At 42.6% G+C, this 138,047-nt stretch overlaps 1 protein-coding gene across 4 annotated transcripts; it reads right to left on the minus strand.

Annotated features, from left to right (window-relative positions):
* Window positions 1-450: 450 nt before the first annotated feature.
* On the minus strand, window positions 451-103,244 carry LOC109882972 (calmodulin-regulated spectrin-associated protein 1-B). 4 transcript variants are annotated; one of them, XR_004204981.1, is made up of 19 exons: window positions 103,108-103,244; window positions 102,404-102,573; window positions 91,189-91,451; window positions 68,623-68,784; window positions 67,050-67,130; window positions 56,450-56,591; window positions 48,074-48,213; window positions 47,322-47,418; window positions 46,994-47,126; window positions 41,986-42,077; window positions 36,877-36,961; window positions 33,957-36,588; window positions 28,116-28,255; window positions 27,249-27,460; window positions 18,667-18,729; window positions 8,332-8,387; window positions 8,094-8,209; window positions 4,539-4,657; window positions 451-2,291 (listed from the first exon to the last, which is right to left on the minus strand). XR_004204981.1 is itself a non-coding variant. In XM_031802754.1 (19 exons), exons 2-19 carry the CDS (start codon window positions 102,570-102,572, stop codon window positions 1,998-2,000), a joined length of 5,031 nt encoding a protein of 1,676 aa, XP_031658614.1. In that variant the 5' UTR covers window position 102,573; window positions 103,108-103,244; the 3' UTR covers window positions 451-1,997. The 4 variants fall into 4 exon arrangements, 2 of the variants coding, with proteins under 2 accessions (XP_031658614.1, XP_031658615.1); XM_031802754.1 differs by having other exon boundaries at window positions 8,297-8,387; XR_004204982.1 differs by lacking the exon at window positions 18,667-18,729.
* Between the last annotated feature and the right edge of the window lie 34,803 nt (window positions 103,245-138,047).

Raw genomic sequence — 138,047 nt, forward strand, 5'->3', positions numbered from 1 at the left:
AAAAGATACATATATTTAACCCCTTATTTGTGGCACTAAAAAATCTCCATATACTGTATACTTCCATGTATTTTTTCCCACTGGTACCGGGGACCTTCAGACGAGTCTTGTGTAGCCCAGCAGGACTATATTTAGTTCTCCAGACATATGGTATGTTTATAAAGACATTTCATAAAATAAAAATTGTGTCCACCTGGCTGGCCCAAGGATTAGTTTTCCAAATAAAAAGCCGAAAGTATGCTTAAATCATAGGCTATACTTCAGACTGTAGTGCTATTTGTATGTGACTTTTCCAATGCTCTGCTTGCACTCTATCCCCCATGATGCGATAATGACACGATAAGTCAAGATCTTAATCCAGTTTAGAAGCAATGCATTATGACCAACAGCTGAAAAAACCCACAATACAAATAAATATTCATGAATTAAATGAAATCATGGGCAACAAAGCAAAGGAACCAGTATTATTTATTACACTAGTGTTTTTCAAAATAAATATATAGTAGAATATTTTAAAGAAACAAATACAATCTTTAAAGCCAGTAATGAAATTTTTTAGTAAACATAAGGTGGTACAGTATATACAAAACCACTACTCACATGTACAAAATGCAGCAAATAATATCAAGTATTGTCCAGTTTCCCTTGAATTGAATGAACTTGAGGCATAGTCAGTCATGGTAGAGCTGCTCTTAGTGCTCACAGACAGCAGGTTTAGGTCATGAATGGGGCCAGGACTTTCCTCGACCATGTGACTAGGGAAAAATCCTGGCTCATGTTATAGGCTGCAAGTAAGGCCAATAGTTGTTTTTGTTGTCCTGGCCAGATCACATTGCCAAAAAAAATCCTAAACCTAGTCAATTACTTCAGATCAGGTTCCAGTGTGTTAGTGAAAAGGAGCAGAAGACCTTGGTGTCTCTCTGCTGGTAAGAGTGAGCTGAGCATTCAGTGGATTTGGATCTTCATGAGTACCATTGATCGTGGGCCAGTATTCTGCTATAACATACTGTAAGATAGAGTGCAATAGACTGAAACCCAAAGCGTGCTCGTTTGGAACCGAGTAAATACTAATCACCACCTCACCACTAACAATAACACTGAGGAAATGATGAGCCTCCCTTCTCCTGGGACAAGAGCATTCATCGTTTAACTGAATTAAACAGTGGTGGAGCTTATTCCACTGCATGATAAAACCTTTGTTAAAGCATAATTTAACGAGTAAACACATTCAGAGAGACACACAGCCACGCATTCCCAACCCCTTTGTTAAAGCATAATTTAACAAGTAAACACATTCAGAGAGACACACAGCCACGCATTCCCAACCCCTCTTTGTTAAAGCATAATTTAACGAGTAAACACATTCAGAGAGACACACAGCCACGCATTCCCACAAACATCTGAAAAAACACACACAAAAACAAGACTTATCTTTCTCATCATTTTCAAAAATGTTAAGTAAAGTTTATTCATGGTAAAATAACTTAAAAGCCCATACTAGTATTATTGAATAAATAGCCTTTTGAAGGAGATCAGAGGGGTCACAGCTGCAGGATTTTGCCCGACTAGAACAAACACTTTCAAACAATTTTGACAATGGCTGTGGTTTTGTCTTTTTGATCCACTACATACGGGTAAAGTACTGTATAGAAGAAGTGTGTTCAGTGCTAAACTATAGGCTATTCCTTAGTTAGCATAAACCTAATACTTCAAACATAAAAAGTGCCACATGCAGAAAACTGCCTTGAGAAAAAACTAAAACATTCCTAATCTTTAAAAGACTCATTCGGTTAGTTGGAAGGTGTTCATTAAAATTCTCAGGTCCATCTCCACGGAGACCGCCATTTACACCAATCCGAAGGCTACACACACACAGCAATAGACCAATCCCCCGTCATCAACAGGCCAAACCCACAGAATGGTCATATCCGAGACTACTGGGTCCTGCCCAATCGTAGAATGAATGCCTATGGTGTGTCCTCCTCTTCTTCCCTTCCTCACTTCTTCCTAGAAGATCCGCTGGGCCTCTTGATCTGCCACAGGTGGTTGTGTATGGTCAGGGCATCCACGCTGACTGACACGGTCTTGGCGGGGATGCAGTTGAACTGCTTGCGGTCGGAGCTGTACTTGTAAAGCTTGTCAATCATCTTGCGGCTGATGCTGCGTGGCCCCATGCCGGTGAACTTGACAATCTCCTCTGTGTCGGGGGAGAAGGAGTAGATGGCTCGGAACTGGCAGCTACCGTCCCTGAACAGAATCATCAGGTGGTTGGCCTCACACCTCTCCAGCTCCTGGCATTGGAGAGACAGATGGAAGAAACAACCATTAGTAACCATGGGAAGAAGAACATCAAACTCTACAGTGGGAATCAGAGGGATATATATAAAAAACAGGATAACCAAGTTAGCTGTATAAATACTGATGAACATCCTGGTTCATACTTGAACAAATTGGTTGTTGAATCAATTATACCATGTCAATTTCAAGCTGATCTTTCTAAAACACATTTTTTCCTCAAAACATTTAAGGCCAAACATTCTGATGTTTTTATTGACTGTTTTCTCTTTTACTGTATATAACTTCGTGACAGTAGTAATGAGGACAATTAATTGGCTATAGTAAAATCACAGACTCTCTAGAACTACAATACTATTGACTCACCTCAAATAATCTTCACAGGTAATGAGGAAAATGTATTGTCTATACTGAAATTGCAGAGGCCTTCTGCACTGAACAAAATATAAAAGCAACAATTTTTTACTGAGTTACAGTTCATATATGGAAATCAGCCAATTGAAATACGTTCATTAGGCCCTAATCTATGGATTTCACATGACTGGGAATACAGATATGCATCTGTTCGTAACAGATACCTTAAAAGAAATGGGCCTCACAATGGGCCTCTGGATCTCGTCACGATAAAATGCAATTGTGTTAGTTGTCCGTAGCTTATGCCTGCCCATATCATAACCCCAACGCCACCATAGGGGACTCAGCAAACCGCTCACCCACACGACGCCATCTGCCCAGTACAGTTGAAACAGGGATTCATCCGCGAAGAGCACACTTCTCCAGAGTGCCAGTGGCCATCGAAGGTCAGCATTTTCCCACTGAAGTCGGTTATGATGCAGTCAGGTCAAGACCCTGAGAACGACGAGCACGCGCATGAGCTTCCCTGAGACAGTTTCTGACAGTTTGTGCAGAGTGACCAAAAGTATGTGGACACCTGCTCGTCAAACATCTCATTCCAAAATCATGGGCATTCATATGGAGTTGGTCCCCCCTTTGCTGCTATAACTGTCTCCACTCTTCTGGGAAGGCTTTCCACTAGATGTTGGAACATTACTGTGGGGACTTGCTTCCACTCAGCCACAACAGCATTATTGAGGTAGGGCACTGATGTTGGGCGATTAGGCCTGGCTTGCAGTCTGCGTTTCAATTAATCCCAAAGGTGTTCGATGGGGTTGAGGTCAGGGCTGTGTGCAGGCCAGTCAAGTTCTTCCACAAAGATCTTGAAAAAACATTTCTGTACGGACCTCACTTTGTGCACAAGGGCATTGTCATGCGGAAACAGGAAAGGGCCTTCCGCAAATTAGTCACAAAGTTGGAAGCACAGAATCGTCTAGAAAGTCATTACATGCTGTAACGTTAACATTTCCTCACACTGGAACTAAGTGGCCTAGCCCGAACCATGAAAAAACAAACTTTACAGTTGGCACTATGCATTCTGACAGTTTGTGCAGAAATTCTTTGGTTGTGCAAACCCACAGTTTCATCAGCTGTCCGGGTGGGTGGTCCCAGATGATTCCTCAGGTGAAGAACCCGGATGTGGAAGTCCTGGGCTGGCGTGGTTACAGTTGTGAGTTCGGTTGGACGTACTGCCAAACTCTCCAAAACAACGTTGGAGGCGGATTATGGTCGAGAAATGAACATTCCATTTTCTGGCAACAGCTCTGGTGGACATTCCTGCAGTCGCAAGCCAATTGCACATTCCCTCAAAACTTGAGACATCTGTGGCATTGTGTTGTGTGACAAAACTGCACAATTTAGAGTGGCTTTTTATTGTCCCCAGCACAAGGTGCACCTGTGTAATGATAATGCTGTTCAATCAGCTTCTTAATATGCCACACCTGTCAGGTGGATGGATTATCTTGGCAAAGGAGAAATGCACACTAACAGGGATGTAAACACATTTGTGCTTATGGAACATTTCTGGGATATTTTATTTCAGCTCATTTTTTAAATTTATTTAACCTTTACTTAACTAGGCAATGACGGCCTACCCCGGCCAAACCTGGACGGCGCTGGGTTAATTGTGCACCGCCCTATGGGACTCCCGATCACGGCCAGTTGTGATACAGCCCGGATCGAACCTGGGTCTGTCGTGACGCCTCTAGCACTGCGCTACAGTGCCTTTGACCGCTGCGCCACTCGGTCCCCGAAACATGGGACCAACACTTTACATGTTGCATTGATATTTTTGGCTATAGTAAAATCAAGGAGGCCTTCTATTACTACCATACTATGGATGGACTGACCTCTAGGATGGTGTTCTTCTGGGCTTCGTTGACCTTGCCAGCCAGGCAGCAGTGGGTGATGGCATTGTGGATTATCGGCTTGTTGGACTTGGAAACACACTCCTTAAACAGCTTGGGACCTGCAACGAGGACAGAAACCATAATGCTCACCATTGTACTCTGGTGTGTATGTAATACTCACCATTAGGGATGTGACAAATTAAACATTTTGCTCAATGTTTAAAAAGCCATTTTCGATATAACAAAACAATCATAAAATCCCACGTCAATTTACAGAATAATGGTCCTATTACGTATGTATGACTGCTAGGGCCGGGCAATAACGTTATATCTACTACAGTCATCTACCCTTAAAAGAGCCTCGTCTACAGCATGTTTGTTTGTCTGTAACATGCTGACCAGACACCATCGTATGTATGACTGCTAGGGCCGGGCAATAACGTTATATCTACTACAGTCATCTACCCTTAAAAGAGCCTCGTCTACAGCATGTTTGTTTGTCTGTAACATGCTGACCAGACACCATCGTATGTATGACTGCTAGGGCCGGGCAATGACGTTATATCTACTACAGTCATCTACCCTTAAAAGAGCCTCGTCTACAGCATGTTTGTTTGTCTGTAACATGCTGACCAGACACCATCGTATGTATGACTGCTAGGGCCGGGCAATGACGTTATATCTACTACAGTCATCTACCCTTAAAAGAGCCTCGTCTACAGCATGTTTGTTTGTCTGTAACATGCTGACCAGACACCATCGGGTGCATGTTGATTTTGTCTCCCCACACCAGACGTGATTAGGACACGCAGGTTGAAATATCAAAACAAACTCTGAACCAATTCTATTATTGTGGGGACAGGTCGAAAAGCATTAAACATTTAGGGCAATTTAGCTAGCTTGCTGTTGCTAGTTCATTTGTCCTGGGATGTAAACATTGGGTTGTTATTTTACAATGCACACGGTCCTCTACGCTGACAATTAATCCACAGACAAAACAGTAAACTGAATTTGTTTCTAGCAATTTCTCCTCCTTCCTTCAGGCTTCTTCTTCGGACTTTATATGGCGGTTGGCAACCAACTTTAAGGTGTATTACCACAACTGAATGGATTCTGGACCTCAACTTCTGCAAACGCTCGCGAGCAGTGTGGGTGCAATGATTGAATAACATGTATGCGTACATTTATTTTGCAACCCTCGCACACGTGACGCGTCCGGTCTAGTCAGCATGTATGTTATTCAACACTACGGCTTTTTAATAAATGCAGACACAAAACCTTCTCTGGAGATAGTTACGAAGCTCCACTGAACAGTAATTTTACTTGTCTGTAAAGGAATGCTGCTTCTAAAGTAGGACTAATCACTAAGTGACCAGAACTGTCAGTCAAATAACCTTGCTTGCCTACTGCGTGCAGAACACTCTTTCCTGAAAAAGTACTTTAAATTGATTGGGGACGTATTTGTGGAGGAATATAACCGTTTTTATGGGTGATTACCATGACTGTGTATTTTTGTATGTGTGTGTGCATGTACAGTTGAAGTCTGGAGCACCTTGCCATTCGGCAAAAGTGATAACTGAGTGGCTCGGGGAACAAAACATCGATATTTTGGGCCCAGACCTTTGTTCCATTGAGAACTTTTGGTCAATCCTCAAGAGGCGGGTGGACAAACAGGTGCTATTAATACAGGTAACGAGTGGAGGACAGAGGAGCCTCTTAAAGAAGAAGTTACAGGTCTGTGAGAGCCAGAAATCTTGCTTGTTTGTAGGTGACCAAATACTTATTTTCCACCATATTTTGCAAATTAATTAATTAAAAATCCTTCAATGTGATTTACTGGATTTTTTATTCTAATTCTGTCTGTCATAGTTGAAGTGTACCTATGATGACAATTACAGGCATCTCTCATCTTTTTAAGTGGGAGAACTTGCACAATTGGTGGCTGACTAACTACTTTTTTGCCCCACTGTATGTGTATATGTGTACAGTATCGTTCAAAAGTTTTGGGTCACTTAGAAATGTCCTCGTTTTTGAAAGAAAAGCAAATTTTTTGTCCATTAAAATAACATCAAATTGATTAGAAATAGAAACAGATAAACTGTTGTTCTGATTAAAGAAGCAATAAAACTGGCCTTTAAAGTACCTGCAAAACACCAGTTTCAACTTTAACAGTGAAGAGGCGACTCCGGGATGCTGGCCTTCTAGGCAGAGTTGCAAAGAAAAAGTTATTCAGCTGTGCTAACAATTGCGAAAGGGTTTTCTAATGATCAATTAGCCTTTCAAAAATTATAAACTTGGATTAGCTCACTCAACGTGTCTTTGGATCACAGGAGTGATGGTTGCTGATAAATGGGCTTCTGTAGATATTCCATTAAGAATTAGCCGTTTCCAGCTACAATAGTCATTAAAGTCATTAAAGTCATTTACAACATTAACAATGTCTACACTGTATTTCGGATCAATTTGATGTCATTTTAATGCACAAAAAATGTGATTTTCTTTCAAAAAGAAGGTCATTTCTAAGTGACCCCAAACTTTTGAACGGTTGTGTATATTTATATTGTAATATACAGGGCGCATTTGTAGTGTGCTAGCAAGGGACGGAGAGAGTGGGGAGTGGCACAGTATGGGCATGTTGGTCACCAGGCAGAGACAGTCAGAACTTTGCACTAGGCCTATCTATCTGCAATCAAAAGTATGGGCATGTTGGTCACCAGGCAGAGACAGTCAGAACTTTGCACTAGGCCTATCTATCTGCAATCAAAAGTATGGGCATGTTGGTCACCAGGCAGAGACAGTCAGAACTTTGCACTAGGCCTATCTATCTGCAATCAAAAGTATGGGCATGTTGGTCACCAGGCAGAGACAGTCAGAACTTTGCACTAGGCCTATCTATCTGCAATCAAAAGTATGGGCATGTTGGTCACCAGGCAGAGACAGTCAGAACTTTGCACTAGGCCTATCTATCTGCAATCAAAAGTATGGGCATGTTGGTCACCAGGCAGAGACAGTCAGAACTTTGCACTAGGCCTATCTATCTGCAATCAAAAGTATGGGCATGTTGGTCACCAGGCAGAGACAGTCAGAACTTTGCACTAGGCCTATCTATCTGCAATCAAAAGTATGGGCATGTTGGTCACCAGGCAGAGACAGTCAGAACTTTGCACTAGGCCTATCTATCTGCAATCAAAAGTATGGGCATGTTGGTCACCAGGCAGAGACAGTCAGAACTTTGCACTAGGCCTATCTATCTGCAATCAAAAGCTGTATCTCGCAATGGAATGTTGTATTTCGCAATTTCTTGGCTTGCAATGTCTTGGAACTTTAGTATAGCAGGGCCTATCATCAATGAATAGGCTAGAATATTCCACACGCAACAGAGTGAAGACACACTCGCATCATTAGTGAAGAGTAATCGAGCCCAGCTACAATGTGATTAAATGTTGTGATTTTCTTTTCTTTTTGTTAGGATCCCAATTTTGTTTAAATTTAAAACATTCACACACCTACTCACCATTGTACTCAGGTGTGTGTGGGTGCATGTTTAATACTCACCATTGTACTCTAGTGTAGATGTGAAGGAGGAGGCTGTAGAGCCGTTCTCCCAGTCTCTCTCCATGTTCCTACTGGAGTTCATGCTTAGAAGAGGAAACGACTCCACCGACCCACGCCTGGAACACACACACACACAGTTAACAGGGTGTCTGTCTGACACATAATCACACAAACAACCACACGCACATACGCCGCACACACACCTCTGTGGTTTGGCTCCTCCAAAAGTGACACTCACTGTCTCGGTGGCCAAGGAGAGAGTGGAGCCTGATTGGAAACAGTGGAGAATGTCCTCTGGAAGTCAACGAGACAAGAGTTAATCAATACCATTGAACAAGAAGCTTTGGATAAAAATGTCTGCTTCATGGCCTATATTACTATTATTGTAAATACACTGTATGTCTGTGTGCACCAAATAAAAACAGACACTGAACATTCATTTCACTGGTCTTCATTAACCATCCACATACAAGCAGCATAGGAAGATAACCTTTATTAGGGATGGACATTTGAAAGAATGTCTGCTCGAGTATGCAAACATGTTTTGGTACTGAAGTACTGGCATGTTCATGTAAAACAGGTCTAAAGACAAAATATTTGTCGTATGCTAGTCGTTCCAATTCCTGTTTGTTCTGATACACAGCTGAAAACCAAACTGAACATATTTTCACTGCACTTGACATACTTCAAACAATCAAAATGTCTTCCGTAACCTGGTTAGTGGTTATAACGTAATCTGCTCAATAGATGCATTTGTAAATTTAGAGTGCATGTATTTAATTATTAGCAAACGAATACAAACCTTTCCCAATTCTTGACCATCACTCACACCCAGGGTTGGGGTGTAACAGATTACATGTAATCCGTTACAAGGGATAAATAAAAAAACGGTAACTGTAATCGGTTACAAGCTAAAATATTGTAATCAGATTACAGATACTTTTGAAAAGCTAGATGATTACTTGTAGGATTACTTTTGAATTCAGAAAGGATATTGGCGCAAAAAAACTTTGACACTTCTCTTTTTTGTCAATGACATTCAAATCAGCATTGAAAAAGTCGCAAGTTTAAGTTTGTTCCACCTGAGCAAGTCTGACCATAAATCAGAGAACACTATGATGACACACCAAATGTGTTTGATGGATCCCGGGAAAAGAGCAGGAATAGGCTTTTGTAGGCTACATTCTAAGCTATGTCTTCCAATGGTGCGACTGCTGTCGGCATCCAAAGATTATCCAACTTGAATAAACGCTTGGAGGTCAGGGTGACAGCAGTGGTGTAGTCTACAGCGATACGGATCTCACTTATTATTTATATCTACATAGCGCATTGATGTCAATCATACCGCTGCTCTCTCATTTAGCTATTTGCGCCTTACGGATTGTGGTTGTTCTGGATGGCTGTTCACATATCTAAATGTACATTTGAACCCAAAAATGGTTGAATTCAAGAAGTATAAGCTGCCTATCAATCACTGTTTTTGAAACCATTAGACAGCCATTGAAAAATGCGCTCTTGCAACAACTGAATTGTGCAGATCCCAGCCTGTGGAATAACAGCTGCATAGTGCGGATCCCAGCCTATGGAATAACAGCTGTATAGTGCAGATCCCAGCCTATGGAATAACAGCTGCATAGTGCAGATCCCAGCCTATGGAATAACAGCTGCATAGTGCAGATCCCAGCCTATGGAATAACAGCTGCATAGTGCAGATCCCAGCCTGTGGAATAACAGCTGCATAGTGCAGATCCCAGCCTGTGGAATAACAGCTGTATAGTGCAGATCCCAGCCTATGGAATAACAGCTGCATAGTGCAGATCCCAGCCTATGGAATAACAGCTGCATAGTGCAGATCCCAGCCTATGGAATAACAGCTGCATAGTGCAGATCCCAGCCTATGGAATAACAGCTGCATAGTGCAGATCCCAGCCTATGGAATAACAGCTGCATAGTGCAGATCCCAGCCTATGGAATAACAGCTGCATAGTGCAGATCCCAGCCTATGGAATAACAGCTGCATAGTGCAGATCCCAGCCTATGGAATAACAGCTGCATAGTGCAGATCCCAGCCTATGGAATAACAGCTGTATAGTGCAGATCCCAGCCTATGGAATAACAGCTGCATAGTGCAGATCCCAGCCTATGGAATAACAGCTGCATAGTGCAGATCCCAGCCTATGGAATAACAGCTGCATAGTGCAGATCCCAGCCTATGGAATAACAGCTGCATAGTGCAGATCCCAGCCTATGGAATAACAGCTGCATAGTGCAGATCCCAGCCTATGGAATAACAGCTGCATAGTGCAGATCCCAGCCTATGGAATAACAGCTGCATAGTGCAGATCCCAGCCTATGGAATAACAGCTGCATAGTGCAGATCCCAGCCTATGGAATAACAGCTGCATAGTGCAGATCCCAGCCTATGGAATAACAGCTGCATAGTGCAGATCCCAGCCTATGGAATAACAGCTGCATAGTGCAGATCCCAGCCTATGGAATAACAGCTGCATAGTGCAGATCCCAGCCTATGGAATAACAGCTGCATAGTGCAGATCCCAGCCTATGGAATAACAGCTGCATAGTGCAGATCCCAGCCTATGGAATAACAGCTGCATAGTGCAGATCCCAGCCTATGGAATAACAGCTGCATAGTGCAGATCCCAGCCTATGGAATAACAGCTGCATAGTGCAGATCCCAGCCTATGGAATAACAGCTGCATAGTGCAGATCCCAGCCTATGGAATAACAGCTGCATAGTGCAGATCCCAGCCTATGGAATAACAGCTGCATAGTGCAGATCCCAGCCTATGGAATAACAGCTGCATAGTGCAGATCCCAGCCTATGGAATAACAGCTGCATAGTGCAGATCCCAGCCTATGGAATAACAGCTGCATAGTGCAGATCCCAGCCTATGGAATAACAGCTGCATAGTGCAGATCCCAGCCTATGGAATAACAGCTGCATAGTGCAGATCCCAGCCTATGGAATAACAGCTGCATAGTGCAGATCCCAGCCTATGGAATAACAGCTGCATAGTGCAGATCCCAGCCTATGGAATAACAGCTGCATAGTGCAGATCCCAGCCTATGGAATAACAGCTGCATAGTGCAGATCCCAGCCTATGGAATAACAGCTGCATAGTGCAGATCCCAGCCTATGGAATAACAGCTGCATAGTGCAGATCCCAGCCTATAGAATAACAGCTGCATAGTGCAGATCCCAGCCTATGGAATAACAGCTGCATAGTGCAGATCCCAGCCTATGGAATAACAGCTGCACAGTGCAGATCCCAGCCTGTGGAATAACAGCTGCATAGTGCAGATCCCAGCCTATGGAATAACAGTGGGGCTTTTATTGCTCAATCTAACTTAACTTATAATGTAACATGTTACAGTGTACCGCCCGTCAAATCAAATTGTATTGGTCACATACACATGGTTAAAAGATGTTAATACGAGTGTAGCGAAATGCTTGTGCTTCTAGTTCCGACCATGCAGTAATATCTAACAAGTAATCTAACAATTTCACAAAAGCTACCTTATACACTGTCATGACGTTGCCTTGGGGGGGTAGGTTTTTTTTTTTTATGAATATGATGTTAGTTCGGTTGTCATCTGAGACATTCTCATCAATGATAAGATGACAAACTCTACAGTGGAAAGTCTACACATCAGAGTTATCGGATTCACATGGAATTGTTGTTCAATTTAAATGTTTGAATATTAAATGATTCGTGATGGGATGAAATGTGATTTTAGCTTCTAAAATGTAAGATGTGGGTTTTCATAAGATAGGGCTCTGTTCAATCAGTGGCCCGCCCCTGTCAAGGGACATGGGCTATAAAACTTTTCAAACACGCCCTCCTCTCCCTTCCTATATAAGCCCTTGACGACAATACAACTTCCTGTTCCGATGATGTGAGGACGACGGTCCAATGTCAGAATGGTTCAGATAATAACTACAGAACGAAGCCAACATCAGCGTGAGCTTGGTTGCGAATGGTATGAATTTTTAACTCTTATTCACTACAGAAGTGATACCTCCTAGCCGTTGAGTTAGCAACCGCAGATGCAACGAGGGTTAGGAAGGTACACAGCTTTCCATCTACCACCAACCTACCGAAGCGCAGCTCAGAGTACATATTTATTGCATTTTCCTTATCCAAATAATAACAAGTAATTTAGAATGCATCAGATACTGTATTTATGATAGCACAGCTTCTCCCTGTGTCCCTCAGTCTTCCCGCTCTTTCACTCAAACCCAGCCCTTTTCCTTTGTGTAACAAGCTGTCATATCTGTTCCGCCCGCTAGGGACCTTTTCCTTTATGACGTAATTTGTAATCAAGTTATGATTTAAGTATGTGTAATTCTGTGTGATTAGTTAGGTATTTAGTAAATAAATAATTAAACCCAATTTTGTACTGCTGATTCAAATTGTTAGCCAGGGTTCGTGCAGATAACCAAGAATTTACAACTTTCAGATGAGTCTGAATTAAGATGAGGATGATATTGACTGCTATTGACGTAAAATATTACTAGGTCTTTAAGAGTTTATTCGGAAGATAACAGCTCTATAAATATTATTTTGTGGTGCCCGACTCTCTAGTTAATTACATTTACATGATTAGCTCAATCAGGTGATATTAATTACGGAGAAATTATTTAATAGAATAGCATGTCATATCACTTAATCCGGCATAGCCAAAGACACGACAGCACACACAAGTGTAAAGGAATGAATAAGAATGTGTACATATAAATATATGGGTGAGCGATGGCCGAACGGCATAGGCAAGATGCAGTAGATAGTATAGAGTACAGTTTATACATATGAGTAATGTAAACATTAAATAAGTGGCATTGTTTAAAGTGACTAGTGATACATTTATTACATCCAATTATTAATTGTTAAAAGTGGCTAGAGATTTGAGTCAGTATGTTGGCAGCAACCACTCAATGTTAGTGGTGGCTGTTTAACAGTCTGATGGCCTTGAGATAGAAGCTGTTTTTCAGGCTCTCGGTCCCAGATTTGATGCACCTGTACTGACCTCGCCTTCTGGATGATAGCGGGGTGAACATGCAGTGGCTCGGGTTGTTGTTGTCCTTGATGATCTTTTTGGCCTTCCTGTGACATCGGGTGGTGTAGAGGTCCTGGAGGGCAGGTAGTTTGTCCCCGATGATGCGTTGTGCAGACCTTGCTAGCCTCTGGAGAACCTTACGGTTGTGGGCGGAGCAGTTGCCGTACCAGCCGGTGATACAGCAGAACAGGATGCTCTCGATTGTGCATCTGTAAAAGTTTGTTTTTGGTGACAAGTCAAATTTCTTCAGCCTCCTGGGGTTGAAGAGGCGCTGTTGTGGCTTCACAACACAGTCTGTGTGGGTGGACCATCTCAGTTTGTCCGTGATGTGAACACAGAGGAATTTAAAACTTTTCACCTTCTCCACTACTGTCCCGTCGATGTGGATATGGGGGTGCTCCCTCTGCTGTTTCCTGAAGTCCAGGATCATCATGTTTTGTTGACGTTGTGTGTGGGGTTATTTTCCTGACACCACACTGTGAGGGCCCTCACCTCCTCCCTGTAGGCTCGTTGTTGTTGGTAATCAAGCCTACTACTGTAGTGTCGTCTGCAAACTTAATGAATGAATTGGAGGCGTGCATGACCAAGCAGTTATAGGTGAACAGGGTGTACAGGAGGGCTGAGAACGCACCCTTGTGGGGCCCCAGTGTTGAGGATCAGCGGGGTGGAGATGTTGTTTCCTACCCTCACCACCCGGGGGGTGGCCCATCAGAAAGTCCAGGACCCGCAGATCCTTTTGTCCAGATGGGTTAGGGCAGTGTGCAGTGTGGTTGCGATTGCATCGTCTGTGGACCTATTGGGGCGTGTCTAGGGTGTCAGGTAGGGTGGAGGTGACATGATCCTTGACTAGTCTCTCAAAGCACTTCATGATGATGGAAGTGAGTGCTACGGGGCAATAGTCGTTTAGCTCAGTTACCTTAGCTTTCTTGGGAACAGGAACAATGGTGGCCCTCTTGAAGCATGTGGGAACAGCAGACTGGGATAGGGATTGATTGAATATGTCCGTAAACACACCAGCCAGCTAGTCTGAGCATGCTCTAAGGACGCGGCTAGGAATGCTGCCGGGGCTGGCAGCCTTGCGAGGGTTAGCACGTTTAAATGTTTTACTCGCGTTGGCTGTGGTGACCCCGCAGGTTTTGGTAACGGGCCGTGTCGGTGGCACTGTATTGTCCTCAAAGTGGGCAAATAAGTTGTTTAGTTTGTCTGGGAGCAAGACATCGGGGTCCGCGACGGGGCTGGTTTTCTTTTTGTAGTCCGTGATTGACTGTAGGCCCTGCCACATACCTCTCGTGTCTAAGCCGTTGAATTGCGATTCTACCTTGTCTCAATACTGATGCTTAGCTTGTTTGATTGCCTTGTGGAGGGAATAGCTACACTTTTTGTATTCGGTCATGTTTCCGGTCGCCTTGCCCTGATCAAAAGCAGTAGTTCGCGCTTTCAGTTTAGCACGAATGCTGCGATCAATTCACGGTTTCTGGTTGGGGAAGGTATGAACAACCGTTCATAGTCGCCGTGGGTACAACTTCACAGATGTGGGTACAACATCTCCAATGCACTTGCTAATAAACTCGCTCACCGAATCAGCGTATACATCAATGTCGTTGTTCGACGCTATCCGGAACATATCCCAGTCCATGTGATTGAAGCAATCTTGAAGAGTGGAATCAGATTGGTTGGACCAGCGTTGAACAGACCTGAGCACGGGCGTTTCCCGTTTTAGTTTCTGTCTTTAGGCTGGGAGCAACAAAATGGAGTCGTGGTCAGATTTGTCGAAAGGAGGGCGAAGGGGGGCTTTATATGCGTTGCGGAAGTTCGAGTAACAATGATCCAGAATTTTGACAGCCCGGGTCGCGCATTCGATATGCTGATAGAATTTAGGAAGCCTTGTTTTCAGATTAGCCTTGTTAAAATCCCCAGCTACAATAAATGCAGCCACAGGATATGTGGTTTCCAGTTTATATAGTGTCAAATATTTTTTTTTCAGGGCCAACGAGGTGTGTTTGGTGGGGGGATATACACGGCTGTGATTATAATCGAAGAGAATTCTCTTGGTAGATAATGCGGTCGGCATTTGATTGTAAGGAATTCTAGGTCAGGTGAACAAAAGGACTTGAGTTCCTGTATGTTGTTATGATCACACCACAACCCGTTAATCATAAGGCATACACCCCCGCCTTTCTTCTTACCAGAGAGATGTTTGTTTCTGTCGGCGCGATACTCTAACGTATCCCGAGTGAGCCATGTTTCGTGAAGAATGTTACCATCTCTGATGTCTCTCTGGAAGGAAACCCTTGCTCGGATTTCGTCTACCTTGTTGTCAAGAGACTGGACATTGGTGAGTATTATACTCGGGAGCGGTGGGCGATGAGCCCGTCTATGGAGCCTGACCAGAAGACTGCTCCGTCTGCGACACCGTTGTTTTGGGTCGCCTGCTGGGGTCCGATTCATTGTCCTGGGTGGTGGACCAAACAGAGAATCCGCTTCGGGAAAGTCGTATTCCTGGTCGTATTGTTGGTAAGTTGACGTTGCTCTTATATCCAATAGTTCCTCCCGGCTGTATGTAATAACACTTAAGATTTCCAGTAACAGTGTAAGAAATAATACATTTAAAAAAATTTGATAGACTTAAAAAAGGGGCAATCTGTAGTTGCTACATCCATTTTTGGAATTATAAATTATATATATTAATGTAATGATAAAATTGAATCGTGTTATTATATGTAGTAGAAAGAGATGGGTTAGAATAAGCCAACATAACCTATTCATAAAGTAAAATTAAACATCCATGTATGGCCAGCTATGTAAACTTTAACATTGATTTATCAATAGATGTTGTTCAATTGTTAACATACAATTACCAACATACATCCCTCTTAAGGGGAAAGTAATCTAAAAGTAACTGAATGTAATCAGATTAAGTTACTGAGTTTGGGTAATGCAAAAGTTACGTTACTGACTACAAGTTTGGAGAGGATTACATTTAGAAAGTAAACTACCCAACCCTGCTCACACCCACACCCTCACCCCAAATGGTTAGGTGACGTCAACCTGTTCTATTGTGATTATGTAGACATAAAATATCATCGTATATGATGCTCTCGCCCCGATTGGCCACCCTTCCCCCAAAAACGACAGTTGGGCTATAATGCGGAATCAAACTCAAGTGGACAAATCATGTTGTTGAATACTTGGGCAGAGGCTAGGTGAAGGCAATGGCAAATATTTTCGAATATTCCTTTCTGGTATAGAAGCATAACAGGTCTGTGATGAGGAGCGGGCTGCCACTTAAGGTATAGGGGGCAGCATTTTCACTTTTGGATAAATAGCGTGCCCAATTTCAACTTCCTGCTACTCATGCCAGGAATATAAGATATGCATATTATTAATAGATTTGGATAGAAAACACTGAAGTTTCTAAAACTGTTTGAATCATGTCTGTGAGTATAACAGAACTTATGTAGCAGGCAAAACCCAGAGGACTAACTGTTCAGAATATTTTTCTTTGGGCCTCTTGTCTGTTCCCTGAATTGTCATTGGCAAGTGATATTTCTTAGGAACCTGTTTTCACTTCCTGCCGCTTCCACTGGATGTCCCCAGTCTTTGGAATTTGGTTGAGGTTATTAATTTGTGCAATGAAGAAGAAGGCCATCTAGGAACTGGGTAACACTGTTGAGCGTTGCGCAAGACGTGAAAAGGAGAATGGGTTGTTTTCTTCCTGTATTGAAAACAGATTGCCCCGTCTACAATTTGATCGATAATTAACGTTTAAAAATACCAAGAGTTGTATTACAAAAGTAGTTTGAAATATTTTGGCAAAGTTTATAGGCTACTTTTGAAATATTTTGTAGTGACGTTGCGGATTTTGGAAGCTGTTATTTATGGATCAAGCACGTCAAATAAATGGACATTTGGATATATATGGACGGAATTAATCGAATAAAAGGACCAATTGTGATGTTTATGGGACATATTGGAGTGCCAACAAAAGAAGCTCGTCAAAGGTAATGCATGTTGTATATTTTATTTCTGCGTTTTGTGTAGCGCCTGCAGGGTTGAAATATGCTACTCTCTTTGTTGACATAGTAGTATCATCAGATAAAAAGCCTTTTTAAAATCGGAAATGTTGGCTGGATTTACAACGAGTGTAGCTTTAATTGAGTATCTTACATATGTGATTTAATGAAAGTTTGATCTTATATCATTTTTAAAAAATTTGCCGCACTGCATTTTCCCTGTTTTTTTGCCCAAGTGGGACACGACTGTCCCCTAGCCCCAAGAGGTTATAGGCCTACATCTTGGGCTGGATGGAAGCAGTCTACAGTCTTCACGACTGGAAAATGTAATTTTATTTGCCTCATAAAAAATTGCCTATGCCTAGGCTATATACTTTCATCATTTTTATTCTTTAAAAGCTTGAATATTTGGGAAATACGCTACTGTTCATAACTTAGCTTTTATGATAGGCTTTGTAGGACAATTTGGCCATTTGCTTCTCAACCTCGCATTGAGGAATTTTCCTGACCCACATAGATAATTTATTACTTAATAAACTTAAACTTGACTAAGCTTGTCGTTGGATTTTTCTGTAGGCTATTGATATTGCTTGTTCAATCATTATTAGTCCTCTGGCTACCTTTAGACTATTCAAATCACTTTTTGAGATGGAAAAATTGGTTTAGGCAGAGAGAGGATAAAAAATATTTTCTGATTAGACATTTTGTGCTGCTTTGGTGGAATTCTCTGCTCCGTCTGGTCTACATTCCTCTCTTGGGTTCTGTAGGCTATAAATCACATTTATTGAAATAGGGTATAGCAAATAGCAATATGCAAATGACTCAGAATGTCCCTTGGGTCCCTGATGAGCATTGTGATACTTTTTTGTACTGCGCAGCGCCAGTCAAGTTCCAATAGGCTAAACCATCATCTGTTACATATCGATGTTGTAACCATGGACAATGGCTGTCAATCATCGTTGATAGACAATGCTATTGTAATATCGCCCAACCCTAACCCATGCTTACACAAGCCAGGAAGGCACAACGTAGCAGGCACAGTGTGATGTCACATTAGCAGTGGACTGATATGCAAACCTTTTGAAATGTTTCATTGCAAACTCAGGCATTGCTCTCTGCTTGCTCAGCCAGGCACAATCAGGTTCTTACCCTCATGGCATGCCACGAGAGAGAGTAAGAGAGATACCGAGAGAGAGAGAGAGAGATGTAGAGAAAATTCCCCCAATCCTATTCCCCCAATCCTATAGGTGGGCAAAGTAAGCCAATCACATTACACAAATCTATGCAATTCTCTCACATCTGCTTAGGGGGAAAGGGGCTAGTGGTCCACATGATCAGACTTTCTGAAGGGGTTGTGGGTTGGGCTTGGAACTTCTTTCCTGACATGACCTGACCAGGAAAAACCATCATACCATACCATATGAGGTATGGTATGATGTTATGAGGTCAGGGGGTCATGCAGATGAGGTTAGATGTTTCACCTCCCCTACTGCCTGCTGCTGATCCCTGGGCTCTCATCAACATGGATGCTCTCAGAGAATAACCTGGGTGACAAAAACACACACGCGAGGGCTAAACAGACAATACACACACAGGAAAGCTAAACCAAGAATAGAAACACACACACAACACATTGTGGTATTCATGGGATGCACCTACAGTACCAGTCAAATGTTTGGACACCTACTCATATGTAGAATAATAGTGAAGACATCAAAACTCTGAAACACATATGGAATAATGTAGTAACCAAAAAAAGTTTTGCACCCTTATGTAGACATAGCTCCACCCACATCCGTTCCATGCATCAAATGGGGTTGGAGTTGAGGAAAAAAGTGTCACCAATGTAATACCCTGGTTAAAACCAAGTATAGAGATGATTTGTTTTAATTAATTAGTATTAGATTTAAAAGGTGATCGAATTGCTCCTGAACTGTAATGTCGTTAATGCATATATTTTGCATAGCTGGCCAGTAATTTGGACATGGGTTGTGAAAAAACATTGGGGTTTATTATTTTCATTTATTTTGATGTGGTACATTGAAAATGTGATAATATCCATCTTGAACCTTATGTCTGTTGCATTGATGGAGTCATTTACTATTTCTGTTTCATTTTAATGCATGGGAAAGCATATCCTTATATAATAAGGATCTATAATCATTCTATCGGAAGTTAATACCCTAGTTGTCATCACCCTAGCGAGTTTACAATAGGGATTCTTATTGGAGATGTCCTTCTCACCTAATATCCCATGCTGTTGAGATATTCTAAGGTAATATCGTCAGAGTCAAATTCGAGCCGGGTGAGAGGGTTACACCAAATATAACAATGTGCATTTCATAAATATTCTAATAAAATGTGTACATGAAACGTATCAAACAAGTCACCGGCCCAAGCAAGTCTCCTCTTATTATTGGGGTCCTTTAGAAGCGGTTTCTTTGCAGCAATTCGACCAGGAAGTCCTGATTCCCGCATTCTCCTCTGAACAGTTGATGTTGAGATGTGTCTGTTACTTGAACTCCACGAAGCATTTATTTGGGCTGCAATTTCTGAGGCTGGTAACTAATGAACTTATCCTCTACATTAGAGGTACAGTGCCTTGCGAAAGTATTCGGCCCCCTTGAACTTTGCGACCTTTTGCCACATTTCAGGCTTCAAACATAAAGATATAAAACTGTATTTTTTTGTGAAGAATCAACAACAAGTGGGACACAATCATGAAGTGGAACGACATTTATTGGATATTTCAAACTTTTTTAACAAACAAAAACTGAAAAATTGGGCGTGCAACATTATTCAGCCCCTTTACTTTCAGTGCAGCAAACTCTCTCCAGAAGTTCAGTGAGGATCTCAGAATGATCCAATGTTGACCTAAATGACTAATGATGATAAATACAATCCACCTGTGTGTAATCAAGTCTCCGTATAAATGCACCTGCACTGTGATAGTCTCAGAGGTCCGTTAAAAGCGCAGAGAGCATCATGAAGAACAAGGAACACACCAGGCAGGTCCGAGATACTGTTGTGAAGAAATTTAAAGCCGGATTTGGATACAAAAAGATTTCCCAAGCTTTAAACATCCCAAGGAGCACTGTGCAAGCGATAATATTGAAATGGAAGGAGTATCAGACCACTGCAAATCTACCAAGACCTGGCCGTCCCTCTAAACTTTCAGCTCATACAAGGAGAAGACTGATCAGAGATGCAGCCAAGAGGCCCATGATCACTCTGGATGAACTGCAGAGATCTACAGCTGAGGTGGGAGACTCTGTCCATAGGACAACAATCAGTCGTATATTGCACAAATCTGGCCTTTATGGAAGAGTGGCAAGAAGAAAGCCATTTCTTAAAGATATCCATAAAAAGTGTCGTTTAAAGTTTGCCACAAGCCACCTGGGAGTCACACCAAACATGTGGAAGAAGGTGCTCTGGTCAGATGAAACGAAAATGTAACTTTTTGGCAACAATGCAAAACGTTATGTTTGGCGTAAAAGCAACACACCATCCTCACTGTCAAACATGGTGGTGGCAGCATCATGGTTTGGGCCTGCTTTTCTTCAGCAGGGACAGGGAAGATGGTTCAAATTGATGGGAAGATGGATGGAGCCAAATACAGGACCATTCTGGAAGAAAACCTGATGGAGTCTGCAAAAGACCTGAGACTGGGACGGAGATTTGTCTTCCAACAAGACAATGATCCAAAACATAAAGCAAAATCTACAATGGAATGGTTCAAAAATAAACATATCCAGGTGTTAGAATGGCCAAGTCAAAGTCCAGACCTGAATCCAATCGAGAATCTGTGGAAAGAACTGAAAACTGCTGTTCACAAATGCTCTCCATCCAACCTCACTGAGCTCGAGCTGTTTTGCAAGGAGGAATGGGAAAGAATTTCAGTCTCTCGATGTGCAAAACTGATAGAGACATACCCCAAGCAACTTACAGCTGTAATCACAGCAAAAGGTGGCGCTACAAAGTATTAACTTAAGGGGGCTGAATAATTTTGCACGCCCAATTTTTCAGTTTTTGATTTGTTAAAAAGGTTTGAAATATCCAATAAATGTCGTTCCACTTCATGATTGTGTCCCACTTGTTGTTGATTCTTCACAAAAAAATACCGTTTTATATCTTTATGTTTGAAGCCGGAAATGTGGCAAAAGGTCGCAAAGTTCAAGGGGGCCGAATACTTTCGCAAGGCACTGTAACGCTGGGTCTTCCTTTCTTGTGGCGGTCCTCATGAGAGCCAGTTTCATCATAGCGCTGGATGTTTTTGTGACTGCACTTAAAGAAACATTCAAAGTTCTTGACATTTTCCGGATTGACTGACCTTCATGTCTTAAAGTAAGGATGGACTGTTTCTCTTTGCTCATTTGATGTGTTCTTGCCATAATATGGACTTGGTCTTTTACCAAATAGGGCCATCTTCTGTATACCACCCCTACACAACTGATTGTCTCAAACGCATTAAGAAGGGAAGGAATTACACAAATTAGCAAGGCACACCTGTTAATTGAAATGCATTACAGGTGACTACCTCCATGAAGCTGGTTGAGAGAATACCAAGAGCATGCAAAGCTGTCATCAAGGCAAAGTGGCTACTTTGAAGAAACTCAAATTTGATTAACACTTTTTTGCTTACTACATGATTCAATGTGTTATTTCATAGTTTTGATGTCTTCACTATTCTACAATGATTTTATAGTAAAAATAAAGAAAAACCCTGGAATTAGTAGGCCATTGTTATGAACGTTCTCAAGACGTTCTCAGCAATAGTGACTCCCGAAAGTCAAGTGGTGCCCAATCATTCTCAACAGGGGCTAATGATTGTTTAGTGTCTAAATTACACTATAGTAGTTTGGAAATACCATGGCATTGCTAAAGTACGCAAATAATTAGTACGAAACAACTTTGTCATCATTATGATGTAGTCAAATTTACTTTAGACCGAGGCAATGTTGCCATTAGCTACAAAAGTTTGTCAAAAATACCTAGCAGTTAGCTAGCCAAAATCTGGTGCTCTCCCCGCAATCTTAGGTAGCATCTAAATTCAATCTGCCGACATCCCAATGACAAAGGCATTTCCTACTGGGCGATTCCACAACAGGCCATATTTTGGGCATCTCAGATAGTTCTGGCAATTTTCACTTAGAAACTTAATTGGGAGGAAGGACTTTTGACATGACCACACCAATAGCAGACTACTGTTAGAATCATACAGCTACAGTGCCTTCAGAAAGTTACAAAATGGAATTAAAATGTATTTGTCATTTTTTGTTGTCAACGATCTACACAAAATACTCTGTCAAAGTGAAAGATTTTTTATTTTTTATTAAATGGAAAATAACATCTTGATTAGATAATTATTCAACCCCCTGAGACAATGCATGTTAGAATCACCATTCGCAGCAATTACAGCTGTGAGTCTTTTCTACGCATGTCTCTAAGAGCTTTCACACCTAGATTGTAAAATATTTCTCATTATTCTTTAACATATTATTCAAGCTCTGTCAAGTTGGTTGTTGACAAGCATTTTCAATTCTTGCCCTACATTTTCAAACTGATTTAAGTCAAAACTGTAACTAGGTCACTCCGGAACATTCAATGTTGTCTTGGTAAGCAACTGCAGTGTATATTTGGCCTTGTGTTTTAGGTAATTGTCATGCTGAAAGATGAATTTGTCTCCCCAGTGTCTGATGGAAGCAGACTGAACCTAGTTTTCCTCTAGGATTTTGCCTGAGCTTAGCTCTATTTTGCTTATTTTTATCCTAAAAAACAAGTCCTTGCCGATGACAAGCATACACATAACATGATGCAGCCACCAACATGCTGACAATATATAGAGTGGTATTCAGTAATGTGTTAACGCTTTGTATTCCTTATTGAAAACAGGTACATGTTTTGGAATATTTTTTTCTGTAGAGGCTTACTTGTTTTCATTCTGTAATTTTTGTTTGTATTGTGGAGTAACTACAATGATCCATCCTCAATTATCTCCTATCACAGCCATTAAACTCTGGTGAAATCCTGTTAGGAAGGGCGCCTGTATCTTTGTAGAGTAATTAATAACTGCACCATGCTGATTGTTTTTTTTATTTACCTATCAGACATTGAATATCCCAATAGTTATATCTACCAATAGTTGTTCTTCTTTGCAAACCATTGGAAAACCTCCCTGGTTTTTGTGCTTGAATCTGTGCTTGAAATTCACTGCTCGATTGGGGGAACTTACAGATAATTGTATGTATTGTACAGCGATGTGGTAATCATTTAAAAATCATGTTAAACACTATTACTGCATTATTATGTGAATGGGTAAGCACATTTTACTCCTGAAAGTACAGTGCATACAGAAAGTATTCAGACCCCTTGACTTTGTCCACATTTTGTTACGTTACAGCCTTATTCTAAAATTGATTAAATGGTTTCCCCCCCTTAATCTACACACAATACCCCATAATGACAAAGTTTTTAAAAACTTTTCACATTTGTTAAAAATAAAAACGGAAATATCACATTTACATATGTATTCAGATCCTTTACTCAGTACTTTGTTGAAGCACCTTTGGCAGCGATTAAAGCCTTGATTCTTAGGTATGACGCTACAAGCTTGGCACATCTGTATTCGGGGAGATTCTCCCGTTCTTCTCTGCAGATCCTCTCAAGCGCTGTCAGGTTGGATGGGGAGTGTCGCTGCACAGCTATTTTCAGGTCTCTCCATTTCGCTTCACCCGCAATAACATCTGCAAAAAATGTGTATGTGACAAATAAAATTGGATTTGAGATGTTCGATCGGGTTCAAGTCTGGGCAACTCAAGGACATTCAAAGACTTGTCCCGAAGCCACTCCTATGTTGTCTTGGGTGTGTGCTTAGGGTCGCTGTCCTGTTGGAATGTGAACCTTCGCCCCGGTCTGAGGTTTTCATCAAGGATCTCTCTGTACTTTAGGTGCCTTTTGGCAAACTTCAAGCGGGCTGTCATGTGCCTGTGACTGAGGAGTGGCTTCCGTCTGGCTACTCAACCATAAAGGCCTGATTGGTGGAGTGCTGCAGAGATGGTTGTCCTTCTGGAAGGTTCTCCCATCTCCACAGAATAACTCTGGAGCTCTGTCAGAGTGACCATCGGGTTCTTGGTCACCTCCCTGACCAAGGCACTTCTCCCCTGATTGCTTGGTTTGGACAGGCGGCCAGCTCTAGGAAGAGACTTGGTGGTTCCACACTTCTTCCATTTAAGAATGATTGAGGCCATTGTGTTCTTAGGGATCTTCAATGCTGCAGACATTTTTTGGTACCCTTCCCCAGATCTGTGCCTCGACACAATCCTGTCTCTGTGCTCTATGGACAATTCCTTCGACCTCATGGCTTGGATTTTGCTGTGACATGCATTGTCAACTGTGGGACCTTCTATAGACAGGTGTGTGCCTTTCCAAATCATGTCCAATTAATAGAATTTACCACAGGTGGACTCCAATCAAGTTGTAGAAAACATCTCAAGGATGATAAATGGAAACAGGATGCACCTGAGCTCAATTTCGAGTCTCATAGCAAAGGGTCTGAATACTTATGTAAATTTGTTTTTGCAAACATTTCTAAAAAACCTGTTTTCGCTTTGCCATTATGGGGTGTTGTGTGTAGGTTGATTAGTATTTTTTAGAATAAGGTAACAAAATGTGGAAAAACTGAAGGGGTCTGAATACTTTCCAAATGCATTGTATTTAGGCTTGCCATAACAACAGGGTTGAACTTATTGACTGAAGACATTTTAGCTTTAAATTTTTACTTAATTTGTAAACATTTCTAAAAACATAATTCCACTTTGACATCATGGGGTATTGTGTGTAGATCAGTGACAAAATCTCAATTTAATCCATTTAAAATTCGTCTGTAACATAAAATGTGGAAAAAGTCAATGTGTGTAAATACTTCTGAAGGCACTGTATGTCAAGAGGACAGATCAATAACTGATTAATTAACATAGGCCTGCTAATCCACGGATGTTAGTTCCTTGAAGTGAATGACAGAGCTGTGGAATAATTTAGTGTGAGTCGTCAGGGTACTTGCGCCTACTACTTCCGTTGCAGAGATCAAAGCATGTGTGGACAAGAAAGTGTTCTCGCTTAGTTGACTAAACGCTGTACTAACTACCTTAGTCATAATGGCGCTTTAGCTAAGGAGCTAACTACGAAATAAAATTGGGGATGTGCATGACTAACACATACAATTTTGGAAAATATATTTGGCAAACAGTTCTCCATTTTCCCTACCTCTTGTTACTCACACGTCAGTAGTATCAACAGACAAAGAGGAAAGTGAAGAAATGTTTTGAGTCAGTAAGTATTCAACCCCTTTGTTATGGCAAGCCTAAATAAGTTCAGAATTATAATATTTGCATCTCTGTACCACACACATACAATTATTTGTAAGTTCCCTCAGTCTATTGGTCGATGGGTAAAACAAAAAGCAGACATTGAAAATCGCTTTGAGCATGGTGACGTTACTAATTACACTTTGGATGGTGTATCAATACACCTAGTCACAACAAAAATACAGGTGTCCTTCCTAACTCCGTTGCCAGAAAGGAAGGATACTGCTCAGGGATTTCACCATGAGGCCAATGGTGACTTTAAAAGATTGACAGAGTTTATTGGCTGTGATAGGAGAAAACTGAGGATGGAACAACAACATTGCGGTTACTCCACAATATTAACATTAACATTAATTAATATTAATTAATTAACCTATTAACCTAATTGACAGAGTGAAAAAAAAAAGCCTGTACAGAATACAAATATTTCAAAACATGCATCCACGACTGAGTACCACTCTCCATATTTTCAAGCATAGTGGTTGCTGCATCATGTTATGAGTATGCTTGTAATCGTTAAGGACTGGGGAGTTTTTCAGGATAAAGTGGACTGAAAAAGAAACGGAATGGAGCTAAGCACAGGCAAAATCCAAGAGGAAATTCACCTTTCAGCAGGACAATAACCTAAAAACACAAGAACAAATCTAGACTGGGCTTGCTTACCAAGAAGACACTGAATGTTCCTGAGTGGCCGAGGAACAGTTTTGACTTAAATCTACTTGAAAATCTATGTTAACACCTGCAAATGGTCGTCCAAAAATGATCAATTTGACAGATAATAATAATAGGATAATGTTTCACAATCCAGGTGTGGAAAGCTCTTAGAGACTTACCCAGAAAGACTCACAGCTGTAATCGCTGCCAAAGGTGCTTCTACAAAGTAGAAGTGTGAATACTTATGTAACTGACATATTTCTATATTTCATTTTCAATAAATGTACCAAAAATTTTTTTTCTAAAAACATATTTTCACTTTGTCATTATGGGGTATTGTATGTAGATGGCTGAAAAAAGTATATTTCATCTATGTTGAATCCAGGCTGTAACAACAAAATGTGGAATAAGTCAAGGGGTATGAATACTTTCTGAAATCACTGTACCAGATGTCTGTATCATGTTTGTTTCATGGCTCATAGGGACAGAAGGCATGTACAGTGCCTTCAGAAAGTGTTCGCACCCCTTGACTTTTTCCACATTTTGGTGTGGTACAGCTGTCTGCACCGCCCTCTGTAGTGCTTTGCGGTCAAGGGCGGTGCATTTGCCATACCAAGCAGTAATGCAGCCAGTCAAGATTCTCTCGGTGGTGCAGCTGTACAACTTTCTGAGGATCCGAGGGCCCATGCCAAATATTTCCAGCCTCCTGAGGGGGAAGACGTGCTGAGATGCTCCTAATATTTTCGAGCTGTCTTGGCATGACATCGCCCTACTAATTATTTGTCAGCTTTTGTAATGGCATTGCGTTTCCAAGCCACTATAATGTGAAATCTTCATCAGCGCTAATTGAAAATGCATTGAGTAGAACGTAACAGTCCTCAAGAGAACGTCAATAACAATGGGGTGACGCTATGTGCAACCCATGAATAGGGTGAGACAGGGTTAGTTAGAGACTAGAGGGAGGATGAGATTAGCTGGGAGGAGGTTCAAAACTGTAAAGGGGAGATAGGGTTGGTTTGGGTTATAGTGTTTTAGTGTAGGCCTACGTGTGGAGGATCCCTTGGAGAAGCCGGTGTCGGAGCAGGACTCTCCACGATGCAGGGACTTAGGCCGGGTCTTCCTAGCTTTACACCTGGGCTTAACCAAACCCTGCTCCTCTATCAGCTCCTGCTGCTTCCTCCTCAGGTATTCCTGCTTGATCAGCTCCCTCCGCACCTTCTCCTCCTCCTTCCTCACACGATCCTCTTCTGCCTTACGCCTGGGGGGAAAGAGACACACACACCTGTTTTATGTTTGCCTTCACAAACACCTTCTCCTCCTCCTTCCTCACACGGCCCTCTTCTGCCTTACGCCTGGGGGGAAAGAGACACACACACCTGTTTTATGTTTGCCTTCACAAACAACACACACACACACTTGCTTTATCCCTGCACACTGACACAACATACACACACGCCATGATGGAATATGTTCTGTATCAGGGCCTGAAACCATGTTTGGCCTACCAGCCACTGATGTGTTTGTATAATAGAGATACTAGAGAGCTCTTCTCAATGGCTGCTTCTGTGACAGCATGGGAAGCGCCATGGAGAGTGTTCACCATTTTGTAGTGTTCAAGTGAATATGACTTGCTATGGGTTAAGGAAGGATCACGTAATTCCATTCAGGTCAGCAGTAGGGGGCAGCCAATAATTATATTTCTAAGCAAACATTCCTTAATTGTAGGTGGCAGTAATTCACCAACCTTGGCTTTATACCTGTTCAGACCATACATACTCCATTACAGTAGGTGGTACTACACACTTTTTCAATTTATTTACTAAATATTTCGGAAATGGACTACTTGCTCTCCCCATGCTCTCAAAGAGGTGGCCATTGGGAACAGCTCACTAGTACATCTCTATGGTTTGTACCTGGCTTCGTCTCGTTTCTGTTCGCTCTCAGCCTCCGTCTGCAGTTTGCGGAGCCGTGCCTCCTCCATCTTCCGCTGCTGTTTGAGGAGAAAGTGAGTGCGACGCTTTGCCCTCTCATCCTCTGCCATCTTCTCATCGTCCTTTGGGAGGGGGGGACCAAATTGATTTACTACTAGAACAACATCCATTTCATTGCTAAGGCACATGACAAAATCTGTACTGATCTGAAAACTCTGAATCGGTTAAAGCAATATGGTGGATGATGCCTCTTTGGGAATTTCAGTTCCCCTGTCCGGTGCTTTCATCAATCAAATTCAACACAAATTAGTCGGGTTAATTGCATGATTTTCAGTAATTAATTTAGATTAATTTCAATTTTGATATGGGTTAAAGGCCCAGTGCAGTGAACATGATTAGTCTGGTTTTATATACACAGTGTACAAAACATTAAGAACACCTTCCTAATGTATTGAGTTGGACCCAATGTTCCCTCTAATGTTTTTTCGGCACTGAGCAAATTTCAGGCATGCTGAGGGCAAACTTGAACATTACGAAAATTCTGTGCAACTTCCGGCACGAGTTTACTGTGAACACTGAGGAGAAAATGCATCCCATAACATTTTAACATGGAAATAGCTGTCCTATCAGTCAGCCTGTGTGGTGTTCAATGTAAGCCTACATTCCATGAAGAAAAAAAACATGCAGGGCTTGACATTACCCTGCTTATCCAAATGTTGTTGTTTGATGCAAGAAACCACTTTACAAAATACAATTCATTATTATTCCCATACCATTATTACAGAGAATCAGATCAATTATGCTACCCTCTGCCTATTGGCTACTTAGCTTATTCAAGACAGTCTCAAAAACAACACTGCCCCTTTAAGCCATAAAAAAAGCTCTTCACTCGACTTGCTTTTCAAAGTTGTCTAGAAATGCAAAAATGTTTTTCTCTTGTAGGAAGCAACCACTCCCCCATTGTTGACTGGGCTAATAACTCACTAAATAGCAAAGAATATGAACACATGTGCAGTGGCGGCTACATGCAACTCTCGCTTCAATCTCAAAACAAGCGCATCTAGTCGAGACTGCTCATGCTGTCCAGTTCAAAGTGAATGGCACAGATCCATATATGGCAATTTGCATATCGGCCCTACTGCAGCTCTGCTTGGTAATGGCGCACCAGTCTGTGTAGAGTACGGGCTGAGTCATGCATGTCAATGAAATAGAATCCTACACCAATAAGAGCTGCCTATAAGAAAATATCTTATAGTTTTGCATACCAAGTCTTGCATTGTTAATTTTGTTTCGGTATGTTACATTGAAAGTGGCTAATATTGCGTTGATTCGAGCACTATTCAGACAGCACAGCGAAATGTTGATAGTATTAACTAATATTGCGTTGATTCGAGCACTATTCAGACAGCACAGCGAAATGTTGATAGTATTAACTAATATTGCGTTGATTCGAGCACTATTCAGACAGCACAGCGAAATGTTGCTAGTATTAACTAATATTGCGTTGATTCGAGCACTATTCAGACAGCACAGCGAAATGCTGCTAGTATTAACTAATATTGCGTTGATTCGAGCACTATTCAGACAGCACAGCGAAATGTTGATAGTATTAACTAATATTGCGTTGATTCGAGCACTATTCAGACAGCACAGCGAAATGTTGATAGTATTAACTAATATTGCGTTGATTCGAGCACTATTCAGACAGCACAGCGAAATGTTGATAGTATTAACTAATATTGCGTTGATTCGAGCACTATTCAGACAGCACAGCGAAATGTTGCTAGTATTAACTAATATTGCGTTGATTCGAGCACTATTCAGACAGCACAGCGAAATGCTGCTAGTATTAACTAATATTGCGTTGATTCGAGCACTATTCAGACAGCACAGCGAAATGTTGATAGTATTAACTAATATTGCGTTGATTCGAGCACTATTCAGACAGCACAGCGAAATGTTGCTAGTATTAACTAATATTGCGTTGATTCGAGCACTATTCAGACAGCACAGCGAAATGCTGCTAGTATTAACTAATATTGCGTTGATTCGAGCACTATTCAGACAGCACAGCGAAATGTTGATAGTATTAACTAATATTGCGTTGATTCGAGCACTATTCAGACAGCACAGCGAAATGTTGATAGTATTAACTAATATTGCGTTGATTCGAGCACTATTCAGACAGCACAGCGAAATGCTGCTAGTATTAACTAATATTGCGTTGATTCGAGCACTATTCAGACAGCACAGCGAAATGTTGATAGTATTAACTAATATTGCGTTGATTCGAGCACTATTCAGACAGCACAGCGAAATGCTGCTAGTATTAACTAATATTGCGTTGATTCGAGCACTATTCAGACAGCACAGCGAAATGTTGCTAGTATTAACTAATATTGCGTTGATTCGAGCACTATTCAGACAGCACAGCGAAATGTTGATAGTATTAACTAATATTGCGTTGATTCGAGCACTATTCAGACAGCACAGCGAAATGCTGCTAGTATTAACTAATATTGCGTTGATTCGAGCACTATTCAGACAGCACAGCGAAATGTTGCTAGTATTAACTAATATTGCGTTGATTCGAGCACTATTCAGACAGCACAGCGAAATGTTGCTAGTATTAACTAATATTGCGTTGATTCGAGCACTATTCAGACAGCACAGCGAAATGTTGCTAGTATTAACTAATATTGCGTTGATTCGAGCACTATTCAGACAGCACAGCGAAATGTTGCTAGTATTAACTAATATTGCGTTGATTCGAGCACTATTCAGACAGCACAGCGAAATGCTGCTAGTATTAACTAATATTGCGTTGATTCGAGCACTATTCAGACAGCACAGCGAAATGCTGCTAGTATTAACTAATATTGCGTTGATTCGAGCACTATTCAGACAGCACAGCGAAATGTTGCTAGTATTAACTAATATTGCGTTGATTCGAGCACTATTCAGACAGCACAGCGAAATGCTGCTAGTATTAACTAATATTGCGTTGATTCGAGCACTATTCAGACAGCACAGCGAAATGTTGATAGTATTAACTAATATTGCTTTGATTCGAGCACTATTCAGACAGCACAGCGAAATGTTGATAGTATTAACTAATATTGCGTTGATTCGAGCACTATTCAGACAGCACAGCGAAATGCTGCTAGTATTAACTAATATTGCGTTGATTCGAGCACTATTCAGACAGCACAGCGAAATGCTGCTAGTATTAACTAATATTGCGTTGATTCGAGCACTATTCAGACAGCACAGCGAAATGTTGCTAGTATTAACTAATATTGCGTTGATTCGAGCACTATTCAGACAGCACAGCGAAATGCTGCTAGTATTAACTAATATTGCGTTGATTCGAGCACTATTCAGACAGCACAGCGAAATGTTGATAGTATTAACTAATATTGCGTTGATTCGAGCACTATTCAGACAGCACAGCGAAATGTTGATAGTATTAACTAATATTGCGTTGATTCGAGCACTATTCAGACAGCACAGCGAAATGCTGCTAGTATTAACTAATATTGCGTTGATTCGAGCACTATTCAGACAGCACAGCGAAATGCTGCTAGTATTAACTAATATTGCGTTGATTCGAGCACTATTCAGACAGCACAGCGAAATGCTGCTAGTATTAACTAATATTGCGTTGATTCGAGCACTATTCAGACAGCACAGCGAAATGTTGATAGTATTAACTAATATTGCGTTGATTCGAGCACTATTCAGACAGCACAGCGAAATGTTGCTAGTATTAACTAATATTGCGTTGATTCGAGCACTATTCAGACAGCACAGCGAAATGCTGCTAGTATTAACTAATATTGCGTTGATTCGAGCACTATTCAGACAGCACAGCGAAATGTTGATAGTATTAACTAATATTGCGTTGATTCGAGCACTATTCAGACAGCACAGCGAAATGTTGATAGTATTAACTAATATTGCGTTGATTCGAGCACTATTCAGACAGCACAGCGAAATGCTGCTAGTATTAACTAATATTGCGTTGATTCGAGCACTATTCAGACAGCACAGCGAAATGTTGATAGTATTAACTAATATTGCGTTGATTCGAGCACTATTCAGACAGCACAGCGAAATGCTGCTAGTATTAACTAATATTGCGTTGATTCGAGCACTATTCAGACAGCACAGCGAAATGTTGCTAGTATTAACTAATATTGCGTTGATTCGAGCACTATTCAGACAGCACAGCGAAATGTTGATAGTATTAACTAATATTGCGTTGATTCGAGCACTATTCAGACAGCACAGCGAAATGCTGCTAGTATTAACTAATATTGCGTTGATTCGAGCACTATTCAGACAGCACAGCGAAATGTTGCTAGTATTAACTAATATTGCGTTGATTCGAGCACTATTCAGACAGCACAGCGAAATGTTGCTAGTATTAACTAATATTGCGTTGATTCGAGCACTATTCAGACAGCACAGCGAAATGTTGCTAGTATTAACTAATATTGCGTTGATTCGAGCACTATTCAGACAGCACAGCGAAATGTTGCTAGTATTAACTAATATTGCGTTGATTCGAGCACTATTCAGACAGCACAGCGAAATGCTGCTAGTATTAACTAATATTGCGTTGATTCGAGCACTATTCAGACAGCACAGCGAAATGCTGCTAGTATTAACTAATATTGCGTTGATTCGAGCACTATTCAGACAGCACAGCGAAATGTTGCTAGTATTAACTAATATTGCGTTGATTCGAGCACTATTCAGACAGCACAGCGAAATGCTGCTAGTATTAACTAATATTGCGTTGATTCGAGCACTATTCAGACAGCACAGCGAAATGTTGATAGTATTAACTAATATTGCTTTGATTCGAGCACTATTCAGACAGCACAGCGAAATGTTGATAGTATTAACTAATATTGCGTTGATTCGAGCACTATTCAGACAGCACAGCGAAATGCTGCTAGTATTAACTAATATTGCGTTGATTCGAGCACTATTCAGACAGCACAGCGAAATGCTGCTAGTATTAACTAATATTGCGTTGATTCGAGCACTATTCAGACAGCACAGCGAAATGTTGCTAGTATTAACTAATATTGCGTTGATTCGAGCACTATTCAGACAGCACAGCGAAATGCTGCTAGTATTAACTAATATTGCGTTGATTCGAGCACTATTCAGACAGCACAGCGAAATGTTGATAGTATTAACTAATATTGCGTTGATTCGAGCACTATTCAGACAGCACAGCGAAATGTTGATAGTATTAACTAATATTGCGTTGATTCGAGCACTATTCAGACAGCACAGCGAAATGCTGCTAGTATTAACTAATATTGCGTTGATTCGAGCACTATTCAGACAGCACAGCGAAATGCTGCTAGTATTAACTAATATTGCGTTGATTCGAGCACTATTCAGACAGCACAGCGAAATGCTGCTAGTATTAACTAATATTGCGTTGATTCGAGCACTATTCAGACAGCACAGCGAAATGCTGCTAGTATTAACTAATATAGTATTAACTAAATGTATTATTATTTCATTTTAATTGCAAACAATCACACTAAGGTACTTAATTGTTATCCAGAAAGTATTTGATATTGAGATAAAAATGGCTGCATTGGACCTTTAAGGGTTTCTCACCAACCTTTTGGGTGAAAAGAATTATACAAATAAAATACAATTGTAAAAGCTAACTGTCATTAACACGTTAACTTTGACAGCACTAATACAAATGTATTGTCCCTCAAGGGGAAATTCATTACTTCAGACGAGGAGAGACTATTGAGATGCTGCCACTTTTAGTAAAATTCCTACCTTGAAGAAGAAACCCAGTCCTGACTTCTGTTCTCCGTCTGCCGAGGTGTCCCCTATATCGGAGTCTTTTCCCTCCGATGGTTCCTTCTGGTCAGACAGGTCTACCTCAATCAGCTGGCCTTTCCCTCGACCTCCCTCCTCGCCGGGCTCGATCTCCTTCCCTGAGCCGCTATGCTCCCGCCCCTCAGCCGCGTCCACACAGTGGGGTGTGAGAGGGGTGCCATAGGGGGTTGAATCCTTAGGGGGGGTATGCTTAGGGTTAAGGGTGGGCCCGTCTCTGTGGCTGCGCTGGTTGGCATCATCTCTGATCTTGAAGGTGGTGCTACGGAGCGTGCCTCTCTCCAAGGCCCTTGGGCTCTCTGTGAATATCACGCAGGTGGGGCTGCTGTTCTGACTCCGGTCCCTATCCTGCTCCCCTCGGGAGGTGGTGTGCCACCCCGGGGAGCGCCTAGGGTCTGTGTTGGATGCAAGGGTGCCGGTCTTGGAAGCCAGCCTGCCATTCTCCTTAGTCAGTTTGAGTTCTGCGGGTTTGGTCCTGGGGCTGCATCCGGAGCTCAGTTTGGGAGGGCGGCGGACGGGTGGAGCGGTGGTGATGGTCTCCATGAAACGCACGGCCGGGCGGAATTTGGAATCGGTGGGGGTAGCGGTGGAGTCTGAGTGAGCGGTGGGGGTAGCGGTGGAGTCTGAGTGAGCGGTGGGGGTAGCGGTGGAGTCTGAGTGAGTGGTGGGGGTAACGGTGGAGTCTGAGGAAGGAATTGAAGAGGTGTCTTGGTTGGGTGTAGGGGATGATGGCAGGGATAGAAGGGAGGCGGCATGCAGGACCCCTAGGGGTGACTGGACGCTCTGCTTTATCAGACGGTCCTGCTGTAGAGACAGCTGCATCATCTGTTGCTGAATGGCACTGATGGCTTCATTCAGCAACTCTATGGAGCGGCTACACTCGCTCAGGTCTGGCTCGACCCCCGCCTCATCCGGCGGCCCTGCACCGCCACTGTTTGTTCTGTTGTCCCTGTCCCTCTGCTGCTGTCCCTCCTTCCTCTGACCCTTCAGGACATCCAAACACGAGTCGTCCCTGCAAGCCTTGTCCTTGCCGGCCGTCTGATATTGGGTCTCCAGGTGTTTAAGGGGCTGGGGCAGCATGTTGTTCTTGCCACCCCCCTTCTTGACAATGTTGAGGAAGGCAGCCTTGCCCAGCTTGAGTCGCTGGCACGCCGATATGGTCTCCATCTTCTTCTTTTGGTGCTCTATGGACCGCCGCTGCTCCTCCAGCTGCATGTGGAGCTGCACCAGCTCTGAGGCCAGGACGTTGGTGGTGCCAACTTCCTTTCTGACCCGCAAAGCACCGTCTTTAGCCAGCCGACATGGGCTAGGAGCCTGCAGGCACCACAAGCCTCCTAGAGTGTAGGGGGCGCTCTCCGAGCCATCGGGTGTGGTCTTTTGGGAGCTGCTGTTATTGGAGCAGTCGTCGGGAAAGCTGTTGACCTTTCGGTGGAGCTTGCGCTCTGCAAAGCTGGTCATTCGCATGGTGCCGCTGTTGCACACACTGCTGGCCCAAGATGCCGTGCTAAGGCAAGGGCTGGACGGTCCGCTCCAGGCTTCCAGGCCTTCCTTGTCCTCGCGCTCGCACACCTTCATGTCCTCCCGGAGCTTGGCCGACTCGCCCTCGCCCCCCTCCGGTTCCCCTTTGCTCTCCCCTCCCTCTCCCAGGCACTTCCCCATGACCCTCCTCACCACTTCCTTGGCCAGCTCCATCTGATCCTCCTCCTCCTCCTCCTCCTCCTCTTCCAGGTTTGCAATCTCAGAGTATGAGTCTCGGCCCACCCAAGCTGTAGTAATGGCGGTGGGGAAGGGGCTGTAGCTCGGTGCCAGCCCCAAGAAGGTCGTCGTTTGGTCCCCGGGCTCCGGTGACAGGTGGAGGAAGAAGCCACAAGACTGATCCCTGGTGATGGGCTCTGCTGCCCCCATCAGAGGGAGCTGAGAAGAACCCGTACCCCCCTTCGTGGGTGGTCTGAAGGGACCAGAGGTGGCCTCCACATTGGGGATGGGGGTGAACGTGCAATTAAGACCCTCAGTGGTTCTCTTAAGGACCGCTTTGCTTGTACTCTCCCCGCTTTCCTCCTCCTTGTTCAGGCTGATGCTCTTCTCTTTGGCGGTCTTAAAAACAGCTGGCATCAGGGGCTCCAGGTAGAAACTCTCAGGCTGGGGGTCGGGGTGAGGGGCAGCGAGGCGGTCGGGGTGAGGGGCAGCGAGGCAGTAGGCGTGCCGAGCACTGGACACTCTGGAGGTCACCTCACTCTGGACCTCCAGGTCATCCTGCTCCATTTCATCACTCTCGGGGGAGGCACGGGGGCCGTAGCACCTGGCCAGAGCCGCCGGGTGGATGATGGCCACCAGCTCTTCCTCCTCCATCTCCTTGTCCTTGAAGCGGATGTGGCCCATCATGTCCTGACCGTTGAGCCTGTGGGGGGGCAGTTGTACACCCATCCCCGGCCCACCAGGCACGTGTTTGGGTGTGATGCTGATGATGTTGGATCCCAGGCTGTCCTTGCTGATGGAGTGGGCCAGGCTCAGGCCATCGCACTCTCTCTCCAGGGGGAAGTGGAGGGCGTAGGGCACCGGCTGGGAAAGGGGTCTGGGTGGGGAGGGGAGCGAGTGGGAGAGTAGAACGGGGTGAGATGAAAAGAGGGGAGGAAAGAGGAGAAAGATCAAAGTAAGACCATGATACTGCCATAACAATATCTTTCAACATCACTATCTAACGAAGCCAGAGGTGAACTTGAACATGCAGGTGGAAAGGGTTCTGAGAAGTATGAAAGGACACTGTTGTAGTTCACCTTCCCTAGCTGCACATACTTGAAATCTCGCTTTTCTTTTATCTTGTTTCAGCATATATTACTGAAATGTTAAATGAACCACTCACCTCTGTCTTCTCTCTGGCCAGGCCAGGCTTGACCCCTGAACTTGACTGTCCACACGTGACAGAGAGTTGGACCTGTTTCTCTGCCCTAAACACAGACACAAAATATTAAACAATAGCATCAGCCTTTGTGACATTATGGGATTGAGATAAAAATCAAAAATTGTGATGAGCATTACTCATTTGTGAAACTTAACATCACTAACTTACAGTACGACTATAAGTCTGATATTGTGCTTCTCATGTTGGTTAACTCAAGGATCCTCGGGTCTCCACCGAACTAGGTAAATCTGCTTTTATTTTTAAAAAGCAACTCACTGCTGAAACCAAATACAAAATAAATAAATAAGGTTCTGGTGCTTGCGGACCTTCTTATTGAGGAATGTTTTTATTTTTTTTATTTCACCTTTATTTAACCAGGTAGGCTAGTTGAGAACAAGTTCTCATTTGCAACTGCGACCTGGCCAAGATAAAGCATAGCAGTGTGAGCATACAACAAAGAGTTACACATGGAGTAAACAATTAACAAGTCAATAACACAGTAGAAAACGAAGGGGGGGTCTATATACAATGTGTGCAAAAGGCATGAGGAGGTAGGCAAATAATTACAATTTTGCAGATTAACACTGGAGTGATAAAAGATCAGATGGTCATGTACAGGTAGAGATATTGGTGTGCAGAAGAGCAGAAAAGTAAATAAATAAAAACAGTACGGGGATGAGGTAGGTGAAAAGGGTGGGCTATTTACCAATAGACTATGTACAGCTGCAGCGATCGGTTAGCTGCTCAGATAGCTGATGTTTGAAGTTGGTGAGGGAGATAAAAGTCTCCAACTTCAGCGATTTTTGCAATTCGTTCCAGTCACAGGCAGCAGAGTACTGGAACGAAAGGCGGCCAAATGAGGTGTTGGCTTTAGGGATGATCAGTGAGATACACCTGCTGGAGCGCGTGCTACGGATGGGTGTTGCCATCGTGACCAGTGAGCTGAGATAAGGCGGAGCTTTACCTACCATAGACTTGTAGATGACCTGGAGCCAGTGGGTCTGGCGACGAATATGTAGCGAGGGCCAGCCGACTAGAGCATACAAGTCGCAGTGGTGGGTAGTATAAGGTGCTTTAGTGACAAAACGGATGGCACTGTGATAGACTGCATCCAGTTTGCTGAGTAGAGTGTTGGAAGCCATTTTGTAGATGACATCGCCGAAGTCGAGGATCGGTAGGATAGTCAGTTTTACTAGGGTAAGCTTGGCGGCGTGAGTGAAGGAGGCTTTGTTGCGGAATAGAAAGCCGACTCTTGATTTGATTTTCGATTGGAGATGTTTGATATGAGTCTGGAAGGAGAGTTTGCAGTCTAGCCAGACACCTAGGTACTTATAGACGTCCACATATTCTAGGTCGGAACCATCCAGGGTGGTGATGCTAGTCGGGCATGCAGGTGCAGGCAGCGACCGGTTGAAAAGCATGCATTTGGTTTTACTAGCGTTTAAGAGCAGTTGGAGGCCACGGAAGGAGTGTTGTATGGCATTGAAGCTTGTTTGGAGGTTAGATAGCACAGTGTCCAAAGACGGGCCGAAAGTATATAGAATGGTGTCGTCTGCGTAGAGGTGGATCAGGGAATCGCCCGCAGCAAGAGCAACATCATTGATATACACAGAGAAAAGAGTCGGCCCGAGAATTGAACCCTGTGGCACCCCCATAGAGACTGCCAGAGGACCGGACAGCATGCCCTCTGATTTGACACACTGAACTCTGTCTGCAAAGTAATTGGTGAACCAGGCAAGGCAGTCATCCGAAAAACCGAGGCTACTGAGTCTGCCGATAAGAATATGGTGATTGACAGAGTCGAAAGCCTTGGCGAGGTCGATGAAGACGGCTGCACAGTACTGTCTTTTATCGATGGCGGTTATGATGTCGTTTAGTACCTTGAGTGTGGCTGAGGTGCACCCATGACCTGCTCGGAAACCAGATTGCACAGCGGAGAAGGTACGGTGGGATTCGAGATGGTCAGTGACCTGTTTGTTGACTTGGCTTTCGAAGACCTTAGATAGGCAGGGCAGGATGGATATAGGTCTGTAACAGTTTGGGTCCAGGGTGTCTCCCCCTTTGAAGAGGGGGATGACTGCGGCAGCTTTCCAATCCTTGGGGATCTCAGACGAGATGAAAGAGAGGTTGAACAGGCTGGGAATAGGGGTTGCGACAATGGTGGCAGATAGTTTCAGAAATAGAGGGTCCAGATTGTCAAGCCCAGCTGATTTGTACGGGTCCAGGTTTTGCAGCTCTTTCAGAACATCTGCTATCTGGATTTGGGTAAAGGAGAACCTGGAGAGGCTTGGGCGAGGAGCTGCGGGGGGGGCGGAGCTGTTGGCCGAGGTTGAAGTAGCCAGGCGGAAGGCATGGCCAGCCGTTGAGAAATGCTTATTGAAGTTTTCGATAATCATGGATTTATCAGTGGTGACCGTGTTACCTAGCCTCAGTGCAGTGGGCAGCTGGGAGGAGGTGCTCTTGTTCTCCATGGACTTCACAGTGTCCCAGAACTTTTTGGAGTTGGAGCTACAGGATGCAAACTTCTGCCTGAAGAAGCTGGCCTTAGCTTTCCTGACTGACTGCGTGTATTGGTTCCGGACTTCCCTGAACAGTTGCATATCACGGGGACTATTCGATGCTATTGCAGTCCGCCACAGGATGTTTTTGTGCTGGTCGAGGGCAGTCAGGTCTGGGGTGAACCAAGGGCTGTATCTGTTCTTAGTTCTGCATTTTTTGAACGGAGCATGCTTATCTAAAATGGTGAGGAAGTTACTTTTAAAGAATGACCAGGCATCCTCAACTGACGGGATGAGGTCAATGTCCTTCCAGGATACCCGGGCCAGGTCGATTAGAAAGGCCTGCTCACAGAAGTGTTTTAGGGAGCGTTTGACAGTGATGAGGGGTGGTCGTTTGACTGCGGCTCCGTAGCGGATACAGGCAATGAGGCAGTGATCGCTGAGATCCTGGTTGAAGACAGCGGAGGTGTATTTGGAGGGCCAGTTGGTCAGGATGACGTCTATGAGGGAGCCCTTGTTTACAGAGTTAGGGTTGTACCTGGTGGGTTCCTTGATGATTTGTGTGAGATTGAGGGCATCTAGCTTAGATTGTAGGACTGGCGGGGTGTTAAGCATATCCCAGTTTAGGTCACCTAACAGAACAAACTCTGAAGCTAGATGGGGGGCGATCAATTCACAAATGGTGTCCAGGGCACAGCTGGGAGCTGAGGGGGGTCGGTAGCAGGCGGCAACCGTGAGAGACTTATTTCTGGAGAGAGTAATTTTCAAAATTAGTAGTTCGAACTGTTTGGGTATGGACCTGGAAAGTATGACATTACTTTGCAGGCCATCTTTGCAGTAAACTGCAACTCCTCCCCCTTTGGCAGTTCTATCTTGACGGAAGATGTTATAGTTGGGTATGGAAATCTCTGAATTTTTGGTGGCCTTCCTGAGCCAGGATTCAGACACAGCAAGGACATCAGGGTTAGCAGAGTGTGCTAAAGCAGTGAGTAAGACAAACTTAGGGAGGAGGCTTCTGATGTTGACATGCATGAAACCAAGGCTTTTTCGAACACAGAAGTCAACAAATGAGGGTGCCTGGGGACATGCAGGGCCTGGGTTTACCTCCACATCACCCGCGGAACAGAGAAGGAGTAGTATGAGGGTGCGGCTAAAGGCTATCAAAACTGGTCGCCTAGAGCGTTGGGGACAGAGAATAAGAGGAGCAGGTTTCTGGGCATGGTAGAATATATTCAGGGCATAATGCGCAGACAGGGGTATGGTGGGGTGCGGGTACAGCGGAGGTAAGCCCAGGCACTGGGTGATGATGAGAGAGGTTGTATCTCTGGACATGCTGGTAGTAATGGGTGAGGTCACCGCATGTGTGGGAGGTGGGACAAAGGAGTTATCAGGGGTATGAAGAGTGGAACTAGGGGCTCCATTGTGAACTAAAACAATGATAACTAACCTGAACAACAGTATACAAGGCATATTGACATTTGAGAGAGACATACAGCGAGGCATACAGTAATCACAGGTGTTGAATTGGGAAAGCTAGCTAAAACAGTAGGTGAGACAACAGCTAATCAGCTAGCACAACAACAGCAGGTAAAATGGCGTAGACTAGGCAACGGGGCCAACAGATAAAACAAACAAGCAGAATGGAGTACCGTGATTTATGGACAGTCCAGCGTGCATCAGCTATGTAGCCAAGAGATCAGTGTCCAGGGGGCAGCGGTGGATGGGGAAGGGAAGCTGGACTGGCGAGTGTTATCCAGGTTAAAAAAAACGAACAATGACTAAATAGCTTGTAGCTAGTTAGCTGGTTAGCTGCTGGAGGTTCTTGAGTGTGTTCTAAAAATAAATAAAAAATAATAGCGATTCCGTATCACATTGGGTGAGGCAGGTTTCCGGAAGGTATAAACAAATTAAAAGTCAAAAGAGATAGAAAGTAAATATGGGTCCGGTGGGCGTTTGGGACGCGGCGATTCAGGCGGTTAGCAGGCCTGTGCTAACAAGCTAACAGTTTGTAGGCCCGGGCTAGACAAGGTAGCAGTTAGCGGACCGGAGCTGGACAAGCTAGCAGTTAGCAGGCCGAATTAGCAAGCAGGGAGATAGCGAGGGCTAGAGAGTTAGCCTTTGGGGGACGTCGCGATGGGGTGAGTCTGTTTATTCCTCTTCATGCGGTGACATCGATAGACCGGTCGTGGGCCCGGGTATTGTAGCTCAGGAGTATGCTACGGTGGTAGCGCAGGCCGGGCTAGCTTCAAGCTAAGTGGGTGGAAACGCTAGCCAGGGGTAATCATCCAGGGTTGCAGTTTAGCTAGATAGCTAGTTGTGAAGATCCAGCGTATTTGGAAGCTTAGGTTTAGCAAAATGTTTTTAAAGGGATAGCTATGTAAAAAAAAAATATTTGTGTTATGTGAAAGAGACCCTAGTCTTAATGGTGGCTCCCTGCTTAAATAAAAGGTCAAATAAGATTCACACTATAGGAGCAAGCCAAGCCGTGCTGGGCTGGCCTAATTACACATAAAAAGGACAATGTGAAAAGAAAATATACAATTTAGCATAGTACAGTTCAAGTCAATCTTACCTGAGGCGTCATTCTTCTGTATGGACTTCTGTTGCCTCTGTCTCAGGGGGAGTAATAAGTGTGAGGGGCTAGACGCAGGACTGACTTTGGTACTGCAAAATAAAGAAATCGGGCATTAGTTTCCCAAACACGCACACACCAGGGTTTGCGTCAGGAGAATTTGGCGCTGGACAATTGACAGTGAAGATTTGAATTTATCGGACATTTGAGACATGTACCGGTCATCCATATGCATCGGGTATGTAACCCATTAGGCCACACGAGAAGCTTAGTCCCAGAGAGAAAGAGAGAGAGATCGAGATATGCCGGTGGCATTCTACGACACCAACATGAATTTCTCAAATGTTGTTTTTTGCCATCATTGCCATCACAGTTTTGCCGCAAAGGCAAACACACAATACAATACATTTATTATACATAAGAATTTGTTTTTGTCACAACCCGTCTCGTGGGAAGTGACAAAGAGCTCTTATAGGACCAGGGCACAAATAATAATAATCAACCATTTTGCTCTTTATTTAACCATCTTACATATTAAACCTTATTTGTTCATCAAAAACGTGAATAATTCAGCACAGGTTAATGAGAAGGGTGTGCTTGAAAGGATGCACATAACTCTGCAATGTTGGAGAGAGTCTGAGTCTTAAATCATTTTCCACAAACAGTCTGTGCCTGTATTTAGTTTTCATGCTAGTGAGGGCCGAGAATCCACTCTCACATTGGTACGTGGTTGCAAAGGGCATCAGTGTCTTAACATTGCGATTTGCCAAGGCAGGATATTCTGAGGATATTCGCAGCCCTATCCAGAAATTTGCCAGTGGTTCAAAATTCAATTTTCACAGAATCCAATTTCGATGAGGCTCTCTTGTTCAGATATCGGTAAGTGGACTGGAGGCAGGCCATGAAAGGAATAACTAATCCAGTTGTTTGTGTTATTCGTTTCGGGAAAGTACCTGTATAACGAGTGCGCTGAGAGTCCGGAAGCAAGTACAGGGAGTGAGTGTTTTAATAAATAAACAAAACAATGAACACAAACAATGGACTGACATGAAACAGAGTCAATAACACCTGAGGAAATAACCAAAGGATTGTGACAGATATAGGGAAGATAATCAAGGAGGTGATGGAGTCCAGGTGAGTGTCATGAGGCGCTGGTGCGCTTGATGATGGTGACAGGTGTGCGGGATAATCAGCAGCTTGATGACCTAGAGGCCGGAGGGGGTGCTGTCACGTATACTCCCTCTCCGACGAGCAGCTCCAGCCGCAGGACGCCGACAAAGGGGATGAACCCGGGGATCAAAAGTGGACCGGTCACCCCTGCTGAGGCGCGGGTACCTGTCGAGCTGGCTGGGGCGCGGGAACATGACAGACCGGCTGAGGCAGGGGCGCCTGGCGATCTGGCGGAGGCATGAAAGCCCGACGAGCCGGGTGAGGCAGGGGAGCTGGTTGAGGCAGGGGAACGTGGCAATTCGGCTGAGGCAGGGGAGCCCGACGAGCTGGCTGAGGCAGGGGAGCCTGGCGATCTTGCGGAGGCATGAAAGCCCGAAGAGCCGGCTGAGGCAGGGGAGCTTGACGAGCCGGCTGAGGCAGGGGAGCCTGGCAATCTGGCTGGGGCAGGAAAGCCTGACGAGCCGGCTAAGGCAGGGTATCCTGGCGATCTGGCGGAGGCATGAGAGCCTGTATTAGCTCCCGGACCCGACGTCATTAACACTGACAAAAAAACACTTCCTGATGCTTCCCTTAGGTGAGGTGTTATTCTGTAACGAGTGCGCTGAGAGTCCGGAAGCCAGCACAGGGAGTGAGTGTTTTAAAAAATAAACTATGCGCAAAAGTGAAGGTTTCATCGAGCTGTGAGATAGTACTTCTGCACATTTAACCTCTCTGCACACAGAACCCGTTAGCGGGATGAAATTGACAACACACGGTGATCGCTACATAAATAGTCATATTAAACATTCATGAAAATACAAGTGTCTCACATGTTTCGAAAGCCTAGAATCTTGCTAATCCAACTGCTTTGTCAGATTTAAAAAAGGATTTACTGCAAAAGAATACGATGCGATTATCTGAGGATAGAGCCCCATAAAAAACAACTATTTCAACCAGCACAGGCGTAACAAAATCACAAACTGCAATAAAATAAATTGTTTACCTTTGAAGATCTTCCTCTGTTTGCAATCCCAATGCTCATTGTTACACAATGAATGGTCTTTTGTTTGATAAAATCCATTTTTATAGCCTAACACAAAACATTTTGTGAAATACACACACGAAACGTGACTTTTCCAGTCATGTTTGGTTTCATTGCAATCAACTGGTTTGTTTGTAACACAACCAAACCTGATGGGTCATTTCGCGGGACATGTTGACTGAAAGAAACCGATTTGAAGACAACAAGTAATGACATCATTGTGCACCAATGATATGACCGCTGTTTCGTTGATTGACTGTATTTTAACCCAATGACCACTGATCGTCTTGAAATCTAGCTGGGTAGATAGCCAATGAGCTGAGGTAAACGGCAATATATAAAGTTTATGTGTTGGAAGACCAACCCATGTAGTAAACTCCGGCGTAAAGAGGGTCATTCGCCATTGAAGTTTCATACCGGAAGGAGCAACGCATGTTACACACAGCGTTGTTTTGGTAAAGCAAGTCTTCAGCTGTTTATATATCAATCAGTATGGCGACTAAGTCAGGGAAAGCTAAATCTAAGTCTAGATATACAGATGTACACACAATTTTAGAAGAAATTGATCAGGAAAATGAGACAGAGATTGTTGGAGGATGATTCATTTAGCGATTCCCAAATGGAGGAATATTTTTTGAACGGAGAGGACATTGTTTTGGACTGGTAAGTTTTTCTCATGCCAATGCCTTTGTTTGAAATTAATTATATAAAATATTTTTGTGAAATGAAATAGCCTATTTGAGGCTGTTGAGGGGAGGGCAGGCTTGGTTTGAAGAAATCAACTGTGGGAGCAATTATTAGGAAATGGAAGACATACAAGACCACTGATAATCTCCCTCGATCTGGAATTTTTTTTCTCATTTTGTCTGTCATAGTTGAAGTGTACCTATGATGAAAATTACAGGCCTCTCATCTTTTTTTTTTTTTACTTACTTTTTATATTACCCTAATAAAGATTAGAAGCTTTTGTGAAGGTTTAGTGTGGTGTTGCTATTAACCTATTATACTGCAGGCCTATGATATGAAGTTGGTGCGCACCGACGCTCCAACTGATTCCGCCATTGAACTTAAGGTGAGGAAGAATGTTTTAGGCCGGCTATTTCCAAACTGGGTTACGCGCAATGCCGTCGGGGGTACACCAAATAAAAATATGATTCACATTTTCAAACAGTCCATTTAGATTTTCCAAGGGGCTATTTATTTGGGTGATGTTTTCTTCTCACCTGAGTAGCCTCGTTTCACTGCCAAAAATACAATTTAACCATCTAGTCTTCGGCAAAATAACAACACAATGTCAAATAATTAACATCCAATCCCATTAACCGTTACTCTCTCGACGGGAATTCTACTAACGGTCCGTATGTAGCCAAGCGTAGCTGCTGCTCATTCCATTTGCTCAAAAATTGATAAATGGTTAAAAAAGTTAGGCCCGTGTCCACAGACACATACCAGCTCTACTGGTAGTTCTGGTACTACCAGCAGTACTACACCTGCACCTGTCCATGACACAAGTTGTTCTGCTCTCACGAGCACATCCAATGCTAACATCAGTAATTCTACATTTATTGCTAGCCCAGCTAGCATGGACACTGACAGTTGTGAATCTGATGCAGAGCTACTGCCCCCTTACCAGGGAAAGCACCAAACAACAGACAGGGACGTTGGACCATCGAAGAGGCGCAAATATGAGAACTACATTGATTTGGGGTTCACTTATATTGGGAGAAGTGCCTTTCCTCAGCCACAGTGTGTAAAAGAAGAAGTTACAGGTCTGTGAGAGCCAGAAATCTTGCTTGTTTGTAGGTGACCAAATACTTATTTTCCACCATAATTTGCAAATAAATTCATTAAAAATCCTACAGTGTGATTTTCTAGATTTTTTTCCCTCATTTTGTCTGTCATAGTTGAAGTGTACCTATGATGAAAATTACAGGCGTCTCATCTTTTTAAGTGGGAGAACTTGCACAATTGGTGGCTGACTAAATACTTTTTTGCACCACTGTATTCCATTAAAAATCTGCCGTTACCAGCCACAATAGTAATTTACACTGTATTTCTGATCAATTTGATGTTATTTTAAATGGACCAAAAAAATTGCTTTTCTTTCAAAAAGAAGGACATTTCTAAGTGATTCCAAACTAGTGTATATATTTTTTTATTTATTTAACTAGGCAAGTCAGTTAAGAACAAATTGTTATTTATAATGATGGCCTACTCCGGCCTATGGGACTCCCAATCACAGCCGGATGTGATACTGCCTGGATTCGAACCAGGTACCATATTGAAGCCTCTTGCACTGAGATGCTGCGCTACTCGGGAGCCCAAAAAGGAGAGAGTGCAGCAGCATGCCCCCGCGAAACAGGTACTTTGGCATTTTTGGTACTTTTGCAGCCCGCACCGATGCAACCAATAAATGTTTGAACTCGCACAGCCAAGTCAAAGGGTCGCAGTCTAAAGCCCTGCCTTTTAGGCTTTTCACTATATTTTACTTCAATGAAAAAGGCCTCCAACTTCGCCATCAACAGCAGCCTAGGCCGAGGCTCCTCTCTTGTTTTCTCTCTCTCCTCAGTAGCATGTCAGCTCTGGACAATTTGGCCGGTTACAATTTTATTTATCAACTTTTCATTTATTTTAAAATCGGCCAAAAGCCAGCAATTACCGGCTAACAGAAACCCTGACACACACAAGCACACCCGCACACACACAGGTATGCACACACACACACACACGTGAGCAAAAGCTCATTCCAATCCTAGCAGAAAACTAAGATAACACAGACAGAAACAGACTGACAGAAAAGTGAGTTTCAAGTAGTACCTGTTACAGATATCTGGGCTATGGGACGTTGTTATGATGTCAGGAGAGCCAGGTGTGGCCAGGAAGTTGCGTTTGGTAGCATTGGAGATGGAGACATGGGGGCGGGAATCCTTGGGCTGCAGCAGTGACCTCACTATGAGATTGAGGGCAAAGAGTGTCAACCAGAACACTGAGGAACCTTAAAGATTAGTGTTCTTATGAGTAGCTCAAAGACAAATGAAAAAAACCTGATGAAAACATTGGCTCTGGATGAATGAAAAGGCAGTAGCACATATTATACAACAGTGTAAAATAATATATTATATGAAGAAGAATACAACGTCTGTACCGTCTTTGACTTCTTGCAAGTCCCGGGGCTGGACAAAGTCGGGCTTGAGGATCTCAAACCACCAGAATAGCTCTGCGATGAACACCATGACATTGTGCTTTGGAAAGATGTCAGAAACAACAGAGTCAACACCACAACATTGGAGAGTGTTTAAATAACTGGTAACTGCCAAAATAATGGAAACACTTAAGCAAATGAGGGATACATAGTGTATTGAGACAGCGTTTTCCACGACCCAAAACACAAAATTATGGAATTTCTTGTGGAAGAACGGAACTCTATTGGAGGGGTGCGACACCAAACAATTATAGAATCTATGTCGATGTGCATTTAAGCTGTTCTGGCTTGCTGTGGCCCAAATCCCTATTAAGACTATGTTGGTGTTTCCTTTATTCTGGCATTTACATGTATGTCTGCTAGTAGTGAGTGCATTGAGGTCCTGTTTAAATGCTTTCAAGATGCATCCTACTTCCCTCTTTATAGAACTGGCCAATGTTCTGATAGGATTGGATAGGTTAAAGCCATGTAATGGAACCCCTTATTTAGTTTGAATCACAGAAGGGAGGGAGCAGAGATATACATTAAAAGTATTCAAACAGGGTCTCTTTGTATTTCCTCAATTCCTCTTGAAACACAATGGAAGAGGTCTGACCTCCTACAATGCGCTATGAGAAGCAATGAGTGAGGCTAATCAAGAAAGAATGATAGCCTCTGTTTCTCCACTGAGGTAAAGTAGTAGAATGGGGGCTCACCTTCAGCACTGGGGGAGCATACAGCACATCTTCTGGACGCAGGTGGAAGCTTCGGTTCAGGTACTCATTACAAAACTCCCTCAAGAGCTGGATGTTGTACAGGCTGTCTGCTACGGAGGACACCACTTTCAGGCAAATATCTGGAAGACACATAGAAAGGGCTTTAAAAAATAAATGTGATAGGCTCAGTTGATAAGAATTTAAATCTAAAGCTCCGTCGTCGCCATAAACATAAAGGAAAGGGCACTACATAATCTGCATGCCCAGATGGATGACAGCTTCTTCAATAGAATAACATGGTCTACTGTACCCTATGGAGGACAGATTCTTCAATATAATAACATGGTCTACAGTACCCTATGGAGGACAGCTTCTTCAACAGAATAACATGGTCTACAGTACACTATGGAGGACAGCTTCTTCAATAGAATAACATGGTGTACAGTACCCTATGGAGGACAGCTTCTTCAACAGAATAACATGGTGTACAGTACCCTATGGAGGACAGCTTCTTCAATAGAATAACATGGTGTACAGTACCCTATGGAGGACAGCTTCGTCAATAGAATAACATGGTCTACTGTACCCTATGGAGGACAGCTTCTTCAATAGAATAACATGGTGTACAGTACCCTATGGAGGACAGCTTCGTCAATAGAATAACATGGTCTACTGTACCCTATGGAGGACAGCTTCGTCAATAGAATAACATGGTCTACAGTACACTATGGAGGACAGATTCTTCAATAGAATAACATTGTCTACAGTACCCTATGGAGGACAGCTTCTTCAACAGAATAACATGGTCTACTGTACCCTATGGAGGACAGCTTCTTCAACAGAATAACATGGTGTACAGTACCCTATGGAGGACAGCTTCGTCAATAGAATAACATGGTGTACAGTACCCTATGGAGGACAGCTTCTTCAACAGAATAACATGGTGTACAGTACCCTATGGAGGACAGCTTCGTCAATAGAATAACATGGTGTACAGTACCCTATGGAGGACAGCTTCTTCAATAGAATAACATGGTGTACAGTACCCTATGGAGGACAGCTTCGTCAATAGAATAACATGGTCTACAGTACCCTATGGAGGACAGCTTCGTCAATAGAATAACATGGTCTACTGTACACTATGGAGGACAGCTTCTTCAACAGAATAAAATGGTCTACAGTACCCTATGGAGGACAGCTTCTTCAACAGAATAACATGGTGTACAGTACCCTATGGAGGACAGCTTCGTCAATAGAATAACATGGTCTACTGTACCCTATGGAGGACAGCTTCTTCAATAGAATAACATGGTGTACAGTACCCTATGGAGGACAGCTTCGTCAATAGAATAACATGGTCTACTGTACCCTATGGAGGACAGCTTCGTCAATAGAATAACATGGTGTACAGTACACTATGGAGGACAGCTTCTTCAATAGAATAACATGGTCTACAGTACCCTATGGAGGACAGCTTCGTCAATAGAATAACATGGTCTACTGTACCCTATGGAGGACAGCTTCTTCAATAGAATAACATGGTGTACAGTACCCTATGGAGGACAGCTTCGTCAATAGAATAACATGGTCTACAGTACCCTATGGAGGACAGCTTCGTCAATAGAATAACATGGTCTACTGTACACTATGGAGGACAGCTTCTTCAACAGAATAACATGGTCTACAGTACCCTATGGAGGACAGCTTCTTCAACAGAATACCATGGTCTACTGTACCCTATGGAGGACAGCTTCTTCAACAGAATAACATGGTCTACAGTACACTATGGAGGACAGCTTCTTCAACAGAATAACATGGTCTACTGTACACTATGGAGGACAGCTTCGTCAATAGAATAACATGGTGTACAGTACCCTATGGAGGACAGCTTCTTCAACAGAATAACATGGTCTACTGTACCCTATGGAGGACAGCTTCTTCAATAGAATAACATGGTCTACTGTACCCTATGGAGGACAGCTTCTTCAACAGAATAACATGGTGTACAGTACCCTATGGAGGACAGCTTCGTCAATAGAATAACATGGTCTACAGTACCCTATGGAGGACAGCTTCGTCAATAGAATAACATGGTCTACTGTACCCTATGGAGGACAGCTTCTTCAATAGAATAACATGGTGTACAGTACCCTATGGAGGACAGCTTCTTCAACAGAATAACATGGTCTACAGTACCCTATGGAGGACAGCTTCTTCAACAGAATAACATGGTCTACTGTACCCTATGGAGGACAGCTTCTTCAACAGAATAACATGGTCTACAGTACCCTATGGAGGACAGCTTCGTCAATAGAATAACATGGTCTACAGTACCCTATGGAGGACAGCTTCTTCAATAGAATAACATGGTGTACAGTACCCTATGGAGGACAGCTTCGTCAATAGAATAACATGGTCTACAGTACCCTATGGAGGACAGCTTCGTCAATAGAATAACATGGTCTACAGTACACTATGGAGGACAGCTTCGTCAATAGAATAACATGGTCTACAGTACCCTATGGAGGACAGCTTCTTCAATAGAATAACATGGTGTACAGTACCCTATGGAGGACAGCTTCTTCAATAGAATAACATGGTGTACAGTACCCTATGGAGGACAGCTTCGTCAATAGAATAACATGGTCTACAGTACCCTATGGAGGACAGCTTCGTCAATAGAATAACATGGTCTACTGTACACTATGGAGGACAGCTTCTTCAACAGAATAACATGGTCTACAGTACCCTATGGAGGACAGCTTCTTCAACAGAATACCATGGTCTACTGTACCCTATGGAGGACAGCTTCTTCAACAGAATAACATGGTCTACAGTACACTATGGAGGACAGCTTCTTCAACAGAATAACATGGTCTACTGTACACTATGGAGGACAGCTTCGTCAATAGAATAACATGGTGTACAGTACCCTATGGAGGACAGCTTCTTCAACAGAATAACATGGTCTACTGTACCCTATGGAGGACAGCTTCTTCAATAGAATAACATGGTCTACTGTACCCTATGGAGGACAGCTTCTTCAACAGAATAACATGGTGTACAGTACCCTATGGAGGACAGCTTCGTCAATAGAATAACATGGTCTACAGTACCCTATGGAGGACAGCTTCGTCAATAGAATAACATGGTCTACTGTACCCTATGGAGGACAGCTTCTTCAATAGAATAACATGGTGTACAGTACCCTATGGAGGACAGCTTCTTCAACAGAATAACATGGTCTACAGTACCCTATGGAGGACAGCTTCTTCAACAGAATAACATGGTCTACTGTACCCTATGGAGGACAGCTTCTTCAACAGAATAACATGGTCTACAGTACCCTATGGAGGACAGCTTCGTCAATAGAATAACATGGTCTACAGTACCCTATGGAGGACAGCTTCTTCAATAGAATAACATGGTGTACAGTACCCTATGGAGGACAGCTTCGTCAATAGAATAACATGGTCTACAGTACCCTATGGAGGACAGCTTCGTCAATAGAATAACATGGTCTACAGTACACTATGGAGGACAGCTTCGTCAATAGAATAACATGGTCTACAGTACCCTATGGAGGACAGCTTCTTCAATAGAATAACATGGTGTACAGTACCCTATGGAGGACAGCTTCGTCAATAGAATAACATGGTATACAGTACCCTATGGAGGACAGCTTCTTCAACAGAATAACATGGTCTACAGTACCCTATGGAGGACAGCTTCTTCAATAGAATAACATGGTCAGATTCTTTTTACATTCTTCTTTTTACATTTAATTAATGCGTTTCTCTGGGCTATAGTAGTGAAGGCCAAATTCAATATTAATCATAATAACAAACAATCAAAACCTATTTGTTTCACTTACTTGCTGTGCTTTTTCGTTGTTCGTTTGTTCAGTCATTTCATTCTCAACCAAGATTTATATGGAACGCCATTTGGGTCAAATAAGCTTGCTGAATAATCAGGACCTGAATATGACTCACGTCACATAATAATTGAACGTGTTCCTACATTTCTTATGTAGTTATTACATTGATTACACTATCACTCGTATTTCATATGCCACAACGATTCATCAATACATATTCTATGATGCTGGTAAAGTTGTCTCGCGCACCTACACTGCTGGTCATACAAAAAAGCTAGCTAGCTCAAGGATGCAAACAATGTTCTTCCCCAAAAACATAGCAACATGACATAATCTGTTTCAGTAGCTATAGTTAGCTAGCTGGGCGTCTGGATTGATAAAAATTTTTAAAAAAATCGTTAAAAAAAAATTGTGACGTGATATTTAAAAAGCTATGATTTAAAACAGGCTTATTTTTTGGGAATAGATCTTGCCTCTCCATGAACAAAAGGAAGCAGATTGTGCAGTCAACTTTCAGCAACCACTACTCCTAAAACTTTGGATGCTGTGTCATCATCAGACAGTTCTTATTTGATTAATGGTGGTCGGAGTCATCCATGTGAAACTAGCCACAATAAGAATTAGTCACAATAGTGGACTTTGCGATTAACTTTCAAAATAAAAGTATGGTATAACTCTACTATCTCTATTCATTTGCATCACTGTCAATGACATACTTTTATTTTGAAGGCAAACCACAAATTCCACTATTGTGCCTAATCCTTATTGTGGCCAGCTTCACAACACATAACCCAGTCTGGTCGAGCCTCACTAGCCAGATGAAGCTAGCTGGCTGCTTATAACATTAGCTTTGGGCAACAGGGTTAAGTAGCTGGCTAGCTATTTATTTTCATGAACTGAAGTTCAATTTCAATATGCGAACAACAAGTGGCAAACTAGCTAATAGTTACTCACAAGGATTCCTAAATCCTTGCTAAGAATAATGAAAATGACTGCAGTTTCTACTGGTCATTGTTTTCAGGCTGGTTGTATTGGTGCTGGCTAGGTACCAAGCTAAAGCTAGCTACCCCAGAAGTTGCTTTATTACCATTGCGGTATTGTAAACGCATCGTTCTTGGCCGGTGTTTGCTTGTTTGCAGATGTTTTTTGTACAGCTTTGACAGTGCTACTGTATATTTTTTGACACGCAAAGACCCAAATTGCATTCCATAGTATGTATGTCGTGAAGCTAATAGCAGTGACGCTATTACTGTGCAACTCGTGTAGGGCAACATCTGAAAAATAGCTCACTTGGTAGTGTGTACCAGTGCTCGACAGAGAACGCTTGTTTGTTAAGGGTAATCAGGTTATTACAACAACTTATAATAATCAATTGAAACAATTGCACATATCAGTAAACTAATTTAATAAGAGCGTTTTAAACTACCCTATCAGCACCCGGGAATTCAGGTGCAATTTGTTTTGTAAGGTATTCCATAACTGCAGTGCGTTAAATCGAAAGGTGAATTTACCAAACTTTGTGAGACAAGCGGAACCTCAAGAGTTAACCAACCCTGTGAATGTGTTTGGTATCTCATATTTATTTTTGTAAATAGGGAAGTGAAGTATGTTGGAAGCTTGTGGAGCAGAGCTTTGTAAACAAGAAGAAAGTAATGAAGTGTTGTACGGAACTTTAGTGAGGTCCAGGCGACCTTCTGATACAGGGTGCAGTGGTGAGTATTAAACCTGTCACCTGTGTTAAAACGAAGGGCGCTATGGTAGACGGCATACAAAGGTTTAAGTGGCTGCTGAATTCTGGTAAATGGTGTAACCAGAGTCAAGAACTGTCAGGAAAGTTGACTGCACAATCTGCTTCCTTCTGTTCATGGAGAGGCAAGATCTATGACTAAAAAATAAGCACATTTTAAATGAGCTTTTTAACTATCACATCACAATTTGTTTGTTTTTTAAACGTTAGACCTTTATCAATTCAGACGCCCAGATACAGTGCCTTGCGAAAGTATTCAGCCCCCTTGAACTTTGCGACCTTTTGCCACATTTCAGGCTTCAAACGTAAAGATATAAAACTGTATTTTTTTTTGTGAAGAATCAACAACAAGTGGGACACAATCATGAAGTGGAACGACATTTATTGGATATTTCAAAGTTTTTTAACAAATCAAAAACTGAAAAATTGGGCGTGCAAAATTATTCAGCCCCTTTACTTTCAGTGCAGCAAACTCTCTCCAGAAGTTCAGTGAGGATCTCTGAATGATCCAATGTTGACCTAAATGACTAATGATGATAAATACAATCCACCTGTGTGTAATCAAGTCTCCGTATAAATGCACCTGCACTGTGATAGTCTCAGAGGTCCGTTAAAAGCGCAGAGAGCATCATGAAGAACAAGGAACACACCAGGCAGGTCCGAGATACTGTTGTGAAGAAGTTTAACGCCGGATTTGGATACAAAAAGATTTCCCAAGCTTTAAACATCCCAAGGAGCACTGTGCAAGCGATAATATTGAAATGGAAGGAGTATCAGACCACTGCAAATCTACCAAGACCTGGCCGTCCCTCTAAACTTTCAGCTCATACAAGGAGAAGACTGATCAGAGATGCAGCCAAGAGGCCCATGATCACTCTGGATGAACTGCAGAGATCTACAGCTGAGGTGGGAGACTCTGTCCATAGGACAACAATCAGTCGTATATTGCACAAATCTGGCCTTTATGGAAGAGTGGCAAGAAGAAAGCTATTTCTTAAAGATATCCATAAAAAGTGTAATTTAAAGTTTGCCACAAGCCACCTGGGAGACTCACCAAACATGTGGAAGAAGGTGCTCTGGTCAGATGAAACCAAAATTGAACTTTTTGGCAACAATGCAAAACGTTATGTTTGGCGTAAAAGCAACACAGCTCATCACCCTGAACACACCATCCCCACTGTCAAACATGGTGGTGGCAGCATCATGGTTTGGGTCTGCTTTTCTTCAGCAGGGACAGGGAAGATGGTTAAAATTGATGGGAAGATGGATGGAGCCAAATACAGGACCATTCTGGGAGAAAACCTGATGGGAGTCTGCAAAAGACCTGAGACTGGGACGGAGATTTGTCTTCCAACAAGACAATGATCCAAAACATAAAGCAAAATCTACAATGGAATGGTTCAAAAATAAACATATCCAGGTGTTAGAATGGCCAAGTCAAAGTCCAGACCTGAATCCAATCGAGAATCTGTGGAAAGAACTGAAAACTGCTGTTCACAAATGCTCTCCATCCAACCTCACTGAGCTCGAGCTGTTTTGCAAGGAGGAATGGGAAAAAATGTCAGTCTCTCGATGTGCAAAACTGATAGAGACATACCCCAAGCGACTTACAGCTGTAATCGCAGCAAAAGGTGGCGCTACAAAGTATTAACTTAAGGGGGCTGAATAATTTTGCACGCCCAATTGTTCAGTTTTTGATTTGTTAAAAAAGTTTGAAATATCCAATAAATGTCGTTCCACTTCATGATTGTGTCCCACTTGTTGTTGATTCTTCACAAAAAAATACAGTTTTATATCTTTATGTTTGAAGCCTGAAATGTGGCAAAAGGTCGCAAAGTTCAAGGGGGCCGAATACTTTCGCAAGGCACTGTATTTATAGGCGGGAACCAGCTCGATGAGAATGCCATTCGATTATTTAATATGTAGCCCATCAGAGATTTGTCTGTGAATTAGAGAACATATATTTTGTTTTTCCCGCATTAAGTACAAGTTTTAAATCAACAAGGGCTTTCTGTAATGCAACAAAATCCGATTGCAGCTCTAACATAGCTTGGTCAACAGTCGGTGCGATGGCTTACATAACCGTGTGGTCTGCGTACAGATGAATGTTATGTCTAATGGAAAGGTCTATAAATAGGGCAGCACAATGTTTTTTATGATCTAGGCAATTTACCACATCACATTAAACAAGCATAGTGGCTGAAACAATGCTATGTCCAGATCTAAAACCAGAATGGTGCATATTTAGAATAGAGTGAGAAGTTTAAAAAGTTAATCGCTGAGACACTGTTTTGCAATGAAGGTCTACAGTGGCCTCAACAGTACTCTTTGAGGTAGCACCACGGTGTAGCCGGAGGACACCCATTTTCCGTCCTCCTTTGGGTGCCCCCTAGCCAAAGGGGCGTGTAACTCATTTTCCCCCGTGGGACGCATTCGGTCTTCACCGAGGTCCAGAGGGCCGCACTGAAAATAGGCAATACTTCCTTGCTGTCAAAATTCGCACAAAATTGTCCTCTAACCATCCTTTTTTAAATGTTCAATGCTTGGCGCTTTGATGATTCAAGTGAAGAGACTTTATATACAGGTCTATTATCATCTCTACACAGTTTCTATTCGGTTGTAGTAATTTAAATGTAGATTGAGTTATAATTTTTTTACTCAAACCACCAGCATTGAATCGGCTCGCAGGCCGGATCCGGTATGCTTGACAGCTCTGAACTCATGAGTTCAAGGCAGTTAGAAGACAACCTACCCTCTAGCCTCATACATTCGGGGCAGTAGAAGTGCACCACTGACAGCAGAGCGGCTCCATCACACATGTCCTTCATGAGGTCATCCAGCATGGGGAAGTGCTGGAGATGCCGGCCAGAGAGGTTGTCTCTACGGTATCGCACCTACACACACAGAAATGGGTCAGAGGTCAGACAGGGGCAAGGACTGGGTCAGCCTGTTTGGGATGAACAGTCCTTCTCTCACACACACACACACACACACACACACACACACACACACACACACACACACACACACACACACACACACACACACACACACACACACACACAGGTGTCTTCTTGGCAGCCTGCTCCTGCCAGTGACACAGCAGATTTAAATAGCTCTGTTTAGCTCTCTGAGTTTATCCTGGGCCAGAGACAGTTGAGATCACGATCCTCCTCTCTGCACGGACTTAGAAGGTAATTTGAGGAGCTCTGCTTTGTTTGTTTGTTAAGTCATCAGCAGAAGTTGCATGCCAAGAAGAGCACAGCAAGAACAACAAAACTACCACCACACCAACAGCCAGGAATCAGTGACAGAGTAAGTAGCTATCACATTCTTTATGTAAGCTACACAGATAACACCGACCCTTACAATAAGCTCTTCTACAAGAGTAAAGATATGCGACCAGTATGGCCTAAAAAGATTGCTAGATTTTTTCCACATTTATGGCCCAATCACAATATACAGTTGAAGTAGGAAGTTCACAAACACTTAGAATGGAGTCATTAAAACTCGTTGTTCCTCCACTCCACAAATTTCTTGTTAACAAACTATAGTTTTGGCAAGTCGGTTAGGACATCTACTGTGTGCCTGACACAAGTCATTTTTCCAAAAATTCTTTCCAGATAGATTATTTCACTTATAATTCACTGTATCACAATCCCAGTGGGTCAGAAGTTACCATACACAAAGTTGACTGTGCCTTTAACAGCTTGGAAAATTCCAGAATATGATGTCATTGCTTTAGAAGCTTCTGATAGGCTAATTGACATAATTTGAGTCAATTGAATGTTTGAAGGCCTACGTTCAAACTCAGTGCCTCTTTGCTTGACATCATGGGAAAATCAAAAGAAATCAGCCAAGACCTCAGAAAAAAACATTGTAGACCTCCACAAGTCTGGTTCATCCTTGGGAGCAATGTCCAAATGCCTGAAGGTACCACGTTCATCTGTACAAAAAATAGTACGCAAGTATAAACACAATGGGACCACGCAGTTTTCCTACTTACAAAGCATGCAGAGGTCTGTAATTTTTATCATAGGTACACTTCAACTGTGAGAGACGGAATCTAAAACAAAAATCCAGAAATGTTTCATTTTATTGCATGACATAAGCATTTGATCACCTACCAACCAGTAAGAATTACCTGTATAAAAGACACCTGTCCACACACTCAATCAAACAGACTCCAACCTCTCCACAATGGCCAAGACCAGGGAGCTGTGTAAGGACATCAGAAATAAAATTGTAGACCTGCACAAGGCTGGGATGGGCTACAGGACAATAGGCAAGCAGCTTGGTGAGAAGGCAACAACTGTTAGCGCAATTATTCAAAAATGGAAGAAGTTCAAGATGACAGTCAATCACCCTAGGTCTGGGGCTCCATGCAAGATCTCACCTCGTGGGGCATCAATGATCATGAGGAAGGTGAGGGATCAGCCCAGAACTACACGGCAGGACCTGGTCAATGACCTGAAGAGAGCTGGGACCACAGTCTCAAAGAAAACCATTAGTAACACACTACGCCGTCATGGATTAAAATCCTGCAGCGCACGCAAGGTCCCCCTGCTCAAGCCGGCTCATGTCCAGGCCCGTCTGAAGTTTGCCAATGACCATCTGGATGATCCAGAGGAGGAATGGGAGAAGGTAATGTGGTCTGATAAGACAAAAATAGAGCCTTTTGGTCTAAACTCCACTCGCCGTGTTTGGAGGAAGAAGGATGAGTACAACCCCAAGAACACCATCCCAACCGTGAAGCATGGAGGTGGAAACATCATTCTTTGGGGATGCTTTTCTGCAAAGGGCACAGGACGACTGCACCGTATTGAGGGGAGGATGGATGGGGCCATGTATCGCGAGATCTTGGCCAACAACCTCCTTCCCTCAGTAAGAGCATTGAAGATGGGTCGTGGCTGGGTCTTCCAGCATGACAACGACCCGAAACACACAGCCAGGGCAACTAAGGAGTGGCTCCATAAGAAGCATCTCAAGGTCCTGGAGTGGCCTAGCCAGTCTCCAGACCTGAACCCAATAGAACATGTTTGGATGGGGCTGAAAGTCCGTATTGCCCAACGACAGCCCCGAAACCTGAAGGATCTGGAGAAGGTCTGTATGGAGGAGTGGGCCAAAATCCCTGCTGCAGTGTGTGCAGATTTTCTGGATTTTTGTTTTAGATTCCGTCTCTCACAGTTGAAGTGTACCTATGATAAAAAATTACAGACCTCTACATGCTCTGTAAGTAGGAAAACCTGCAAAATCGGCAGTGTATCAAATACTTGTTCTCCCCACTGTACATTCGGTCATGTAGTGTATTATAAGACAGGTGTGCCATTTTAGCAATGAGCATGCTCCTGTAGCTTAACGGAAGTAGTAGCATTGTGGCAAAGTTAAAGATGGCTGAAGGATTGGGTTGCCTTTCTGCATTTGTTTAGGCTACCCCAATGGGTTAATCTTTAGCTAGTATAATGATACTCAATACCATAACAATACCACTGGGAAAAACACCTTAAAGTCAAATATACAGGTTACTGTATAAAACATGTGGTCAACTCTCCATGCAGGGAGCTAGGCCACTGGCTGTGCAGGATTTTGATCCAGCCCTGCTCAAACACACCTGAGTCAGCTTAACAATGTCCTGTTGAGCAGGTGATTTGTAGACTCTGGTGTGTTAGAGTAGGGCTGGAACAAAAGCCTCCACACCCAGTAGCTCACCTGGTGGTACTATGCTATAACATTAGAACATTATTAGACAAAAAGTCTAATAAAATCAGGTATCAAATGGCAAAGCTTTGAAGCAAGATAGCTAAGTGGAAGGGCTCTAGACTGACTTTTTCCAGTAAGACATGTTTGAAGTTAGGTATTTCATCTAATACCTTCATTTTTATTGAACCTTTATTTAACTAGGCAGGCAAGTCAGTTAAGAACAAATTCTTACTTACAATGATGGCCTTCTCCAGCCAAACCCAGACGGGCCAATTGTGCACCGCCCTATGGGACTCACTGCCGGATGTGATACAGCCTGGATTCGAACCAGGTACTATAGTGACGCCTCTTGCACTGAGATGCAGTGTCTTAGACCGCTGCGCCACTCGGGATCACGTTGATGCATAACATGTCAAAATAGGATCCAGAAAAATCTGATATATTTTTGGCTGTATCGAAATGAATTTGCCTACATGTTTTTTGTGCATATTGGCCTAGGCTATACTTATATGCTACATAATTTGCCAACTGAGGAAGTGGAACTCAAAACACATTAACTAGATAGCTAACTCTAAATAAGACATTGTTGCTAGATAGCTATGCAATTGATCCTAACAGTAAATGTAATATCCTACAAAAACGTTCCATTTGTAGGCCATATTTAGGCCACTATGTATTTACCGCAAATGGGGAGCTCCGCTTCATTCCGCTGGCATAGAGTGGGCAGCCGCTAGTGGGCGCTATGGACCATCTGTGCTTGATGTGTACAGCCAGTAATACACTTGTGCATAAAACATTCTCCATTCCGGCTGTAAAGGCTTTCCTCCTCAACCAGATTGAATGGCTAGAAGGTAGAGAAAACAGGGAAAATAGGCATACAGAAGTGTATTACAGGCTGTGCACATCAAGCCCATACGATAGTGGAGATCCATAGCGCCCACTAGCGACTGCCCAGGCTACCGCTGGGGCATCGTCTCAATTACAGTTGAAGACGGAAGTTCACATACACCAACTCAGTTTTTCACAATTCCTGACATTTAATCCAAGTAAAAAGTCCCTGTTTTCGGTCAGTTTGTATCACCACTTTATGTTAAGAATGTGAAATGTTAGAATGATAGTAGAGAGAATGATTTCTAACAGCTTGTATTTCTTTCATCACATTCCCAGTGGGTCAGAAGTTTACATACACTCACTTACAATTTGGTAGCATTGCCTTTAAATTGTTTAACTTGGGTCAAACATTTCGGGTAGAATCCACAAGCTTCCCACAATAAGTTGGATGAATTTTGTCAGAGCTGATGTAACTGAGTCAGGTTTGTAGGCCTCCTTGCTCGCACGTGCCTTTTCAGTTCTGCCCACAAATTTTCTATAGGCTTGAGGTCAGGGCTTTGTGGTGGCCACTCCAATACCTTGACTTTGTTGTCCTTAAGCCATTTTCCACAACTTTGGAATTATGCTTGGGGTCATTGTCCATTTGGAAGACCCATTTGCCACCAAGCTTTAACTTCCTGACTGATGTCTTGAGATGTTGCTTCAATATATCCACATCATTTTCCTCCCTCATGATGCCATCTATTTTGTGAAGTGCACCAGTCCCTCCTGCAGCAAAGCACCCCCACAACATGGTGCTTCACGGTTGGGATGGTGTTCTTCGACTTGCAAGCCTCCCCCTTTTTCCTCCAAACATAAGGATGGTCATTATGTTAAAACAGTTCTAGTTTTGTTTCATCAGACCAGAGGACATTTCTCCAAAAAGTACCTTCAGGCGTTTGTAAATAGCTCCCAAGGATGAACCAGACTTGTGGAGGTCAACCATTTTTTTTCTGAGGTCTTGGCTGATTTCTTTTGATTTTTCCATGATGTCAAGCAAAGAGGCACTGAGTTTGAAGGTAGGCCTTGAAATACATCCACAGGTACACCTCCAATTGACTCAAATGATGTCAACTAGCCTATCAGAAGCTTCTAAAGCCCAGACACCAAATAATGGTTTAAGCAGGAACGTTGTGTAGCCTAACTGCCAACATTACCAACGTAAGCAAAATTGCTTCGGTAAGAGGGCAATGTCGGTGTTGGTAATTTTTGGTTTATCGTTCCACCTCTAGTTAGTGTTGTCTATCAAATGTTATACAACTGGTGGGTCTAATCCTGAATGATGATTAGCTAAAATCACATTCCAGAAGGTGTCTATTCCACAAGTTCCCACCAGCTAAATCTATGATGTTAAAATGCCTATTTACTCTGTTCTATCTGACTGCGCAATACACTGTCTCATCAGCCCAGGCAGGGAATGTATAAAATTGATATCCACTATAAAAAGCATCTCGACATCTCACATTTCTTTTAGACTAATATTTAGTTTTCAACAGCGATTTGTATAAACCTTGATTATTGAGTTTCAGCTGTCAGAGAAAAGCATCTAAAACAAAAATATGAACACAAAATGTAAAATGTTTGGACCCATATTTCATGAGCTGAAATAAAAGATCACAGAAATGTTCCTTATGCACAATGTAAAATGTAAAATGTTTGGACCCATATTTCATGAGCTGAAATAAAAGATCACAGAAATGTTCCTTATGCACAATGTAAAATGTTTGGACCCATATTTCATGAGCTGAAATAAAAGATCACAGAAATGTTCCTTATGCACAATGTAAAATGTTTGGACCCATATTTCATGAGCTGAAATAAAAGATCACAGAAATGTTCCTTATGCACAAAAAGCTTATTTACAATTTTGTGCACAAATGCGTTTTACATCCCTGTGAGTGAGCATTTCTCCTTTGCCAAGATAATCCATCCACCTGACAGGTTTGGCATATCAAGAAGTTTATTAAACAGCACGATCATTACATACATAACACATTACCTTGTGTTGGGGACAATAAAAGGCCACTCTAAAATGTGCAGTTTTGTCACGCAACACAATGCCACAGATGTCTCAATTATTGATAGAGCGTGCAAATTGGCATCCTGTTTGCAGGAATGTCCACCACAGCTGTTGCCAAAGAATTTAATGTTAATTTCTCTACCATTATCCTCCAATGTCGTTTTAGAGAATTTGCTAGTACATCCATCCGGCCTCACAATTGCAGACCTCGTGTAATTCCGCCAGCCCAGGACCTCCACATCTGGCTTCTTCACCTGCGGGATCGTCTAAGACCAGCCACCCAGACAGCTGATGAAACTGTGGGTTTGCACAACAAAGAATTTCTGCACAAACTGTCAGAAACCGTCTCAGGGAAGCTCATCTGTGTGCTCTTTGTCCTTACCAGGGTCTCAACCTGACTGTAGTTCGACGTTGTAACCGACTACAGTGTGCAAATGATCACCTTCGATGGCCACTGGCACGCTGGAGAAGTGTGCTCTTCACGGATGAATCCCAGTTTCAACTGGGCAGATGTGGATGAACGGTTTGCTGATGTCAACGTTGTGAACAGAATGCCCCCCATGGTGGGGTGATGGTGTGGGCAGGCATATGATACGGACAATGAACACCATCACCTCATGTTTCAGTATGAAACCCATGTCGCAAGGATCTGCACACAATTCCTGGAAGCTGAAAATGTCCCAGTTCTTCCATAGCCTGCATACTCACCAGACATGTCACCCATTGAGCATGTTTGGGAATGTTCTGGATCGACGTGTACGACTGCATCGATCCATTGAGCATGTTTGGGAATGTTCTGGATCGACGTGTACGACTGCATCGATCCATTGAGCATGTTTGGGAATGTTCTGGATCGACGTGTACGACTGCATCGATCCATTGAGCATGTTTGGGAATGTTCTGGATCGACGTGTACGACTGCATCGATCCATTGATTTCCTTATATGAACTGTACCTCTTGGAGATGTTGCGTTTATATTTGTGTTCAGTGTGTGAAGATAATGTGTCTTGAGTATAATTTCAAATGTTGAGACAAGACGAAGGGGAGGGCTGCATGGCAAAGATATAGGCAAGTCCCTCTCCAGAATGGCTCAGCTGTCTCCTGCCAATTCTTGCACATTCATTGTTTCATTATGTGAATTGTTCGCGTTCGATAAAACTCCATGTGAGCAATGGGCTTCTCTGTCCTGATAATGTTGACGGAGCGCACGTGCATGCATAGAACTACCTGGCCTGCTGCACGGAAATGTAGGAAAGTGTTCGTTTTTTTAACATCCATTGCGAATGATTTATTAAAACTATAGTTCCTCACAGTAAGCCCCCCAAAGCCAATTCCTCCTTCGGCCGCCTTTCCTTACAGTTCTCTGCTGCCAATGACTGGAACAAACTGCAAAAATCCCTGAAGCTGGAGACTCATATCTCCCTTACTAGCTTTAAGCACCAGCTGTCAGAGCAGCTCACAGATCACTGCACCTGTACATAGCCCATCTGTAAATAGCCCATCCAACTATCTCATCACCATATTGTTATTCATTTTATTTATTTTTCTCCTTTGCACCCCAGTACCACTACTTGCACACTCATCTCTGCACATCTATCACCCCAGTGTTTAATTTGCCATACTGTAATCATTTTGACACTATGGCCTATTTATTGCCTCACCCCCCTTATTCTACCTCATTTGCCACGCTGTATATAGACTTTCTCTACTGTATTATTGACTGTATGTTTGTTTATTCCATTTGTAACTGTGTTGTTGTTTGTGTCACACTGCAATTGATCACGGTGTATCAATGTGTCCATATGGCTGAGGCTGGTGCTCTCACATTAGTTTCATTTGAACTTTTAGATTTGTATCATTTTAATTCCCATTTTTATGATTAACCATGTGACAATGATTTTGAGAAATGAAAACGTTATGATTTAAATGAAACCTCTTCCACGAAAATGCGCATTTGAAAATCATAACTGGCATGTAGAAATGGTAGGATAAATTGTAAGCTTCTCCAAACTCACGCGCCGCCTATGAAGTGTTATTTTAATTGCGTTTCCATGGTCGGATTTTGCCTATAGGCTACTTTGTAGCAAGGTAAGACATAACTTATAATATGAAATAATACATTCAGATTTTAAACAATTAAGTATGTTTTAAAAATGCATACTGCCTCCAGCTCACATTGTAAAGTAGTGTGTGAAGCGCTGACACTTGAATGGTGAATGGGAGTCGCACTTAAATGACTAGTTGAGAAATAAAAATAGTAGCTATATTTAGTCGAGGAATAGGCTCTGTATGCTGTGTGTGATAGTTGTGTTGGTAAATAAGATACATGTTCACTAACAAAAATACACACAGGTTAATTTCATTCCACTCAATTATGCAAATTAACCTATAGACCGATAAGCATGATGGTCAAAGGTATTTACATTGACTGGTATTTCCAGCAATGAAGAAAGAGCAATACTTAGCATTTGCAATGGGATTTTATTTCTCCATTTTGGCCAACACAAGTTTTATTTATCAGCTTCTTATATCATTTTTTGGGCCAAAAGCTGCAATTGGCAGCTAATTAAAACCTGAGACACACACAATAGCAGAAGCTGTCGTCATTTCCACTTACACGTACAAGCTTCCAGTGACATTTGGAGGGAGACTAAGTATTCAAGAGACAGGAGGTGAGGAGTTTAGGGAGACAAACAGGAAGAGCAGCAGACAGTTCAAAGGTCAGATGCAGTGACAGGAAGAGATCAGGTCCACACTTCATGGTTAGACTATGGTCACATCTCAAAATAACACTATTAGCCTGTATAGTGAACTACAAATCATTAAAATCAAGACAGAAAATATTTATACTAATATCAATATTGGCTAAGGTCTAAAGTAGTGCACTATATTGGGAGAATAGGGTCTCTAAGAAGGTTCAAATCAAACATTTAGAGTTGATCGTCGTAACAGGCCAATACAGGGACCAGAAAAATACAGGCTGACATGGAAATGCTCATGTTAATTATAACATCAACCTAAAATGTAGTGTTTCACCCAGGTTTTTTTATTTGGCGGGGGGCTGTAACTAGAGGCCCCAGAAACAGTATCCAGGGCTGCTGACACCAACATTTCCTGTTACAAACAATTAAAGGCACACATTGTTTTAGGGAGAGGGTAGAGGTAGGTAGGGAGCCCATCCGCAATGGTAGGTGAACATTGAGGGATGGTAATAAGAAATTGAAGAGAGAGAAAGTGAGGGTGAGTGAAAATGAAAGAAATGCAGATTGTGCCAAAATAGCCCTTTAAATTGAATTGAAAGAACGCGAGAGTGAGAGCGATAGCGCGAGAGAAAGACAGCGGGAGTGAGAGCGATAGCGCGAGAGAAAGACAGCGAGAGTGAGAGCGATAGCGCGAGAGAAAGACAGCGGGAGTGAGAGCGATAGCGCGAGAGAAAGACAGCGGGAGTGAGAGCGATAGCGCGAGAGAAAGACAGCGAGAGTGAAAAAGACAGCGAGAGTGAAAAAGACAGCGAGAGTGAGCGTGTGAGACAGCGAGAGTGAGCGTGCGAGACAGCGAGAGTGAGAAAGACAGCGAGAGTGAGAGACAGCGAGAGTGAGAGACAGCGAGAGTGAGAAAGACAGCGAGAGTGAGAAAGACAACGAGAGTGAGAGCGATAGCGCGAGAGAAAGACAGCGAGAGTGAAAAAGACAGCGAGAGTGAAAAAGACAGCGAGAGTGAGCGTGTGAGACAGCGAGAGTGAGCGTGCGAGACAGCGAGAGTGAGAAAGACAGCGAGAGTGAGAGACAGCGAGAGTGAGAGACAGCGAGAGTGAGAAAGACAGCGAGAGTGAGAAAGACAACGAGAGTGATAAAGACAGCGAGAGTGAGAAAGACAGCGAGAGTGAAAAAGACAGCGAGAGTGAAAAAGACAGCGAGAGTGAAAAAGACAGCGAGAGTGAGCGTGCGAGACAGCGAGAGTGAGCGTGCGAGACAGCGAGAGTGAGCGTGCGAGACAGCGAGAGTGAGCGTGCGAGACAGCGAGAGTGAGAAAGACAGCGAGAGTGAGAGACAGCGAGACAGCGAGAGTGAGAGACAGCGAGAGTGAGAAAGACAGCGAGAGTGAGAAAGACAACGAGAGTGATAAAGACAGCGAGAGTGATAAAGACAGCGAGAGTGAGCATTTGAGACAGCGAGAGTGAGCGTGCGAGACAGCGAGAGTGAGAAAGACAGCGAGAGTGAGAGACAGCGAGAGTGAGAAAGACAGCGAGAGTGAGAAAGACAACGAGAGTGATAAAGACAGCGAGAGTGAGAAAGACAGCGAGAGTGAAAAAGACAGCGAGAGTGAGAAAGACAGCGAGGGTGAGAAAGACAGCGAGAGTGAGAAAGACAGCGAGAGTGAAAAAGACAGCGAGAGTGAGCGTGCGAGACAGCGAGAGTGAGAAAGACAGCGAGAGTGAGAGACAGCTTGAGTGAGAAAGACAGCGAGAGTGAGCGTGCGAGACAGCGAGAGTGAGAAAGACAGCGAGAGTGAGAAAGACAGCGAGAGTGAGAAAGACAGCGAGAGTGAGAAAGACAGCGAGAGTGAGAAAGACAGCGAGAGTGAGCGTGCGAGACAGCGAGAGTGAAAAAGACAGCGAGAGTGAGCGTGCGAGACAGCGAGAGTGAAAAAGACAGCGAGAGTGAGCGTGCGAGACAGCGAGAGTGAAAAAGACAGCGAGAGTGAGCGTGCGAGACAGCGAGAGTGAGCGTGCGAGACATCGAGGGGAAAACGCAAGAATACCTTTTGGTGGCTGGGGGACTCTAGCAGATGCTGCTTGATTTTGGTCTCTTTCTCTGTGATCTCCTTCATCTTCATATTCACCTGGGGGACAGACAAGGGTCAGTACACTACACACATAGTCCCGCTTTCTCACACAATAGCAGGCTTTTGTCCGATAAAATAATAGAAAACCTGAAAAATAAAATTGCCGCCAGCCAACAGTCAGGGAGAAGAAATTCCTGTTGCATAATAATGCATTTAGCCTATTCATTTTTGGAAATGTAAATACATTTGACTGGTCATGCTTAGCGGTTAATTTTCTTAATTTAGTGGAATTAAATTGGTGCGTGTACAGTATATTCATCATGCTCTTATTTATCACACACGTACAGCATACAGATACAGAGCCTTTGAGTGGAAAATCTGTCAAGACAGCACAAAATTGTGGTGCTTTCAAGACAACTGGGAACTGAAAAATATGAGGTCAAATCATGACATCAGTAATCTTCAGGTCGGAGCTCTAGAAATAGTTAGAATTCCGAGTTGGATGACCAGTTGACTTGAATGCACTGAAATCAGAGATTTGCGAGTTCCCAGTTGTTTTGAAAGTGGCATCAAACGGCAACGGAAGGCAGGCTTCATTAGCGCGTCATCAGCGTGTCACATACCACTGCAGTCTTCTGCCCCTGAGCAAGGCAGTTGACCCACTGTTCCACGTGCACCTCTCTGATTCAGAAGGGTTGGGTTAAATGCATTCAGTTGTACAATTGACTAGGTATCCCCCTTTCCCTTTTCCAATGAACTGGAGCATTTAGAAAACATATACTTAATTGTTTGAAAGCTTTAACGTTGAGCGTTTTAATACACAAGACATGTCTTACCATGCTTCAAAGCCCATTAGATCTCCTCTCTTTCTAAATTTCGAACAGATATTTTCATCTCGGTCACATGAAACAGTTCTCATGTGCAGTGTCCTTTTGATAAGTATTTTCCTGCTAATTGCACTTTGGAACAAACATTTGCACTGCCTTTAGCATATTAATGCTTACAATGTGAAGAAATAAGTTTATAAATATTTTAAGCTAAACATTCTGATCTTTTGCATCAGACTCATGGTTTTTCAAAGTAAAAAAAAAAGAAAGATGTAAACTAGGTTACTACTGGTTATATGAATTTGGGATCTATCGTCCCACAACTGTCCCCGAGTCTGTTTGGAATAGGCTATTTATTTCTCGACAAGCAGACCAATAGAATAGGTAGCCTAAACTTTTCTACTATAGTAGAATGACATAGGCTAGTGATTTTGCTGTTCGTTACTTGTCATGTTGGCTGAGGAAAAGTAAAAAAGTAGTTATCAGAATTCAGTAAGAAGGACCGCACATCGTTGCATCCTCGACTTGCATGTTCGGTTAATATGAATGACCATATTCTAAATGTAATTTCTGTCATTCTGAGCACCGTGGGTGATCAGGTTACGCACCCAATGCATATGGATCCGGTAAATGTCTTAAATGTCCGATAAATTAAAATGTTGCCGGTCAAATGTCCGGTGACACATTTTCCTAACGGAAACCCTGACGCACGCACGGCTCACCTTGTTGATCCAGAAGACCATGGCGTCCTCCAGGTCAAAGGGCAGCTCCTTGGAGGCGCTGAAGGTGGAGAAGCGTTTGACGCAGCCTACCACCTGCTCTATGCTGATCATCTCCACTGTGTAGGCCATCATCAGGGAATCAATTAATGGTATGTGGGAACTCTGTACACACAGGGGAGAAACAATATATGTTTAGCATGTTTGCTCCTACCCTACTCGATTGATCGTTTTAAGGCAGTGGTTCCCAAACTTTTTATAGTCCCGTACCCTTCAAACATTCAACCTCCAAGCTGCGTACCCCCTCTAGAAACAGGGTCAGCAAATGTTGTTTTTTGTCTGCCACATACATTTACTAAACATAAGAATGAGTTTTTGTCACACCCCGGCTCGTGGGAAGTGACAAAGAGCTCTTACAGGACAAGGGCACAAATAATAATAATCAATACTTTTGCTCTTTATTTAACCATCTTGCATATAAAACCTTATGTGTTCATTGAAAATTGTACTGTAATTTTACATATAATATACAACAGTACAGTACCAGTCGAAAGTTTGGACACACCTACTCCTTCCAGGTTTTTAAAATATTTTTACTATTTTCTACATTGTAGAATAATAGTGAAGACATCAAAACTATGAAATAACACATATGGATTCATGTAGTAACTGAAAAAGTGTTAAACAAATCAAAATATATTTTATATTTGAGATTCTTCAAAGTAGCCAACCTTTGCACACTCTCGGCATTCTCTCAACCAGCTTCATGAGGTAGTCACCTGGAATGCATTTCAATTAACAGGTGTGCCTTTTTAAAAGTGAACAATACTATAGAGAGAAACTCAAAATACTAACATGTGAGAATTTCACAATTAATGGCAACCTTAAAGATTATAGTAAATAACATCTACCAAAATTAAACTAGGAATTCAATTCCACTTATTTAAGTTTATATAAAAGTGTTAAGGAACTATATTGAGCCATTACATCACTTGCTGTTTCACTAGGGTATAAAAACATGGTAACACGCATGCAATGTCCCTTTGTCATCCAACACCATGAAGAAAACAAAAGAACTGTCAGTTCAAAAGAGACAGATGGTCATAGACCTTCATAAATCTGGTAATCAAATCAAATGTATTTATATAGCCCTTCGTACATCAGCTGATATCTCAAAGTGCTGTATAGAAACCCAGCCTAAAACCCCAAACAGCAAGCAATGCAGGTGTTGAAGCTATGGCTACAAGAAGATACACAAATGATTGAATATACCACTGAGCACGCACTGTCAGGGCAATTATTAAAAAAATCTAAAGATATGGAACAGTTAACCTCACGGGTAGAGGACGCAAATGCAAATCCCTCCAGGATAGGGAGGATGGTGAGAGAAGTAACAAAATCCCCAATAATCACTGAGAAAGAATTGCAGGCCTTGGTGGCATCTTTTGCAACAAGACAATGACCCAAAACATACCTCAAGATCCAACAAAATCAATGTTCTGCCATGGCCATCTCAGTCGCCGGACCTTAATCCAATAGAAAACCTGTGGGCTGAGTTGAAGAGGGCAGTTGATAAGCTCAAACCCAAGAATGTGAAGGATCTTGAAAGGATCTGCATAGACTCCATGCTGTTAACCTTGCCAGAGGTGGTTGCACTAAGCACTAAATGAGTGCCAATAATTATGAAACCTTGATTTGGAGGACATAGATTTTTTAAATTAAATCAATAAATAATGTTGGTTGGTTCCATTGAAACATGAATAAAGTACAGTATTTCTCACATGTTGGTATTTTGAGTTTCTCTATTATTATATTGTTCACATTTTTTTAAGTATTGTTTGTGCATAGCCAGTCAGGGGTGCCAGTAATTTTGGAGCCAACTGTTTTGAAATATCCATGGTATGAATTGCCAAACCATCCGAACTAGAGTTTTTTTTTTAAATTATTTTATTTGAACTAGGTTAATAGATAAAGATAAAGCAGTTTACCCAGCTGTGTATTTGGTTTGCTAACTTGCTAGTTAAGTGGCCTCTTGTTAAGAGCAGTCAGAGAAAATCCCCTCTTGGATTAAGATCCCTGCTGTTTAGTAATATTTGTTTTGTGCGTGCAGAAAACTGAGTAGCCTTTGATATACTTGTATAACTTTAGGAACTGGGTTGCCCGTCCTTGCAATTAGTTTGTTTGCACTCGTTAGCATTTAGCCAGCACCTGCTATGGGAATTTGCTAGTACTTGTTAGCATTTAGCCAGCACCTGCTATGGGAATTTGCTAGTACTTGTTAGCATTTATCCAGCACCTGCTATGGGAATTTGCTAGTACTTGTTAGCATTTAGCCAGCACCTGCTATGGGAATTTGCTAGTACTTGTTAGCATTTATCCAGCACCTGCTATGGGAATTTGCTAGTACTTGTTAGCATTTAGCCAGCACCTGCTATGGGAATTTGCTAGTACTTGTTAGCATTTGTTAGTATTCTGGTAACAGGTCACATGGAACAAATCGGAAGCAAACAGGGATGGACTACCTTAACTACATTCTAGCTGTCTAGTCTGTGTTTTATAAATGTGCAATGAGTATAAATCGACACATTTATATAAGGAATTGGCAACTCGTTCTCATTCTGAGAAATAAGCATCTTCTTATCCAGTTAGGCCACTTGACTTCGACCTCTAAACAAAGTGAACAGGCTATGTTGTTCAAACAGTTGGACACATGAACGATGTATTTAGAACAGTTTAACAGTTCTACCTTGTTTAGCAAGCAAATGGATCAAAGTTGGCTAGACTTGAAATATAAAGATGAGCTGGCTACTCACTAGCATGTGTGCTTGTGCTTGAGAGATTGTTTATGATACCCGTGTTAGTTTTCTATATTGCCTGCTACCAGAAGTTTGTCATTATTAGTGGATATGCATTGTGCATGTTTCTGGTTAAGTTTGTAACAAAAATAGCATTTTCATAGACTTGAAAGCCAAATCAGTGATTATTGATAAAATAATTAAATTGGTCTTATGGTTCTGGAAGGCTTATATTTATCCTAGGTATAATTTTACAAGCCCTGAATTCCTTAAATTATTCTTGACGGTTTGAAATGCAGTGTATTGACCTTTAATAGTGCAACAATGCTCATTTAGAGAAAACTCGCCCATAAGTTAAAAAAAAGGAAAAAAAGTGTTAATCTTGTGTTAAAAGATGCTTACAATGATGTTTAAAAAATGTGATGTGTTGAATTGTGTTTGGAAAATAAAAAATAGACAGGGGTATGCATATTTCCCTTTCAAGACTTTATCTAGATACATGGGCTCTGATACGATACATTTTAGTTTGAAACGTTTGAGTAGAGAACGAATCAATGCAATTCGGTTCGATGCACTAACATTATTTGCATAAACACATTCATTCATTTCCATTCTCAATTCAAATCTGTTGCTGATGGAGTTCATGAGCTGGATCTGTCTGAGCTTGTGTGTAAATTATGCATGTATACGGTGTATGTACTGTGTGTATGTGTAAATTGTCTATGTACTATGTAGGCACCTGATCGGAGTCATAAAGGCCACTAGGGATCTAACACCCCACTACCACTATCAAACTAGGGAGGGCAATGTAGCCTGTCTTCTGTCCCCCACACTTTGGTTCTGAAATCACCATCACCCACTAATTAAATTGTCATTTTGCAAATTAAATGTTTGAGCTAGTAAGGTATCAATATTTCAAATTTACAAATGAGCAATGGCATAGCCAATGAATATATAGTTCAACTTTGGATTTCACCCCCATTTCAAAATCAAATGGTTTTGATCGTTTGTAATTTTTTAGTGAGCTTCTTCTCTACTCCCGTGTAGGCCATGCAGTGCACCTCGCAAATGATCAACCATACACTGTATATCAAAAAATGGCCAAATATACAAAGATTGTTTAAAGCAAAACTATTCTTAAAAAAATGTTTCCAGAAGGGTTCTTCGACTGTCCCCATAGGAGAAACCTTTTTGGTCCCAGGTAGAACCAACCTACCTGGAACTAAAAATGGCTCTTTAAAGGGTTCTTCGACTGTCCCCATAGGAGAAACCTTTTTGGTCCCAGGTAGAACCAACCTACCTGGAACTAAAAATGGCTCTTTAAAGGGTTCTTCGACTGTCCCCATAGGAGAAACCTTTTTGGTCCCAGGTAGAACCAACCTACCTGGAACTAAAAATGGCTCTTTAAAGGGTTCTTCGACTGTCCCCATAGGAGAAACCTTTTTGGTCCCAGGTAGAACCAACCTACCTGGAACTAAAAATGGCTCTTTAAAGGGTTCTTCGACTGTCCCCATAGGAGAAACCTTTTTGGTCCCAGGTAGAACCAACCTACCTGGAACTAAAAATGGCTCTTTAAAGGGTTCTTCTAAGAGGACAGTCAAATAAACCTTTCAAGTTCTAGACAGCACCATTTTTTCTAAGAGTTTACCAAAACTATTGCTGATGGTGAACCTGAACAATCTGAATAAAATCTCTTGTAAACTCCGTTAAGCAGGTAGCCTAAAGCTGAATGGGAGTTGCGTCTCTGACTGTCAACACAGTTAATGTTTGAATCGATTTCCTGAATGATTTGATAGAGCAGTCTGACTGAGCGGTGACTCTTAAGCATTCATTCAAACAGCACTTTTGTGCGTTTGCCAGCAGCTCATCGATGTGCTTCAAGCATTGCGCTGTTTATGACTTCAAGCCTATCAACTCCCGAGATTAGGCTGGCAATACTAAAGTGCATATAAGATAGTCAAAGGTATATGAAATACAAATGGTATAGAGAGAAATAGTCCTATAATTCCTATAATTACAACCTAAAACTTCTTAACTGGGAATATTGAAGACTCATGTTAAAAGGAACCACCAGCTTTCATATGTTCTCATGTTCTGAGCAAGGAACTGAAACGTTAGCTTTCTTACATGGCATATATTGCACTTTTACTTTCTTCTCTAACACTATTTTTACATTTTTACATTATTTAAACCAAATTGAACATGTTTCATTATTTATTTGAGACTAAAATTCATTTATTGATGTATTATACAAAAAAAAAATTGAAGTGTTAATTCAATATTGTTGTAATTTTCTTCATTACAAATATATATATATATATATTACATTTTTTAAATCTGCCAATTAAATCTGTATCAGCTTTTTTGATCCTCCAATAATCTGTATCGGCGTTGAAAAATCATAATCGGCCGACCTCTACACTATACTAAGGACATGGACTAATGACTCATTACCTAATGTTCATTCATAAAGCACTTCACAGTCCTCCAATAATCTGTATCGGCGTTGAAAAATGATAATCGGCCGACCTCTACACTATACTAAGGACATGACTCATTAGCTAATGTTCATTCATAAAGCACTTCACAGTCCCCAAAATGTAACATTTGTATTTCAAATAAATTGTTGTGATAGAATGAAAGTGTACCAGAAGGCACCAGTAGTTGAATTAAAGGCAAACAAGCCACACACACACACATTACTGTAGGCAAAAAATAGGCACAGATGCATTTAAAAACAAACTAAATGTCAATTTAACAGAACAGAACAGAGCATATTAGCACTGGAATGAGATTCTCATTGCTCATTGATCTATTAATTCACAGGAACACATCAGCTGGAGGGATGTGCTTCCTCCTGTCACTTCTCACACTACATACAAGAGTGGACAATTATACACTACTGTTCAGTGGAAAAAAGACATGCTCGCAACATTCTTACTGTGGGGGATTCTGTTCCTGGCAGCTGATACACTGTAGTAATTCCCATGCTGGGGAACAGTGGGAAAGTTCATGTCAAACACATAATAGGACTTGAAGCACACATCCAGTGCCACAAGCAGTGTACCTTGCTCCAATGCCAGTCCATTAATGGCTGTAAACACCTGTGTGCAGTCCCCAGAATGGGGTCTGGTCCAGGGGCCTAGCCAGAATTTTGGGGGGGTATAGGCCTAGAAAAATTTCGATAGGCATTTTTTATACTCATTAATTTAAAAAATAAATTGCGACGTGCACCGTATATTATTTCGTAATAGAATAGTTTTATACTTGGAAGAACCTCGTTACATATACAAATAATTAAATATCCCAGCATATTAAAATTAGACAGTAACTTTATACCAGTTGCCAACACAATAAAACTCATCTTCAGATGCACTTTACTCTCGATGGGCAAACAAGCCTATATATATTATTTTACCTTTATTTTACTACGCAAGTCAGTTAAGAACAAATTCTTTTTTCAATGACGGCCTAGGAACAGTGGGTTAACTGCCTGTTCAGGGGCAGAACGACAGATTTATACCTTGTCAGCTCAGGGGTTTGAACTTGCAACCTTCCGGTTACTAGTCCAACGCTCTAACCACTAGGCTACCCTGCCGCCCCATTTCGTGTTACAATTTATACCACGGCGGGTAATAGTACTTCAAAATGGTACCTTACCTTTAGTAGACATATCATAAGGTGTCATCATACTTTGAGATTATTAAATAAATTATGAACTTCACTGAATGGTAAATGTGTAAAGTGATGAGGTTGATAAATACTCCAACAAATATTGAGGGTGTTCTGGTGACATGATGATCGATGCTTGGCTGCCGTTTGACAAATACAGTTGAAGTCGGAAGTTTACATACACCTCAGCCAAATACATTTAAACTCAGTTTTTCACAATTCCTAACATTTAATCCTCGTAAAAAGTCAGTCTTAGGTCAGTAAGGATCACCACTTTATTTTAAGAATGTGAAATGTCAGAATAATAGTAGAGAATTATTTCTTTCAGCTTTTATTTCTTTCATCACATTCCCAGTGGGTCAGAAGTTTACATACACTCAATTAGGATTTGGTAGCATTGCCTTTAAATTGTTTAACTTGGGTCAAATGTTTTGGGTAGCCTTCCACAAGCTTTTTAAGTTGGGTGAATTGTGGCCCATTCCTCCTGACAGAGCTGGTGTAACTGAGTCAGGTTTGTAGGCCTCCTTGCTCACACGCTTTTTCAGTTCTGCCCACACATTTTCTATAGGATTGAGGTCAGGACTTTGTGATGGCCACTCCAATACCTTGACTTTGTTGTCGTTAAGCCATTTTTCCACAACTTTGGAAGTATACTTGAGGTCATTGTCCATTTGGAAGACCCATTTGCGACAAAGCAGTTCTATATTTGTTTCATCAGACCAGAGGACATTTCTCCAAAAAGTACGATCTTTGTTCCCATATGCAGTTGCAAACAGTAGTCTGGCTATTTTATGGCGGTTTTGGAGCAGTGGATTCTTCCTGGCTGAGCGGCCTTTCATGTTATGTCGATATAGGACTCGTTTTACTGTAAATATACACTTTTCGCACCGAAGTACATTCATTTCTAGGAGACAGGACGCGTCTCCTTCATGAGTGGTATGACGGCTGTGTGGTCCCACCCTGTTTATACTTGCGTAATACTGTTTGTACAAATGAACGTGGTACCGTCAGGCATTTGGAAATTGCTCCTGTAACCGATGTGAAATGGCTAGCTAGTTAGCGGGGTGCGCGTTAATAGCGTTTCAATCGGTGACGTCATTCGTTCTGAGACCTTGAAGTAGTTGTTCCCCTTGCTCTGCAAGGGCCGAGGCTTTTGTGGAGCGAAGGGTAACGATGCTTCGAGGGTGGCTGTTATCTATGTGTGCAGAGGGTCCCTTCCATCAACCATTTTTTTTCTGAGGTCTTGGCTGATTTCTTTTGATTTTCCCATGATGTCAAGCAAAGAGGCACAGAGTTTGAAGGTAGGCCTTGGAATACATCCACAGGTACACCTCCAATTGACTCAAATTATGTCAATTAGCCTATCAGAAGCTTCTAAAGCCATGACATCATTTTCTGGAATGTCCCAAGCTGTTTGAAGGCCCAGTCAACTTCATGGCAAAAGTTATTTTTATGTACACTATGTCCACAAAAAGTCTGTTCACTGGAAATATTTATGGTGCGAAAATGCGCATATTGTTTTATGCAGATTTTTTTATATTTGCATGGAAATCTGTCGCAATTTGAATGGAAATCTACCCAATGTCTTGTAATGTGCAGTTATGCATAACAACTTACAGACTGGTCTCACTGAAGCTGGGTCGGAAATGTCTTCCTGCCTACCTTGTAGACTGTTGGGAGGACCACTGGCAGAAGTCTTAAAGTGATGTCACCTTGTGTATCTGGAGAGAAGAATGTTTAGTGAATAACTTCTTAGTTTCAGGCAACAAAAAAATGAGCGTAAAACAAAAAAAATTGCTATTGACAAAGTCAGACATGTGTATTTTTCATGCATTGGATGTGTCTCAATCCACCACATCTGACAATTTCTCACTTCCACATCTGTGGTGAAAGGTGAGCGAGCTAGAGAGGTGTTTGTCAGACCATGAGACATCCCGAAAATCAGTCTTCTCTCAAAATCTTCTGTAGCATCCGAATTGTTTGGCCTACAAACTATTATGGAAAGATTGGACTCACGAACACGATGGTGATCTCCGTTTTGCTCTACGACTCCCAAAAGCATCTTGGGAGTCATTGGAAGTCGGTACAGCCGATCTGCCAACTTCGTCCGAACAGTCTGGGCTACACACTAATATGACCCCTCTGTGTAAAGGTGAGACTCTCACGAACGCGTACATGTCGGTGTGAGTGGAAGAATATATGGAGACTGTTTAGTGCCAAAAATAAGGGGTTCAATGTAAAAAAAAAAAAAATGTCTCTCTTTCTCAGACGTAGGTCAGAAACTTCCTTTAGATTATATTGTGGGGACTGTTGTTCCATGTAGTTTATTTGTTATACAATGTGTTTGTATTGGATAATAACAGTAACAGACTGTAATGGGTTAAAAAACAAGAAAAAAGCGGCAATAGTACTGCTTGTCAATTTTGAGACGCAGTAGCCAGTATACACTTCCTCAAAGTAGTCTGAATTGATCTAAGATAAAGATTGATTGAGTTAATCCATTTTTATGTTTTTGCTGAAAAGATCTTAGTTACGCAATTTTACATTTCTAAATGAGAAAATGTGTATGAAAACAAGTCGTCTCTCGTTGAATGACAACGACTTTACTGAAGAATCTTTACTGTTGACCAATCACCGCGTAGACTTCAGCTATCGACTTCGGCTTGCCTCCCCCCAAAATGTGGTGTGCCCGAAAACCCATAACGAAGTCCAAAACGAACAAAAATGTCACAAATTGTCATCATAATATATGCACAAACTCTTCCTTACTGTTTCGTCAGGGAAGCATGCGGACACCTTAATGCACCACCAGCAGGGTCATTTCACACTATACCTACACTTCCAAGACAATATCTTGGGCCTGGTTCTCTCTAGGCTGGCAAAACAAAGACCCCTAGCTGGATTTAAAACGTGTAAGTCCTGAACAATGTGTAGTAAAAAAAACAATTACTTTTTTTGTGATATTTTATTCTACTTTGTTTTGTTGACAAACAAAAACATACATTGACAAAAGCAAGACAACTTAACATTTACATACATATCCACAAACATGAATGACATCACACTTGCTCAGATCCACATGTTCTCACTGTATCCACACCCAATGCTGTTTCTAATGTGTATGTATGACTTCAAATTGTGTTGTTGTAGCCAGACAAACAATTACTTTTCCATTGCAATTAATCACTAGCCTGGCTAACACCTAACTCTTGAAGTCCTCCTGACTTCAGAGTCTGGAATTTATTTTATTTTACCTTTATTTAACTAGGCAAGTCAGTTAAGAACAAATTCTTATTTTCAATGACGGCCTAGGAACAGTGGGTTAACTGCCTGTTCAGGGGCAGAATGACAGATTTGTACCTTGTCAGCTCGGGGGTTTGAACTTTCTAGTCCAACGCAACCCACCATGCCTGGAGTATTCAGCAGACACAGATACTCTCAGACTGTCTTGGCCCCATTCTGTCTGGTCCACTGAGCCTTCTGGATCGCGGTCTCCTTCATGTACTCCGCAACTTGGTTTGCCGGCCAGATGTTGTTAAGCCACTTGTATGGAGGTACATTTGTGTATTTTTGTCGAGAGCAATTTTTTTTCTCAATATTTTTTTTTCTTCTGAAAGCAAAAACGAGGCTTTAAAATAAAATTAGAAATCAAATATTTTGTAATAGCGTACAAAACTTGATGCATTTTATTCCCCATTGATTACAGCATTACCCCAAAAATGGAGAAGGCAGGTGGCAGTGGGAGGAGGTAGGGAACTGGTCTGTCTGCCCAATATAAAAGATCAAAACTGGTGGGGGAATAAAAATAGCATAAATAGGAAAGTATACCAGTTTCATTTGAAGATCAGGATGTTGACAGCTGTGCCATACAGATTGCAAAATAGTTGGGAAGAGATGTTTTATGTACCGATTCCATGGTACAGGGTGTATGAGTTGATATAAACGCAGCAAAAAAAAAAAACGTCCTGTCAATTGCGTTTATTTTCAGCAAACTTAACACGTGTAAATATTTGTATGAACATAACAAGATTCAACAACCGAGACATAAACTGAACAAGTTCTACAGACATGTGACTAACAGAAATAGAATAATGTGTCCTTGAACAAAGGAGAGGTCAAAATCAAAAGTAGCAGTCAGTATCTGGAGTGGCCACCAGCTGCATTAAGTACTGCAGTGCATCTCCTCCTCATGGACTGCACCAGATTTGCCAGTTCTTGCTGTGAGATGTTACCCCACTCTTCCACCAAGGCACATGCAAGTTTCCGGACATTTCTGGGGGGGAATGGCCCTAGCCCTTACACTCCAATCCAACAGGTCCCAGACGTGCTCAATGGGATTGAGATCCGGGCTCTTCGCTGGCCATGACAGAACACTGACATTCCTGTCTTGCAGGAAATCACGCACAGAACGAGCCTGCAAGAATGGTACCACAAGAGGGATATCGTCCCTGTTTCACACAGCGTTGAGACTGCCTGCAATGACAACAAGCTCAGTTCGATGATGCTGTGACACACCGCCCCAGACCATGACGGTCCTCCACCTCCAAATCGCTCCCGCTCCAGAGTACAGGCCTCAGTGTAACGCTCATTCCTTTAACAAAAATGCAAATCCGACCATAACCCCTGGTGAGACAAAACCGCGACTTGTCAGTGAAGAGCACTTTTTGTCAGTCCTGTCTGGTCCAGCGACGGTGGCTTTGTGCCTATTGGCAACGTTGTTGCCAGTGATGTCTGGTGAGGACCTGCCTTACAACAGGCCTACAAGTCCTCAGTCCAGCCTCTCTCAGTCTATTACGGAGTCTGAGTACTGATGGAGGGATTGTGCGTTCCTGGTGTACTCGGGCAGTTGTTGTTACCATCCTGTACCTGTCCCGCAGGTGTGATGTTCGGATGTACCGATCCTGTGCAGGTGTTATCACACATGGTCTGCCACTGCGAGGACGATCAGCTGTCCGTCCTGTCTCGCTGTGTTATGCGTCTCACAGTTTGGACATGCCAATTTATTGCCCTGGCCACATCTGCCGTCCTCATGCCTCCTTGCAGCATGCCTACGGCACGTTCACACAGATGAGCAGGGACCTCGGGCATCTTTCTTTTGGTGCTCATTTGAAAACACATCTCGAATTTAATTTCCCTAACAACAACCCAGTTTTGGCTAGTCTGCCTAACAACAACCCTGTTTGGGCTAGACTGCCTAACAACAACCCTGTTTGGGCTAGACTGCCTAACAGCAACCCTGTTTGGGCTAGACTGCCTAACAGCAACCCTGTTTGGGCTAGACTGCCTAACAGCAACCCTGTTTGGGCTAGACTGCCTAACAGCAACCCTGTTTGGGCTAGACTGCCTAACAGCAACCCTGTTTTGGCTAGACTGCCTAACAACAACCCTGTTTTGGCTAGACTGCCTAACAACAACCCTGTTTTGGCTAGACTGCCTAACAACAACCCTGTTTTGGCTAGACTGCCTAACAACAACCCTGTTTTGGCTAGACTGCCTAACAACAACCCTGTTTTGGCTAGACTGCCCCCTTTGCTTTCAGTGCTTCTTTTTTTTTTTTTAAACACTAGTTCTTCGTTTGCACTTTTGACCCCACAGCTGTGAGCGAGCTTTAGTGGGAGGTGTGGATGATGCTTCTCCATTTGTCAGCCATTATTTGAGTGTCAGTTTGGTTACAACCAATACTGTTCAGCCTTTATTTCCGACACAAAAGAAGTCATAGTGGACACCGACAAAGAAGGACTGTGTGATGATGGCATCTCAGGTAAGCAGCACTGGGTGTTCTTCTGTCCAACTTTTATATAGCTAGTAGTTAGCTCCTACGATTCAGTGTCAGTTCAAAACATTCTACTATATTACATACATACATACAGTAGAGTGATAAATCATGCAATTATTATTCTCAAGCTAACCAAAAGCATTTAGCTACGAATGACTGTTCTAACCATTTTCAGTTGAATTCATCTAACTTTCTTTTCATGGCAACTCATAAACAGGCCATGTCCTATTTATTTCATAGTCGATATATAATCATATCGGGGCGGCAGGTAGCCTAGTGGTTAGAGCGTTGGACTAGTAACCGGAAGGTTGCAAGTTCAAACCCCCGAGCTGACAAGGTACAAATCTGTCGTTCTGCCCCTGAACAGGCAGTTAACCCACTGTTCCTAGGCCGTCATTGAAAATAAGATTTTGTTCTTAACTGACTTGCCTAGTTAAATAAAGGTAAAAAAAAATATATACATTTCATGACAGTATAACAGTTAGCTTTTTTTTCAAGAATTTTTTTACTGCGTTTCCATTAGCTAATGATACATAGGCCTACTTTAAAACACACACTCAGTGTTATCATATACGCATTGTTTTTAATCATATAACTAACTGGAATATTGTTTCATTGCAGGGAAGAATGGCTCAGCAGATAAGGGTGAGGGATAGGTTAAGATCTATCATCATCAGATGACCCATTGATTTTTAATATCTCCTGTTTGTATGCTTGTCAGCACCGATCTCACACAATGTTTTCCCTTTACTATTTAATTAAGTTGTTATCGATTCTTATAGTGGGAATGTAGGATGGCCAAAAGGAGAAATTACTCGTGTGACACTTCAAAGTATCCTGGATACGGCTTTTCCTCTGGCTAACTTAGCTGACATGCATGGCATTTAAGGGTCGACCATTTACAGCTGGATGAAAGAACACACTGTGTCTGTCACGGAATGCTATTCTGATATGTCAGATGAAGAGTTAGACCAGATAGTCAGTCATTAAGGGAAGGATGCCCCATGCGGGCTTTAGAATGGTCAAAGGAAGTCTCCAAGCAATGGTCCATCGTGTACAATGGAGAAGAGTTAGGGAGTCTTTGCAGCGTGTAGATGGTACAGGTATTATTGCCAGAATGATCCAGCTTCATTGTATTGCTCGGCGAGGATACTCTGTTCCTGCTCCCCTGTCATCCACATTGATACAAATCATAAATTGATAAGGTACTAAGATGTATAATGTCCCCAAAAAATCTAAGAAGTTATTTAAGCTTTTTTATTCTTACTAAATTGTAGACACATTTTCAATTATGTATTGGATTTGTTCTTCAACTGGTAATACATAAATAATGAAGCAGGTGTAACAGTTTAACTTTCGTCCGTCCCCTCGCCCGAACCAGTGACCCTCTGCACACATCAACAACTGACCCCCACGAAGCATCGTTACCCATCGCTCCACAAAAGCTGCGGCCCTTGCAGGGCAAGGGGAACCACTACTTCAAGGCCTCAGAGCGAGTGACATCACCAATTGAAACGTGATTAGCGCACACCACCGCTAACTAGCTAGCCATTTCACATCGGTTACACAGGTTAATAGGTTAAACATTTAACTTTTAATTCCAATGCTTTTTTTCAAGATACAACATTTTCATCTTTGGCGGTATAGATGGATTTTCAAGGAAGATATGTATATTATTTTGTATGCATATGCATTTCCCATTACCTAATGAACAAGCACAATACCAGTCTGGTGTTAAGCGTAGGCTCCCTCTTGTATAGATGTTCTATCTGGACACTGCGGCCAATAACAAAGCAGCAACTGCTTTGGGATACTTTATGGGTGGAGTCGGCAAGAATGGATGGCCTTCAAGGTAAATATTGATATAGTAGAATGAAACAAATTATTACCTGTATTATGCATATTCATCCTAACCACTAATGTATTGTAACATCTTGTGAGGAGTTACTTTCTGTATAAAAACCCATCCTCCTCATCAAACCTCCTAAGATTGCTTTCTGTGCTGCACTGACGTATCCTGGAAATGACATCTGCTGCTTTAGATTCAACGGTCATATCTCAGTTCATATCTACAAAAAAGAAGCGATTGTCAGCTGCTAATTTTCAGATTTACACCACAAACACTCAGACATTTTCAATGGACTATCAAGGCTCTGTTGCTGCCAAGTCATGATTTCCCTGGGGGTTAGCCTTGCAATAACCAAGTGGTGAGACACATAGCCCTCTATATTTAAATGTTTCAGGTAGGTGTCTGTGTCACATAGTCAGTAACCACTCACAGAGGCACACACAACTTGCATTTCTATAACCTCGGACCCACCCCAGTGGTCACTATTCATGGAGTAAGACCACAGGACCTCAGAGATTTGGTTCCCCTCCTCCATAAAACATTTTCTTTCTCTGTTAGAGTGGAACACTTATGGAAAGATGTTTGGAGTGCTGTGACATGTCAGTAGTACAACTTGCTGCACAGTTTGGAGGATGAAGGCTACCTTGACCTGTCAAATTCTACCCACCACTTCTGTGTGGGATATGTGTTCCTACCTAGTCTGCGAGCAGACCTGCAACATTTCACAGAGAGTTGGAATAATTACCCTTTAAGTACAGAAGCATACCTGAAACCTCACCAGCTGTGGCATATAGGAATGCTCCAAACACCTGTGTCTGAACCAGACTCTGCAGAGGTATGCGTCTGTGTGATATGTGAATGGCTTGACAGATCTCCCTTTAAATGTATCGTCACTAATACAGATTTGTTTCTTTAGAGCATTCCAGATTCAGCAGGTGGGGGACCTGTTTTATCAGGAGGATCATCTGGAAACACTGACAATGGAGTCATTGTTCCTGACATCCCACGCCCCGTCTACTGAGAATCTTGCTGTGCTGCAATGTCAAGTGAACCCTACCACTGACTCCTCATCTTTTGGTCAGGACATATACATGCATGCTCTTCGATTAGTTATGAGTCTCCAGCCTTTTTAGGTGCAGTCCTCCCACACTATGTAGGATATTGTTTTAGCCCCAGTGCCTCTTGATAATGGCAAAACACACAAAAAGAAAACACCACCTCTTAACTGGTATGATGTAAACATACTGTTTCAGTTAAACTTATTGTAAACGGATGGCATTTATTTCCACAAAACAGCTTTGTTAATTAACACTTCTCTCTAAAAACAAACCCAACATTTGAACATATAAAACTGATAAATACCGTGTAACAATCAACATAATGTAGTATAACAGTGTCAAAATAATTGTAACATGTTCACGGCACTACCATTGGGCATACAGAAAACAGGTTCCAAGTTCAGAGGTTAATCGTTCGTACGTTCTAATAATGCAGTGATCTATAAAACACTGTTACAGAAGAGTTCAAGAATCCATAGGTGTCATATGGCTCCTGAGGTAACTTTCTCCCCCCATATGATTTATCGAGCTGTCACCTTTACAGTTAGTGTACATGCCATCCAGTGTCTTAACATGAAAATCAAAAGCAGGCAGTGACATAACAATGCTAAAGTGACGCAGAGCTCAGTGAACGGTGGTTAGCACAATTCTGTAAACACTAATACAGTAGATCCACAAATACAGAACTTTGTGTCAAAATATAAAAATGAGCAACTGCAGCATCTAGTGAAAAATTGTAATAAAACCTTCCATCCCTTGCTGCATACAAATAACATAACCTTGGGTAATCAACAGGACGTCTACAGTGTTATTGTACATCAGCACAAAATTCCAGTCCAACAGAGTGGCATTGTCTCTCAGTGTAATCTTCATAATTTCTGAGCTCCAGAGGTTCAATTGGAGACCACTGAATAAGCAGTGACTCTGGTAGTTTCTTCCCTAGTCCGGCCTGGATTAGCTCCAGCTCTTCAGCTGTGGATGGGGTCATTTCAGAGTTTCGACTCATAACAACAACAACAAAAAAGATATGTCAAAGGTTTTCTATTGTTGAACATGGAAAATATGTTTGTGTACTAACACTACTTTTTAAGCTGCTGGCTACACTACCTGGCCATCTCGTTTGGAACGGTTGGGTTAGCAGCCATTCCCTGACTCTGTCCCTGTCTGGGTTCTCCAACTGACCGGGAAAGCATTGAGAAAAAAAGTCTACGCTGCTGCAGTCACAGCATGCTGGCCATGCTGGATGAGGGATTAGTTAGAATGAAGTTAGTCATTGTTACCAACAATCAATTCAGATCAAGCAGGTATAGCCTAGTTTAATCAAGACAATACATGCGTATATCATTTTTTTAAAGAACTAGGTGTACCAAATTGCTTGACCAGTATAAGAGGGCTACCAGTACAAAAACAAACAAAAAATCTACAAATACGTAGCTAGCTGGCATTACTTTTGTAAGTGACATTATACACCTCAGAATGTGAAAATGATCTTGGTTGATTTTGGCATGCTGGGTGGGTGGGTGTGGGGGGGCTAAATACATGGCAAAAATTTTAAATATCGGTTTTATTTTTTGGCAAGGAAAATATAGGATATTGGTATCGGCCAAAAATGGCATATCGGTGCATCACTACCAGAAACGGCTCCTGGTAAACTGTTTGCCACGAGTGGCAATAAATGTTGCGGTCACAGATCAAATAGAATCTTGAGAGAATTGTCTGGCAGAAAAAAAAACGTACTAAAAAAGATACCTCCTCCCTCTATGTCAACAAAACGAAGGAGCTGATCGTGGACTTCAGGAGACAACAGAGAGAGAACCCCCCAATCCGCAGTGGAGAGGGTGGTGAAAATGTATGAACTTACGTATTTATTCAGTGTTGCCCAATTGAGACCAAGGTCTCATTCCAAATGGTACCCTGAGTACAAAAATTCTCACAACAGGAAGAACAATTTACATTACAATTAAAACAAGAATACAAATAACCACAAGACAACCTCAACATCACAATTTCAACAAATAAAACACTATCATCAATCGAATGAATTAATTACAGTTGTTTCAACGCCAGAGTCCTAAACTGCCCTAGCGGCACCAGGGAATCAAGACGCAAAGAATTTTGTGGGTTTTTCCAACAATGCGGGGCATTAAAATTAAAGGAGGATTCACCTCAAGAGTTAACCAATCCTGTGAACGGGTTTGGTAAGTGCATTATTTTATACATTAGCAATGAAATTAGGCAATTACAGTTTTTAAACCTGCATTTAGTATTACCTGCATTAAGTACAATTTTTAAAACAACCAGGGCTTTCTGTAAGTTAACAATGTCAGATTGCAGCTCTAACATATCCTGGTCAACCGTTGGGCAACGGCATACACAAGTCTCATCTGCATACAGATGAATATTACAAGTTTTAACAAATAGACCAATATTATTTATATAAATATTAAAGAGAACTGGTCTCAGTACCAACCCCTGCGGTACACCTTTTGTAATATCCAGGAAACACCAGAGATCACACATTGATTTCTGTCTGACAATTGTCAAACTACTTGCAAGAAGCCTGATCCAGGCCTATTTCAGTTAACCGTTGAATAAGAATGTGATGATACAGTAAGGCCTTGGAAAGGTCTATAAATAAGGCAGCACAATTATTTTTAGGATCCAAGCAACCCTAAGCAACCCAAGCAACCCTTTAGGATCCAAGCAACCCTTTAGGATCCAAGCAACCTTTTAGGATCCTAACAACCCTAAAATAAGCGTAGCAGCTGAAGCTGTGCTATGTCCAGGTCTAAAACTGGATTGGTGCACATTAAAAATAGAGTGAGAAGTTAAAGTATTTAGCTGAAAGTTGTTAATGGATTCTAAAACTTTGGAAAGGCAAGATCATTTGGAAATTGGACTGTAGTTATCTAAGTCATAAAGATCTCCTTACATTGGCTGCTTGCCAGATCATAGGGATAACACCAGAAACAATTGGTTCTGCAATAAGTGGGGCAGAGCTGCAGTAAGAAGAGATCAACTGAATCAGTCCCTATGCTGTTGTTTTTTAACATCAATCCTTAGCAAAGTACTTAGTACATCATAGACATCAAAGGGTTGAAATGAAAATAAAGTATGTCAGTCTGTTAATGCATCATTCTCTACAATCTGTTCTGATGTGACTAAAGGATGTTTCAATTTTCAGAGATGATCCTTCTAAACAGGTGGCCAGATGAAGCAAAATGGTTATTAAAAGCATCTCAAATCTCCATTTAGTCTAAAATGGGACCAGAGGCTGTCAAAACCTGCCGGGGCAACAAGGGGGTGGTTTAGTTTGAAAGATTTGACCACATTTCAGAAATTGTCTGGATTACAACAACACTGATACAAAATTCAAGAAATATGTTGATTTAACTTTTTAAACCAGGGATAGGCATCTATTTCCCAAATGTCTGAAGGATTGCCAATCAGACGTAGAATCAGTCCGTCTGGCCTTAGCCCAAGCTACATTTATCTCCTGTGATTTCTCAGACAATTCATGCGTACACCAAAGATTACATCAGCCCTTAGTTTAACAGGAAGATAAAACAAAAATAAGCTTCAATTTCCTCAGCGTGCACATCACAGACAACCTGAAATGGTCCATCCTCACAGATGTGATGAAGACGGCGCAACATCAGGAGGCTGAAGAAATTCGGCTTGCCCCTAAGACACTCACACAAAAATGCACAATTGAGAGCATCCTGTCGGGCTGTATCACCGCCTGGCAAGGGCAATTGCACCGTGCATAACCGCAGGGCTCTCCAGAGGGTGGTGCAGTCAGCCAAACATCACCGGGGCAGGGTTTCCGTTAGCTGTTAATTGCCGGCTTTTGGCTTGATTTTTCTTTATAGAAAAGCCGATAAAAATGTCAGGGAGTAAGAAAAAAAATCGTATTGTCAAATAATGCTTTTTGATTTTTGCCTATTCATTGATAGAAATACCAGTTGATGTAACTAGATTAGACCGTTCATGCTTATCGGTCTATGGTTTAATTTGGTGTACTTAAATTGACTGTGTGTATATTCATTATGCATCTAATTAATCACACAATCAAATGTTGTTGGTCACAGATGTTATTGCGGGTGTAGCGAAATGCTTGTGTTCCTAGCTCCAACAGTGCAGTAGTATCTAAAAATTCACAACAATAAACACAAATCGAAAGTAAAAGAATGGAATTAAGAAATATGAAATATATGAAAATTAGGACGGCATTGACTAAAATACAGTATATTACAGTACCTGCCAAATCTGGACACACCTACTCATTCAAGGGTTTTTCTTTATTTTTACTATTTTCTACATTGTAGGATAATAGTGAAGACATCAGAACTATGAAATAATACATATGGTTTCATGTAGTAAACCAAAATAAATTTTAGATTCTTAAAAGTAGCCACCCTTTGCCTTGCTGACAGCTTTGTACACTCTTGGCATTCTCTCAACCAGTTTCATGAGGTGGTCACCTTGTCACGACTTCCACGAAAGGTGGCTCCTCTCCCTGTTCGGGCGGTGCTTGGCGGTCGCCGTCACCGGTCTACTAGCTGCCACCGATCCATTTTTCCTTTCTGTTTGTTTTGTCTTGATTGTTTTCACCTTTTGGTTCATTATGTGGTCTATTTAAACTTCTAGTGCCCGCTTGCTGTTGTGCGGGCTTATCCTTACTGTCAGTGGTGCTGTTGTTTTTTTCGCCTGCGTATTATGTTCTTTCCGTGTTTTGGAGACATACGTGTTCTATGGGCATTGCCTTTTTGTTTGGCTAGACTATGCGCAATAAACACATTTCTTTGGAAGTTTGCTCTCTGCGCCTGACTCTACACCCACCACTCCTAGAAATACATGACACACCTGAAATGCATTTCAATTAACACGTGTGCCTTGTTAAAAGTTCATTTGTGGAATTTCTTTCCTTCTTAATACATTTGAACCAATCAGTTGTGTTGTGACAAGGTAGAGGTGGTATATAGAAGATAGCCCTATTTGGTAAAAGACCAAGTCCATATTATGGCAAAAACAGCTCAAATAAGCAAAGAGAAATGACAGTCTATCATTACCTTAAAACATGAAGGTCAGTCAATCCAGGAAATTTCATGAACTTTGAAAGTTTCTTCAAGTGCAGTCGCAAAAACCATCAAGCACTATGATGAAACTGGCTCTCATGAGGACCGCCACAGGAAAGGAAGACCCAGAGTTACCTCTGCTGCAGAGGATAAGTTCATTAGAGTTACCAACCGCCCAAATAAATGCTTCACAGAGTTCAAGTAACAGACACATCTCAACATCAACTGTTCAGAGGAGACTGTAAATCAGGCTTTCATGGTCAAATTGTAGCAAAGACACCACTACTGAAGGACAACAATAATAAGAAGAGACTTGCTTGGGCCAAGAAACACGAGCAATGGACATTAAACCGGTGGAAATATGTCCTTTGAGATTTCGGGTTCCAACCGCCAAGCATGTGTGGTTCCCACTGTGATGCATTGAGGAGATGGTGTGATGGTGTGGGATGCTTTGCTGGTGACACTGTCTGTGATTTATTTAGAATTCAAGGCACACTTAACCAGCATGGCTACCACAGCATTCTGCAGTGATACACCATCCCCCCTGGTTTGCGCATATTGGGACTATCATTTGTTTTTCAACAGGACAATGACCCAACACACCTCCGGGCTATTTGACCAAGAAGGAGAGTGATGGAGTGCTGATCAGATGACCTGGCCTCCACAATCCCCTGACCTCAACCCAATTGAGATGGTTTGGAATGAGTTGGACCGCAGATCGAAGGAAAAGCAGCCAACAAGTGCTCAGCATGTGGGAACTCCTTCAAGACGGTTGAAAAAGAATTCCAGGTGAAGCTGGTTGAGAGAATAGTGTGCAAAGCTGTCATCAAGGCAAAGGGTGGCTACGTTGAAGAATCTCAAACATAAAATATATTTTGATTTGAGAAACACTTTTTTTTGTTATTATATGATACCACATGTGTTATTTCATTTTTTGATGTATTCACTATTCTTACACACACACACACACACACACACACACACACACACACACACACACACACACACACACACACACACACACACACACACACACACACACACACACGGCCAGAAGTATGTGGACACCTTCTCGTCGAACATCTCATTACAAAATCATGGACATTTATATGGAGTTGGTCCCCCCTTTGCTCCTATAACAGCCGCAGTCGGTGTTCCAATTCATCCCAAAGGTGTTCAATGGGGTTGAGGTCATGGCTCTGTGCAGGCCAGTCAAGTTCTTCCACACCAATCTCGACAAACCATTTCACAATGTGTTGGTATTCCTGATTGTGCTCTCATCAGGCATCATATGACTCATGATCATATATGGAATCAGGAATACCAACACTTTGGAATTAATTATGGATCTCTACAGATCGGTGTCCCACCCATGGGACGGTTGAGCTAATGTGCTCTAATGTGATTAGCATGGGGTTTAAAGTAACAAGAACATTTCCCAGGACATAAACATATCTGATATTGGCAGAAAGCTTAAATTCATGTCAATCTAACTGCACTGTCCAATTTACAATAGCTAGTACAGTGAAAGAATACCATGCTATTGTATGAGAAGAGTGGACAGTTATGAACTTAAAAAGTAAAAAAGTTATTAATAAACTAATTAGGCACATTTGGGCGGTCTTGATACAACATTTTGAACATAAATGCAATGGTTCATTGGATCAGTCAAAAACAATTGCACATACACTGCTGCCATCTAGTGTCCATATCTAAATTACGCCTGGGCTGGAATATTACATTATGGCCTCTCTTGCATTTCAAAGATGGTACCCAAAAAAAAAATCCTTAAAAGAGGTAACTTTTGGCAATTCATTTTCCCGATGTACCCGAAACATGACTCAAAAAACGCAATATGTACCAAACCCGGGTTACACCCCTAAAGTATAGTAAAACAGAAAACACACGTACACGATGTGTTACAATTCTTACTAACACACACAGTGCTGGTGGCTGTGCTGCTAATTTGGCCAGAAGCAGGGTCAAGGCAGATAGATGGCCTTCCTTTCCCAATCGTTCCCCTACTGCTGACAGGATTTACAATACTGTCACTGTAGCACCACATTTACTGTTGTAAACACCACCATGCATAGCTGCTGCACTAAAAGTACAAAAACAGAGTGCTTGATATTTCCTATCTCCTATCTGGTATACAAACATTTTATTAGGGTTACTTCATTTGTATCAATAAAACTGTGGGGGAGATAAATTAAACAACTTCAAAAGCCAGAACCAAATATGGATGCAGACACACCCTCCCACACCAAGTGTCCCAGTCCTAAACCTCAAACCCATAATCCCCAACTACAACTCTCTATCCAGCTCAGTACGTTCTACTCACCATCTTGATGGGGCTACAGTCCAGGTCACCGTCAGAGACTGGGTTGTTGTCACTCTCCAGGACGTAGATGCCTTTCCGGGAGAGGGCCTGGATGACGGACAGGTGGGACTGGAGCGCTGAGGCCTGCTCGCCCTTCAGGATGAGGCCGCAGACACGGCAGTACAGCTCCCCGGACAGCAGCAGTCTGATGACGGGCGGCTTGATGTGCTCCTGCTCATACTGGTCCGTGTAGAAGGGGTCACATAGATCTTCTGGGATGTGGTCTGGAGGAGGGGAAGATGAAGAGAGAGAGATGCAGAGAGGGAGGTGGAGAGAGAAAAAAAAGAGATAGTCAACTTAAATTAAAATAGTTGTTAGATACAGTTGGAAGTTTACATACACCTATATTTAAACTCAGTTTTTCACAACTCCTGACATTTAATTCTATTACAAATTCCCATGTCAGTTAGGATCACCACTTTATGTTAAGAATGTGAAATGTCATTAAAATAGGAGAGAATGATTTATAACAGCTTCTATTTCTTTCATCACATTCCCAGTGGGTCAGAAGTTTACATACTCTCAATTAGTATTTGGTAGCATTACCTTTACATTGTTTAACTTGGGTCAAACGTTATGGGTAGCCTTTCCCACAATAAGTTGGGTGAAGTTTTGGACCATTCCTCCTGACAGAGCTGGTGTAACTGAGTCAGGTTTGTAGGTCTCCTTGCTCACACACGCTTTTTCTACATTTTCTATAGGATTGAGGTCAGGGCTTTGTGATGGCCACTCCAATACCTTGACTTTGTTGTCCTAAAGCCATTTTGCCACAACTTTGGAAGTATGCTTGTGGTCATTGTCCATTTGGAAGACCCATCTGTGACCAAGCTTTAACTTCCTGACTGCGGTCTTGAGATGTTGCTTCAATATATGCACATCATTTTCCTCCCTCATGTTGCCATCTATTTTGTGACGGGCACCAGTCCCTCCTGCAGCAAAGCACCCCCACAACATGGTGCTGCCACCCACGTGCTTCACGGTTGGGATGGTATTCTTTGGCTTGCAAGCATCCCTCTTTGTCCTCCAAACATAACGGTGGTCATTATGGCCAAACAGTTCTATTTTTGTTTCATCAGGCCAGAGGACATCTTTGTCGATCTTTGCCTCCATGTGTAGTTGCAAACCGTAGTCTGGCTATTTTATGGCGGTTTTGGAGCAGTGGCTTCTTCCTTGCTGAACGGCCTTTCAGTTTATGTCGATATAGGACTCGTTTTACTGTGGATATTGATACTTTTGTACCTGTTTCCTCCAGCATCTTCACAAGGTCTTTTGCTGTTGTTCTGAGATTGACTTGCACTTTTCGCACCAAAGTACATTCATCTCTAGGAGACAGAACGCGTCTCCTTCCTGAGCGGGATGACGGCTGTGTGGTCTCATGGTGTTTATACTTGTGTTCTACTGTTTGTACAGATGAACGTGATACCTTCAGGCGTTTGGAAATTGCTCCCAAGGATGAACCAGACTTGTGGAGGTCTACAATGTTTTTCTGAAGTCTTGGCTGATTTCATTTGATTTTCCCATGATGTCAAGCAAAGAGGCACTGAGTTTGAAGGTAGGCCTTGAAATACATTCACAGGTACACCTCCAAATGACTCAAATGTTGTCAATTAGCTTATCAGAAGCTTCTAAAGTCATGACATGATTTTCTGGAATTTTCCAAACTGTTTAAAGGCACAGTCAACTTTGTGTATGTAAACTTCTGACCCACTGGAATTGCGATACAGTGAAATAATCTGGCTGTGAACAATTGTTGGAAAAATGACTTGTGTCATGCACAAAGCAGAGGTCCTAACCGACTTGTTAAAACTATAGTTTGTTAACTTCAGTGCGACGCTAGCGTCCCAACCTTGACAACATCTGGTGAAATTGCAGAGCTCCAAATTCAAATTAAATTACTATAAATATTTAACTTTCATAAAATCACAAGTGCAATATATCAAAATAAAGCAACAAGTCGGTTGTTGTAAATCCAGCCGCCGTGTCAGATTTCAAAAAAGATTTACGGCGAAAGCAAACCATGCGATTATCTGAGGACAGCGCCCCGCATACCAACACATGAAAAACATATTTCAACCAGGCAGGTGCGACACAAAAAATTAAATAAAAAATAAAAAAAAGAAATAAAGATATAATTTATTCCTTACCTTTGAAGATCTTCTTCTGTTGGCACTCCAAAAATGTCCCAAAAACATCACAATCACATGGTCCTTTTGTTCGATAAATCCCTTCTTTATATCCCCAAAATGTCCATTTATTTGGTGCGTTTGATTCAGAAATACACCGGTTCCAACTCGCCCAACATGACTACAAAGTATCTAATAAGTTACCTGTAAACGTGGTCCAAACATTTCAAACAACTTTCCTAATCCAACGTTAGATAGCCTAAAATGATACAATTTAAGACGGAATATACTGTGTTCAATATGTGTTAATGACTCCAACCTAAGTGTATGTAAACTTCCAACTTCAACTGTAGGTACTTGCCCTCTTGCTCAGTTGTGCACTGGGGCCTCCCACTCCTCTTTCTATTCTGGTTAGAGCCAGTTTACTCTGTTCTGTTGTACGATATCTCCAGTTTCTAGGCAATTTCTTGCATGGAATAGCCTTCATTTCTCAGAACAAGAATAGACTGACAGGTCTCAGAAGAAAGTACTTTGTTTCTGGCTATTTTGAGCCTGTAATCGAACCCACAAATACTGATGCTCCAGATACTCAACTACTCTAAAGAAGGCCAGATTTACAGTGCCTTGCGAAAGTATTCGGCCCCCTTGAACTTTGCGACCTTTTGCCACATTTCAGGCTTCAAACATAAAGATATAAAACTGTATTTTTTTGTGAAGAATCAACAACAAGTGGGACACAATCATGAAGTGGAACGACATTTATTGGATATTTCAAACTTTTTTAACAATTCAAAAACAGAAAAATTGGGCGTGCAAAATTATTCAGCCCCTTTACTTTCAGTGCAGCAAACTCTCTCCAGAAGTTCAGTGAGGATCTCTGAATGATCCAATGTTGACCTAAATGACTAATGATGATAAATACAATCCACCTGTGTGTAATCAAGTCTCCGTATAAATGCACCTGCACTGTGATAGTCTCAGAGGTCCGTTAAAAGCGCAGAGAGCATCATGAAGAACAAGGAACACACCAGGCAGGTCCGAGATACTGTTGTGAAGAAGTTTAAAGCCGGATTTGGATACAAAAAGATTTCCCAAGCTTTAAACATCCCAAGGAGCACTGTGCAAGCGATAATATTGAAATGGAAGGAGTATCAGACCACTGCAAATCTACCAAGACCTGGCCGTCCCTCTAAACTTTCAGCTCATACAAGGAGAAGACTGATCAGAGATGCAGCCAAGAGGCCCATGATCACTCTGGATGAACTGCAGAGATCTACAGCTGAGGTGGGAGACTCTGTCCATAGGACAACAATCAGTCGTATATTGCACAAATCTGGCCTTTATGGAAGAGTGGCAAGAAGAAAGCCATTTCTTAAAGATATCCATAAAAAGTGTCGTTAAAGTTTGCCACAAGCCACCTGGGAGACACACCAAACATGTGGAAGAAGGTGCTCTGGTCAGATGAAACCAAAATGGAACTTTTTGGCAACAATGCAAAACGTAATGTTTGGCGTAAAAGCAACACAGCTCATCACCCTGAACACACCATCCCCACTGTCAAACATGGTGGCGGCAGCATCATGGTTTGGGCCTGCTTTTCTTCAGCAGGGACAGGGAAGATGGTTAAAATTGATGGGAAGATGGATGGAGCCAAATACAGGACCATTCTGGAAGAAAACCTGATGGAGTCTGCAAAAGACCTGAGACTGGGACGGAGATTTGTCTTCCAACAAGACAATGATCCAAAACATAAAGCAAAATCTACAATGGAATGGTTCAAAAATAAACATATCCAGGTGTTAGAATGGCCAAGTCAAAGTGCAGACCTGAATCCAATCGAGAGTCTGTGGAAAGAAATGAAAACTGCTGTTCACAAATGCTCTCCATCCAACCTCACTGAGCTCGAGCTGTTTTGCAAGGAGGAATGGGAAAAAATGTCAGTCTCTCGATGTGCAAAACTGATAGAGACATACCCCAAGAGACTTACAGCTGTAATCGCAGCAAAAGGTGGCGCTACAAAGTATTAACTTAAGGGGGCTGAATAATTTTGCACGCCCAATTTTTCCGTTTTTTGATTTGTTAAAAAAGTTTTAAATATCCAATGTCGTTCCACTTCATGATTGTGTCCCACTTGTTGTTGATTATTCACAAAAAAAATACAGTTTTATATCTTTATCTTTGAAGCCTGAAATGTGGCAAAAGGTCGCAAAGTTCAAGGGGGCCGAATACTTTCGCAAGGCACTGTATTGCTTCTTTAATCAGGACAACAGTTTTCAGCTGTGCTAACATAATTGCAAAGGCTTTTCTAATGCAAAGGCTTTTCTAATGATCAATTAGCCTTTAAAAATTATAAACTTGCATTAGCTAACACAATGTGCCATTGGAACAGAGGAGTGATGGTTGCTGATAATCTGCCATTTCCAGCTACAATAGTCATTTACAACATTCATGTCAACATTGTATTTCTGATCAATTTGATATTATTTTAAATTGACAAAAAATGTCATTTTCTTTCAAAAACAAGGACATTTCTAAGTGACAACAAACTTTTGAACAGTAATGTATAGCTTTATACACACACATATATTCATATATATATATATATATATATATATATATATATATATATATATATATATATATATATATATATATATATATCTCACAAAATGATCAATGAAACTACCAGGTACCTCCCGAAAGCCTTAAACACGGGCTAAATACATCTCTGCTGTCTTCAACCAAGATCTCAGCGATCACTGCCTCATTGCCTGCATCCGTAATGGGTCAGCGGTCAAACAACCTCCACTCATCACTGTCAAACGCTCCCTGAAACACTTCAGCGAGCAGGCCTTTCTAATCGACCTGGCCGGGGTATCCTGGAAGGATATTGATCTTATCCCGTCAGTAGAGGATGCCTGGATATTTTTTTTTCTAAATGCCTTCCTAACCATCTTAAATAAACATGCCCCATTCAAGAAATTTAGAACCAGGAACAGATATAGCCCTTGGTTCTCCCCAGACCTGACTGCCCTTAACCAACACAAAAACATCCTATGGCGTTCTGCATTAGCATCGAACAGCCCCCGTGATATGCAGCTGTTCAGGGAAGCTAGAAACCATTATACACAGGCAGTTAGAAAAGCCAAGGCTAGCTTTTTCAAGCAGAAATTTGCTTCCTGCAACGCTAACTCAAAAAAGTTCTGGGACACTGTAAAGTCCATGGAGAATAAGAACACCTCCTCCCAGCTGCCCACAAGATAGGAAACACTGTCACCACTGATAAATCCACCATAATTGAGAATTTCAATAAGCATTTTTCTACGGCGGTCAACAGCACTGCACCCCCCACAGCAACTCGCCCAAGCCTGCCCCATTTCTCCTTCTCCCAAATCCGTTCAGCTGATGTTCTGAAAGAGCTGGAAAATCTGGACCCATACAAATCAGCTGGGCTAGACAATCTGGACCCTCTCTTTCTAAAATGATCAGCCGAAATTGTTGCAACCACTATTATTAGCCTGTTCAACCTCTTTCGTATCGTCTGAGATCCCCAAAGATTGGAAAGCTGCCGCGGTCATCCCCCTCTTCAAAGGGGAGACACTCTGACCCAAACTGCTACAGACCAATATCTATCCTGCCCTGCCTTTCCAAGGTCTTCGAAAGCCAAGTTAACAAACCGATCACTGACCGTGTCAAATCCCACCACACCTTCTCCGCTATACAATCTGGTTTCCGAGCTGGTCAAGGGTGCACCTCAGCCACACTCAAGGTCCTAAACGATATCATAACCTCCATCGATAAGAGACAATACTGTGCAGCTGTATTCATAGACCTGGCCAAGGCTTTCGACTCTGTCAATCACCATATTCTTATAAGCAGACTAAACAGCCTTGGTTTCTCAAATGACTGCCTCGACTGGTTCTCCAACTACTTCTCTGATAGAGTTCAGTGTGTCAAATCGGAGGGCCTGTTGTCCGGACCTCTGGCAGTCTCTATGGGGGTGACATAGGGTTAAATTCTTGGGCCGACTATTTTCTCTGTATACATCAATGATGTCGCTCTTGCTGCTGGTGATTCTCTGATCCACCTCTACGCAGACGATACCATCCTGTATACTTCTGACCCTTCTTTGGACACTGTGTTCACTTCTTTGGGGAAGGGGGCAGTATTTTCACGTCCGGATGAAAAGCGTGCCCATAGTAAACTGCCTGCTACTCTGGCCCAGAGGCTAGGATATGCATATTATTAGTATATTTGGATAGAACACTCTGAAGTTTCTAAAACTGTTTGAATGATGTCTGAGTATAACAGAACTCATATGGCAGGTGAAAACCTGAGAAAAACCCAACCAGGAAGTGGGAAATCTGAGGTTTGTAGTTTTTCAAGTGATAGCCTATCCAATATACAGTGTAAATGGGGTCAGATTGCACTTCTTAAGGCTTCCACTAGATGTCAACAGTCTTTAGAATGTTGTTTCAGGCTTCTACTGTGAAAGGGGAGCGAATAAGAGCTGTTTGAACCAGTGGTCTGGAAGAAAGCATTTAGTTTAGTCACGCACGAGCTCAGTTCCCTTTAATTTCTAAAGACAAAGGAATTGTCCGGTTGGAATATTATTGAAGATTTATGATAAAAACATCCTAAAGATTGATTCTATACATCGTTTGACATGTTTCTACAAACTGTAATGGAACTTTTTTTTACTTTTCGTCTGGACTTAGTGCCCACGCCTCCTGCATTTGGATTATTGGACTAAAAACGCGAACAAAAAGGAGGTATTTGGACATAAAGATGAACTTTATCGAACAAAACAAACATGTATTGTCTAACATGAAGACATGTGAGTGCAATCAGATGAAGATCAAAGGTAAGTGATTCATTTTAACTCTATTTCTGACTTGTGACACCTCTCCTTGGTTGGAAAATGGCTGTATGGTTTTCTGCTGCTAGGCGCTGAGCTAACATAATCGCACGGTGTGCTTTTGCCGTAAAACCGTAAGACACTGTGGCTGGATTAACAAGAAGTTTATGTTGAAAATCGTGTTTAATACTTGTGTGTTTGAGGAATTTTAATTATGAATTTGGAGCCCTGCACTTTCACTGGATGTTGGTCAGGTGGGATGCTACCGTCCCACTGGTGCCAGACAGGTTAACTAACCTCCAGACGAGCTTCAACGCCATTCAACTCTCCTTCCGTGGCCTCCAACTGCTCTCAAATGCAAGTAAAACTAAATGCATGCTCTTCAACCGATCGCTACAAGCACCTGCCCACCCGTCCAGCATCATTACTTTGGACGGTTCTGACTTAGAATATGTGGACAACTACAAATACCTAGGTGTCTGGTTAGACTGTAAACTCTCCTTCCAGACTCACATTAAGCATCTCCAATCCAAAATTAAATCTAGAGTCGGCTTCCTATTTCGCAACAAAGCATCCTTCACTCATGCTGCCAAACATACCCTTGTAAAACTGATTATCCTACCGATCCTCGACTTCGGCGATGTCATTTACAAAATAGCCTCCAACACTCTACTCAGCAAATTGGATGCAGTCCATCACAGTGCCATTCATTCTGTCACCAAAGCCCCATACACTACCCACCACTGCGACCTGTATGCTCTCGTTGGCTGGCCCTCACTTCATATTCGTCGCCAAACCCACTGGCTCCAGGTCATCTATAAGTATTTTCTAGGTAAAGCCCCGCCTTATCTCAGCTCACTGGTCACCATAGCAGCATCCACCCGTAGCACGCGCTCCAGCAGTTATATTTCACTGGTCACCCCAAAAGCAAATTCCTCCTTTGGCTGCCGTTCCTTCCAGTTCTCTGCTGCCAATGACTGGAACGAATTGCAAAAATCACTGAAGCTGGAGACTCATCTTCCTCACTAACTTTAAGCACCAGCTGTCAGAGCAGCTCACAGATCACTGCACCTGTACATAGGCCATCTGTAAATAGCCAATCCAACTACCCCATCCCCTACTGTATTTTATTTATTTATTTTGCTCCTTTGCACCCCAGTATCTCTACTTGCACATTCATCTTCTGCACATCTATCACTCCAGTGTTTAATTGCTAAATTGTAATTATTTTGCCACTATGACCTATTTTTGCCTTACCTCCCTTATCTTACCTCATTTGCACACACTGTATATATACTTTTTCTATTGTGTTATTGACTGTATGTTTGTTTATTCCATGTGTAACTCTGTTGTTTGTGTTGCACTGCTTTGCTTTATCTTGGCCAGGTCGCAGTTGTAAATGAGCACTTCTTCTCAACTGGCCTACCTGGTTAAATAAAGTTGAAATAAATAAAATACGTAAATGTCAACAAAATAACTTTTTGTTCAGTTTGGTGTGTAACCTTAATTTAATTAGCCAAGTCAGTTAAGAATAAATTCTTATTTACAATGACGGCCTACCCCGGACGATGCTGGGCCCTATGGACCTCCCAATCACGGCCAGAAGTGACACAGCCTGGATTCGAACGAGGGACTGTAGTGACGCACGCCTCTTGCACTGAGTTGCAGTGCCTTAGACCGCTGCGCCCATGTGTGTGTGTGGTACCTATTTAACTGTAATAATCAAATGTATTTATATAGCCCTTCGTACATGTTTTATTTTTATTTTTTTATTTAACCTTTATTTAACCAGGTAGGCTAGTTGAGAACAAGTTCTCATTTGCAACTGCGACCTGGCCAAGATAAAGCATAGCAGTGTGAACAGACAACAGAGTTACACATGGAGTAAACAATTAACAAGTCAATAACACAGTAGAGAAAAAAAAAGGGGAGTCTATATACATTGTGTGCAAAAGGCATGAGGAGGTAGGCGAATAATTACAATTTTGCAGATTAATAACACTGGAGTGATAAATGATCAGATGGTCATGTACAGGTAGAGATATTGGTGTGCAAAAGAGCAGAAAAGTAAATAAATAAAAATAGTATGGGAATGAGGTAGGTAAAAATGGGTGGGCTATTTACCGATAGACTATGTACAGCTGCAGCGATCGGTTAACTGCTCAGATAGCAGATGTTTGAAGTTGGTGAGGGAGATAAAAGCAATTGTGACGAATGCAATTCGTTCCAGTCACAGGCAGCAGAGAACTGGAACGAAAGGCGGCCATCAGCTGATATCTCAAAGTGCTGTACAGAAACCCAGACTAAAACCCCAAACAGCAAGCAATGCAGGTGTAGAAGCAAGGTGGCTAGGAAAAACTCCCTAGAAAGGCCAAAACCTAGGAAGAAACCTAGAGAGGAACCAGGCTATGAGGGGTGGCCAGTCCTCTTCTGGCTGTGACGGGTGGAGATTATAACAGAACATGGCCAAGATGTTCAAATGTTCATAAATGACCAGCATGGTCAAATAATAATAATCACAGTAGATGTCAAGGGTGCAGCAAGTCAGCACCTCAGGAGTAAATGTCAGTTGGCTTTTCATAGCCGATCATTAAGAGTATCTCTACCACTGTTGCAGTCTCTAGAGAGTTGAAAACAGCAGGTCTGGGACAGGTAGCACATCCAGTGAACAGGTCAGAACAGTTGAAACTGGAGCAGCAGCACAGCCAGGTGGACTTGGGACAGCAAGGAGTCATCATGCCAGGTAGTCAGTCCTGAGGCATGGTCCTAGGGCTCAGGTCCTCCTACTAGAATGCTTAAAAGGCATTCTAAAATTTTAAATATCGGTTATTGGTATCGTTTTTTTGGCAAGGAAAATATCAGCTATCAGCCCAAAATGTCATATCGGTGCATCACTAATCCAGAGCATCCAAAACATGCTCAATGGGTGAGTATGCAGGCCATGTAAGAACTGGGACAGTTTCAGCATCCAGGTATTGTGTACAGATCCTTGCGACATGGGGCCGTGCATTGTCATGCTGAAACATGAGATGGCGGCGGATGAATGGCACGACAATGGTCCTCAGGATCTCGTCACGGTATCTCTGCATTTAAATCACCATCAATAAAATGCAATTGTGTTTGTTGTCCGTAGCTTATGCCTGCCCATACCAAAACCCCACCATGGGGTACTCTGTTCACAACGCCATACATGCCATCTTCCCAGTACAGTTGAAACTGGGATTCATCCTAGAAGAGCACACTTCTCCAGCGTGCTCACTTAAGCCGGTTACGACGCCAAACTGCAGTCAGGTCAACGAGCACGCAGATGAGCTTCTTTGAGATGGTTTGACAGTTTGTGCAGAAATCATTCACTTTTGCAAACCCTGTTTCATTAGCTGTCCGGGTGGCTGGTCTCAGATGATCCCGTAGATGAAGTGTTTATACCTGGTCTGCAGTAGGTTGGACGTACTGGCAAATTTTCTAAAACAATATTGGAGGCAGTTTATGGTAGAGAATTTAACATAAAATAATCTGGCAAGAGCTCTGGTGGACATTCCTGCAGTCAGCATGCCAATTGCACACTCCCCCATATCTTTGGCATTGTGTTGTGTGACAAAACTGCACATTTTAGAGTGGCCTTTTACTTCCCCCAGTGCACCTGTGTAATGATCATGCTGTTTAACCAGTTTATTGATATGCCACACCTGTCAGGTGGTTGGATTATCTTGGCAAAGGAGAAATGCACACTAACAAGGATGTCAACAAATTTGTATACAAAATTAGAGTGAAATAAGCTTTTTGTGCATGTGGAACATTTCTGGGATCTTTTATTTCAGCTCATGAAACATGGGACCAACACTTTACATGTTGCGTTCATATTTTTGTTCAGTGTACAAATCTACCACCGTTTACACCACAGGAATGTGGTGCTGTTTGGACAAAAGTTGGATTCGAATATTTATTTGACAGAGAGGGAGACATTTCACTTTGTCTGGTAAATTGGACTGCCTAGAGGATATATATATGCTTTTATTGACAAAAAGTCGGCTATACTGTGGCATGGTTATTTTCCCGTCGCCATCTACAAAAACGAAGTACAACTCAGGGAGTCCAAGCAATAGACAGACTCCCGATGTGTCCCAAAGCTAACAGTAGCGTTTCAATATTCAAAACACAAAAGATTGCGAGCACTCGCCCAAGAGAAAACACATACCTATACCGTAAGCTTTGGCTAACAGCCAGCGGAGATTTGCATCTATTTTCGCTCTAGCGGAGTCATAGAGCTCCAGAGGCACGGTCGCCATAGCGCCTCCTTCACCTGCATGAGCCGAATCAGCTTTTCCCTTGGTACTGTTCCCGCCTGCACACACGTCTAAATCCATCCTGCACCAGACAAACCACAGACTAGTTAGAAAGAGCAATGGCATTTACCAATGTCAACTGTATGCACTAGCTAATTTACTAGCAAAGGAACTGCATTCTAATGTACTGTATAAATACAATCACAGACAGTAACGCTAGATGACTAGTTAGTTATACTAGCACATGAACTAAATAAATGCATCGTGGCGCATGAATGAAACGCCCACCTCTGGAAAAACAAGATTATAGCGGATGGTCAACCACCAAACGTAACTAACCATAGTCTCGATTCATAATTCTTGTAAAATAAAACGACACAAATAGCACGTTAATTGATTAAATTCCCTTAAAGTTAGTTGGTTAGCCAGCTAGATGTAGCTACCAGCCAGGCTGTGTATGAATGAGCTTAGTTAGTTTTCTAGTCTAGCAGCAACGCTAAGCCGATTTGAGAGATGACACGGCTAACCTTAGCCAAATTAGTTAGCTATGCTAACTGGCTAGTTATCAATTACAGTCATTGTACAGTTGATTAATTTTAAAGCAATAAAATATTACTTTTAAATGAGCACGAGATCCACAATCCAGCTTTGACGAATAGTGACGTATCCTTAAAATCTAAAGAACAAAAAAAACATCGCTTTCACCACAGCTAAAGTTACAGTTTGGTCCTCCCCACCAACTGACCAGCAAGACAATATAATGTGCAGTTCTTCTTAGATGAGGTTTAACGGCGGTTGGCATCCAATAAATGTTGCATTACCGCCACCTACTACCCTGGAGTATAACTCCTTTATACGTTGCACTTTTCTTCTTTTTTTTACATTCAAAGGAAATAAATCAACAAATACCCTACCATCTCACTCTAAACTTGTAAAAAAACAACAACAAAAAACACCCTGTCACCACAACCTTTCTGCGACTTCCCTGTACTTCTTACTGAAGCATATATCACTTGTTGGCCTACCTCTCTGTTCACACCACTCCTCTCAGGATCCCTTCACCTTGACCCATCTTCCTCTACTTTCTTCACTACCTCAACATCTGACAACTTCTACACTACTCTAACCCTGGAAAACTCAACCTGTCTCTTTCGCACCAGATATTTCAGATCCCCAGCTCCATGGGCACCCCAACAATTGACCCATACCTTTTCTTTCCCCAATGCTACACATGACTTTGTCATTTGCCCTTCTGCACACTTCTCACACCTCCCTCCTACACTCTGCTGCCACATGCCCATAAGCTTGACACCTGTAACAACGTAATTTATTAGGCATCTTGTACAGGTTAACTTATATTTGCAATAATGACAATTGCAACAATACTGAATGAACACTTATTTTAACCTAATATAATACATCAATAAAAATCAATTTAGCCTCAAATAAATAATGAAACATGTTCAATTTGGTTTAAATAATGCAAAAACAAAGTGTTGGAGAAGTAAAAGTGCAATATGTACAAAAGCTAACGTTTGAGTTCCTTGCTCAGAACATGAGAACATAGGAAAATTGGTGGTTCCTTTTAACATGAGACTTCAATATTCCAAGGTAAGAGGTTTTAGGTTGTAGTTAATATAGAATTATAGGACTATTTCTCTCTATACCATTTGTATTTCACATACCTTTGTCTATTGGATGTTCTGATAGGCACTATAGTATTGCCAGTGTAACAGTATAGCTTCAGTCCCTCTCCTCGCCCCTTCCTGGGCTTGAACCAGGAACACATTGACAACAGCCACACTCGAAGCAGCGTTACCCATCGCCCCACAAAAGCCGCGGCCCTTGCAGAGCAAGGGGAACAACCACTCCAAGTCTCAGACCGAGTGACGTTTGAAACGCTATTAGCGCGCACCCCTCTAACTAGCTAGCCATTTCACATCGGTTACACCAGCCATTAGGCTGATAGGCTTGAAGTCATAAACAGCACTGTGCTTACGAAGAGCTGCTGGCAAAACGCACAAGAGTGCTTACGAGCCTGTTGGTGCCTACCATCGATCAGTCAGACTGCTCTATCAAATCATAGACTTAATTATAACATAACACACAGAAATACGAGCCTTTGGTCATTAATATGGTCGAAAACAAAACGTTTATTATTTCAGTGAAATACGGAACCGTTCGGTATTTTATCTAGCAGGTGGCATCCCTAAGTCTAAATATTCTTGTTACATTGCACAACCTTCAATGTTATGTCATAATTACGTAACATTCTGGCAAATTAGTTCGCAATGAGCCAGGCTGCCCAAACTGTTGCATATACCCTGACTCTGCGTGTAACGAACGCAAGAGAAGTGACACAATTTCACCTGGTTAATATTGCCTGCTAACCTGGATTTCATTTAGCTAAATATGCAGGTTTAAAAATATATACTTCTGTGTATTGATTTTAAGAAAGGCATTGGTGTTTATGGTTAGGTACAGTCGTCCAACGATTGTGCTTTTTCCGCAAATGCGCTTTTGTTAAATCATCCCCCAGCGCTGCATCGATTATATGCAATGCAGGACACGCTAGATAAACTAGTAATATCATCAACCATGTGTAGTTATAACTAGTGATTATGATTGATTGTTTTTTCTAAGATAAGTTTAATGCTAGCTAGCAACTTACCTTGGCTTCTACTGCATTCGCGTAACAGGCAGGCCCCTCGTGGAGTGCAATGAGAGGCAGGTGGTTAGAGCGTTGGACAAGTCAGTTAAGAACAAATTCTTATTTTCAATGACGGCCTAGGAACAGTGGGTTAACTGCCTGTTCAGGAGCAGAACGACAGATTTGTACCTTGTCAGCTCGGGGGTTTGAACTCGCAACCTTCCGGTTACTAGTCCAACGCTCTAACCACTAGGCTACGCTGCCGCCCCGAAGGTATAAAAATACATTTAAAATAAATAACTGACTTGCCTAGTTAAATAAAGGTTAAAAAAATAAAATAATTAAAAAGTAATATCACCAGCTACCTAACTTCATATTAGCTAGCTATCTTGGTGCATTTATCATTGTATGATTAAAAACACAAACTCCAAATGCATTTGTGGGTAGCTAGCTAACAGCCATGGGAGAGGGTGAAAGGATAGCAGCTCCAGCTGTCAAAGAAGTGTGAGGTATACACAGTGAGAAAGGAACGAGGTTCAGAAAGACAGTTTAATAATAAGACAAGGCGCCTCCCTAGTGGTTCAGTGGCCTAAGGCACTGCATCAGAGTTGCTAGCTGTGCCACTAGAGATCCTGGATCGACTCCAGGCTCTGTCGCAGCCGGCCGCAACCGGGAGACCCATGGGCTGGTGCACAATTGGCCCAGCATCGTCCAGGTTAGCGGAGGGTTTGGCCAGCAGAGATCTTCTTGTCCCATCAAATCAAATCAAATTTATTTATATAGCCCTTCGTACATCAGCTGATATCTCAAAGTGCTGTACAGAAACCCAGCCTAAAACCCCAAACAGCAAGCAATGCAGGTGGAGAAGCACCATCATGCTCTAGCAACTCCTGTGGTGGGCCAGGCGCATGCACGCTGACACGGTCGCCAGGTGTACGGTGTTTCCTCCAACACATTGATGTGGCTGGCTTCCGGGTTAAGCAGGCATTGTGTCAACAGAATGACAACAGGATTCCAGTAGGGACCTGACGGCATAGGCAAGGATTCCCAGGGGAGGCGATGGGGTGTTGCAAGGGAAGGCATTGGGGTGTTGCGAGGGAAGGCATCAGCCTGGGGACCAGGAACCACCAACCTGAGAAGGGAAACATGAGAAGATGGTGAGATCTGGTAATTGGTGGGAGGTTGTAAATGGTATGTTACCTTGTTGACCCTCCGGATGACCTTGAAGGGTCCCGCAAACCGGTGGCTCAGGTTCCTGGTGGAGAGCCAGACGCGATCACCAGAATAGAACACGGGAGCCTCACTACAGTGGTGGTCCGCCTGCTCCTTCTGGACACGGAACCACTCGCCCACCGCAGGGGATTCGGTCTTGCTCGAGGTCCACGGGGCCAGGGCTGGCTGACATCCCAGGATGCACTGGAAGGGAGTCAGCCCGGTGGAGGAGTGACAGAGTGAGTTCTGGGTGTTCTCCGCCCAGGGAAGGAACTGGGCCCACTCCCCCTGCTGGTCCTGGAAGTGACTCGTAAGGAACCTCCACAGCTCCTGGTTTGTTGTCTCCACCTGGTCGTTGGACTGAGGCTGGTACCTGGATGTGAGGTTGGCCGTGGCCCCCAGCTTCTCCATGAAGACTCTCCATACCAGCAACGTGAATTGAGGGCCACGGTCAGAGACGAGGTCCTCCGGAAAGCCATACTGCTGGAAAACCCACTGGAACAGTTCCTCAGCGAACTGAAGAGAGGTGGAGAGAGTGACAAAATCCATGGACAGATGGGGCCAAGGCCGCTGAGGCACGGGTATGGGAAGGAGTTTCGCTGCTGGACCAAGTCGGGGAGATTTTGTTTGGGCACATACTGAACATGAGTTGACATAGTGGGCGACGTCCTGTGCCAAGGTGGGTCAACAGTACTTAGGGGAGATGGATTGAATGGTGCGGGTGATACCTGGGTATCCAGCTGCGAGGGATGTGTGTGCCCAGGTCAACAGCCGATCTCTTACCACTGTGGGGGCGTACATGCATTCAGTAGGGCAGAAAGCAGGATCTGGTTCCCTCTCCAGAGCCTGGCGGATGTCCACATCTACGCCCCAAAACATGGGGCCAATGACACAGGAGGACCGAATGATGTGCTGGAGGGCACTTACAGGACTCTCAACAGATGTGAAACCACAGGGTACAGAAAAGCAAGTCTTCCGGCATCCTGGTGCCCAGGTAGTGATTTTCATCCTCGACCAGGAGATGGTGGGGTTATGACATTGGAGGAAGACTTTGTGTATGGTGATGATGAGGAAGGGAAGGCTTTCCTGGGGCATGGGTCCCACGCTAAGGGTGAATGGTGCTGTGATGTACGTAATTGTAGCAGGTCCCAATGGTCGATTTTCCAGGGCTTAGACTGGAAAAGGAGAGGAGAGCAGGTACGAGGCTATGTTCAGGGAAGAGGCGAGGGCCTGGTCGAAGAAGTTACCCGTGGCACCGGAGTCCACTAAAGCTGTAGAGACAAAACCGGAGGGACAGCCAGCCAGTGGAATGGAAACCAAAAAGGGTTTGGCGGAAAAAGATGGAATACTCAGGCTTACCCTGGGAGACGGAAGATCATGGGGCCGCCCCTCTGCCCTAGTTGAATCCGGGTTGAGAAGCACAGGACACCACTGAAGCTGGTGCCCCTCCTGGCTGCAAATAGGCCAGAGCCCCGCTCTGCCGCAGAGAGCTATGTGGCCCCTACCTCCATGGGTTGAGGTTCTGACTCAGTACAGCCAAATGAGGGGGGCGAGGAGAGACGTTGGCGCCAGCGCTCCCGAAGGAGGTTGTCCAGACGTATGGCCATCAGTCAGTATGTCATCCATTCGGTCATTTGTATGAGCTGCAATAGGAACTAAATCAAAGAGAATAAAACAATGTTAATTAGTTTATTGAAATTATCTAAATTCTCCAAAGTTCTTTAGCGTATCACTTTAAAAAGAGACCCTAGGGGGGGACAAAATGGCACCGTAGAGAGAATACGGTGTTTCAGCGAGCTCTCGTGGCATTCGTAAATGTATATTCTTACATTAATCTCCTAGCTTGAAAAAGTGGTAGAATTGGCTAAATAAGTTACCATATAATGAGTCTTGACGACTATTTCGCAAAAATCTCCGACAACATGCCCAATATAACTACTAAGAAGTCGACCAAAACCACCACCCCTGTGGATGTGCATGAGGAGCTAGCTAAAGTTAGCGAAGCTAACACCATTGCGGATCCAGGCACAATGGACCTGATGATTCAAAAGATGACTGATAACATTACTAAAGTGATCGATGCTAAGATAAGAACGGTCTTGGAAGCAATAGCAGGCCATTCAGCTGAAATACAGAGGGTTGTGAAACGTGTTGTTGAGGCGGAAGGAAGAATTGCTGCAGTGGAAACTTCAACTACATCTATGGACGCTAAGATAAAAGCACTTGAGAAACAGGTGCTCGAAATGGCGGAGCACATTGACGACTTGGATAATCGAGGACGCAGATGCAATATTCGTGTTGTGGGACTCCCGGAAAATTCTGAAGGGACACGTTCAGTAAAATTCTTTGAGGAATGGATCCCTGGCTATGGACACGAAGGCTGGTCGTGTGAAGCTGGACAGAGCCCATCGCTCTCAAGCACCGATACCCGGTCCCAATCAGCTCCCACGACCGGTGGTTATAAAGTTCCACAACTTCACCGACAAGCAGCGCGTCATGGATGCGGCTAGAAACATCGGCTCTGATGGTAGTCAACATAAAGGTCCAAAGGTCTCATTCTTCAATGATTATTCCACAGCGGTTGTATGAAGACGCAAAGCGTTTAATGAGGCGAAGGCTCGACTCAGGAGAATGAAGATGGACTACGCACTGTTGTACCCGGCCACATTGAAGATTATGGTCAACGGATCACCTAAAAAGCTCTACACACCTGAAGAGGCTGCTGCGTTTATTGACTCTCTCGGGTATATAACTTTAAGCTGCACCTCTACAGCATTGAATAACTTCATTTATTTTTGGTTGAATCTGATTTTGAATCGGATTTTTCTTGCTAAAGTAATAGCCGCTATAGCTCAGGCTGAGATATGTGTGAATCCATATTGGTGCCCAGGCTTGGTTTTAGGTGGAAGAGCCTCAATCTTCTTCTATTGATTTTCTTTTCCATACATATAAATGATGAGGCTATTGAGCGCCAATGCGGACTTAAGAGTCTACATTGGAGAGTTGAAATCCCCTGCATGTTAGCTAGTGGGAAAACCCCCTTTTGGATCTTTACATGTTTCATTTTGGGGTTTAGTATAGTTCGAGTTCAGGGTTCATATCATTTGTTTATGCTCAGTGAGATAGAGGTCAACACATGGAAAAAGGTACCACCCCACTTTTACAGTAGGATCCAGTCTGGATATTGAATGGTCAAGATACAAATGGCAGGTAACAGACTGCGTGTATGTACATGGAACATTAGAGGGAGCCATAACCCCATTAAAAGGAAGAAGGTACTGTCTTTTTTGAAAAAAGAAAATATTGATATTGCCCTGTTGCAAGAAACTCATTTGGATGATAAGGAGCACCTGAAATTACAACAAGGGGGGTTTGGTCAAGTGTTTTTCTCATCATTTACATCCAGAAGTAGAGGTGTAGCAATTCTGGTGAAAAATAACTTACCACTTAAGGTCTTGAATTGTGTGAAAGATAAATTTGGTCGCTTTGTTATAATTAATGGTACTTTACAAGGGCAGAACATTTCCATAATGAATATTTACTTCCCCCCTGCTCACCCCCCTGATTTCCTCACTAAGGCATTTCTAGACTTTTCAGAATTAAACTCGGACACTGCAGTGGTTGGAGGAGATTTTAACTGCTTGTTGAACCCCCTTATTGATAAGTTTCCCAGCGGTATAGCTTCACTCTCTCCTCAAGCTAAGTCACTTAAAGCTATTTGTGATGATCTGGGGTATGCGGATGTCTGGAGAGCTTTTCATCCCTCCAACAGAGAGTTCACTTTTTTCTCTGCACCTCATGGATGTCAGACTAGAATAGATTTTTTTATGCCCAGGACGTCTTTGCAGTCTGTTTTATCCGCTAGGATAGGACGCATAGTCATATCTGATCATGCTGAGGTGATCCTGGACATAAAACTCAACGGGGCATTCAATCGGTCAAGACATTGGAGGTTGAACACAACCATTCTTAAAGACCATACATTCACATCATATTTTATTACAGAGTTTAAAGCATTTTTCTCTATTAACGCTCAATCAACAGATAACCCCTCGCTCCTTTGGGAGACCTGTAAAGCGTATGCCAGGGGTCTGATTATGTCATACACAGCTACTAAGAGACGGAAAAAGCGTGAAAAGCAAAAAATGTTAGAGGGTGAATTAGGAACTAAAGAGAAGGACTACATTAAAACGCCCACTCCTGCCCTATTAAAGGAAATATCAGTCATTAGATCAACGTTAGACTCTCTCCTAACACAGGACGCTGAAAAGAAAATGAGATTTGTCAGGCAAAAGCTATATGAACATGGCGATAAGCCAGGAAAGTACTTGGCATACCTAGCTAAAAAGAGGGCTGACTCAGTCAATTGCTACAATTACTGATTCTGATGGTAATCATTTATATGAAAATAAATTGATAAGTGACTCATTTAAGAAATTTTATACAAACCTTTATGCCTCAGAACTGCCAAAGGATGCACCCAAATTAATGGAGAACTTATTTTGTAAGATTGAGCTCCCTACTATCTCCGAAGAGCAGAGGTCCCTCCTTAATGCCCCTATTACCAAGGAAGAGATCATGTTCGCAATTAAGAATCTGCAAAATTGTAAGGCCCCTGGACCAGATGGGTTTTGTAGTGAGTTCTATAAAGAGATCCATGGCCTGATCCTTGAGCCATTGCGTGATATGTTTAACCACTCATTTTCAAATGACCAACTCCCTCAAACTCTGAGAGAAGCCAACATTTCACTTATTCTCAAAAAGGGAAAATGTCCAGAGTCTTGTTCCTCGTACAGACCAATTTCCCTTCTGAATGTGGATAGAAAATTGCTTTCTAAAATTCTAGCCACAAGATTAGAGGACTCACTGCCACTAATTGTGAAAGGAGACCACACTGGCTTCATTAGGGGCCATAAGTCATGCAACAATGTCAGGCGGCTTCTTAATGTAATTCAAGCCTACCAACAAAGTGCTGTGGATGTTCTTGTGCTCTCCCTAGATACTGAGAAAGCATTTGATCGTGTGGAGTGGTCTTACCTATTATTTGCTCTAAATAAATTTGGTCTGGGAGACAACTTTATAAAATGGGTGAAAGTTTTATATGATGATCCTCAGGCTGCTGTCCTTACTAATGGGCTAAGGTCAAATAGCTTCTCTGTACACAGAGGTACCAGACAGGGCTGTCCTTTATCCCCCGTCCTCTTTGCACTCGTTATGGAACCACTGGCCGAGGCCATCAGGGTAACACCTGCTATACAGGGGCTGCTCATTGGTGATGTTCACCATAAAATAAGCTTGTATGCTGATGATGTCCTGATATTCATCTCTAGTCCCGAGACTTCCATTACATCTCTTAAAAAATCTGTCGTTCTGCCCCCGAACAGGCAGTTAACCCACTGTTCCTAGGCCGTCATTGAAAATAAGAATTTGTTCTTAACTGACTTGCCTAGTTAAATAAAGGTCAAATAAAAAATAAAAAATATTATTGAATTATTCAGCGAATTCTCAGGCTACAAGATTAACCTTACTAAGTCAGAGGCTATGCCACTTGGTAGCCTACACTCTGTACCTAATACTTCCCTTTTAAATGGTCTCCCTCAGGTTTCATGTATCTGGGTATATTTGTAACTCCTAAATTCCAGCTAATGTACAAAGCCAATTTTGTTCCCTTGTTTGATACAATAAGACAGGATCTGGAGCGCTGGAACTCTCTCCCGATTTCTTGGTTGGGTAGAATATCCCTCTTGAAAATAAACATTTTACCTAGACTACTTTACCCAATCCAAATGATCCCAGTATTACTCTCCAATAAGGTAATAAAGGATGTAAATGGATGGCTAAGTTCCTTTATATGGAGTAAACGCAAGCCAAGACTTAAGATGGCAATATTGCAGCTGCCAAGTTCTATGGGCGGCTTGGACCTGCCCAATATCAGGTTCTATCAATGGTGTGCCACCATTGTTATATTTCTGACTGGATACACAAATGATGACTCCTCTATTTGGTTAAACATTGAGACTTCTCTTTCAAAATACCCCTTACAGGATCTTTTATTTTTCAGAAGTTTCAAGTCTGTAGAAGATCACTGCAAGAATCCCGTTACACTTAACACACTCAAAGTATGGAGGTCAGTTCAACGCTTCCTGGGAAGGTCCAAACTAACCTCTGCTCTTACCCCAATTCTTAACAACCCAGATTTCAGTCCAGGATTGCTGGATGCTGACTTTAACTTATGGCTTAATAAGGGCATACACAGGCTAAATGACTTATTTGCTGATAAGATTTTGTTGTCATTTGAGCAGATGGTCGAGAAATATTGACTCCCAAAGCAGGACTTTTTCCGCTTCCTACAAGTAAGACATTATATTCTGAAGAGCACCTGTCAACACAGAGAGGGTGAAACAAGTGTGGGAGAAAGAATTGTCTGTTACTATTGACAAAGAGATGTGGGAGGACATTTGGAGATATGCAAAAACAATATCTATATGTAACCGTACTAGAGCAATCCAATTAAGAATAATACACAGATTGCATATATCCCCAAATCGCAGACATGCTTTTAGCCCCACTTCCTCTTCCCCTCAGTGTCTTAAAAGCAAAACTGATACAGGCACCCTAACACATTGTTTATGGTCATGTACCAAAATACAAAGATACTGGTCTGGTGTTCTGCAAGAAATTGAAAAGATCCTAGGGGGTTGATCTAGAATTGGACCCAGTTTCTTTACTGTTAGGTCTCCCTAGTAGGCATGTTACTTCTGTAGGTAAAAGGAGGCATTACAACATCCTTCGCGAGGAAAAACATCCTCTTACAGTGGATTAGTGATAAGGTTCCTTCTATTAAAGATTGGCATAAGATACTATTTGAATGGGTGCCTCTGGAATATGTGACATGTACATTGCATTCTAAAACAGACCAGTTCTACAAAGTATGGGAACCTTATCTAAATTACCTAGAACCTGAGGTATCAGCTATTATGCTGCAAGGATTCTCTTAGAATGGCAGGGATCTATGTATTTCATAACTACACTGTACATTCCATGTGCGGAACCTAACCTCTTGGTTTAAACTGAGCTTTTTTGTTTAATTTCTGTTTAAGTTTGTTTACAATGTATGTATTGAGAGACGCAATGATGGTGATGGGGTGAGAGAAGCACAGAGCGGGAAGAGGAAAATGGTGTACGTATGTATGGGTGTGTATATGTATGTATGTGTATGTATGTATGTATGTGTATATATGCGCGTAGATGTGTAAGTGGGTGCTGTTTTTCTTGTTTCTGTTCTGTGTGCTTTGTCTCTGTTGTTGTATCTCTTAATATGGGTGAAAATTGTGAAATTCCAATAAAAATACTGTTACAAGAAAAAGAGACCCTAAATACATTTTAAACAAAATAGTTGAAGCACGTGAAGTGGCTGACAGGGAAAACAGATTTGGCAATAAGAATAGGCTATAGATAGTCTTGACCATTTGGGACCCCTAGCTATTATTTCGCTCAGGACAGGTTATAGCCAAGACTTAATCAAAATTTGTTTTGTCTCATTTATTGATATGGATATAGCCTCTGCGGGGTAGGGTTGTGCAACGCAAAAGGCTATAATTATCACACCTACTCCCGTTCCCTCTCTCCGGTGCTCGACGTCGCCGGTCTACTAACCACCAGTCTTGGCAACCCACAGTTCGCACACCTGGCAACCATCAATACGCACACCTGCTCCCCATCGTTATGCACACCTGGACATTACCTTGATTACTTCCCCTTTATTTAGCCCCCAGTAGCCTCAGTCTTCAGGTCACCTTCTGCACCGGTTTCCTGACTTCCTGCGTATACGTTACAGAATACTGTCTTTGAAAAAAGGGAAGTAGCAGAAGATAACACCTTCTTCCAGAGGATTGAGGAACAGGGTCATCTACTCCACCAACACCACGACCAGTTGGATCTACTGGGTACGACAATTAAGGAGGTCCTCCGTGTTCTCCACCGCCTCGACACCACCAGCAAGGCTCTCCATACCTCTGACAGAGGGCCTCCTACCATAGGTTGTCACAGTGAGCCAGTACACCCTCACCTACCGCACTGTGTCAGCCTCCAGCCGATGGAATGAGCCGGCACTCCACAATCTATTCCGCAGGACTGCACAAGGAGGTCCAAACAAAGTTGGCATGTCGGGATGGCAACATATCCTTGAACGCTCTCATCGCGATGGCCATCCGTCTGGATAACCTTCTTCAGGAGCACCAGTGTCCACTTCGCCACACGCCTCCAATGCTACACCATAGGGATGGTGTCAGGTTTCCTCCAGACGTGAAACTTGGTTATTTCTTTTTTTCACGTTATTTCTCATGGTCTGCAAGTCCGTTAGGTGCCTTTTGGCAAACTCCAAGCAGGCTGTTGTGTGCCTTTTACTGAGTAGTGGCTTTCGTCTGGCCACTCTACCATAAATGCCTGATTAGTGGAGTGCTACAGAGATGGTTGTCCTTCTGGAAGGTTCTCTCATCTCCACAGAGGAACTTTGGAACTTTGTCATAGTGACCATCGGGTTCTTGGTCACCTCTCTGACAAAGGCCCTTCTCCCCTGATTGCTCAGTTTGGCTGGGCGGACAGCTCTAGGAAGAGTCTTGGTGGTTCCAAACTTCTTCCATTTAAGAATGATGGAGGTCACTGCGTTTTTGGGAACCTTCAATGCTGCAGACATTTTTTGGTACCCTTCCCCAGATCTGTGCCTGGACACAATCCTGTCTCTGAGCTCTATGGACAATTCCTTGGACCCCATGGCTTAGTTTTTGCTCTGACATGAACTGTCAACTGTGGGACCTTAGACAGGTGTGTGCCTTTTCAAATCATGTCCACAGGTGGACTCTAATCAAGTTGAAGAAATATCTCAAGGATAATAAAAGGAAACAGGATGCACCGGAGCTCAATTATCAAAGGGGTCTGAATACTTACACTCCCGTTCAAACGTTTGGGGTCACTTTGACATTTCCTTGTTTTTGAAAGAAAAGCACATTTGGTGTCCATTAAAATAACATCAAATGGATCAGAAATACAGTGTAGACATTGTTAATGTTGTAAATGACTATTTTTGCATGCCCTGCAGATTTTTTTTATGGAATATCTACATAGGTCTAGAGGCCAATATCAGCAACCATCACTCCTGTTTTCCAATGGCATGTTGTGTTAGCTAATCCAAGTTTATCATTTTAAAAGGCTAATTGATCATTAGAAATCCATTTCGCAATTATGTTAGCACAGCTGAAAACTGTTGTCCTGATTAAAGAAGCAATAAAAAACTGTCCTTCCTTAGACTAGTTGAGTATCTGGAGCATCCGCATTTGTGGTTTCGATTACAGGCTCAAAATGGCCAGAAACAAAGTACTTTCTTCTGAAACTCGTCAGTCTATTCTTGTTCTGAGAAATGAAAGCTATTCCATGCGAGAAATGGCCAAGAAACTGAAGATCTCTTATAACGCTGTGTACTACTCCCTTCACAGAACAATGCAAAATGGCTCTAACCAGAATGTAAAAAGGAGTGGGAGGCCACGGTGCAACACTGAGAGGACAAGTACATTAGAACGTCTGGTTTGAGAAACAGATGCCTCACAAGTCCTCAACTGGCCACTCCGGGATGCTGACCTTCTAGGCAGATTTGCAAAGAAACATCCATATCTCAGACTGGCCAATAAAAAGAAAAGATTAAGATGGGCACACAGACACTGGACAGACGGAGATTGGAAAAAAGGGTTATGGACAGACAAATCTAAGTTTGAGGTGTTCTGATCACAAAGAACATTCGTGAGACGCAGATAAAATGAAGCTGCTGGAGGAGTGCTTGACGCCATCTGTCAAGCATGGTGGAGGCAATGTGATGGTCTGGGGGTGCTTTGATGGTGGTAAAGTGGGAGATTTGTACAGGGTAAAAGAGATCTTGAAGGAAAGCTATCACTCCAGTTTGCAACAGCACTTAATTGGAGCCAATTTCCTCCTACAACAGGACAATGACCCAAAGCACAGCTCAAAACTATGCAAGAACTATTTAGGGAAGATGCAGTCAGCGGGTATTCTGTCTATAATGGAGTGGCCAGCACAGTCACTGGATCTCAACCCTATTGAGCTGTTGCTGGAGCAGGTTGACCGTATGGTACCTAAGAAGTGCCCATCAAGCCAATCCAGTTTGTGAGTGGTGCTTCAGGAAGCAAGTCAACATCTTGACAATATTTCCTACTCATCTCATTTTGCAACTAATTTTATATGTTTTCATGGGAAAACAAGGACATTTTCAAACTTTGGAACGGTAATGTACACTAATCAAATCAAATCCAATTTTATTTGTCACATACACATGGTTAGCAGATGTTAATGCGAGTGTAGCGAAATGCTTGTGCTTCTAGTTCCGACAATGCAGTAATAACCAACGAGTAATTTAACCTAACAATTCCACAACTACTACCTTATACACAAGTGTAAAGGGATAAAGAATATGTACATAAAGATATATGAATGAGTGATAGTACAGAACGGTATAGGCAAGATGCAGTAGATGGTATCGAGTACAGTATATACATATGAGATGAGTAATGTAGGGTACAGTGCCTTGCGAAAGTATTCGGCCCCCTTGAACTTTGCGACCTTTTGCCACATTTCAGGCTTCAAACAAAGATATAAAACTGTATTTTTTTGTGAAGAATCAACAACAAGTGGGACACAATCATGAAGTGGAACGACATTTATTGGATATTTCAAACTTTTTTAACAAATCAAAAACTGAAAAATTGGGCGTGCAAAATTATTCAGCCCCTTTACTTTCAGTGCAGCAAACTCTCTCCAGAAGTTCAGTGAGGATCTCAGAATGATCCAATGTTGACCTAAATGACTAATGATGATAAATACAATCCACCTGTGTGTAATCAAGTCTCAGTGCAGGTGCATTTATACGGAGACTTGATTATTGATGTCAGCTAAACTTGCGTTAGGCTACTTAGCTAGCTAACTTACTCTTTGATAACTAATTAGAAAAACGAATAACGCCAATCAGTAACTTACTACTATACCTAGGTACTGGATGTAAGTCCTTTACTAGGGCAACCTTGTGCACACAAACTTTCTCCTCCCTTGATAGATCTTCTCATCCTCCATTGCCATAATAGTAATTGGTAGTTAAACAGTGCTAGCTAGACACTGAGGCTTACTCTTACACATGAGCTAACTAACTAGTTAACACTAGCTAGCTAGGCCATATCATATTCCATAAGCCGAGATCGACTGTAAGCTAAGTTAGCTAGCTACATGTCATTAGCTAGCTAGTGATATCTAGACTTGCGTTGGGAAACAAATCCATTACATTAGCTACCTAAATGTGAAGTAAACTCAACTAAGGAGTAATAACTGACAACACAATCCTTACATGAGAATTAAGCGGGCCACCATGTTCCTCTGCCATGTCGTTCTTCTCACAAAGACTAACAGCTACGCCGTCGGGAGCATGTGGATTCAGTTTGCACTACGAATTGAGAATGGAGACTTAATTTGAAAACGTGCAGGATACCGGTTTGTTATGCTTGTTTGCATAGCACTCCTCACAGGCCGTTTGGTGTACATTTTTTTTTTGTTGGTGAGATGAAATTGCCAAAACTCTGTTGTTTACTATTGTTATACGTCAGAATTGCAACACAAGATTTGTACAAGCCTAAAAATGTTAGTCTGTAATCCGGACATGGTGTTTGTATGTTCACAGATGACATTTTACGCATGTCTTTTCTTACAATCCTAACAATTTACCTTTGGATTTTATGAACCTAATGATTGGTATGTTCAACCTTTTGGCAGCTATTTCACTCCATAGACGTGCTTCGACCAAACTGTATCAAGTGCATGCAATTTATTGTTGATTTGATCATGCTGCAGGCATGATACATTTTTAGAACTGATAATTGATCGCCTGGTGTAAGAATGTATGCAATTGATTATTGAATGTTATCGATGAACACAATTTTGTAGAACTTAAACATAGGCTACACAGGCTGCCTCTGCTCAACACTCAAAACTCGAGAAGTCTCAGTCACAAATGACAGCTCCAATAAGCCCCCTATGGTGAACAAGAATCATAACTCTTTCGAGTTCTCAATTCATTGTTTGCTGGTAGGCTGTCCTGCATTCTCTGGACATTACTCAATCAAATTAACAAAATGAGTCGAAATAATCAATATTTTTACTGAACAAGTTGAAAAGATCAGACTCAGTGAAAATATGTAATAATGCCTGTGTGTAGCTGGCAAACAAGCATGGGGGAACTGAAACCAGGTGTGTAAGACAAAGACAAAACAAATTTAACATGAAAAGTGGATCGGCGATGTCTAGAAGGCCGGTGACGCCGAACAAGGAACGACTTCGGCGGAAGTCGTGACAGTACCCCCCCCCCCTTGATGCGCGGCTCCAGCAACGCGCCGACACAGACCTTGGGGACGATCAGGAGGACGACCAGGAGGATGAGGCGCAGGGCAATCCGGATGGAGACAGTGGAACTCCAGCAGCAACGAAGGGTCCAAGACGTCCTCCACCGGCACCCAGCATCTCTCCTCTCGCCCGTACCCATTCCACTCCACGAGATACTGAAGGCCCCTCGCTGTTCGGGTCCAGGATGGCTCGAACAGCATACGCCGGGGCCCCCTCGATGTCCAGAGGGGGCGGAGGAACCTCCCGCACCTCAGACTCCTGGAGTGGACCAGCCACCACCGGCCTGAGGAGAGACACATGGAACGAGGGATTAATATGGTAATCTGGGGGAAGCTGTAACCTGTAGCATACCTCGTTCAGTCTCTTCAGTCTCCACAAACCACGGGCCCAAACACCGGGGCCTCACTGCGGTGGCGGTCAGCGCTCGCCTTCTGCCACCTCACGGCCCATTGCAGATGCACATGGGCGGCGTCCCAGGTCTCCTCCAAGCGCTTAAACCATTCGTCCACCGCAGGAGCCTAGATCTGGCTCTGATGCCAAGGTACCAGAACCGGCTGATACCCCAGTATGCACAGGAAGGGGGAGAGGTTAGTAGAAGAGTGGCGGAGTAAGTTTTGGGCCAGCTCTTCCCAGGGGATGAACGCTGCCCACTTCCGACCGCTACCGGCAATATGACCGCAGAAACCTACCCAGATCCTGGTTTACTCTCTCCACCTGCCCGTTACTCTTGGGGTGAAAACCTGAGGTGAGGCTGACCGAGAGCCCCCAGACATTCCATGAACGCCCTCCAGACCCTGGACGTGAACTGGGGACCCCGATCAGAGACTATGTCCTCAGGCACCCCGTAGTGCCGGAAGACATGAGTGAACAGGGCCTCCACAGTCTGTAGGGCCGTAGGGAGACCGGGAAAAGGGAGGAGACGGCAGGACTTAGAAAACCGTTCCACAATGGTGTTTCCCTGTGATTCGAGGAAGATCCGTCAGGATGTCCACCGATAGGTGTGACTACGGCCGTTGTGGAACGGGTAGGGGTTGTAACTTCCCTCTGGGCAGGTGCCTGGGAGCCTTGCACTGGGTGCACACCAAGCAGGAGGAAACATAAGCCCTCACGTCCTTGGTCAAGGTGGACCACCAGTACTTCCCACTAAGGCAACGCACCATCCGACCGATGCCAGGATGACGTGTGTGCCCAATAGATCAATTGGTCGCGGACAGCAGACGGAACGTACAGCCACCCAGCTGGACACTGGGGGCGAGTGGGCTCTGTCCGTAACGCCCGCTCGATGTCCACGTCCAGCTCCCACACCACCGGTGCCACCAGGCAAGAGGCCGGAAGTATGGGAGTGTGATCCATGGACCGCTCCTCTGTCATACATCCGGGACAGTGCATCTTCCTTAGCGTTCTGGGACCTGGTCTGTAGGACAGAGTGAAAACAAAACGGGTAAAGAACATGGCCCACCTTGGCCCGCCTGGCGAGGGTTCAGTCTCCTTGCCGCCCAGATGTACTCTAGATTGTGGTGGTCAGTCCAGATGAGAAAAGGGTGTTAACCCCCTCAAGCAAATGTCTCCATGCCTTCAGAGCCTTAACAGCCAACAGCTCCCGGTCCCCCACATCATAGTTTTGTTCCGCCGGGCTGAGCTTCTTCGAAAAGAAAGCACAGGGGCGGAGCTTTGGTGGCATGCCCAAGCGCTGAGCGAGCACAGCTCCTATCCCAGCCTCGGATGTGTCCACCTCCACTATAAAACGCCAAAGAGGGATCAGGATGAGCCAGCACGGGAGCCGAGGTAAACAGAGCCTTCAGGTAACCAAAAGCCCTGTCCGCCTCAGCCGACCACTGCAGTTGAACAGATCCCCCTTCAGCAGTGAGGTAACGGGCACTGCTACCTGACCAAAACCCTGGATTAACCTTTGGTAGTAGTTGGCAAACCCTAGAAACTACTGTACTTCCTTTACTGTGGTGGGAGTCGGCCAATTACGCACGGCTGAAATGCGGTCACTCTCCATCTCCACCCCTGAAGTGGAAATGTGGTACCCTAGGAAGGAGACGGACTGTTGGAAGAACAGACATTTCCCAGCCTTGACGTACAGGTCATGCTCCAACAGTCGACCAAGCACCCTGCGCACCAGGAACACATGCTCAGCGTGTGTAGCGGAGTATATCAGAATGTCGTCGATATACACCACTACACCCTGCCCGTGCAGGTCCTGGAAAATCTTGTCAACAAAGGCCTGGAAGACTGATGGAGCATTCATCAACCCGTACGGCATGACAAGGTACTCATAGTGCCCTGAGGTGGTACTAAATTCTGTCTTCCATTCATCCCCCTCCCGGATACGCACCAGGTTGTAAGCGCTCCTGAGATCCAATTTTGTGAAGAAGCGCGCCCCGTGCATTGCCGATGAGAGGCAGCGGGTAGCTGTACCTCACAGTGATCTGATTGATACCCCGATAGTCAATACGCGGGCGCAGAACTCCATCCTCCTTCACAAAAAAAGAACTTGAGGCAGGTGAAGTGGAGGGCCGAATGTATCGCTGCCCCAGGGATTCTGAGACATATGTTTCCATAGTCGCCGTCTCCTCCTGTGACAGAGGTTACACGTGGCTCCTGGGAAGTGCTGAGTCTACCCGTCGATGGGGTGGTAATTGAGTCGCCTAATCAGCCCCGACCCGAATGGTTGACTATCTAGAGCGTGCACAGGGAAGGGCAGATCCACAGGAACAAGTGAATCCCTAAACTATGGTCAAATGAACGGTCAATAAAATTCCCAGCTGCACCTGAATCTACGAGCGCCTTGTGCTGGGAATGCAGGGAAAACTCAGGAAATGTAATAAACACAAATGTGAGCAACAGGGGGCTCTGGGTGCCTACTCTGTGTGCCTACTCACCTGGGGTGAAACGATAGTGCCCTGCCTGCTTTCTCGACTCCCTGAGGAACCCCCCCCCCCAGCACTGACAAGCAGTGTGCCCTCTGCGGCCACAGATGGTGGAGGTAATGGCCCCTCCTCCGGTCGCCCTAAGCACAGCACCTCCCAGCTCCATGGGCGTCGGAGCGGAGGTGCTGGGGTATGGAACTGACAAGCCCCGATCCGGACGTCCGCGGGTAGCCAGCAGGATGTCCAGCCGGATGGACAGGTCCACCAGCTAGTCCAACGTGAGGGTGGTGTCTCGGCAGGCCAACTCCCGACGGACATCCTCGCACAGACTGCACCGGTAGTGATCGATCAGGGCCCTGACGTTCCATCCTGCGCTGGCGGCCAGGGACAGGAAGTCCAAAGCGAAATCCTGCGCGCTCCTCGTCCCCTGCCTCAGGTGGAACAGACGTTCAGCCACCGCTCGACCCTCAGGCCGGTGGTCGAAAACTGCCCAAAAGCGGCAGGGGAACTCTGAATAATGGTCCAATGCTGCATCTCCCTCCATACGGCGTTGGCCAACTCCAGGGCTTTGCCTGAGAGGCAGGAGACGAGGGCGGACACACTCTCACGTCCCGAAGGAGCCGGGTGGACGGTCGCCAGGTAGAGTTCCAGCTGGAGTATGAACCCCTGGCATCCGGCAGCCGTCCCATCCTACTCCCTCGGAAGCGCGAGCCGAATCCTGCTGGGACCGGGTGAAGGAGGGGTGAACAGTGGGGCCTGCTGTAGTGGGGCTGGTGGAGGCGCTGGAAGACCTCCTCCTCTCTCCCAACGATCCATCGTCTGCAGCACGCGATCCATGGCGGTGCCCAGACGTTGCAACATGGTCGCGTGCTGCTGGACGCGCTCCTCTACTGCCAGAGGGAGGGCGTCTGCTCCTGCTGACTCCATTAGTTGGTTGAGTGAGTCAGTAATAATGCCTGTGCGTAGCTGGTGTAGAGGAGTCAGGCGCAGGACAGCAGATCTGAGTAAAAAAAACGTATTTACTCAAGATTCCACAAATACAAACACAGAATATTTGAGCCCACAATAACAGACCGTATTACAAAACAAACAAATCACTCAAAAATAAACATGGGGGAATAGAGGGTTGAAACCAGGTCTGTAAGACAAAGACATAACAATTGGAAAATGAAAAGTGGATCGGCGATGGCTAGAAGGCCGGTGACGTCGACTGCCGAATGTCACGAACAAGGAGAGGGACCGATTTCGGCGGAAGTCGGTCCTTTGGTTACCTGTTAACTGCAAATGGTGACAAATCTAATTAGGAAATAATTCAATAATCTATTTTTCATAATTGCAGCTATTTACAACAGCTGTCAATCTTTGTTATCATTGCCATTGAATTAGATAATCCCCGATTTCTTTGCAGTTCCATTATAATTGCTTTTCTGTATGGGGACATGTGCATAATTTTTTGTCACAACCACTCAGCGGCTGAGGCCCAGGGCCTGCGCAAAGTCATAGAGAGAGAGACACAACTATGACAAAACAACCAACAAAAACAGGTCACAACTCCTGCAGCTCTGTTGCATGCTGGGTCTGTACATAGTCGTAGGCTTTAAGGAGACTAGTAGGTACACCTACAGATCACCCCCTGGCAGTAATACTGTGGATTACGTCATCACTGACCTCAACCCAGAGTCTCTTAGAGTGTTCACAGTCAGCCCACTGACACCCTGACACCCAGATCCCAGCAAAATCACAATCTACTTGAACAGAGCAATAGTCAATCATGAGGCATCAAAGCTGAAGGAGCTGCATAATATTAAGAAATGCTATAGATGGAAGGAAAGTCGAGTGGAAATCTACCAAAAAACAAATTAGGCAACAACAAATCAGGCAACAACAAATCCAATCCCTTCTAGACAACTTCCTGGACTAAACATTTCACTGTAATAGTAAAGGTGTAAACTTGTCAGTAGAAAGCCTAAACAGTATATTTGACTTTTCAGCTTCTCTATCAAATCTAAAGATTTCAAGCAGACAACCTAAAAAAATTAAAAACAATGACAAATGGTTTGATGAAGAATGCAAAAACCTAAGAAAGAAATTGAGCAACCTATCCAACCAAAAGACTCAGAAAACCTGAGCCTACGCCTTCACTATGGTGAATCACGAAAACAATACAGAAATGCAATATGGAAAAAGAAGGAACAGCACATCAGACACCAACTCAATGTAATTGAGGAATCCATAGAATCTAACCACTTCTGGGAAAATTGGAACACACTAAACAAACAACGAAGAGTTACTGTATCTATCCAAAACGGATATGTATGGATAAACCACTTCTCCAATTTTTTTCAGCTCTATATCAAAGAACAAACAGCAGAAGTATATACATAATCATTTCAATCAAATCAATATCAAATGACATTTTATTGGTCGCATACACGTATTTAGCAGATGTTATTGCGGGTGTAGCGAAATGGTTGTCTTCCAATGCAGTAATTATCTAACAATACACACAAATCTAAAAGTACAAGAATGGAATTAAGAATTTAGAAAATGTACTGAACAAGTGTCAAATTGGCTTTTTACCAAATTATCATACGACAGACCACATTTCACCCTGCACACCCTAATTGGCAAACAAACAAACCAAAGCAAAGGCTTTGTTGATTTCCAAAAAGCTTTTGACTCAATTTGGCATGAGGGTCTGCTATGGGTGCTGATGATCTGGTGTTTGTCCCCAATCAAGGAAGGCCTACAGCAGCACCTAGATCCTCTGTACAGATTCTGTCAGACGTGGGCCCTGACAGTAAATCTCAGTAAGCCAAAAATAATGGTGTTCCAAAAAAGGTCCAGTTGACAGGACCACAAATACAAATTCAATTTACACACCATTACACTAGAGCACAGAAAACTCCACCTAACCCATTGCCCTTTATGGTTGTGAGGTCTGGGGTCCGCTCACCAACCAAGAATTCACAAAATGGGTCAAACACCAAATCGGACTCCGCATGTAGAGTTCTGAAAAAAATATCCTCAGTGTACAACGTAAAACATCCACTAAAACTTGCAGAATTAGGCCGATACCAGCTCAAAATCCAGAAAAGATCTGTTAAATTCTACAACCACCTAAAAGGAAGTGATTCCCAAACCTTCCATAACAAAGCCATCACATACAGAGAGATGAACCTGGAGAAGAGTCCCCTAAGCAAGCTGGTCCTGGGGCTCTTTGGTGTGTTTGTGAACAGAGCCCCAGGACCAGCTTGCTTAGGGGACTCTTCTCCAGGTTCATCTCTCTGGACAGCAACACAATTAGACCCAACCAAATCATGAGAAAAGGAAAAAAAGAGCAAGCTGGAATGCTATTTCGCCCTAAACAGAGAGTACATAGTGGCAGAATACCTGACCACTGTGGCAGAATACCTGACCACTGTGGCAGAATACCTGACCACTGTGGCAGAATACCTGACCACTGTGGCAGAATACCTGACCACTGTGGCAGAATACCTGACCACTGTGGGAGAATACCTGACCACTGTGGGAGAATATTTGACTACTGTGACTGACCCCAAATTAAGGAAAGCTTTATTTATTTACCTAGGCAACCATCCGTTTTGTCACTAAAGCACCTTATACCACCCACCACTGCGACTTGTATGCTCTAGTCGGCTGGCCCTCGCTACATATTCGTTGCAAGACCCACTGGCTCCAGGTCATCTACAAGTCCATGCTAGGTAAAGCTCCGCCTTATCTCAGCTCACTGGTCACGATGGCAACACCCATCCGTAGCACGCGCTGTGACTGGAACGAATTGCAAAAAAATAAAAACTACAAATAAAAATCGCTGAAGTTGGAGACTTTTATCTCCCTCACCAACTTCAAACATCAGCTATCTGAGCAGCTAACCGATCGCTGCAGCTGTACATAGTCAATTGGTAAATAGCCCACCCTTTTCACCTACCTCATCCCCATACTGTTTTTATTTATTTACTTTTCTGCTCACCAATATCTCTACCTGTACATGACCATCTGATCTTTTATCACTCCAGTGTTAATCTGCAAAATTGTAATTATTCACCTACCTCCTCATGCCTTTTGCAAACAATGTTTATAGACTCCCCTTTTTTTCTTCCTTTTGTGTTATTGACTTGTTAATTGTTTACTCCATGTGTAACTCTGTGTTGTCTGTTCACACTGCTATGCTTTATCTTGGCCAGGTCGCAGTTGCAAATGAGAACTTGTTCTCAACTAGCCTACCTGGTTAAATAAAGGTGTTCTCAACTAGCCTACCTGGTTAAATAAAGGTGTTCTCAACTAGCCTACCTGGTTAAATAAAGGTGAAATAAAAAAATTTAAAAAACAAATTCTTATTTTCAATGACGGCCTAGGAACAGTGGGTTAACTGCCTGTTCAGGGGCAGAACGACAGATTTGTACCTTGTCAGCTCAGCTTCAGACCTAGCTCTCAAGAGAAGACAGGCTATGTGCTCACTGACAAATTTGGTGGAAACTGAGCTGCATTTCAAATCCTTCTGCTAAATGTATGACCATATTAGAGACACATTTCCCTCGGATTACACAGACTAACAAAGAATTTGAAAACAAATCCAATTTTGATCATCTCTCTTATGTATTGGGTGAAATACCACAGTGTGCCATCACAGCAGCAAGATTTGTGACAGGTTGCCACAAAATTGTGAGTGAGCCCACTCCCTTGGCTGAGAAGCAACCCCACACATGAATAGTTTCAGAATGCTTTACTGTTGGCATGACACAGGACTGATGGTAGCGCTCACCTCGTCTTCTCCAGATGCCCAAAAACAATCGGAAAGGTGATTCATCAGAGAAAATTACCTTACCCCAGTCCTCAGCAGTACAATCCCTGTACCTTTTGCAGAATATCAGTCTGTCCCTGATGATTTTCCTGGAGAGAAGTGGCTTCTTTGCTGCCCTTCTTGACACCAGGCCATCCTCCAAAAGTCTTTGCCTCACTGTGCGTGCAAATGCACTCACACCTGCCTGCTGCCATTCCTGAGCAAGCTCAGTACTGGTGGTGCCCCGATCCCACAGCTGAATAATCTTTAGGAGACGGTCCTGGCGCTTGCTGGACTTTCTTGGGCGCCCTGAAGCCTTCTTCACAACAATTGAACCGCTCTCCTTGAAGTTCTTGATGATCCATCATGATCATGATTCATCATTACGCACACCTGTGAATCATTATGATACACATCTGGACTCCACTACCTTCATAATTGTTCTTGTGTATTGGCATTCTGCCTTATGTTAGTGTCGTGTTCTTGGTTTTGTTTTATTAAAATGTTTCACCTGCTTCTGACCCCATCATTAAATCTCCATTTTGCAGTTTCTCTTATTGAATTAATCTACGACTTTGTCTTTTATGCCTCAGTGGATGACGTTAAATCTTTCTGCCCAAGATTCCAAAAGCTTCTCATAATTGGCACTTGTACAGCTAGGCCTAAAGCTTAAATGTGAATTGATTCTCAATTGCAATACAGTTCTAGAAACATAAAGCACTTTTCACAACTGCAAAATACACACTTACTGTTTCCCAGTGGCGGTCAGTGCCGTTTAAGATGGAGGATAATTTTTGTTTTTATGAGCATGGCCTTATTTCTATTATAGCATATTTTGATGAGTCATTCATATTCCATTCAACATCGATGGGTTAAGGCTACTACATGATACTAAAATGTTCCCTCTACCCATCATGTGGTTGCTACAACCTAGCCTATGAAAAGTTAACAGGGTGACAGTGACACATTCAATACAGTCTTTCCTGCATCTAGCTGATCTAGGGAGTAATTTGTTAAACATTTTTCTTTGAGATAACTACTTACCACATTTTATGCACTGCAGTGCTAGCGAGCTGTAGCTTATGCTTTCAGTACTAGATTCATTCTCTGATATTTTGACTGGGTGGACAACATGTCAGTTCATGCTGCAAAAGCTCTGATAGGCTGGAAGACGTCCTCAGGAAGTCATTACTGTGTAAGTCTATGGAAGGGGGTGAGAACCATAAGACTCCTAGATTTTGTATGGAAGTCAATGTACGCAGGGTAGCTGTCCTCCGGCTACACCATGGTGCTAACCTACAGAGTTGGCACCACTTATTTTTATGAAATTCACTGAGGAGGAGGGTCCTCCCCTTCTTCCTCTGAGGAGCCTCCACTACTGTACACTGTTTTAACCGTGCAGCCGACAGTATTTTTCAGTGACAACACATTTCTGGTGGCCTTCTTCTGTTCCACACATGCTAGATAGCTAATTAGCACAGGTGGTTCCTCTGCCTTCCGTAAACACGCACTGTAACATGGAGATAGGGTTAGTGTTCTCACTCTATTTATAAAGGTGTGTGTCAATTTAATGTTTTTTGATGATTCTTGCTGATTTGAAAGATGAGCTCCTTATGCTTCCTGTTACGAATCCCTTTTGGCCCGACAGTCTAGGGGGGGATGGTAATGAGACCCGTAACATAACTAATGCAATTTATAATAATGACAAAGTAAAAAAAGTGTGAATGAAATAACCACGACAACTGAAATCTACCGTCAAACTCAGGGTTTATTAATAAACTCACGGTAACACGGGGGGGGGGGGGGGGGGGGGGGGGGACAGGAAAAGGGGCTGAGCTGGACCCAAGGAAAGAAACAATAAGTATTCAAAAACACCCCTAAGCTAGACTAGCCTACTTTAACAACAGCTAACTAACCAAAAATACAGTGGGTGGTCTGCCCAGTTCTAACTAGTGTATTTAACAAAGTTTACCTACGGGTAGTGTATGCCCATGGGCGACTTGTCTTGGTTCCCCCTTTTCCCACCAGCAAACAAACAAACACCATAACCAAAAACAATACTCACAGGTGATGACAAAGTGCTATGGAGGTGCTCAACAAAAGATAGCTCAATACATAAAGAGAGTGAAACAGAGAGACCTACAGACATGGCATTTACAGAGAGATTGAGCTCCACAGCAAACAACTGACAGGGTTTTTAAACAAAGGGAAAGGAACTGTGATTGGGTAGGAAACAGGAGGAGGTGTGTCTTCTGATTGATGATTGGTGACTGATTGGGGAGTGATGATTTTCACCTGTGAGGGAAGAAGGAGAGAAAAGAAAACACACACACAGGATACTTGTATCCGTAACACTTCCAAAACCGTAATGCAAGCAATGCGTGTTCATGTTCAGACTGAGCGTCGGGCCTCTTAACAAAACTCCCCTGTACAGAAGACACCTTCGTCCATTGACTCTTACATGTAATCTAATAGAATTGAGAGTCATGATCAAGGACTAGGCTATTGTCTGTACATAGCATGTTAGTCAAGGGACACAGGTTATTTTATAACTCATAGATGCTATTGTTATTTTATTTATTTAACCTTTATTTAACTAGGCAAGCCAGTTAATTAAGAACAAATTCTTATTTACAATGATGGCCTACCAAAAGGCAGAAGGCCTCCAGCGTGGACAGGGGCTATTGTCTGTTCATAGCATGTTAGTCAAGGGACACAGGTTATTTTATAACTCATAGATGCTATTGTTATTTTATTTATTTAGCGTGGACAGGGGCTAGGATTAAAAATCAAAATACTTCAACAACACTGTACATAGCCAATAATATAACATTTGAAAAGTCTATATTATTTAAAAACTTTAGTGGGTGTAGTGATTACTGTTAATTTATGATTGTTTATTTCAGTTTTGTTTATTGGGTGGGGGAAGGGAGGGGGGGGGGGGGTGCAGGGATCAGGCTGACGAAGGAGGCTATAATAAACCCACAGGCTTAGACATCTGAGATCTACTCTGGCTCATCCCTCCCTCTCCTCACCACAAAATAACCCAAAGAAAAATACAAAATAAACTACAAAATACTGGTGCCAAACATTTTTTCAAGTAACATTTGCAAGTCCAGGCTGTATCACATCCGGTCATGATGGGAGTCCTATAGGGCGGCGCACAATTAGCCCAGCATCGTCCGGGTTACGGGAGGGTTTGGCCGGGGTAGGCTGTCATTGTAAATAAGAATTTGTTCTTAATGTTTTTAACTGACTTGCCTAGTTAAATAAAGGTTAAATAAATAAATAGATACATCTCTAAATAGATAAATGTATCTTTCTCTCTCTGTCTCTCGCTCTCTCTCTCAATTTAATTAAATTCAAAGGGCTTTATTGGCATTAGAAACATAAGTTGACATTGCCAAAGCAAGTGAAATAGATAAACAAAAGTGAAATAAACAATCAAAAATGAACAGTAAATATTACACTCGGAAAAGTTTCAAAGGAATACAAACATTTCAAATATCATATTATGTCTATATAGTGTTATAACAATGTGCAAATAGTTAAAGTACAAAAGGGAAAGTAAATAAACATAAATATAGGTTATATTTACAGTGGTGTTTGTTCTTCATTGGTTGCCAGAACACAGCCATGAATAAAGAATGGTACCAACGCATGCTCCGAGAGCAACTTCAATAAAAGCCTTTGACACTTATGAAATGCTTGTAATTATACTTCAGTATTCCATAGTAACATCTGACAAAAATATCTAAAGACACTGAAGCAGCAAACTTTGTGAAAATTAATATCTGTGTCATTCTCAAAACTTTTGGCCGCAACTGTAGAATGTGGGTTGTCAATATAGAAGGGCTCTTGTGATAAGAAAGATCCTGTCAGGGTTGGGGCACAGCCTGAGCCAGAACAGGCAAGCTGGGTTTAATTTTTCTCTCTAATGTATTGGCATTGGTCAGAATCATAAGACTAATTTCCATCTTCCCCCACTAGGTGGCACGTTTTTACCACAAATCAAGGCTTTTTTTCTGACACAAACACAGAGACAAAGGATGATAAGCACATGTTTTCATTCAAGATCCTAATTGATTGTTATAATTACTACACTGTTTGAAGCAGCAGGATAAATGTATGTAAGCCATATACATTTGTAAACAGATTCACATTTTCTTAAGGCTTATGCAATCCTGTTTTCTCCACAATGGTCCACACTGCTTAATTATATTGTCTGTCTGTCAAACTCCCAACTTATCTCTCAAAGGACAACACAGAAAAATTGCCAATATTGCATAGGTGTTCAAACAACTACAAAGAGTCACCCCACCTCTGTTTTGATAAAAAGCTGAGGGATGGGGCTGGAGAAATGTAAGCACTCTCAAATGTATAAACAATGCAATGGATGCAAGGACTTACCATCAATTGAGATGATTTGGGATGAGTTGGACCACAGAGGAAAGGAAAAGCAGCCAACAAGTGCACAGCATATGTGAGAAATCCTTCAACACTGTTGGAAAAGCATTCCAGGTGAAGCTGGTTGAGAGAGTGCCAAGAGTGTGCAAAGCTGCCATCAAAGCAAAGGGTGGCTACTTTGAAGAATCTCAAGTGTAAAATATATATTTTTTGTAAACCACATTTTTGGTTACTACATGATTCCACATGTGTTATTTAATAGTTTTGATGTCTTCACTATTATTCTACAATGTAGAAAATATAAAAAAATTAAGAAATCACCCTTGAATGAGTAGGTGTTCTAAAACTTTTGACCGGTAGTGTATATGACTGAGAACACCCCCGTTCATGAAAATGGATCATTCCTACCTTTTGGGGGGGGGGGGGGGGGGTGTCCTGTTTTGTATGCTATTTTGGCATTAATACATGTCACATATCAGTTTGCAAACTGATATGTAAAGAAAAATATATTGTTGAGTTAATAAAGCTGCATACAAACACGGTCTCTTTTTTGTTTTCCTGAGTAAAGCATCTCCAAAATGCAGGTGTTTCAGCCTAGCTAAAAGAACGTTATATGTACAGTAGCTTTGATTGGACTGATCATGTCAACCACATACACATAAATCTTTGCCAACAGTCATCATCATGTATCAAGTCAACAATCTACTGGCAAATCCTTTTTAATCCTTGTCATATGAAGAGAAATAACGAAGAGAAATTAGCGATAAAACTCTCATCGGCCATTGGACATAAACATTACACAACAAGTTGGAAATCGCAAATTCAACAATGAGTAGTTTAGAAGGAATCAGTGACAGTGGCTGTGTGGTCCCAAATCTGGGATACATTTTTTTGCCCAATTTTAAAATGATAAACATCCAACATTGGCCATGCTGTCAATAAATATTGATTTGTGCCGTGTTGAAAAACAACTGTTATTTCTTTGGGGTAGGGGGCAGTATTTTCATGTCCAGATGAAAAGCGCGCCCAGAGTAAACTGCCTGCTCCTCAGCCCCAGAGGCTAGGCTATGCATATTATTAGTAGATTTGGATAGAAAACACTCTGAAGTTTCTAAAACTGTTTGAATGATATCTGTGAGTATAACAGAACTCATATAGCAGGCGAAAACCTGAGAAAAACCCAACCAGGAAGTGGGAAATCTGAGGTTTGTAGTTTTTCAAGTGATTCCCTATCCAATATACAGTGTAAATGGGGTCAGATTGCACTTCCTAAGGATTCCACTAGATGTCAACAGTCTTTAGAACGTTGGTTCAGGCTTCTATTGTGAAAGGGGAGCGAATAAGAGCTGTTTCAACCAGGGATCAGGCTGAAAGCCTTGAGTTGTTTATTGCGCGCGGCCGTGAGCTCCGTTCCCTTTCATTTCTGATGGCAAAGGAATTGTCCGGTTGGAATATTATTGAAGATTTATGATAAACACATCCTACAGATTGATTCTATACATCGTTTGACATGTTTCTACGAACTATAATGGAACTTTTTAGATTTTCGTCTGGACTTAGTGCCTGCGACTGGTGCATTTGGATTACTGGACTAATCGTGCAAACAAAAAGGAGATATTTGGACATAAAGATCAACTTTAGCAAACAAAACAAACATTTATTGTCTAACATGGAGACCTGGGAGTGCGATCAGATGAAGATCATCAAAGGTAAGTGATTAATTTTAATGCTATATCTGTCTTTTGTGACACCTCTCCTTGGTTGGAAAATGGCTGTATGGTTCTCAATCAGAGGCAGCTGTTTTTCGTTGTCCCTGATTGAGAACCATATTTAGGTAGCCTGGGTTTCACTGTTACACGGTACTGTTTCGGTTTGGTTATTTCACATATTCGTTTATTGTTTTTGTATTTGATAGTGTTCAGTGCTTTTCTTATTAAAATCATCATGAACACTTACCACGCCGCGTCTTGGTCCGATCCTTACTCCTCTTCTGACGAAGAGGAGGAAATCTGCCGTTACACACCCCATACCTGATCCAGGATAATTGTCATCAGCAACGCTGAATAGCACAGTCAAATAATATTACTAGAAAATGTTCATATTCATGAAATCACAAGTGCAATATTGCAAAACACAGCTTAGCCTTTTGTTAATCCGCCTGTCGTCTCAGTTTTTGAAATGATGCTTTACAGCGAAAGCAATACAAGCGTTTGTGTAAGTTTATCGATCGCTCGACAAAACAATAAGTACACTTAGCATCAGGTAACTTGGTCACAAAAATCAGAAAAGCAATCAAATTAATCGTTTACCTTTGATGATCTTTGGATGTTTTCACTCACGAGACTTCCAGTTGTTCCATAAAGATATTTTTTATATCCAAATACCTCCATTGGTTTGGTGCGTTATGCCCAGGAATCACGACAACACAGACAAAAATTCCAAATTATATCCATAATGTCCACAGAAACACGTCAGACGTTTTTTATAATCAATCCTCAGGGTGTTTTTCAAATATCTATTCGATAATATATCAACCGGGACAGTTGGCTTTTCACTAGGACCGGGAGTAACAATGGCTGCCTTTCTCTTTTGTGCACAATTCACTCTGAGAGCCCCCACCTATCCACTTACGCAATGTGGTCGTTCACGCTCATTCTTCAAAATAAAAGCCTGAAACTATGTCTAAAGACTGTTGACACCTTGAGGAAGCGATAGGAAAAGGAATCTGGTTGATTTCCCTTTAAATGGAGCAATGGGGCGGCAGTGTAGCCTAGTGGTTAGAGCATTGGACTAGTAACCGAAAGGTTGCAAGTTCAAATCCCCGAGCTGACAAGGTACAAAATCTGTCATTCTGCCCTTGAACAGGCAGTTAACCCACTGTTCCTAGGCTGTCATTGAAAATAAGAATTTGTTCTTAACTGACTTGCCTAGTTAAATAAAGGTAAAAATAAAAAAAATAAAAAAATTAATGGGAGGCTATGGAACATGGAGTTTTCAGAATAGAAGCCACTTCCTGGTTTGATTTTTCTCAGGGTTTCGCCTGCAATATCAGTTCTGTTATACTCACAGACAATATTTTGACAGTTTTGGAAACGTTAGAGTGTTTTCTATCCTAATCTGTCAATTATGTGCATATTCTAGTATCTGGTCCTGAGAAATAGGCCATTTACTTTGGGAACGTTATTTTTCTTAACATAAAAATAGTGCCCCCTAGCTTCAAGAGGCATGTTAGCCATATCAGCTATGTTTTTTAAAAGGCAGTAAATGAGGCTGAATGAACTGTTAAACTGCCAGACAAGGCTCTGCTGAAAGCCAGGTGTAGCAGTGGTAAGATGTTGGGACTGCTGGTGGAACAGCTTTATGTAGGCCCTAACAGTTTGTGGGCACTGTTTGTCACCGTATTAGCGCAATTGATGTATTGTTTAGTGTTGTGTAGTGGCTTTGCTGGCATGCATCCCACTTTTTTTGTTTGTTTGTTGCCCCACCAAGATTTACATGCTAAACTTTCCCCTGGTTCCTACAGACAGTGAGTCCCGTGGCTTGCTATAAAAAGCAGGCAGACAGGCATTGAGGCATTCAGTTACTGTTCGATTGAACGTTAGAATGGGAAAAACAAGTGACCTCAGTAACTTTGAGCATGGTATGATCGTCAGTGCCAGGCGTGCCGGATCCAGTATCTGAGAAACGGTTGCCCTCCTGGGCTGTTCACATACGACAATGTCTAGGATTTACAGTGAATGGTGCGACAATCAAAAAACATCCAGTAAGCGGCAGCCCTGTGGGCGAAAACAGTTGATGGGAGAAGTCGAAGGAGAATGGCAAGAATCAAGCTAACAGGCTGGCCACAAACAGACAAATAACGGCGCAGTACAACAGTGGTGTGCAGAATGACATTTCAGAAAGCACAACTCTTCGACCTCAGTCACGAATGGATATTGCAGCACACAACCACACCGGGATTCTCTCCTATCAGCTAAAAACAAGAAGCAGCTCCAGTGGCCCCGCGATCACCAACACTGGACAATTGAGGAGTAGGAAAACATTGCCTGGAACCAGTGGCTTGTATTCATGTATACAAATGGAAGGCAGGCTTCCCCAAACATAAAAAATAAATACAAATAAAAAATGTATCTTTCGTCTGTTTTCATAATTTTCTGTCAATTCGCAAGTGACTGAATCTCACTAGAGAAATCATCTGAGCGAGGGAAACAGCGCCTCTCCGTCTCAGTATGTGTAGCCCATGTATCTGATGCTGTGAGGAACAAAAGAGTATGACATATGCCAGCAAGCATTTGGCTTCTCTTGATAAAAACAATTAAAAAAGAATTAGCCAATCAGCGTTGAGCTAAGCTCAACTGTGGGTTGCCCTGGCACAGCAAAACGCCCACCAAACGCCCCCCACACACCAATCAAATCACATCCTGAGCAAAGGTCATCATTGTCAGAAAAACGTGTCTTAATGATCTGTACAGGCCAATGATTACGACGGCTGACGATTTCTGACCAAACCATAAATGAATATGTTGCGCAACTGGCCTGAGACGATTGAAGTTCAATATGTAGCCTAGCAGTCTCACGTTAACTAGCTAGCCAACTTAGCTGGTTCATTCGAAGAAGTTAGGCTAGTAAGCATTTTAGCTAGGTAGCCTATGAAAACAAAAAGTAAAAAGGTACAGACCGTTTTGCCAACAGGAGAGAGGACGGCATTGTCGTTCAACTAGTCTACAAGTAGGGCGAGTCCCCCCAAAATGGTTTTCACGCACACAGATAGACACATCTGTATCATGGACAGCCACATGATATTTAGCAACACCGATGAGGCTAAATTGTATTTGGTATATTTAAGTTTTCATGCGGTGTATTAAACTAAGCATATATATATATATATATACAGTCTAGTTGATTTGATTTTGTTTAAATGTTTAATAACTTCTTATGGCTGGGGGGGGCAGTATTGAGTAGCTTGGATGAACAAGTTGCCCAAAGTAAATGGCCTGCTCCTCAGTCTCTGTTGCTAATATATGCATATTATTACTAGTATTGGATAGAAGACACTCTAAAGTTTCTAAAACTGTTTGAATGATGTCTGTGAGTATAACAGAACTCATATGACAGGCAAAATCCTGAGGAGAAATCAAAACAGGAAGTGAGAAATCTGAGCTTGTTATGTATTCAACACAGTTCCCAATGAAATCCCCTTGAGATATTAATGATGTTGCACTGCCTAGGGGTTCTACTAAATGTCAACCATTTCAATCAATTTGAATGAGACTTCTACTGTGTTGTCTGACTGAATGAGAGCAGAATCTATCAGGTGACTGGCAGTCAGCCATTTTCTGACCACGCACATTCCTCATGGTATCCACTTGCGTTCCATTGCTCATCAAGACACAAAGGAATACTCCGGTTGGAATTTATTGAAGCTATATGTTAAAAACATCCTAATGATTGATTCTGTACTTAGTTTGAAATGTTTCTTCGACCTGTAATATAACTCTTTGAAGTTTTTGTCCTACGTGACGCTGACCAGAATGAGCGTTTGGATATGTATACCAAACGCGCTAACAAAAGAAGGTATTTGGACATAAATAACGGACATTATCGAACTAAACAAACATTTATTGTGGACCTGGGATTCCTGGAGTGCTTTCTGATGTAGATCATCAAAGGTAAGGGAACATTTATCATGTAATTTCTTGTTTATGTTGACGCCAACATGGCGGCTATTGTGACTATTTCTTCTGAGCACCGTCTCAGATTATTGCATGGTTTGCTTATTCCGTAAAGTTAAAAAAAAATCTGACACAGCGGTTGCATTAAGGAGAGGTATATCTATAATTCCATGTGTATAACTTGTATTATCATCTACATTTATGATGAGTATTTCTGTTGAATGATGTGGCTATGCAAAATCACTGGATGTTTTTGGAACTAGTGAATGTAACGCGCCAATGTAAACTCATATTTTGATAAATATGAACTTTATCAAACAAAACATACATGTATTGTGTAACATGAAGTCCTATGAGTGTCATCTGAGGAAGATCATCAAAGGTTAGTGATTAATTTGATCTCTATTTGTGCTTTTTGAAACTCCTCTCTTTGGCTGGAAAAATGGCTGTGTTTTTCTGTGGCTTGTGTTTGTGGTGCTTTCGCTGTAAAGCCTATTTGAAATCGGACACTGTGGTGGGATTAACAACAAGAATACCATTAAAACGGTATAAGATACATGTATGTTTGAGGACTTTTAATTATGAGATCTTTGATGTTTTGAATTTGGCGCCCTGCACTTTCACTGGCTGTTGTCTTATCATCCCGTTAACGGGATTGCAGCCATAAGTTGAAATGGTGCTGAAATAGCAGAGGCAGTGCTCCTGTTGTCTTTGTGCGGACTTGCGGTAACTGTGGTTCTAAAGCAGTAGTTGTTTAGTAAACTGTCAAAATTGTTAACTTGCTTGACCATGCTGCAGGTCATAACTTTTTTACATGCAATATTTGCTTCGTGGACTTCACCGGACAGTTGTTGCTCTCCGGTTTTGTGATGAAACAAACGTGTACTTTAATTTATTCTTCCACTGTGTGACTGACTTTTTTTGTCATGGCCTTATTGTATATCACGATGGCGTATGAACGATTGGGTTATAGAACCAACAACAGTTTATATCAAAACATAGGCTGTAATATTGCTTTTTTACTGGTATTGGCATACCTAATGATTTTACCCACGCACCGTTCTAGCCTGGAACTTGACAGCAAGTTCAGTTTACTTGAGCGCCTTGTGCAGTTCCCAGACCTCAACCCAAAAGAGCATCTTTGGGTTGAGATGGAACGGGCTGTTCACAGCATGAATGTACCGCCATCCAATCTGCAGCAACTGCGTGATGCCATCATGGACCAACATCCCTGTTGAACGTTTCTGAGATCTTGTAGCATGCCCCGAAGAATTCAGGCTGTTTATGGAGGCAAAGGTGGGTCCGACCCAGGTACTAGATGGGTCCGACCCAGGAACTAGATGGGTGTACCTAGTAAACTGTGTATGTCCTTTGTCTCTGTGTGTCAGAAACAATAATGCAGTGCATCATAAGCTTATGATTCAACTTGGCACTGCATTATTGTTTCTGACACAGACATCGGGTTGAAAAAAGAGAAAACAATGC

The sequence above is a fragment of the Oncorhynchus kisutch genome, linkage group LG23 (assembly GCF_002021735.2).
Source record: "Oncorhynchus kisutch isolate 150728-3 linkage group LG23, Okis_V2, whole genome shotgun sequence".
Classification (NCBI taxonomy): domain Eukaryota; kingdom Metazoa; phylum Chordata; class Actinopteri; order Salmoniformes; family Salmonidae; genus Oncorhynchus; species Oncorhynchus kisutch.

What these genes read in the sequence shown, in the direction of transcription:
- LOC109882972 (XM_031802754.1), bottom strand. Translation starts at nt 102,572, where the DNA reads ATGGATTTAGACGTGTGTGCAGGCGGGAACAGTACCAAGGGAAAAGCT. An exon ending in TGGCCAGAGAGAAGACAGAG is followed by an intron (nt 36,589 to 36,876) that starts GTGAGTGGTTCA and finishes CTCCCCACCCAG; the next exon opens with ACCCCTTTCCCAGCCGGTGC. An exon ending in GACTGGGTTTCTTCTTCAAG is followed by an intron (nt 28,256 to 33,956) that starts GTAGGAATTTTA and finishes CCCCTCCCAAAG; the next exon opens with GACGATGAGAAGATGGCAGA.